Raw genomic sequence first — 144179 nt, 5'->3', positions numbered from 1 at the left:
ACTTTAAACCAACAAAGATTTAAAAAAAACAAAGAAGGGCATTATATAATGGTAAAGGAATCAATGCAACAAGAAGAGCTAACTACCCTAAATATATATTCACCCAATACAGGAGCACCCAGTGAAGGGGTGGGTTGCCCCTCCACACCTGTGGGTGTTTCTCGTTAGGTGGAACGGGAAACTTGGAAAAGAAAAAGACACAGAGACAAAATATAGAGAAAGAAATAAGGGGGCCCAGGGGACCAGTGTTCAGCATATGGAAGATCCCACCAGTCTCTGAGTTCCCTTAGTATTTATTGATCATTCTTGGGTGTTTCTTGGAGAGGGGGATGTGTCAGGGTCATAGGATAATATGGAGAGAAGGTCAGCAGATAAACATGTGAACAAAGGTCTCTGCATCGTAGACAAGGTAAAGAATTAAGTGCTGTGCTTTAGATATGCATACACATAAACATCTCAATGCCTTACAGAGTAGTATTGTTGCCCGCATGTCCCACCTCCAGCCCTAAGGCAGTTTTCCCCTATCTCAGTAGATGGAACATACAATTGGGTTTTATACCGAGACATTCCATTGCCCAGGGATGGGCAGGAGACAGATGCCTTCCTCTTGTCTCAACTGCAAAGAGGCATTCCTTCCTCTTATACTAGTCCTCCTCAGCACAGACCCTTTATGGTTGTTGGGCTGGGGGACGGTCAGGTCTTTCCCTTCCCACGAGGCCATATTTCAGACTATCACATGGGGAGAAACCTTGGACAATACCTGGCTTTCCTAGGCAGAGGTCCCTGTGGCTTTCCGTAGTGTTTGTGTCCCTGGGTACTTGAGATTAGGGAGTGGTGATGACTCTTAACGAGCATGCTGCCTTCAAGCATCTGTTTTAACAAAGCACATCTTGCACAGCCCTTAATCCATTTAACCCTGAGTTGACACAGCACATGTTTCAGAGAGCACGGGGTTGGGGGTAAGGCTATAGATTAACAGCATCTCAAGGCAGAAGAATTTTTCTTAGTAGAGAACAAAATGGAGTCTCCTATGTCTACTTCGTTCTACACAGACACAGTAACAATCTGATCTCTCTTTCTTTTCCCCACAACCCAGATTCATAAAGCAAGTTCTTAGAGACCTACAAAGAGACTTAGACTCCCACACAATAATAGTGGGAGACTTTAACATCCCACTGTCAATATTAGACAGATCAATGAAACAGAAAATTAACAAGGATATTCAGGACTTCAACTCAGCTCTGGACCAAGCAGAGCTAATAGACATCTACAGAACTCTCCACCCAAAATCAACAGAATATACATTCTTCTCAGCACCACATAGCATTTATTCCAAAAGTGACCACATAATTGGAAGTAAAACACTCCTCAGCAAATGTAAACGAACAGAAATCATAACAAACAGTCTCTCAGACCACAGTGCAATCAAATTAGAAATCGGGATTAAGAAACTCACTCAAAACCACACAACTACATGGAAACTGAACAACCTGCTCCTGAATGACTACTGGGTAAATAACTAAATTAAGGCAGAAATAAATAAGTTCCTTGAAACCAATGAGAACAAAGACACAATGTACCAGAATCTCTGGGACACAGCTAAAGCAGTGTTTAGAGGTAAATTTATAGAACAAAATACCCACAAGAGAAAGTAGGAAAGATCCAAAATCAACACCCTAACATCACAATTAAAAGAACTAGAGAAGCAAGAGTAAACAAATTCAAAAGCTAGCAAAAGACAAGAAATAACTAACATCAGAGCAGAACTGAAGGAGATAGAGACACGAAAAACCCTTCAAAAAATCAATGAATCCAGCAGCTGGCTTTTTGAAAAGATTAACGAACTAGATAGAAAAAATATAAGACAGAAGAATTAAATAGACACAATAAAAAATGATAAAGGGGACATCACCACTCATCCCACAGAAATACAAACTACCATCAGAGAATACTATAAACACCTCTGTGCAAATAAACTAGAAAATCTAGAAGAAATGGTTAAATTCCTGGACACATACACCCTACGAAGACTAAACTAGGAAGAAGTAGAATCCCTGAATAGACCAATAACAAGTTCTGAAATTGATGCAGTAATTAATAGCCTACCAACCAAAAAAAAGGCCAGGACGAGACAGATTCACAGCCAAATTCTACCAGAGGTACAAAGAGCTGATACCATTCCTTCTGAAAGTATCCCAAACAACAGAAAAAGATGGACTCCTCCCTAACTCATTTTTATGAGGCCAGCATCATCCTGATGCCAAAACCTGGCAGAGACACAACAAAAAAAGAAAATTTCAAGCCAATATCCCTGATGAACATTGATGTGAAAATCCTCAGTAAAATACTAGCAAACCGCATCCAGCAGCACATCAAAAACTTATCCACCACGATCAAGTCAGCTTCATCAGCTTCATCACTGGGATGCAAGGCTGGTTCAACATACACAAATCAATAAACATAATCCATCACATAAACAGAACCAATGACAGAAACCACATGATTATCTCAATAGATGCAGAAAAGGCCTTCAATAAAATTCAAAACCCCCTATGCTAAAAGCACTTGATAAACTAGGTATTTGTGGAACATACCTCAAAATAATAAGAACTATTTATGACAAACCCACAGCCAATATCATATTGAATGGGCAAAAACTGGAAGCATTCCCTTTGAAAACCAGCACAAGACAAGGACGCTCTATCTCACCACTCCTATTCAACATAGTATTGGAAGTTCTGGCCAGGGCAATCAGGCAAGAGAAAGAAATAAAGTGTATTTAAATAGGAAGATAGGAAGTCAAATTGTCTCTGCTTACAGATGACATGATTGCATATTTAGAAAACCCCAATGTCTCAGCCCAAAATCTTTTAAAGCTGATAAGCAAGTTCAGCAAAGTCTCAGGATAGAAAATCAATGTGCAAAAATCACAAGCATGCCTATACACCAATAATAGAGAGCCAAATCACGAGTGAACTCCCATTCACAATTGCTACCAAGAGAATAAAATACCTTGGAATCCAACTTACAAGGGATGTGAAGGACCTCTTTAAGGAGAACTACAAACCACTGCTCAAGAAAATAAGAGAGGACATAAACAAATGGAAAAACATTCCATGCTCATGGATAGGAAGAATCAATATAGTGAAAATGGCCATACTTCCCAAGGTAATATATAGATTCAATGCTGTTCCTATCAAGCTAGATTCAATGCTGTTCCCATCAAGCTATCATTGACTTTCTTCACAGAATTAGAAAAAACTACTTCGAATTTCACATGGAACCAAAAAGGAGCCCATATAGCCAAGAGAAACCTAAGTCAGAAAAACAAAGCTGGAAGCATCATAGTATCTGACTTCAAACTATGCCACATTCTACTGGGTACCAAAACAGATGTATAGACCAATGGAACAGAACAGAGGCCTCAGAAATAACACCATACATTTGCAACCATTTGATCTTTGACAAAACTGACAAAAACAAGCAATGGACAAAGGATTCCCTATTTAATAAATGGTGTTGGGAAAACTGGCTAGCCATATGAAGAAAACTGAAACTGGACCCCTTCCTTACACCTTATACAAAAATTAACTCGAGATGGATTAAGACTTAAACATAAGGCCTAAAACCATGAAAACTCTAGAAGAAAACCTAGGCAATACCATTCAGTATATAGGCACTGGCAAAGACTTCATGACTAAAACACCAAAGGCAATTGCAACAAAAGCCAAAATTGACAAATGGGATTAGTTAAACTAAAGAGCTTCTGCACAGCAAAAGAAATTATCATCAAAGTGAACAGGCAACCTACAGAATGGGAGAAAATTTTTGCAATCTACCCATCTGACAAAGGGCTAATATCCAGAATCTACAAAGAACTTTAACATATTTGCAAGAAAAAGACAAACTATCCCATCAAAAAGTGGGTGAAGAATACGAACAGACACTTCTCAAAAGAAGACATTCATGTGGCCAACAAATATATGAAAAAAATGTCATCATCCCTGGTCATTAGAGAAATGCAAATCAAAACCACAATGAGATACCATCTCATGCCAGTTAGAATGGTGATCATTAAAAAGTGAGGAAACAACAGATGGTGGAGAGGATGTGAAGAATAGAAACGCTTTTACACTGTTGGTGGGAGTATCAACTAGTTCAACCATTGTGGAAGACAGTGTGGCGATTCCTCTAGGATCTAGAACCAGAAATACCATTAGACTCAGCAATCCCATTACTGGGTATATACCCAAAGGATTTTAAATCATTCTATTATAAAGACACATGTACATGTATGTTTATTGCAACACTATTTACAATAGCAAAGACTTGGAACCAACCCAAATGCCCATCAATGACAGACTGGATAAAGAAAATGTGGCACATATACACCATGGAATACTATGCAGCCATAAAAAAGTTCTTTGCAGGGACATGGATGAAGCTGGAAACTATCATTCTCAGCAAACTAACATAGGAACAGAAAACCAAACACCACATGTTCTCACTCATAAGTGGGAGTTGAACAATGAGAACACACGAACACAGGGAGGGGAACATTACACACTGGGGCCTTTTGGCGGGTAGGGGCAAGGGGAGGAATAGCATTAGGAGAACTACCTAATGCATGCAGGGCTTAAAACTTAGATGATGGGTTGATAAGTGCAGCAAACCACCATGGCACATGTATACCTATGTAACAAACCTGCACGTTCTGCACATGTATCCCAGAGCTTAAAGTATATATAAAAAAAGTCACAGACACCCACAGAGAATGCCATGTATGGTGGAGGCAGAGACTAGAGTGGTGCAGCCAGAAGCCAAGGAATGCCAAGGATTGCTGGCAATCAGGAATGAAGCAGGGAACAGATTCTCCCTTAGAACCTCTGGAAGGAACCAACCTTGCCAACACTTTGATTTTGGTCTTCTGGCCTCCTGAACTGTGAGAAACTAAATTTTTATTGTTTTAAGCCACCCAGTTTCTAGTAATTTGTTAAGTCAGTCCTAGGAAACTAAAACAGCACTCTAGCCTAACTCAAAGTTTCAAAAATCTCTTCCTCTGAACATACATAAATTGAGCACCTAGTGTGTGCTCCACAAATAACTGCTCATTTATGCCCTTGAAAAGGGAGAGTTAATTGTCCATAATAACATAAATAAGAAGCACTTTCACAATAATTGTAAACAAAATATATTCGGATGAAGAAAAGCCACTTTCTCTTTTTGTAGGAAATGCATTATAATAACATAAATAAGAGGCACTTTCACAATAATTTTAAACAAAATATATTCTGATGAGGAAACACCACTTTGCTGTAGTTGCATTTTAAAGAGTTTTATCATGTGAATATTATATATGACATATTACTGTCAAAAGAACTGACGTAAATCAGGGTTATTAAATTTCATGCTTCAAAAAGATGCTACCCACAGATATAAAGATTTTATCATTCTTTTGTCTTTTGCTGTTGCCATGCACCTACCACATTGGCTTTCATTAACTTGACCCTTAACATGAAAGATACCAATAAGACAACCTTTATTTGTAACACTTATGAGAAAAAACTGGTGCAATGTATTTCCTCGGTCGATGAGCTTTCCTGATATTGTAACACGGAGGAAAAAAATGTAATAAAGAATAATAAATAAAACAGGAATAAGTGAAAATTGCTAATTTTTTCCCCTTGCTTTTCCCAAATTATGACTGCACTTTATTTATAATTTCCTTATGTACTTTTATATTCATAGCTAAATATGTCATTGAGTTTGTGGAAAAATATTAATTGAATGAATTGTTTATAGAAAAATACAACGTGGTCTAAAGGCATTCTCAAGCTGTCATTTTGGTGTTCTATCACCCTCTACTGCTCAGTGAGCCAAATTACATTTAGCCTTTTTCCCCACCAAAACTGGTATCTTTTCCAAGGCTAAAAAAATATTTTTTATCCATTTGCTAAATTTATAAAATCTGTTCATAAATAAAAAATCACACTGAAGATAAACAGAGAGAAAGTTATCTGTTTATGTCTCTGTTGGCTCCTCAATGGAAGTTAGAGACTATTTCATGTTCATATCCCTAGCAGACAACATACTGTGTAGCACTGTTTATATACTCCATAAATACTGGCTAAATGAAATGTTGAGGCAATTTGCACAATTATTGCTGTTTTCATTTATCATTTTTACAAAGTCTTTTATTTCATAAATATCATTACTATGTGGATTTATAAGTTAGTAAAACAGATATTTCTAATCTCTTGATTTCATATAAACGCGAAAGTTATTTTGACTTCAATATAATTAACAGTTTCAAACCCTATATTGATAGTCATTTTTACTATGGTTTAACATGGGCATTTTTGTGGTGATCCGTTATTCTGAATAGTTGTACATTATTCATTGGAGCTTTTTGTTGGTTATATTTACAATCAGCTGGGGGTGGTGGAGAAAACCTGAAATACCAGTGGCTTAAGGTCCGATCCTAGTTTATTTCTGTCACACATAAACCTATGTAATCCAGGATGACATGACGTTTCCATAGCAATCAGGATCCTGGCTCCCTCTGTTGTTCAGCTCCATAATGCCTAAATTCTGTACACTAAGAAGAATAGATTGGCGCAGAGCCTCTGGACTGTAGACTAGAATAACTGCATGTCATAGCAGAGTGGAGGCTGGTATACTCTGACAAAGGGTTCTGAAATAGTGGTCCACTAAAGCTACATAAGGTCAGTGTGCTCAGTTGTGAGCTACTTGATGCACTGCAAGTTTCACAAATTGATATCCTAAAAAATCATGATTGTAAATTGGTACTCATAGTGCCCAGTTTCTCTGGTAACATCATCTCCCTGTCTCCATAAAAATGATGCTGTACCTTTTTCAAATCTCTTCAAACTTCTGTCCTCACATCCTGTCTTTCTGATCCTCTCTCCCTCACATCCTTACATCCTCACTTTTACCACAGTGCTTCATTCTTCACTGAAGACATGGAAGCCATTTTATGGGCCTCCTTCATCTTTCCGCTATCATATCCGCAAATTCTTAACCGAATTTGTACCCGTTTTTCAGCTGCATTGGAAGAAGTGTGCCTATAGCTCCAGTCAGCCACAGAGGTGAAGTTGCAGGGATTTACTCAAGGTGATGGTTTTGCCAAATGAATAAGGGAAATAAAAGAGGCATCAGGAGTAAAGGGATATGTAAGGTATTGGTTAAGTTGATGGATCATGGAATCTAAGTGGGACTAAGGAAAGAAATGAGAGCCCAATGAGGTGAGGACTGTGATAATATAGAAACATGAATAAGTTATAAGTCCTATGGGGTCCCTTTTCATATTCTTTGCTTATTCATTACATTATTTGTCTTTTTCTTAGTGATTGATAGGATTTCTTATGTACTCTGAATACTATCTTTTGTTAGTTGTAAGGTTTGTATTTTTGTTCTGTGGCTTTTATTTTTCATCTTTTTAATGATGTGTTTTGATGCACAGGTGTTTTCAATGTTACCAAATTTGTATTTTATGATTTATGATTTTTTCCCCAAAGACCAGATTACAAGCTTCAAGATTTATTTTTTTAAATAATAACATCTCTTATTTGTATAGAATTATGAATTATAAACTATTGTTTTGCTTAATCCTTTTAATTACCATGTGAGACAGACAGGCTAGAGGATATTAGCTCCCATCTTACAGACAAAGGGTGGAAACACTGTACCCATATTTAGTATAAGAGAGAGCTGGGATGTAAGCCCTGGGCTTCCATACTCACAACTGCTTTTTTCCCATGACTTTGTGGTACCTCATTTTAAAGTAATCTGATTTCACAATGTTTCATTACAGTGTAAGAGTAACATCTATATCATATCTTCCTGGCAGGTTACCTCTGGAGCTAACCAACCTAATTAATTACCTCATAGGCTGAAACATTTTAAGGCACTGTTATACCTCTCACTCAATTTCTCAGCCATGTATGAGGGCCCCATGAACCAAAATTGCAGCAAAACTGACCTCAAAGGAGCAGGGAATACAAGGTCAAGTATGTTTTCAAGTGTAACCTAGGCCTGGCACATCCTCGCCAATTGCTCAGATGGCAAGTGGAGGCAACCAAGTGAAGGGAGTAGTGCGAAGGCCCATTTAGGGGTGGACACTGATGAAAAACACTACAGTGTCAGACCCACTGTTTTCAGGATTAAAATCCCAAGAAGCCCAGTTGCTGGTCTACTATCTACTACTATATTATTACCAGCAGGAGACTAGAGTCTCCTGGACTAGACTACTGGAGACTAGAATATACAAGGAAATGCTAATTAACCTGCCTGCCTGGGGCCCAAAAAATCAAACAGCACTAATTTTATCCACACCAAACTGAGAAAATGGTTCATTCCTTTTTTATCTGGATTTTAAGGAGAGTGCTGATCATCAGAGAAACCAGGAAATTCTTTCCTGAAGCCCAAGAGAAGATATGATGGGCATTTCCCAGAGTTATAGATGGCGCAGGGGCAACACAGTCTGCCACAGTGAAGGGAAAAAAGCTATCTTGGTGAGCTTTGGTCCTCCACAGGACATGGAACCAGAGATGAGCAAGATCAGGGCCTGGATGACCAATCCTGATAAGAGCAGGACTTCCTCACATAAGGTGCATAGGTCCCTGAGGAGAAGGGTCTAAACATCCTAAAACTGCAAGCAAAATTTTGAGTACATACATGTTTTTCTGGTGAAAGGGTCCTTCATTCTCAAATTCTGAGCTTTTAGAAAAAAGGACTAAGCTAGTTGCAGACTATGATACAAAAGCCAGCAGATATACCTAAAGTCAGCCAAGTCTGAGCGCTCTCAAAGTCATCAGTGAAAAGTTGGAACATAGACTCACAAGAGACAACCCACCACCTGTTTTTGTGCCCGTCTTCCTAATTGTATTTCAAGTCTTTTCAGAACAAGGCCCTAGGAACTCTCAGATTCAATTATGTCCTTGGGCTTGGTCCACTGCTACAGGAGTCTTAGGGGGACTCGTGCAAATGTGACAAAGCAGGACTCCTTTCATGACACGTGATTATTTCAGAGGAGGCAGCAGCCAATGTAGAAAACACTGGAATGTTTCCTTGGAGCTGGACTGTGATGAGAGGTGCCTGCCATGTACATAACTTGCTGTATTTTCATTGACTCTTCTCTTCCAGTTTTTGAAGATAAAGCAGGAGATACTCTTCCCTCAAGATACAATTCCAATTGTTATTTTTGATAACAGTTCAAAAAAACAGAAACACATGCTTCCAATGCACCATGCATTCAGGTATTCTGGGTCTAGTTCAGCTGGTGGTTGAGCTGATTGCTGCATTCACTCTGACAGCCAGGCGAGCCCATCTCATGGAAGAACCTCACTCTATTCTTGATAGCGTGATGGGCCACCAAGAGCTGGAAAGGGTGCAGGAACCATGAGATCTGGAAATACTTCCTTGGGAAGGCAACATCATGAATGAGGTCTTCTAAGCAAATGACAGCAAACTTCCTCAGGTGCTCCTCACTGTGTTGTCTGTTGGAGAGATGGTCTTATTCTTGACCTTGGCTTGTCCGTGTTTCAAGATGAGTTCCCAGATGGGCTTCAGATTTAGAAATCCCCAGGTCATATAAGATTCCAATATGTACAGCAGTTTTAGGCTCTGGGGGTGGCTTTTACAAAGACACTACTAAAAATTTTCTTTAGGTGAACCATTTTCTTCTTGCAGTGGTTCTCTGCACCAGTAAACTCATGCTATTAATTTTTAGGATGTGTACAACAAAGGCCAAGGAATGTTTATCTGGCAATTCCAAGGCATGAGATTTCACTTCTAGTCATCTGAGAGGCACCTTGTTGTGTTTCTGCCACCGGAAATCATGTAGGAACGATTCCAGTTGCTTACACCTGAGGCCATTTCTCCCTTTTCTTTTTTTTTTTTTTTTTGCTAAAAGTGCATTCTTTGCCTGAGTGGCTCTGAGGACAATAATGCACTAAATAATATTTGCTTGTGTATCTTTTCAAACTTTCCAGTTGATCCTTATTTTCTTTATTCCTTTAAAGGAGTGATGGATACTTCAGAAATTTATCGATGCTCTCAAGTTAACAGGTATAAATATTCCTAAAAAAGAGGCAGAGAAGATTCTTGAAAGGTCAGCTCTCATATATGTATGTATATATTAAACTTAATTTTTATTATTATTAATTTTATTAGCTCTAAACCCTTTTTAATGATAAAAGTGATAACTATGGAAATGTTAGAAAAATATGAATAATGGCTTTTCATTATTGAACATCTGTCTGCTAGCACTCTTCTAAGAACATTACATACATTATCTCATTTAATCCTCACAAGACTTTAGAGACCAAGTCTATTATTTTTCACAGAAGAGGAAATTGTTGAGAAGTGAGGTTAAGTAACTTCCCCAATGTCACCATAATCCAATCACCCAAATGTTAACCTGGTATCATTTTAGTGTATAGATTTATTGCTTTTTATAAGATTATGTCATTTTATATTTATCAAGTTTGATCCTTTTTGCTGGGCATGTACTAGCTAACGAGGATGCAGTGGTAGCCTGGCCCTTGTGCCTGTCCTTACAGAGCTGACAGTCCACTGTGTGTGTGTGTGTGTGTGTGTGTGTGTGTACACGCACATGTGCTAACAGTGAACAGACAGTTGCAATGTGGCAAGGATTATGACAGGAACATATAGAAGAACAACAAAGAAAAGTATCTTATCAGGAGAGTGCTGAATTTTATTAAACTGTATAATGTGTCATTTGACCTATTTATATAATGAATTATAGTAATAGATTTTGTCATGTTAAACATTCCTGAAATAAGGCTAACTTATTATGAACTATTTTATACAGAACAATAAAGAGAATAATATAACCAAAAACCATACCTACCACTGTGTTTGTCATATTTAACATTTTACATATTTGATTCAGATTTTTAAAAACAAAATTACAGGCAGCAAACATTTTCAATGTATTATTCTCTAAACCCATTTCCTCCATTCCTGCCAGAAGTAACTACTATTCTGAACTTATTATTCTCATATAGACTTTTATATTTGCATACATTTTACTATACATATACTGTTAAAATATAGGATATTGTTTCTTATGTCTTAAGCCTTTAAATGGTGACATACAGGATTTTTTTATGACTATTTTCTAATCCTTCAATTTTTGGAGATTTATTTATGTCAATGCATATAGCTCTAGTTCAATTATTTTAACCACTGTATGGTTCCATTTAATAAATATAACTCAGTTTACTTATGAATTCTGATGGTGGTTATTTAGGTTAAAAATTTCTTTTGTTGCTAATATAATATAAAGCTGCAATGGATATTCTTGTGTGCATCTCCTTGTGTATTACTTGCGGTGGAATTGTTTGGTCATAGGCTTTACAGATATTTAACTTTAATTAAATATTCCAAATTGCTCTCCAAAGTAGTTGTACCACCTTAGATTCCTACCAGAAATGTATTTCCATTCCAACACTTGATACCGTAGTATTCTAATATTTTAATATTTTCCAAACCTATGGGTCAGAAATATTATCTCATTATTTTTAATGTAACTAAATGTAATTAATTATATTCCTTATTACTAGTAAAACTATCTCTTCATATATTTGCTGGTCATTTGGATTTTTTTTGTGAATTACCTGTTTATTCCTTTTGTCAATTTTTCAGCGAGATTGGTTGTCTTTTTCTTAATGGCTTGTAGGTGTTCTTTCTAAATTCTGGATATTAATCCTATGTTGGCATTATGCAATATGAATATCTTTTCCCAGCTTGTTGCTTATTTAAAACAAATTTTTGGTGTTTTTTTGTTGTGCAGACATTTTAAATTTTAATGCAGTTATATTTGTCTCTTTTTCTTTTATGGTTGTGCTTTTGACATATTGAGAAATTCTTCCTTACCCTGGGGCATGAAGATATTCATCAATATCTTATTTAAATATTTAGATATTTCATATTTAGTTCTTTAATTCACCTGTAATTGATGTTTGTGTATGGTGTGAAATAGGGATTCAATTTCTTTTTTTTTCTGTATAGTCAATTGTCCTATCACCATTTATTGGTTAGTCCCATCCTTTTCCTACAGATTTGAAATGCTTACCTCTAGTCATATATTAAATTTCCATCTGTGTATGGGTGTGTTTCTGGTTTCCTTTTCCTGTTATATTAGTTGTTGTCTACTGTGTATCAATACCGCATGTCTTAATTACTATCACTGTATAATACATCTCGACATCTGGACTTACATTCATCTCCAATAGTGTCAATGCTATTTTTGACCCTTTCCTCTTCTATATGAATTTTAGAATCAGATTGTTTTGTTATATACATGTGCATACACATGCACATATATATATATATCATTTTTGGAATTTTGATTGCAATTTATTGAATTAATAGCTTAATATTGGGGAGAATTGATGTATTTATGATGTTTCATCCTCTATTTCTTGAACATTTTATGTGTCTTCATTTTTTAGATCCTTCCTTTTTTCAGCAGAAAAGAGCAGCAATAACATTATTGAAAAATATCCATTGGATCTGGCGTTTGGGAGATTTCCGGGGATGTCAGTGAAAGGAGTTTGAGTAGTGTGGTAAAGGGTTAAGTCAGGTTGCATAAGGCTGTTGAGTGGGTGAGGGTGAGGATGTGGGGACTGTGGTTTAAGAGAAATGGTTAATGTGGGGATGTGGTTTAAGAGAAATTTAAATGAGAAGGAGAGGACAAGTCTTTTTAAATTTTATTTTTATTATCTTTTGGTGGATAGGAGAGATCTGAGAAGTAGTCACCAGAGAAGGACATGTTGGATCTGTTATAGAGACAGGAGATGACTGATTGGGAGAAAAGGGTTCCAACAACTCAAGACAGGGAGTCCTTGAATAAGACTCAATATTTCAACCTCTGAGTGTAGAGCACAAGAGGTGGTGATGAAAAGTGGATTTATTTATTTACTAACAAATATTTATTGAGTGTCTGTGATATGCCTGTCATTCATCTAGGTGCTAAGGATGCAGTAGTGAAGGAAATAGGCCAAAATCCTTGCTCTCATAGAGCTCACCATAAACAAGAGGAGAAAAACAATAAACTAGATAAATAATTAAGCTATGTTAGATAATGAAAAGTGCTAAGGGGAAATGAAGCAGAGGAGGGAGACTCGTGTGTGTGTGTGTGTGTGTGTGTGTGTGTGTGTGTGTGTGTTGGGGAAATGCAATTTAACTGTGGTGAGTAGGGAATTCTTGAAAGTGACATTTGAGTAGAGATAAGGAGGAAGTAAGAGAGGGAGCTATGATGATCTTTGGGGGAAGAGCTTTCCAGGCAAAGGAAATAGCAACAGCAAAGGGTGAAGTAGGTAGTGTCTCTGACAGGGTTAGGGCATTGAGAGGAGGCCAGTGTGTGCAGAATAGAGTGAATGAGGGAGAGCGTGGTAGGAGATGAAATCTAGAGGTAATAGGAGGCCAGATCACATAAGGCTTCCAGGAAATTGTAAGAACTTTGGTTTTTACTCAGTTAAGTCATTGGGTGGTTTTAAACAGAGGTGTGACATGATCTAACTTAAGTTTTAACCATCTCATTCTGGCTGGTGTACTGCGAATAGTTTATAACGGCAAGGGTGAAAACAGAGAGACCAATTAAGACAGTGCTGCAATAATAACAGACAAGATTTTAGGATGGCTTGCACCAGGATGGATGAGGGTGAGAAGTGAGTAGATGCCAGGTAGATTTTGAAATACTGACAAGATTTACTTCTGGATCATGTGTAGGGTGTTAAAGAAAGTGAATAGTTAAGGATACTGTCAAAGTTCTTGGTCTGAGCGTCTAGGAGGCTGTAGCTGCCTCATGTATTGAAATGAGTAAGACTGTGAGAGGAGCAGGTTTAAGAGTAAGACTGTGAGAGGAGCAGGTTTAAAATGGAGTAGATCTCAGAGTACAGTTTTGTTCTCAAGTTTCAGATGCTAATGAGACATCCAAGTAGAGATATCAAGTAGGTATCTTGAAATGAGTCTGGAGTTCAGATTTGGGAGTTACAGGCTTATAGATGATGTTTGAAGCCATAAGAATGGCTGAGAAGACCAGGGAGGGAGTACAGTACGCTGGGTCCTGGTATGCTCTAATGTTATGTGGCAGGGGAAATGAGGGGAAACCAGGGAAGGAGAATAGGAGGAAAGAACTAGAGAGAAAGGAAGAAAACCAGGAGAATACTTTGTTCTGGAAGCCAAATAAAGAACACATTTCAGAGAGGAGACAGTTCTGTCTGTCAAATGCTGATAGACTAAGATGAGGACAGAGAATGGACCACTGGATTTAGTGCCATGGAGGCCACTGGTAGAGTAATGGTGGTGAGAGCCTGAGAGTGGGCTCAAGAGAGAATGACAAGGAGAAGGTGGACATGCAAGGGAGACAAGTCTTTAAGGGGTGTTGCTGCAAAGGCAAAGAGAGATAAAGGCCACAGTGGGGAAAGCGGGGTCAAGAGAGGCAATGGCTCACACCTGTAATCCCAGCAGTTTGGGAGACTGAGGCGGGCAGATCACAAGGTCAGGAGATCGAGACCATCGTGGCTAACATGGTGAAACCCCGTCTCTACTAAAAATAAAAAAATTAGCTGGGTGTGGTGGCGGGCGCCTGTAGTCCCAGCTACTCGGGAGGCTGAGGCAGAAGAATGGCATGAACCTGGGAGGCGGAGGTTGCAGTGAGCTGAGATCACGCCACTGCACTCCAGCCTGGGAAACAGAGCGAGATTCTGTCTCAAAAAAAAAAAAAAAATAAAATAAAATAAAATAAAGAATTAACAGACCCTCTTAATTTGTTTTAAATATTTTTAAGGTTTAAAAAGTGTTTAAAGTTTGTAATTCCTAGTAGAAAGCATTATCTGCATGAATACCCTAATGGCAAACCGCTGTAAAATGCTTTAGTTGCATTCAGGGTAGACAGGTAGAGATTATCTTCAAAGCACCCCAGCTGTCTTGATAAGGTCAGAGGTACACTGGTTTGCATAATTGCAACATCCATTAGGTGATCTAGGTTGCTTTTCCTTTATCAAGGGCTTTATTTATCAGAAGGGCATTACGCTTGACCTCCAAATTTGGCTGACAATTTACTGATGAGATTCTTAACCTTTGGGTTGCTCTGGCATTTTGACATATTTGCTGGGTTCTGGGCCACATCCTGGAAGGCCACCATAACTTCTGAACCCTGCATGGCTGTGAGAACCTCTGGTCACTAAGAATTTTGAGTCCATGCATTCCTGCCATTCCAGACATGTCCCCTCCCATTCCAGGCATTTCTCTGAGAAAATTACCAGGCATTCTCCCAGAAAGGCCACTTGGAAAAGAGCCATACTGAGCTCTGGATCATCTTCTGGCTTCTTCCTCCCTCTGGGATCTCTCATGCTTTTCTCGAGAGCCTTCTTAACCCTTTCTATTCTTTCGTTGATCTCTTGCTCTTCACGTTTTCACTCATACTTTCTACAATGTTCTATAATTTTCTAGGCCCTAGATTTGAACTTCTTTCAGCATTTTACTAGCATCTTCATCATAATCCAATTTCCAAGCAAGGGCAAGAGCATGGGCTGCTTCTTCCCAAAGACCCAGAAGTCTGTGTGTGTTTTCTCACCACTTGTAAGTCTGAGCTGAATCAGGATTTATCTCAATGGCTCTGTCACTGTCTTGACTGGCAGCATTGGGCTTCTGTAATTTGATGAAGACACTGGCTCTCTTGGCACACAGAATGGCCAAGTGAGGATTCAGCTTAATGGCATCTGTGAATAAGCCACAGTTCACCATCATTTACGGTTTCAGTGGCAACCACTTTCTTACCATTTGCTGATCCATCATCTCCTCCGTTTTCTCTGCATTTTCATCTCCCATTTCTTGAGGGGCATCAGTGTCTTGTTCAATCACACCTTCATTATCAATTTCTAGATCAGTTTTCTCATTTGATGGTTCATCTATCTTTATGTTTTCTTTCTGCCTTCCTGCTATCTGTTTTTCCTTCCTTGATATTTTCTTCTGATTTAGCTTTCTGAATAGCAGGTGGTAGTTTACCCCCCATGCTCTTCATCCATTCCTTCAGGAAGTGCATTTCTTTGGTGTGCAGAACACTCAGATCCTGCTTACACATTTTCAGGAAGGCCCCAGGCTTGCTCATTTGGTGGGGATCCATGGTCAAGAGGTCAAGAGGTGGAGGGCGAAGCTTAGGGGGCTGTGGCCCAATTGCAGGCACAGGAGCTGGCTCAGCATGACTATGCAGAAGGGCTTTCTTCAAATTCTTAACTGCATACAGGAATTTGAGAAATTCTTCACTGAGAATTCCTAAAATTCTTTTTTTTCGTTTTTAAAAATTTTTATTTTACTTTAAGTTCTGGGATACATGTGCAGAACTTGCAGGTTTGTAACAGAGGCATACATGTGCCATGGTGATTTGCTGCACCTATCAACCTGTCATCTAGGTTTTAAGCCCTGCATGCATTAGGTGTTTGTTCTAATGTTCTCCCTCCCCTTCTCCCGCACCCCCTGACAGGCCCCAGTGTGTGATGTTCCCCTCCCTGTGTCCACGTGTTCTCATTGTTCAACTCCCACTTATGAGTGAGAACATGCGGTCTTTGGTTTTCTCTTCCTATATTAGTTTGCTGAGAATGATGGTTTCAAGCTTCTTCCATGTCTCTGCAAAGGACATGGACTCATTCTTTTTTATGGCTGCATAGTAGAGAATTCCTAAAATTTTAAAAATTGACTTGAGCCAGGGACAGTGGTACTTGCCTGTAGATCCAGCTACTAGGAGGTTGAGGCAGAAGCATAGCTTGAACTTGGAAGTTCAAGACTAGCCTGGGCAACATAGTAAGACCCTGTCTCAAAAAAAGTTGGCTTCAAAACTATTATTTCATATTAATGGGAATTATATTTCCAAGAATATATGGATGTCTTGCTATTTTGGATACTGGATATTTTATAGCCATAGAAAATGTATATTGTCTTGTAAGATCCATAACCAAAAAGGGTAATTGTCAACCATTCTTTGCTAGAGAACATGCAAGAAGTTATAAAATGAGGTTATAAGACAGAAAGAAGGAGAAATGTTTAAGAAGAAATACTAGAAAATTGGGATGCAGTACTACTGACTTACAAGTTCTGTAGTTGTGTAATTTATAAGGCCATTGTACACATAAACTTATTTAATAGTCTAATAGCTCTGTGTTATAGGAATTATTCTCACATAAACTGAAGTTCAGAGATGTTAAGTGGACTCTATATCACAAAAGTAACAACAGGAAGAACGCAACTACAATCCGACTTTTCTGGCTTTAAGAATATGTCATTTTGATAATGTTTTTTGAAATATATGAATCATAATTTATATTTGAGCATATTCTTCTTAAATAATATACAGCACGGATATTGATGGGTCCATGACAGTGGATTGGGTTGAATGGAGGAAAAATTTTTTCTTAAACCTGCAAAAAAAAGATGTTGAAGAAGTTGCCCATTACTGGAAACACGTTACTGAAAGTGGTCTTTTTCTTACTATTGGTATATTTTATGCTATGCGTCAAGGGCATAAAAATGTAATGCATTATAAACTATTAGATTTGCTAGTGGATCTTGCTGATTAAACAAGTGATGCTATAGAATGTTGCTTCATTAGAAATTTGTACAATGCCAAGAAGAATTGGCATATAATATCTACTTCAACCAAAGTCTCAATTTGCAAAAGGCATCCATTTATTGAGAACAACTACACTCTTAAGAGTCGATTACTCCTACTCAGCACCATCATTCTGTAGGATAGTTGCCTATTTACTTGCCTGAAAGTAGGAATTGTGAGTTGCAGATTTAGATAATGCTTTCCCAATATTTACTGGATGAATGTATAAACCATAACTGAAATTCTCTTGAAAGAGTGGCAAGGCTCATAGTCATATATATATCATAGTCTGCATAGCATTTGCCTCCAAGTACTCTTAGAGATCTATGCTTCAAAATATCTTAAAATTTGAGGCTGGGTGCGGTGGCTTATGCCTGTATCCCAGCACTTTGGGAGGCCGAGGAGGGCGGATCACCTGAGGTCAGGAGTTCAAGACCAGCCTGACTAACATGGTGAAACGCCGCCTCTACTAAAAATACCAAAATTAGCCTGCCTTGGTGGCGCATGCCTGTAATCCCAGCTACTTGCGAGGCTGAGGCAGAAGAATTGCTTCAATCCGGGAGGCAGAGGTTGCACTGAGCCCAGATCACACACCATTGCACTCCAGCCTGGGCAACAAGAGTGAAACTCTCTCTCTCTCAAAAAAAAAAAAAAAAAAAAAAAAGTCTTAAAATTGAAAACGTTTTAAAAAATTTCCTAAAAATTTTGCTTGGTGATTCCCAGTTATGATCTACACTGTTCTTCTGTGTACCACAATATGCTTCTACAACTCTGAGGTAGGGATTATTGTTCCTATGTTATAGATGAGGAAACCAAGGCAGAGAGAGGTTAAATAACTGGCCTCTTCTTTTTTTATTTTTTTGAGACAGAGTCTCTCATTCTGTTGCCCAGGTTGGAGTGCGGTGGCGTGATCTTGGCTCACTGCAACCTCCCAGGTTCAAGCAATTCTCCTGCCTCAGCCTCCTGAGTAGCTGGGATTACAGGCATGTGCCACCATGCCTAGCTAAATTTTTTGTATTTTTAGTACAGACAGGGTTTCACCATGTTTGGCTGGTTTCGAACTCCTGACCTCAAGTGATCTGCTTGCCTCAGCCCCCCAAAATGCTGAGATTACAGGTATGAGCCACTGCACCTGAGTAACTGGCCTCTAAAGGTAAGGAGGGTAGTGTAACATTTAAGATCATGAACTCTAGAATCATACTTCCAGGGTGTGCTTCTTAGTGCCCCTATTTAGTAGCCCTGTGACCTTGGAGACATCGTTTAACCTTTCTAAGCCTCATTTTTTTCAACTATAGAGGGATATTACCTACTCCATAGGGCTGATGAGAGGATTCATGAGACAGTCGTACTAAAATACTGAATACAGTGCCTTGTGAACAGGAACTACACCTTAGTTTGTTTTGAGGATTAAAGTAGTTAATATATGTAAAGCACTTGCGACAGCATCTGACACACGTTAAACACCATACGTATTAGCTGTTATTATCAATTATTGGTAGGAAATAAAGAACCTTGAGCTGAAACTTGTATTTCAAATCTGTGACATCTATTGTTTCTTTATGAAGTCTATCTTTTTTCTTTCATTTTTCTTTAACATTGAGACTTTCTTTTAATAGTCTATGTGTTGAAGAAAAAGTTGCAATAAATACCAACCTGCTGCCCTCCTATTTTCTATAACTCCCCAAATCCCAAGATGCCCAAATCAAATATATGAAAGCTAAGCCTAACCTGACTCCTTTTAACTGCCTTCTGAGGAAACTGAACTAAGTGAAAAGGAGTTTTGCATGAAGCTCTACAGCTTTTCCTATATCTCTAAGAGATTGCTCTGAGAAAGAGAGATGATCAGTAGAATCACATTAATATTGACAGGTAGAAAAATAAAAGACATTCCACTATAGCCTTAGATTGAATAGTGTGTCTTCTTAATTCTTACCATGTTACTTATGACACTCTTCAGTTACCAACATTATTTTAATTTAAAACATATATAATCATTAAGAGAATATGTTATCTTTTTGGTGCTTTTTCCTCTGTACTCTTAAAGATGATTAAAGGAAATTCAAGTCAGTGAAAAACTATATTTGTTATATGCCTACCATAGGATAAACTTTCTGTTTGATAATGAAGATAAAAGGAAGATAAATACATGGGAAATAGCTATTTTGAAGACTAAATGACATATTGTCTGTGACAACCTAGTAAAGAAATATAAATTAAATTCAATAAACTGTCTTTTTGAGTATAGTGCTAACAAAGGGTGCTTCATTTGTTCCAGGGGCACATTCACATTTTGGCTTATAGTAATTTCATGAGAAACAAATAGGTTTAGCAGTATAGCTGTACAGCAAAGAAGTAGAAAACAGCCCGTTTTCGGGGTGGAATACGGAGTGCAGGCTCTGGATTCAGGCTGCTTTGGTTCAAATCCCGGCTCTGCCACTTACTGGGTGAATTGGGATAAATTATTTAATCTCTTTGGGCCTCAGTTTTCTTAACTCTAAAACTGGGATGATAGTACCTCTCAGGGTTATTATGAAAATTAAAGATGACACATATAGCTTTAATATAGTGCTGACTTTGCTCTGCAAATGTTAGTTTTTATTTATGTAACAGATACCTATTTTTCAGTCACATTATTGCTAATGTCTATGCATAGCATAGGCACTGGAGGCCAAAATGCCACCAAACAGTCTGTGTTTTACAACTGATAATACCAGTAACTAACATTCACTGAATCTCTTTTAGTGCGAAGCACTGTGATAAGTACTTTATGTACTTTTAAGTCATTTAATCTTAAGAACCCAACAAAGTAGGTATTACTATTGGCTTCAGTTTGCATTTGAGGAAATGGAGACCCAGAGAGATTGTTCCATTAGGAATTCAGGAGGTCAGAATTTGAATTCTATCTGGCTCCTGAGCCCAAGTCCTTGATCATGATAAATGTTATCAACCTTCTGGGCCCTCAAAATATTCCTATTTTATGATATATGTGTAGCAGAGCTTACTATCTGCTTTGGGCACTACATGGAAAGACTTAGTTTTTTGTCACATCCACTGTAGGTAAAGATGTAAAAGGAAACTGCTTTAAATGTGTGTTGTATATTTTATATTTATTTCATTAAAAGTAAAGAGTCTGACTGAAGATATTAGGTTGGTGCAAAAGTAATTGTGGTTTCTGCCATTACTTTCTTACTTTTTTTTTTTTTTTTTGAGGTAGAGTCTTGCTTTGTAACCCAGGCTGGAGTACAGTGGTGTGATCTTGGCCCACTGCAACTTCTGCCTCCCAGGTTCAAGCAATTCTCCTTCCTCAGCCTCCGGAGTAGCTGGGATACAGGCGCATGCCACTGCACCCAGCTAATTTTTGTAGTTTTAGTAGAGATGGGGTTTCACCATGTTAGCTAGGTTGGTCTCAAACTCCTGACCTCAAGTGATCTGTCTGCCTTGGCCTCCAAAAGTGCTGAGAGGACAGGCATGAGCCACCATGCCTGGCCTGTTTTTATAATTTTTATTTTTATTTTAATTCTAGGGTACATGTGCAGGATATGCAAATTCGTTACATAGATAAATGTGTGTGATGGTGATTTGCTGTAACTATCAACCCATCACCTAGGTATTAAGCCCAGCAAGCATCAGCTATTTTTCCTAATGCTCTCCCTCCTCCCACCCACCCCCAACAGGCCCCAGTGTGTGTTGTTCCCTTCCCTGTGTCCGTGTGTTCTCATTGTTCAGCTCCCACTTATAAGTGAGAACATGCAGTGTTTGGTTTTCTGTTCCCGTGTTAGTTTGCTGAGGATAATGGCTTTTAGCTTCATCCATGTCCCTGCAAAGGACATGAACTCGTTCCTTTTTATGGCTGCATAGTATTCCATGGAGAATATGTATCATATTTTCTTTATTCAGTCAGTCATTGATGGGTATTTAGGTTGATTCCATGTCTTTGCTATTGTGACATGTGTTTGCTGTAGTGCTGCAATGAACATATGTGTTCATGTATCTTTGTAATATAAATATTTATATTCCTTCGGGTCTATACCAAGTAATGGAATTTGAGTCAAATGGTATTTCTGGTTCTAGATCGTTGAGGAATCACCACATTGTCTTCCACAATGGGTGAACTAATTTATAGTCCTACTAACAGTGTAAAAGTGTTCCTATTTCTCTGCAATCTCTCCAGCATCTGTTTTTTCTTGACTTTTTAATAATTGGCATTCTGACTGGTGTGAGTTGGTGTCTCATTGCGATTTTGATTTGCATTTCTCTAATGATCAGTGATGTCAAGCTCTTTTTTTTCTAAATATGTTTGTTGGCCACATGAATGTCTTCTTTTGAGAAGTATCTGTTCATGTCCTTTGCCCACTTTTTAATGGAGTCATTTGTTTTTTCTTGTCAATTTGTCTAAGTTCCTCGTAGATTCTGGATATTAGACCTTTATCAGATGGATAGATTGCAATAATTTTTTCCCATTCTGTAGGTTGTCTGTTCACTGTTATGATAGTTTCTTTTGCTGTACAGAAGTTCTTTAGTTTAATTAGATCCCACTTGTCAATTTTTGCTTTTGTTGGAATTGCTTTTGGTGATTTCATCATGCAATCTTTTCCTGTGCCTATGTCCTGAATGGTATTGCCTAGATTTTCTTCTAGGGTTTTTATAGTTTTGGGTTTTACATTTAAGTCTTTAAATCGATCTTGAGTTAATTTTTGTATAAGGAGTAAGGAAGGGGCCCAGTTTCAATTTTCTGTGTATGGCTAGCCAGTTCTCCCAGCACAATTTATTAAATAGGGAAGCTTTCACCATTGCTCGTTTTTGTCAGGTTTGTTGAAGATCAGATGATTGCAGATGTGTGGTCTTATTTCTGAGTTCTCTATTTTGTTCCATTGGTCTATGTGTCTGTTTTTGTACCAGTACCTTGCTGTTTTGGTTACTGTAGCCTTGTAGCATAGTTTGAAGTCTAGTGGCGTGATGATGCCTCCAGCTTTGTTCTTTTTGCTTAGGATTGTCTTGGCTATATGAGCTCTTTTTTTTGGTTCCATATGAATTTTAAAATAGTTTCTTTATTAATTTATAATTGACGGTACCTCAAGCTTATTCATGAGTTATTTTAAATTGTGCTAGTCAGTGAAGCCCAATGTTCTTGGAGAGGATATTAATTTACTGTGGATCTGAGATATTTAAAGCATTATTTAGATCTTATAAGGAGATAAAATTTTTATTTGAGATCATCTAATTATTATTAATTTTTTTAAAGCAAGGAATTGATATGGGAGATAAATGGACTTTTCATAATTTCATTGATGAAGGAAGAAAATCTAGCCTGTTGTGGAAATATCTATTGGCTGGAGGCATAGTTGGTACATATCCTCAGACATGCACAATGCCATTAGACCATCTGAAAATCCTGCTGCAGGTATGTTGCATAGTTCATGTGTATGATTTTGAGTGATATGTATTGGGGGAACCAGCCCCCAGTATTTCAACATAGGTTCTTTTCTATTTTCCCTAAGTGTCAGCCAGTCTGAGAAATAAAGAGAAAGAGTACAAAGAGAGAAATTTTACAGCTGGGCCTCTGGGGATGACATCACATATCAGCAGTTTCTGTGATGCCCACCTGAGACACAAAACCAGCAAGTATTTTTCTAATTTATTTTTATTTTTTAATTTTTTAATTTTTTAATTTTAATTTTTATTTTTTAATTTTATTATTATTATACTTTAAGTTTTAGGGTACATGTGCACAATGTGCAGGTTAGTTACATATGTATACATGTGCCAAGCTGGTGTGTGCTGCACCCATTAACCTGTCATTTAGCATTAAGTATATCTCCTAATGCTATCCCTCCCCTCTCCCCCAACCCCACAACAGTCCCGAGTGTGATGTTCCCCTTCCTGTGTCCATGTGTTCTCATTGTTCAATTCTCACCTGTGAGTGAGAATATGCGGTGTTTGGTTTTTTGTCCTTGTGATAGTTTACTGAGAATGATGATTTCCAATTTCATCCATGTCCCTACAAAGGACATGAACTCATCATTTTTTATGGCTGCATAGTATTCCATGGTGTATATGTGCCACATTTTCTTAATCCAGTCTATCATTGTTGGACATTTGGGTTGGTTCCAGGTCTTTGCTATTGTGAATAGTGCCGCAATAAACATACATGTGCATGTGTCTTTATAGCAGCATGATTTATAGTCCTTTGGGTATATACCCACTAATGGGATGGCTGGGTCAAATGATATTTCTAGTTCTAGATCCCTGAGGAATCGCCACACTGACTTCCACAATGGTTGAACTAGTTTACAGTCCCACCAACAGTGTAAAAGTGTTCCTATTTCTCCACATCCTCTCCAGCACCTGTTGTTTCCTGACTTTTTAATGATTGCCATTCCAACTGGTGTGAGATGGTATCTCATTGTGGTTTTGATTTGCATTTCTCTGATGGCCAGTGATGGTGAGCATTTTTTCATGTGTTTTTTGGCTGCATAAATGTCTTCTTTTGAGAAGTGTCTGTTCATGTCCTTTGCCCACTTTTTGATGGGGTTGTTTGTTTTTTTCTTGTAAATTTGTTGGTGTTCATTGTAGATTCTGGATATTAGCCCTTTGTCAGATGAGTAGGTTGCGAAAATTTTCTCCCATTTTGGAGGTTGCCTGTTCACTCTGATGGTAGTTTCTTTTGCTGTGCAGAAGCTCTTTAGTTTAATTAGATCCCATTTGTCAATTTTGGCTTTTGTTGCCATTGCTTTTGGTGTTTTAGACATGAAGTCCTTGCCCATGCCTATGTCCTGAATGGTATTGCCTAGGTTTTCTTCTAGGGTTTTTATGGTTTTAGGTCTAATGTTTAAGTCTTTAATCCATCTTGAATTAATTTTTGTATAAGGCGTAAGGAAGGGATCCAGTTTCAGCTTTCTACATATGGCTAGCCAGTTTTCCCAGCACCATTTATTAAATAGGGAATCCTTTCCCCATTGCTTGTTTTTCTCAGGTTTGTCAAAGATCAGATAGTTGTAGATATGCGGTGTTATTTCTGAGGGCTCTGTTCTGTTCCATTGATCTATATCTCTGTTTTGGTACCAGTACCATGCTGTTTTGGTTACTGTAGCCTTATAGTATAGTTTGAAGTCAGGTAGTGTGATGCCTCCAGCTTTGTTCTTTTGGCTTAGGATTGACTTGGCGATGCAGGCTCTTTTTTGTTTCCATATGAACTTTAAAGCAGTTTTTTCCAATTCAGTGAAGAAAGTCATTGGTAGCTTGATGGGGATGGCATTGAATCTACAAATTACCTTGGGCAATATGGCCATTTTCACCATATTGATTCTTCCTACCCATGAGCATGGAATGTTCTTCCATTTGTTTGTATCCTCTTTTATTTCATTAAGCAGTGGTTTGCAGTTCTCCTTGAAGAGGTCCTTCACATCCCTTGTAAGTTGGATTCCTAGGTATTTTACTCTCTTTGAAGCAATTGTGAATGGGAGTTCACTCATGATTTGGCTCTCTGTTTGTCTGTTATTGGTGTATAAGAATGCTTGTGATTTTTGTACATTGATTTTGTATCCTGAGACTTTGCTGAAGTTGCCTATCAGCTTAAGGAGATTTTGGGCTGAGACAATGGGGTTTTCTAGATATACAATCATGTCATCTGCAAACAGGGACAATTTCACTTCCTCTTTTCCTAATTGAATACCCTTTGTTTCCTTCTCCTGCCTAATTGCCCTGGCCAGCACTTCCAACACTATGTTGAATAGGAGTGGTGAGAGAGGGCATCCCTGTTTTGTGCCAGTTCTCAAAGGGAATGCTTCCAGTTTTTGCCCATTGAGTATGATATTGGCTGTGGGTTTGTCATAGATAGCTCCTATTATTTTGAGAGACGTCCCATCAATACCTAATTTATTGAGTGTTTTTAGCATGAAGCGTTGTTGAATTTTGTCAAAGGACTTTTCTGCATCTATTGATATAATCATGTGGTTTTTGTCTTTGGTTCTGTTTATATGCTGGATTACATTTATTGATTTGCATATATTGAACCAGCCTTGCATCCCAGGGATGAAGCCCACTTGATCATGGTGGATAAGCTTTTTGATGTGCTGCTGGATTCGGTTTGCCAGTATTTTATTGAGGATTTTTGCATCAATGTTCATCAAGGACATTGGTCTAAAATTCTCTTTTTTGGTTGTGTCTCTGCCCGGCTTTGGTATCAGGATGATGCTGGCCTCATAAAATGAGTTAGGGAGGATTCCCTCTTTTTCTATTGATTGGAATCGTTTCAGAAGGAACGGTACCAGTTCCTCCTTGTACCTCTGGTAGAATTCGGCTGTGAATCCGTCTGGTCCTGGACTCTTTTTGGTTGGTAAGCTATTGATTATTGCCACAATTTCAGAGCCTGTTATTGGTCTATTCAGAGATTCAACTACTTCCTGGTTTAGTCTTGGGAGGGTGTATGTGTCGAGGAATTTATCCATTTCTTCTAGATTTTTCTAGTTTATTTGCATAGAGGTGTTTGTAGTATTCTCTGATGGTAGTTTGTATTTCTGTGGGATCGGTGGTGATATCCCCTTTATCATTTTTTATTGAATCTATTTGATTCTTCCTTCTTTTCTTCTTTATTAGTCTTGCTAGCGGTCTATCAATTTTGTTGATCCTTTCAAAAAACCAGCTCCTGGATTCATTAATTTTTTGAAGGGTTTTTTGTGTCTCTATTTCCTTCAGTTCTGCTCTGATTTTAGTTATTTCTTGCTTTCTGCTAGCTTTTGAATGTGTTTGCTCTTGCTTTTCTAGTTCTTTTAATTGTGATGTTAGGGCGTCAATTTTGGATCTTTCCTGCTTTCTCTTGTGGGCATTTAGTGCTATAAATTTCCCTCTACACACTGCTTTGAATGTGTCCCGGAGATTCTGGTATGTTGTGTCTTTGTTCTCATTGGTTTCAAAGAACATCTTTATTTCTGCCTTCATTTCGTTATGTACCCAGTAGTCATTCAGGAGCAGGTTGTTCAGTTTCCATGTAGTTGAGCGGTTTTGAGTGAGATTCTTAATCCTGAGTTCTAGTTTGATTGCACTGTGGTCTGAGAGACAGTTTGCTATAATTTCTGTTCTTTTACATTTGCTGAGAAGAGCTTTACTTCCAACTATGTGGTCAATTTTGGAATAGGTGTGGTGTGGTGCTGAAAAAAATGTATATTCTGTTGATTTGGGGTGGAGAGTTCTGTAGATTTCTATTAGGTCTGCTTGGTGCAGAGCTGAGTTCAATTCCTGGGTATCCTTGTTAACTTTCTGTCTCTTTGATCTGTCTAATGTTGACAGTGTGGTGTTAAAGTCTCCCATTATTATTGTGTGGGAGTCTAAGTCTCTTTGTAGGTCACTCAGGACTTGCTTTATGAATCTGGGTGCTCCTGTATTGGGTGCATATATATTTAGGATAGTTAGCTCTTCTTGTTGAATTGATCCCTTTACCATTATGTAATGGCCTTCTTTGTCTCTTTTGATCTTTGTTGGTTTAAAGTCTGTTTTATCAGAGACTAGGATTGCAATCCCTGCCTTTTTTTGTTTTCCATTTGCTTGGTAGATCTTCCTCCATCCTTTTATTTTGAGCCTATGTGTGTCTCTGCATGTGAGATGGGTTTCCTGAATACAGCACACTGATGGGTCTTGACTCTTTATCCAATTTGCCAGTCTGTTTCTTTTAACTGGAGCATTTAGTCCATTTACATTTAAAGTTAATATTATTATGTGCGAATTTGATCCTGTCATTATGATGTTAGCTGGTTATTTTGCTCGTTTGTTGATGCAGTTTCTTCCTAGCCTTGATGGTCTTTACAATTTGGCATGATTTTGCAGTGGCTGGTACTCGTTGTTCCTTTCCATGTTTAGTGCTTCCTTCAGGAGCTCTTTTAGGGCAGGCCTGGTGGTGATAAAATCTCTCAGCATTTGCTTCTCTGTAAAGTATTTTATTTCTCCTTCACTTATGAAGCTGTTTGGCTGGATATGAAATTCTGGGTTGAAAATTCTTTTCTTTAAGAATGTTGACCTCTCCCTCTCCCTCTCCCTCTCCCTCTCCCTCTCCCTCTCCCTCTCCCTCTCCGTCTCCCCATGGTCTCCCTCTCATGCGGAGCCAAAGCTGGACTGTACTGCTGCCATCTCGGCTCACTGCAACCTCCCTGCCTGATTCTCCTGCCTCAGTCTGCCGAATGCCTGCGATTGCAGGCACGCGCCGCCACGCCTGATTGGTTTTGGTGGAGACGGGGTTTCGCTGTGTTGGCCGGGCCGGTCTCCAGCCCCTAACCACGAGTGATCCGCCAACCTCGGCCTCCCGAGGTGCCGGGATTGCAGATGGAGTCTCGTTCACTCAGTGCTCAATGGTGCCCAGGCTGGAGTGCAGTGGCGTGATCTCGGCTCACTACAACCTACACCTCCCAGCCGCCTGCCTTGGCCTCCCAAAGTGCCGAGATTGCAGCCTCTGCCTGGCCGCCACCCCGTCTGGGAAGTGAGGAGCGTCTCTGCCTGGCCGCCCATCGTTTGGGATGTGAGGAGCCCCTCTGCCTGGCTGCCCAGTCTGGAAAGTGAGGAGCGTCTCCGCCCGGCCGCCATCCCATCTAGGAAGTGAGGAGCGCCTCTTCCCAGCCGCCATCACATCTAGGAAGTGAGGAGCATCTCTGCCCGGCCGCCCATCGTCTGAGATGTGGGGAGCGCCTCTGCCCCGCCGCCCCATCTGGGATGTGAGGAGCGCCTCTGCCCGGCCGAGACCCCGTCTGGGAGGTGAGGAGCGTCTCTGCCCGGCCGCCCCGTCTGAGAAGTGAGGAGACCCTCTGCCTGGCAACCACCCCGTCTGAGAAGTGAGGAGCCCCTCCGCCCGGCAGCTGCCCCGTCTGAGAAGTGAGGAGCCTCTCTGCCTAGCAGCCACCCCATCTGGGAAGTGAGGAGCGTCTCCGCCCGGCAGCCACCCCATCCGGGAGGGAGGTGGGGGGGGTCAGCCCCCGCCCGGCCAGCCGCCCCATCCGGGAGGGAGGTGGGGGGTCAGCCCCCCTGCCCGGCCAGCCGTGCCGTCCGGGAGGGAGGTGAGGGGGTCAGCCCCCCGCCTGGCCAGCCGTGCCGTCCGGGAGGGAGGTGGGGGCGTCAGCCCCCCGCCCGGCCAGCCGCCCGGTCCGGGAGGTGAGGGGCGCCTCTGCCCGGCCGCCCCTACTGGGAAGTGAGGAGCCCCTCAGCCCGGCCAGCCACCCCGTCCGGGAGGGAGATGGGGGGGTCAGCCCCCCAACCTGGCCAGCCGCCCCGTCCGGGAGGGAGGTGGGGGGTCAGCCCCCCGCCTGGCCAGCCGCCCTGTCCGGGAGGGAGGTGGGGGGGTCAGCCCTCCCCCTGGCCAGCCGCCCCGTCTGGGAGGTGAGGGGCGCCTCTGCCCGGCCGCCCCTACTGGGAAGTGAGGAGCCCCTCTGCCCGGCCAGCCGCCCCATCTGGGAGGGAGGTGGGGGGGTCAGCCCTCCGCCCGGCCAGCCGCCCCGTCTGGGAGGTGAGGGGCACCTCTGCTCGGCCGCCCCTACTGGGAAGTGAGGAGCCCCTCTGCCCGGCCAGCCGCCCCGTCCGGGAGGGAGGTGGGGGGGTCGGCCCCCCGCCCGGCCAGCCGCCCCATCCGGGAGGGAGGTGGGGGGGTCGGCCCCCCGCCCGGCCAGCCGCCCCGTCCGGGAGGGAGGTGGGGGGGTCAGCCCCCCGCCCAGCCAGCCGCCCCGTCCGGGAGGGAGGTGGGGGGGGTCAGCCCCCCTGCCCGGCCAGCCACCCCGTCCGGGAGGTGAGGGGCGCCTCTGCCCGGCTGCCCCTACTGGGAAGTGAGGAGCCCCTCTGCCCGGCCAGCCGCCCCATCCGGGAGGGAGGTGGGGGGTTCAGCCCCCCGCCCGGCCAGCCGCCCCGTCCGGGAGGGAGGTGGGGGGGGTCAGCCCCCCTGCCCGGCCAGCCGCCCCGTCCGGGAGGTGAGGGGCGCCTCTGCCCGGCCACCCCTACTGGGAAGTGAGGAGCCCCTCTGCCCGGCCACCACCCCGTCTGGGAGGTGTGCCCAATAGCTCATTGAGAACGGGCCAGGATGACAATGGCGGCTTTGTGGAATAGAAAGGCGGGAAAGGTGGGGAAAAGATTGAGAGATCAGATGGTTGCCGTGTCTGTGTGGAAGGAAGTAGACATGGGAGACTTTTCATTTTGTTCTGCACTAAGAAAAATTCCTCTGCCTTGGGATCCTGTTGATCTGTGACCTTACCCCCAACCCTGTGCTCTCTGAAACGTGCTGTGTCCACTCAGAGTTAAATGGATTAAGGGCGGTGCAAGATGTGCTTTGTTAAACAGATGCTTGAAGGCAGCATGCTCGTTAAGAGTCATCACCAATCCCTAATCTCAAGTAACCAGGGACACAAACACTGCGGAAGGCCGCAGGGTCCTCTGCCTAGGAAAACCAGAGACCTTTGTTCACTTGTTTATCTGCTGACCTTCCCTCCACTATTGTCCCATGACCCTGCCAAATCCCCCTCTGTGAGAAACACCCAAGAATTATCAATAAAAAAAAAAAAATAAATAAATAAATAAATAAAAAAAAAAAAAAAAAAAAAGAATGTTGAATATTGGCCCCCACTCTCTTTCAGCTTGTAGAGTTTCTGCCGAGAGATCAGCTGTTAGTCTGATGGGCTTCCCTTTGTGGGTAACCCGACCTTTCTCTCTGGCTTCCCTTAACATTTTTTCCTTCATTTCAACTTAGGTGAATCTGACAATTATGTCTTGGAGTTGCTCTTCTCGAGGAGTATCTTTGTGGTGTTCTCTGTATTTCCTGAATCTGAACGTTGGCCTGCCTTGCTAGATTGGGGAAGTTCTCCTGGATAATATCCTGCAGAGTGTTTTCCAACTTGGTTCCATTCTCCCCGTCACTTTTAGGTACACCAATCAGACGTAGATTTGGTCTTTTCACATAGTCCTGTATTTCTTGGAGGCTTTGTTCATTTTTTTTAATTCTTTTTTCTCTAAACTTCCCTTCTCACTTCATTTCATTCATTTCATCTTTCATCACTGATACCCTTTCTTCCAGTTGATCGCATCAGCTCCTGAGGCTTCTGCATTCTTCATGTAATTCTCGAGCCTTGGCTTTCAGCTCCATCAGCTCCTTTAAGCACTTCTCTGTATTGGTTATTCTAGTTATACATTCGTCTAAAGTTTTTTCAAAGTTTTTAACTTCTTTGCCTTTGGTTTGAATTTCCTCCTGTAGCTTGGAGTAGTTTGATCGTCTGAAGCCTTCTTCTCTCAACTCATCAAAGTCATTCTCTGTCCAGCTTTGTTCCATTGCTGGTGAGGAATTGCGTTCCTTTGGAGGAGGAGAGGTGCTCTGCTTTTTAGAGTTTCCAGTTTTTCTGCTCTGTTTTTTTCCCATCTTTGTGGTTTTATCTACTTTTGGTCTTTGATGATGGTGATGTACAGATGGGTTTTTGGTGTGGATGTCCTTTCTGTTTGTTAGTTTTCCTTCTAACAGACAGGACCCTCAGCTGCAGGTCTGTTGGAGTTTGCTAGAGGTCCACTCCAGACCCTGTTTGCCTGGGTAACAGCAGCGGTGGCTGCAGAACAGTGGATTTTCATGAACTGTGAATGCTGCTGTCTGATCATTCCTCTGAAAGTTTTGTCTCAGAGGAGTATCCGGCCGTGTGAGGTGTCAGTCTGCCCCTACTCGGGGGTGCCTCCCAGTTAGGCTGCTCATGGGTCAGGGGTCAGGGACCCACTTGAGGAGGCAGTCTGCCTGTTCTCAGATCTCCAGCTGCATGCTGGGAGAACCACTGCTCTCTTCAAAGCTGTCAGACAGGGACATTTAAGTCTGCAGAGTTTACTGCTGTCTTTTTGTTTGTCTGTGCCCTGCCCCCAGTGGTGGAGCCTACAGAGGCAGGCAGGCATCCTTGAGCTGTGGTGGGCTCCACCCTGTTTGAGCTTCCCGGCTGTTTTGTTTACCTAAGCAAGCCTGGGCAATGGCTGGCGCCCCTCCCCCAGCCTCGCTGCCACGTTGCGGTTTGATCTCCGACTGCTGTGCTAGCAGTCAGTGAGACTCCCTGGGTGTAGGACCCTCCGAGCCAGGTGCGGGATATAATCTCCTGGTGCGCTGTTTTTTAAGCCCATCGGAAAAGCGCAGTATTAGGGTGGGAGTGACCTGATTTTCCAGGTGCCATCTGTCACCCCTTTCTTTGACTAGGAAAGGGAACTACCTGACCACTTGCACTTCTCGAGTGAGGCAATGCCTCGCCCTGCTTGGGCTCATGCACGGTGTGCTGCACCCACTGTCCTGAGCCCACTGTCTGGCACTCCCTAGTGAGATGAACCCGGTACCTCAGATGGAAATGCAGAAATCACCCGTCTTCTGCGTCGCTCGTGCTGGGAGCTGTAGACTGGAGCTGTTCCTATTTGGCCATCTTGGCTGCCCCCTAAAACCAGCAAGTTTTTACTAGGGATTTCAAAAGGGGAGGGGTGTATGAATAGGGATAGGTCACAGGGATCACATGCTTCAGAGGGCAATAAAAGATCACAAGGCAGAGGGCGAAATTAGAATTACTGATGAGGTTCCATGTCCCGCTGGGCATGCATTGTCTTGATAAACATCTTAACAGGAAACAGGGTTCGAGAGCAGACAACTGGTCTCACTAGAATTCACCAGGCTGGAATTTCCCAATCCTGGTAAGCCTGAGGGCACTGCAGGAGACCAGGGCATATTTCATCCCTTATCTTCAACTACATAAGACAGATACTCCCAGAGTGGCTGTCTATAGACCTATCCCGGGAATGCATTCCTTCCCCAGGGTTATTCCTTGCTGAGAAAAGAATTCAGCAATATTTCTCCTACTCACTTTCTGCAAGAAGAAAAATATGGCTCTATTCTGCCCGACCCTGCAGGCAGTCAGACCTTAAGGTTATCTTCCCTTGTTCCCTGAAGATCGCTGTTGTTCTGTTCTTTTTCAGGGTGCCCTGATTTCATGTTGTTCAAACACACATGTTTTACAAACAATTTGTACAGTTAATGCAATCATCACAGGATCCTGAGGTGACATACAACCTCAGCTTATGAAGATGATGGGATTAAGAGATTAAAGTAAAGACAGGCATAGGAAATTATAAGAGTATTGTTAGGGGAAGTGATAAATGTCCATGAAATCTTCACAATTTATGTTCTTCTGCCATGGCTTTAGCCGGTCCCTCTGTTTGGGGTCCCTGACTTCCTGCTAAATCATGAATGTTTGATAATTTTCGAAAGAAGGATTTCAGAGGTGTTAATATTATTATCTGATGCTCTCATGTGCAAATGACTTCATTACCAGTAATCTACTAGACTAATTTCTTCAGCAAGCTGCCAGGCACTGAACCCATCTTGATGGTACAAAAACCAAATATATATTATTCTCAACCATATGCATTTTGGAGTTTAGTGATGAAGACAGATCTGTAAAAAAAATAATTAAACACAGTCTAATAATGTAGCTCTAGTGTTCTAAGGAAGGACAAAATTAGAGAAGCCTCCTTTTTATGGGGAGGTGTGTAGAGGTGGACCTAAACCATTCTGTGATTCTCTCTATAAGGTAGAAATTTTGACACCAAAAGACAGAGACTGGTCAAAAAGTTGTACTCACTATGTATTCCTTACCAAATGCAGGGTCCTATAGATGGAAACCTTCAGTGAAAGGTATTGGGTCCTAGAACTGTTCTGGTCTCTTTGAAGATGGGACAAGCAATGCAGAAATTGACTGTGCAACCAGGATAGGGGAGAAGGGTTTCCACCCTCTTCATTGCTCTACTCAAGGCAGAAATTATGGGCCTGCAATAGTCACTATCTCCTTTTACGTTTTTTGGGCCATCAAGGAACACATTTCTTTCTAATTTTTATAGACACATACAAAGCAAGCAAGTATGCCTGGCTGCTGGGATTCTGGGTTCAAAGCAGAGAAAGAGGCAGAAGGCCTGCTATCCATTGTGTGTATTTTTTTCACTGAATCCCTGTGTTTCCAGTCCTCACCAAATTATTGAATTCTGTATTATTGAATCAAGAACTTCTTCATTTTCTCCAGAGAATAAAGCCTCCAGGGGTTTTTAAGGGCAAATCAACTTCTGTGTGCATTCCCTTCTGTAGAATTTGTTGTAATTTTTATTCTGCTAAGTCAGTTATCACTTTTCCATTTGCTGTCCACCTCCTCCAAATCTGTTGAAATTGATAGTTTTTTTTTAATTTGTAGATTAGTTATGGGGTGACCATATAATTTTCATACAGACCAAGATCCTTTTGGAAGTGGAAGGGGGCCGGGGGTGGTGGCTCATGCCTGTAATCCCAGCACTTTGGGAGGTCAAGGTGGGTGGATCACCTGAGGTCAGGAGTTCGAGACCAGCCTGGCCAACATGGTGAAACCCCGTCTCTACTGGAAAAATACAAAAATCAGCCTGCTGTGGTGGTGGGCGCCTGTAATCCCAGGTACTCGGGAGGCTGAGGCAGGAGAAACGCTTGAACCCAGGAGGTGGAGGTTGCAGAGAGCTGAGATCTTGCCACTGCACTCCAGCCTGGGCGACAGAGCGAGATTCCGTCTAAAAACAAACTAACAAAAAAAGTGAAAGGGGGTGCTTAGTAATCACGAAGGGACAATCCTTGGACAAAGAAAGATTCCTGTGCCACCCTAGGTACTGTCTTCTTTATTACATTACTGGTGTTTTTGTGTGGTTTTGGGAGGGAAAGAGAAAAATATGTTTGGTCAATGGCCATTTTTACTTAAAGTTAATTTCTTGCATGTCTAAAAATTATTTAATTTTGCTTTTTTCCTAGACTGGCAGTTTGGCTGAGTTTGAGCATCAAGTTCAAAAATGCTTTCCCTCAGAGCTGTTAAGGCATTAATTACCCTATTAATTTCTAGCATCTAATGTGATTTCTGAGAAGCCTGAGCCACTCTGATTTTTCATATACAACCTGTTTTTCCTCTGTGCAAGCTTTTAGTCATGCTTCTATCCTGGCTGTTATGAAATTTTACAATGTGAGTTTAGGTAGGTTCTCTTTTCATTCATTATGCTTGACATTTATGGGCTCTTCCTAACTATAAATTTATTTTTCCTTAGCATTAGTGTATTCTATTATTTTTCTTAATTTTCTTCCTTCTATTTTCTAACTCTAGAATTCTTATTACTTGGATGTCATACCTTCTGGGTTGACCTTGTGTGTTAGTCAGGGTTCTCCAGAGAAACAGAACAGAACAAAGCATCAAGTGATCCTTCCACCTCAGCCTCCCAAGTAGCCAGGGCTGTAGGTGTTCACCACAACACCTGGCTATTTATTTATTTTTATATTTTATTTTTTGGAGACGAGGTCCCACTAAGTCACCCAGGCTGGTCTCAAACTCCTGGGCTCAAGTGATCTGCCCTATTCAACCTCCCAAAGTGCTGGGATTACAGGTGTGAGCCATTGCACCTGGCTGCATCTTATCTTTTCATAAATATTTTCTATCACTATGTCATTTTCTAGGACATTTCTTCAATCATATATTTTAACCCTTCTATTGAACTCATGTCAACAATCACATCTTTACTTCCAAGAGCTCTTTTTATCCCTTTGATTGTATTTATCCCTTTTCATAGTATTTGTTTCTTGCTTGGTAGTTTTTTTCTTAATTAAGTATCATCTTGATTCTTTTTGAGGATATTAGAGGGTGCTTTATATAGTTTTGAACACTGAAGACACTTTGTTGTTATTGCCAGTTAAATAGCTACTATCTCATCAGTTGTTTGTGTAGCCTGTGTTTCATCATAGCTAAAATTATTATTAGAATTTGGAAAATCATTCTTTTTGTATTCAATCTTTGACAAATATTTCTATATCAGAAGTTTATTATAGGAATTGGCTCATGGGATTATTAGAAGGTGTGGAGTTCCACAATATGCTCTCTGCAAGCTGGAGAACCAGGAAAGCTGGTGCTTTCCAAGTCCAAGTCCAAAGGCCTGAGAACCAGGGGAGCTAATGGCGAAATTCCCAGTCCAAGGTCCAAGGCCTGAGAACTAGGGTGGAGGGCAGGGACACTGGTGTAAGTATTAGAGTCCTCAGGCCCAAGAACCAGCAGCTCTGATGTCTGAGGGCAGGAGAAGATGGATGCCCTAGCTCAAGAAAACAGAGAAACAGACAGACAGAGACAGAGACAGAGACAGAAACAGAGTATTTGCCTTTCTTCTGCTTTTTTGTTTTATGTGGGCTCTCAAATGACTGGATAATGTCCACCCACGTTGGTGAGCGTGGACCTTCTTTACTCAGTGTATGGATTGAAATGCTAATCTTTTTCTTAAACAGCTTCACAGTCATACTCAGAAATCATATTTCACCAGTTATCCGGAAATCCCTTAGTCTAGTCAAGCTGACACATAAAATTAACCATCTCACCCTCTATGCATCTTATTTAATTATTTATTTTTGAGGCAGGGTCTTACTCTGTCACTCAGGCTGGAGTACAGTGGCACGACCACAGCTCACTGCAGCCTTGACCTCTTGGGCTCAAGTGATCCTTCCACCTCAGCCTCCCAAGTAGCCAGGGCTGTAGGTGTTCACCACAACACCTGGCTATTTATTTATTTTTATATTTTATTTTTTGGAGACGAGGTCCCACTAAGTCACCCAGGCTGGTCTCAAACTCCTGGGCTCAAGTGATCTGCCCTATTCAACCTCCCAAAGTGCTGGGATTACAGGTGTGAGCCATTGCACCTGGCTGCATCTTATCTTTTCATAAATATTTTCTATCACTATGTCATTTTCTAGGACATTTCTTCAATCATATATTTTAACCCTTCTATTGAACTCATGTCAACAATCACATCTTTACTTCCAAGAGCTCTTTTTATCCCTTTGATTGTATTTATCCCTTTTCATAGTATTTGTTTCTTGCTTGGTAGTTTTTTTCTTAATTAAGTATCATCTTGATTCTTTTTGAGGATATTAGAGGGTGCTTTATATAGTTTTGTTTTTGTTGACTGTAGTTTCCTGAATTGTTACTACATTCTCTGGAATTAGTTACTGTGTTTATCTTAGTTTTAGATTTTTATGCTGCCATTCATGCCCCCAAACATGTGGTGATCCTTTATTGTTGTTTCATGGTCAAAATGAAAGACTACATATTTTAGGTAGCTGATACAGATTTCTGTACAGTTAGTTGTATTTTCTAGTTATGTTTCTCTCACAGAATTTTTGTTATAAAAGGAATCTACACATTCTGTTTGTGTTCTCTCTGTCATCAAGAGGACTGAGGAATGACCACAGAACTAAAATCCCTTTGAACCAATTTCTTGAAAACTCCCCAAGTGTTTTGCAGTCTCATTGTTTCTTTTGCCAGCTTCCTTTCCCTCCCTGCATAGCAGGCTCAAGGTTCTGCACTCCACCACCCTTGCTCAGACTTGTCTGCTAAGGCTGAACCCCCAGGGCCATGGGGCAGGAACCCTTCCAGACCTCGCCCTCCCCTTGGAGCTCTATCAGTTTTTCCTTTATATATATTGAGGCCAAAAGCTGATATGCTCTTGGTAAGTTGAATCTTTTATCATTGCGAAGTGATCAAACTAACCTTCTATCCCTGGGATAAATCCCCCTTGGTGCCTGTAATCCCAACCCTTTGGGAGGTCCGACACGGGCAGATTATTTGAACTCAGGAGTTCAAGACCAGCTGAGGCAACATGGTGAAACCCTGTCTCTACAAAAATAATTTAAAAAAATTAGCTGGACGTGGTGGTGCATACCTATGGTCAGAGCCACTAGGGAGGCCGAGGAGGGAGGATTGCCTGAGCCCAGGAAGCAGAGGTTGCAGTGAGCCGAGATCACACCACTGCACTCCAGGCTGGGTGAGAGTGAGACTCCATCTCAAAAAACATGCATTTTTTAAAAAGTCAAATACAAAAAAAAAAGAAGTCTAAACATTCAGCAGAATATATTTTGTCTTACTTGGATTTTAAGGTTCCATTGGAAAGAGGTAGAATTGTTATTTCTGGAAACCAGAGAAAAATAAAGATGAAAGAAAACCCTGCAAACTAAATTTTCAATGAAACAAAGGAACAAGAGAACACATGCTATATGATTACAGGTAAAACTCAGACCTATTAGGAGTGCACAGAGTGTTTTTGGTGTGTGTGTGTGTGTGTGTGTGTGTGTGTGTATTTTTTTAGTATGTGTGTGTCTATGTAACACATATACAATGCAGTATTTTTCAGCCATGAAAATGAAGGAAACCCTGTCATTTGTGATAATATGGATGAACCTGAAAGACATTATGCTAAGCAAAATAAGCCAGACACAGAACAAGTACTGCATGATCTCACTTATACATGGAAACTAAAAAAGTTGAATTCATGGAAGCAGAGAGTAGAATGGCGGTTACCAGAGGAGGGGTGGGAGATGGGGAATGAGGAGATGTTGGTCAAAGGATACAGAGCTTCAGTTATGTAGAATGAATTGTAACAGAGTGCCCCAATTTTTCCTAAGATAAAAAGAATGAGTTACTTTTATTATTGTTATTATTATTATTTCTTCTCTTCTCCTCTCCCCTTTTCCCCCATTCTATGTTTTCTACATAGTCCTTTGGAAATGGAAACATAACCTATCACCTCCCCATCAGCAGACATACCCTTCAGAACAAATTCTTCTGTGTGTTTCAAGACAGATCTCTCCTCAAGAGTGCACAGTTGATTTGCAGACCAAACCACACCCATCACAGAACTTCCACCATTTGGGGTCACCTCAGAACTTACACCCACTAGGAGGGCATGTTGAAAGCATTCCCACCTGGTCACTTTTACAACTTACTTCTGACCAGAAAGATACCATCTTGACTGCCCAGTGGATAACTGCCTGGGAGCAGGGAGACCCCTCTGTCCTTGCTCACTTCTCCCTTTAACTTATAAAAAATCCACTTTTTGCTCCAAAGGTGAGGTGACACATTCAAAGCAGGACATGTTATGCATCTTTCCCCAAGCCAGCTTTGGAAATAAATTCACTTTTTTTTTTGTGCCAGGCCTCACACTTAATTGCACTCTGCATGTGGTGAGCAACTAACCTGCTTTTGGTTACACAATGAGTTTTAGAGACCTAATGTACAGCATGGGGACTATTGTTCATGCTGTATTGTATACTTGGAGTTTGCTAAAAGAGTAGATCGTGTGTTCCATTACTCTTAAAAAGGAACTATGTGAAGAGGTAGATATGCTAATTAGCTTGAATGTAGCCATTAGTTCATTATGTAGATACATGTGGAAACATCATGTTGCAGACCTTAAATATATACAATTTTAATAAAATTTTTAAAAAGTTTCTTTTAAGCAAACATTTACAATAGCATCAAAATATAAAAACTGCATTGCAAAGGATGTGGAAACCCATACACTGAAGACTACACCATATTGCTGGAAGCAATTAAAGACCTTTGGAATAAGAGGTGTTTATTCTTGTTTTTCAAGATTGTTTTTGCTATTTGGGGATACTTGCAATTTTTTTCTGAATAAGAAGTTCTTCTTTTTTATTTCTGAAAAAAAAATAGGCCACTGAATTTGGATAAGATTGTATTGAATCTGTAGATTGCTTGGAGTAGTATTTCTATGTTAACTATATTAAACTTTCCAACCCATGGACACAGGATGTTTTCCCATTTATTTAGTTCTTCTTTGATCTTTTTATGCAATGTTATGTAGTTTTTAGTGTACATGTATTTCACCTTCTTAAATTTATTCCTAGATATGTTATTCTTATGGGTGCTATTGTAAATGAAATGTATTAATTTTCCTTTAAGATTTTTCATTGCTAACAAACCTGGTTTTTATCTGTTTATCTTGTATGCTGCAAGTTTACTGAATTAGTTTATTAACTCCAGTAATTGTGTGTGTGTGTGTGTGTGTGTGTGTGTGTGTGTGTGTGGTGGGGTGGGGGGGTGTTTATTATTTGGTATTTTCTCTATATAGGGTCATGTCATCTGCAAATTGAGATAATTTTTTTTCTTTCCAAAACTTTTTTGCTCATCTTCAGTTTTGAAAGATATTTTGACTGGGTATAGAATTCTAGGTTGACAGTGTTTTCTTTTTTTCAGTACTTGAAAGCTATTGCAAACTTTTTGTTTGTAACAGTTCTGATGAGAAATTGGATGCCATCCTTACAGTTAGTCCTCTGTATGTAACATGTCTTTTCACCTTTTATTCCTCTGAGGAGTTTCTCTTCATCACTGGTTTTGATCAATTGGAGTATGGTGTTCCTTGGTGTAGTTTTCTTCATGTTTCTTATTTATTTATTTATTTATTTATTTATTTATTTATTTATTTTTTAGCAACATGGCTGTTTATTTCACCTGGGTGCAGGCAGGCTGAGTCCAAAGAAAGTCAGCGAAGGGAGATAGGGGTGGGGCCGTTTTATAGGATTTGTGTAGGTAAAGGAAAATTACAGTCAAAGGGAGGTTGTTCTCTGGCAGGCAGAGTGGGGGTCACAAGGTGCTCAGTAGGGGAGCTTTTGAGCCAGGATGAGCCAGGAGAAGGAATTTCACAAGACAATGTCATCAGTTAAGGCAGGAACAGGCCATTTTCACTTCTTTTGTGGTAGAATGTCATCAGTTAAGTCAGGAACTGGCCATCTGGATGTGTATGTGCAGGCCACAGGGGATATGATGGCTTAGCTTGGGCTCAGAGGCCTGACATTCCTGTATTCTTATATTAATAAGAAAAATAAAACAAAATAGTGGTAAAGTGTTGGGACAGTGAAAATTTTGGGGGATGGTATGGAGAGATAATGGGCGATGTTTCTCAGGGCTGCTTTGAGCAGGATTGGGGGAGGCGTGGGAACCTAAAGTGGGAGTGATTAAGCTGAAGGAAGATTTTGTGGTAAGGGGTGATATTGTGGGGTTGTTAGAAGAAACATTTGTCATTTAGAATTATTAGTGATGGCCTAGATACAGTTTTGTATGAATTGAAAAACTAAACAGAATAAGAGAAGGAGAAAAACAGGTATTAAAGGACTAAGAATTGGAAGGACCTAGGACATCTAATTAGAGAGTGCCTAAGGAGGTTCAGTATAGCCTTGCCAGCAAAGATTATTTATTTACTTTAAGAGTTAAGAGTGGCGGTTTGGGGATAGTACCAGGAGATATCAGCTGTGATGGCTTGGAGAAACAGTGTAAACTGGCAGTGTAAACAAGAGCAGGGCATGTATAAGTAGTTGAGAACGGTGAATAGGAGTATGACTAGACAGAAGATAGTAGGGATGACAAGTTTTTGGGGGCACAGTCTAAGTTGGTCTGGTGTCTGGAATGAGACTGGGGCCTAATAAAAAGGAGTGTCTATACAGGAGCTTAAATGGGCAGTGTCTTGTAGCATTCTGAGGACAGGCCTGAATTCTGAGAAGCAAAAGTGGTAAAAGTATTGTCCAGTCCTTTTTAAGTTGGTGGCTGAGCTTTGTGAGGTGTGTTTTTAATAGCATTAGTCTGTCACTGAATACTAAGAGCCTGAAAAAATGCTTGGCTGATTTGACTAATAAAGGCTGGTCTGTTATCAGACTGTATAGAGGTGGGAAGGCTAAACTGAGGAATTATGTCTGACAGAAGGGAATGACAAGGCTAAACTGAAGAATTTTGTTTGACAGAAGGGAAGAAATGACTGCAGTGGCCTTCTCAGACCCTGTAGGAAAGGACTCTACTTATCCAGTGAAAGTGTCTACCTAGACTAAGAGGTATTTTAGTTATCTTACTTGGGGCATGTTGAGTAAAGCTAATTTGCCAGTCCTGGGTTGGGGCAAATCCTTGAGCTTGATGTGTAGGGAAGGGAGGGGGCCTGAATAATATCCATGAGGAGTAGTAGAATAGCAGATGGAACACTGAGAAGTTATTTCTTTGAGGATAGATTTCCATGATGGAAAGGAAATGAGAGGTTCTAAGAGGTGGGCTAGTGGCTTGTACTATAGCATAGCCTGCCTTTGCTGGTGTGTGGTGATTAGGCCTGGTGGAACTGCCATCAATAAACTAAGTGTGATCAGGGTGAGAAACAGGGAAGAAGGAAATGTGGGGAAATGGGGTGAACGTCAGGTGGATCAGAGAGATGCAGTCATGAGGGTCAGGTGTGGTATCTGGAATAATGTGAGAGGCCAGATTGAAGTCTGGGGCAGGAACAATGGTAATTGCGGAGACTTAACAAAGAGTGAGTATAGCTGAAGGAGCCGGGGAGCAGAAAGCATATGCATCAGGTGTGAGTAAGAAAATAGATTTTGGAAATTATGAGAGTTGTAAAGAGTGAGTTGAGCATAGTTTGTGATTTTTAGGGCCTCTAAAATTATTAAAGCAGCAGCAGCTGCTGCACACAGACATGAGGGCTAGGCTAAAACAGTAAGGTCAAGTTGTCTGGACAGAAAGGCTACAGGGTGTGGTCCTGGCTCTTATGTAAGAATTCTGACCGCACTAACCATGCCTAGGAAGGAAAGGAGTTGTTCTTTTGTAAGGGATTGAGGTTTGGGAGATTAATTGGACAAGATCAGCAGGGAGAGCACATGTGTTTTTATGAGAATTATGCTGAGATAGGTAACAGATGAGGATAAAATTTGGGCTTGACTGAAGTAATGGGGGCTGTCTGTGAAGCCTTGCAGCAGTACAGCCTAGGTAATTTGCTGAGCCTAATGGGTGTCAGGGTCAGTCTAAGTGAAAGCAAAGAGAGGCTTGGATGAGGGGTGCAGGGGAATAGTGAAAAAAGCATCTTTAAGATCGAGAATGGAATAGTGAGTTGTGGAGGAAGGTATTGAGGACAAAAGAGTGTATGGGTTGGGCACTACAGGGTGGATAGGCAAAACAATTTTGTTGATAAGGCGCAGATCCTGAAATAATCTGTAAGACTTGTCCGGTTTTTGGACAGGTAAAATGGGGGAATTGTAAGGAGAGTTATAGGTTTTAGAAGCCCATGCTGTAGCAGGCGAGTGATAACAGGCTTTAATCCTTTTAAAGCGTGCTGTGGGATGGGATATTGGCGTTGAGCAGGGTAAGGGTGATTAGGTTTTAATGGGATGGTAAAGGGCATGTGATCAGTTGCCAGGGATGGAGTAGAGATGTCCCATACTTGTGGGTTAAGGTGGGGGGATACGAGAGGAAGACGCGAAGGAGGCTTTGGGTTGGGGAGAAGGGCGGCAATGAGATGCAGCTGTAGTCCAGGAATAGTCAGGGAAGCAGATAATTTGGTTAAAATATCTCAGCCTAATAAGGGAACTGGGCAGGTGGGGATAACTAAAAAAGAGTGCATAAAAGAGTGTTGTCCAAGTTGGCACCAGAGTGGGGGAGTTTTCAGGGGTTTAGAAGCCTGGCTGTCAATACCCACAACAGTTATGGAGGGAAGGGAAACAGGCCCTTGAAAAGAAGGTAATGTGGAGTGGGTAGCCTCTGTATTGACTAAGGGGACGGACTTACCTTCCATTGTGAGAGTTACCTGAAGCTCGGCGTCCGTGATGGTCTGAAGCTTCCGAGGCAATCGGGCAGCCTCAGTCTTCAGCCGCTAAGCCAAGAAGGAGTCAGTCAGAGAGCCTTGGGCCAGAGTTCCAGGGGCTCTGGGAGTGGCTGCCAGGTGAGTTGAACAGTCCGATTTTCAGTGGGGTCCCGCACAGATGGGACACGGCTTAGGAAGAATCCTGGGCTGCAGGCATTCCTTGTCCTGGTGGTCAGATTTCTGGCACTTGTAGCAAGCTCCTGGGGGAGGAGGTTCTGGAGGAACGCCTGGCTGCTGCAGTTCAGGTGTTTGGAAGTTCTTGTGTGCTGGAGATGTGGCTGGGGTTTGTCTCACAGAGGAGGCAAGGAATTGCAAATTTTTTCTATTATTGTACACCTTGAAGGCGAGGTTAATTAAATCCTGTTGTGGGGTTTGAGGGCTGGAATTTAATTTTTGGAGTTTTATTTAATGTCGGGAGCAGATTGGGTAATAAAATGTATTTTGAGAATAAGACGGCCTTTTGACCTTTTAGGGTCTAGGGCTGTAAAGTGTCTCAGGGTTGCTGCCAAACAAGTCATGAACTGGGCTGGATTTTTATATTTGACAAAAAAGAGCCTAAATGCTATCTGATTTGGGATAAAGAAAAAGGAGCATTAACCTTAACTATGCCTTTAGCTCTAACCACCTTTTTAAGAGTAAATTGCTGGGCAGGTGGGGGAGGGCTAGTCACCGAATGAAGCTGTAAGCCAAACCGGGTGTGAGGAGGGGAGGTGATAAAAGGATTATAGGGTGGAGGAGCGGAGGCTGAGGAAGAATTGGGACCTAGCTCAGCCTGGTGAGGAGGGGAGAGGTCAGATGGGTCTGTAGAAAAGGAAGATTAGAAAGACTCAGTGACGCTTGGGGTTGGGACTGAGGGGACAGGCGGGAGGGAAAAAAGGAAGATTTGGGACGAGTTGCACCGGGCACAGAGACTAGGGAGGGACCGATATGTGAAAGAATGCCTGGACGTCAGGCACCTCAGACCGTCTGCCCATTTTATGACAAGAATTATTTAGATCTTGCAGGATGCAAAAATTGAAAGTGCCGTTTTCTGGCTATTTGGAACTACTGTTGAGTTTGTATTGGGGTCAAGCGGCATTGCAGAAGAAAATAAGGCATTTAGGTTTTAGGTCAGGTGTGAGTTGAAGAGGTTTTAAGTTTTTGAGAACACAGGCCAAGGGAGAAGAAGGAGGAATGGAGGGTGGAAAGTTGCCCATAGTGAAGAAAGCAAGCCTAGAGAAAAGAAAGAGTAGAGACACGGAGGGAAGGGGTTTGGGGGTTCTTACCTTCCAGAAAAGTGGGAAAGGGGTTGGGGCATGGATATAAGGGGTTGGGGCACAGAGATAAGAGGTCAGGGCATGGAAATAAGGGATTGGGGCACAGAGATATAAGAGGTTGGGGCACAGAAATAAGAGATTGGGGCACAGAGATATGAGGTTGGGGTACTTGCCCCTCCTCTAGAAAAGTGGGACTTGCTGCTAAGAGTGAAGGAGAAGGGGTTGGGGGTTTCTTGCCCCCCAGAAAGGTGGAGAAGGGGTAGAGACCCAGAGAGAAGGGGTTGGGGTACTTGCCTCTTTCCCAGAAAAGCGGGACTTGCCGCTAAGAGTGAATGACCAAGGCAGGCATCCCTTCGTGGTCTGACACCTCTGAAACCTGGGTGAATAATCAGAGAGGCGTCCCTGCAATGATTAAACACCAAGGGAAGGCTGCCTTCCTTAGTCCATGACCGGCGCCAGAGTTTTGGGTCCACAGATAAAACACGTCTCCTTTGTCTCTACCAGAAAATGAAAGGAATTGAAATTAAGAGAAGGGAGAGATTGAAGAGTGGAAAGGAGAAAGTGGTTGAGGGACAGTGAGAGAGGTTGGAGAAGAGAGTAAGAAGAGGCCGCTTACCCGATTTAAAATTGGTGAGATGTTCCTTGGGCTGGTGGGTCTGAGGACCTGAGGTCGTAGGTGGATCTTTTTTACGGAGCAAAGAGCAGAAGGACAGGGGATGGATCTCCCAAGGGAGGTCCCCTGATCTGAGTCACGGCACCAAATTTCATGTGCGTCCATGTGAAGAGACCACCAAACAGGCTTTGTGTGAGCAACATGGCTGTTTATTTCACCTGGGTGCAGGCGGGCTGAGTCCGAAAAGAGAGTCAGCCCATGTTTCTTATCTTTAGGATACATTATGTTTCTGGGATATTTGGGGTTTATGGTTTTCATGAAGCTTAGAAAGCTTTCATCCAGTATGTTTTAAATATTTTTCTATCCCTCTTACCCACTCCATTCCCTTCAGGGATTCCATTTACCCCTACAGTAGGGTATTTAAAGATTTCCCACTGATGGGCTTTTTATTTTTTAAATTCATTTTTCTCTGTGTGTTTCATTTGTGTTAGTTTCTACTGCTATTTCTTCTAGTTCATTAATATTTTCTTCTGCAATGTTCAATTCAGTGCATTTTAAAAATTTCAGACTGTAAACCACAGTTTGCACTTATGAAGTTTGATATTTAAAAATATCTCCAACATCTTCACTTAAATAAAATTATAACTGCTCTAATGTCCTTGTCTTCTATTTTTAATGTGTGTCATTTTCAACTGAATTATTACATTCTTCATTATGTTTCATGTTTTCCTTCCTTTTTGCCTGTTTGAGATTCTGGGATTTGATGCCAGACATTTGATGTTGATGCCCAAATGTGCCCAGTGACACAACTTGGCCTCAGTTTCTATGCATACCCAAGCTTGTTCAGCAGGAGTGGTAGAGACACTATGACAAATGAAGTGTCCTCTGGAGATTTCTGGTGAAGAGAATGAATGGAGTAACTGGCAGAAATTAGAGGTCCTGATAGAACAAAATAGAATCCCAGAATGAGAACACACACCATGCATGTCACTGAAAGCAAGACAATGTTTCCTAAAATCTCAAGAAAAAATCATTTTTGGTAAGTACCTTATATCAAGTGAGGTGTCCATGTACCAAGGCAGTGGGAAAAGTTTATTAAGGATGCAAAAGTCAGTGAGACCTGATTCTCTCATGGAGACATTGTTAAGGATGAATGATACTCAGTAAGTGATGCCTAGGACATGCACTTTTGAATAGCTCATGAGCATCAATGTATTTAATTGCAGATCTAAACCAAAAACCAAGGTGGGGACAAGGTGGGAGACATAGGCTGTCCCTGGTATATGTTTGGGTTGAAATAACACTATCAGAAATGGCAGGTAAAGAGGTCAGAGAAGACAAAAATAATTTCTTTGATTGTTACAGTGGTAAAAATTTGAAGTTGACAGATATAATTTAAAATTTATAAACCAAATATTAGAAATGTGTCAGGTTAAAAGGGGACTACTGATGTCAAAACCTTTTTAGTGCAATGTTAAACAGGATCTATACAACCCTTCCTAAATAACAAACAAAAGGCACACACACACATGCACACACACACAAACAAAACAAATAACATTGACAAAGAAATACAGTAAATACAATCTACTACATATGGTAAATAAGACTAAAATATGGAATACTTTAGAATATAAACAGGTAAATAAGAATGTTTTTATTAATCTATATTCTTATCCATGAAAACCAATAATAAAATAAAAGCTTAAAACATTGTATGTGAAAAATTCACTAGTCCAGGGTGATAGGCAAAAAAATTTAATTAAAGTGATTTAAAACTTTAACATTTTAACTTTAATGGACTAAAATTAATTTTGGATGAAAGTCAAACTTTGGGCAGGGAATGTTCCTTTTTACGACAGAATGCCAGCAAAAACAAGTACATAGTAAAATTTTGAGAAGACAATTTCCAATGTAAAAACATAAATATAATAACTGACACAGGCAGGGGTGATTAATTGATGATAAAATACTCAGAAGAAGATTGTTAGAATACAGGATATTTATACTATTTCAAACCACTTTCCAATTTAATTATAAATAAGGTGTCTTTACAAGGGACAGAGCTCCTAGACCCCTCCTTGACCAAGTGAACATCCTAGTATCACCGCACTGGGGATGGACACACTGGGCCTTCTCTGCCTGCAGATGGGCTGAGGTAGGAAGCTCACAGCATGGACTCTGCAGAGTTCCTGGCAAAATGTTTAGGCTGAATTTAATCATGACGACATTTTCAGATAACTTCAGAATGTAGACCATTGAGCCAGAGAGCTGACCCGTCCTCCACAAACAAGTCCATGTCACCACCATCGATGACAACAACAAAAAGATAAGGAGATGTTTTGGGTTCAAAATGACTAAAAAAGCATAAGCTGCATAGGCTTTTTACTCTTTTTGAACTCAAAATGTCTCTTCTCCTTTTTGTTGTTTTCTTGGTGGTGACATGGACTGTTTGAAGGAGACATGTCAGTTGTCCTGTTCAATGTTCTACATTCTGCAGTTATCTGAGGGTTACCTCCTATGAAACTCAGGCTAAACGTTTTCAGCAAGAACATGGCATTGCTCATACTCTGCCCTGGCAGAGTCCCGGCTGACATGCTGTCTCCTGCCAGCAGCTGCGGACTCCTGTTCTCTACATGATGGGAATTGAGAAACAGGGCTAACGCCAGTCAATGCTATTTGTCCATCTGGGCATTGGTCTCCCTAGGTGTTGATCACAATTGGAGGGGGATGGAATGTGGCTTCTCAAATCAAAGGAGCATAGTGGCTTGAAGTCATCAAGAGTATTCTGTGTCTGAAATTCAATCCTCAGTGAAGGACCCCTGCAGTATTGTGTTTGGACTTAAACTTGCTTTGCTGTTTTAGTTGTTTTTATCAAGTGGAAAAGCTGCTTTTTGTGACATTCTTTCATCCTATCATCCTTTGCATCCTTTCAGCAGTATTTGGTATCTGTAGGGGAGAGAGAGAAAAAAAATCAAATGAGCATTTTTGTCAGGTCCACCTGATGGCTGAGTCTGGAGGGATTGCTAAGCAGTGATATCTCACTGGGATCTCCTGCTGGGAGGATGAGCTGGAGGGTGAGTCCTGGGCTGTCAGAAGGGGGAAGCACCATCCACAAGTGAGAAGAAAACACTCCTGAACTTCCAGTCAGCCTGGGGTGCAGGATATAAGGACCCCACCTATGCCCAACCAGCAGTGGGCAACATCATCCCCTTTCCTCCTGATCCCCTCTGTCTGGAGCAGAGTGAGGGCTTTTCCTCCCAGTGAGCATGTACTCAGCATCAATCATGCATGCCAAGAAACAGAGGGGAGCAGAAGGACAGGAGCCTCTGCAGAGAAACCCACCCCCTTACAACTCCATGTCCTAGTCTTCTAGGGAGGAGCGGGAGGGCCATGGGAAGAACCCTGGATATGAGAAGCAGCAGAAACCTCAGACAACATCCACGTCCAGGTCCACATTTTACAACAGAGGAGTAGTGATGCCACAGGGGTAAGATGGAACTAAGGCCACATGACTTGCTATTGACAACCCAGGAATTAGAATCCACCCACTAAGGCCTTTCAATAAAGATTGGAGAAAGCGAGAGGAAAGGCTCCAATCTGGAGGTCTCAACAGTCATGAGTGGTGGTTGGGTCACCTTGGCTAGGACAGGAATAAGGTTTTACAGATAAATATGATGGTGCTGCTGTTTCTTTGGTTGGTTAAAAAAATAAAAAATATATATAATTATAAGTTTTTGTCCAAAGGTCATCAGGAAAGAAAGGGAGTTTAAAAAAAGAGACTCAAAATGGAGTTAGCAAAGTGAGAAAAGGGACTGTAACCATGGCCCAACTTATTTTCCCTAATGCCCTGAAGTTGATTCCACATCCGGTTCCACCTTAAGGCATTTCTAGAAATATTCTCAATATCTAGACCAAGAAAACTCTGAAGTACAAAGTGAAAAGGATTAGTTTGTGTTTTACTACAGTCTCCCGTCCCGCTTATTGTTTTCCCCAAGTACATTATGAGAAAGGTTTCTTTTTAATATTTTATGCCAGTGTGAAGAGAGGCATGAAGAAGTATTCATATACAATCTCTTGCAGCATTTCAGTCTTAATTTGTTATTGTATGCTCTTCAGGACAGGGGGACCAATGAGTTCTCTTTGGGGATTTTGCAGAAGGACAATAATTGACCAAAAGTAAAATTTTCACATTGCAGTGGTGAGACCATTGGTGGGCTATAAAATGGGTGTGGGGAAATGTAAACTGGAAGTTTTATTTTAAAATGCAAAAGAAAATACTAAATTCCACTATATGTAATATGGCAGGTATTATTTCCGTACATTAGGTGTTAATATCATGACTATTTCTTACTTATCTTGTATTCAAAATTCAGCAAGTGTGCTTCAAGCAGAGGCTAAAAGTCTAATCTATTAATTTTCTTGTTTTTCTTCTTGATTTTTTTCTATGCTATACGAAGAGTACTATTGAGAGGGGAATACAGATCCCATCAAAGTCTGATAGAGGCTCAGCCTTTTCTGTGGAGTAGCCACACATATGTGGCACTTCCATGTTGGTAACCTGAGGTCATAGTAGACCAGGGGTCCTTCTCATCTTTAGCCACATATTAGAATCACATGGGAGCATTTTGAAACTACAGATGCTCAGACCACACCCCAGGCCATGTAAGTGAGCATCTCTAAGTGTAAGTTGAAGGCATTCATCTTAATTGAAATCTCACCGGGTGCTTATTACATGGCAGCAGGATTTAGAGATACTAAATGGACCAGCCCAATTTCCCATCATTTTCTTTCCTTTCCCCGTTTATCTCATGACTGGCTTTGTTCCCAGTGGTTCCATGGATTTTAGCCTTCTCTCTGACAATTTCAGTTAAATCTCTGTCTTATCAATTGGGCTGCACCGAAGCAAAGACTGTCCTGTAGACAGATTCCTGTCATCTAGTGTATGCATAAAGCTGGTCCTGGAGTCACTTTTCTCAAAGTTAATTCATAAAATGCTCTCTCATATACAATGGCCTCAAGATTCATCTGACTTGCATTTCAGACCCTTAACTGGACTTGAAAAGTGGAAATGAGAATAAAAAGGAGAGAGGTTAGAATGACGTACCTCATGATGTATGCAGTTTTCAAGTCCTGCCCTCTGCATGTACTTTTGGAGTGATGTCCCTTTAGAATGTCATAAATGTTCCCCAGTTAACATCAGCTCAAGTGAGTCCATGAGGTGAGAACACTGAGACCCTGGCAACTCCATCCACGTTGGCACTAAGCTGCACATCTGGGGCTAAAGACAAACCTGACTCCAGGCCAGTAGGGAACTCCCACCTGTGACCCTGGTTCTAGTTTAGTTTCCTAGGGGGGCTCTTAGTGCTTAGTTTTAACACTTCTCATTCAGAGGAACAAGTGATGATTAAGAGTTGAATTAGTTGTGTTGCTCAAAAGAAGACTCAAGAGGAAAATCTTCGTGTAAATGACGTATTAAAGCAATGATTTCTACACAAAGAGGCAATGGAGTTGGGGATGCAGCAAGGAAAGGTAAATTTCCCAAAGGAGTGTGTGATTCCGGGCAAACAACCCTGTGTTCAGCAGCTTAAACTATGTACTTGGATGGGGACAAGGAGGCCTGGCTCTCCTGTGGCCATGAGAGGGACTCTCAAGACAGTAGAAAAAGGAATAGAGCAGAGTTCAGAGAGTAAAGAGAAGATGGGTAGAGAAGGGGCCAGTCAGGGTGGGAGCCCATGGGACACAGAGCTAAGACCAGACAGAGGTTAGAGCAGCTGTTGGAGAGAACAAATGGGAGAGAAAAAGCAGTGAGAGAATGAGCTGTCACCATAGACAGAGAAATAAGAAGTGAGTGCAGCTATCAGCCATAGATGTGATTACCTCTGCACTCTCAGCATGCGGGCCAGCGAATCTGAATGCCAGTCTCCACTTGCTGAACGGGAGTCTTCTTCTGATGGTCTTCAGTATCAGGACAAGGGAGGCACGAATCCGGCCAGTGACTTGACGCCCTTGTGTGTTGCTTGCTGAGCCTTCAAGTGCATCATCTTCCAGCTGGGGAGGGTTCTTCATCCCCAGAGAGGGCTCTAAAACCAGCTCTGAAAAGAAAACCACAGCCAATGGGATCCGCTGCCATCCATGATCTTACCGTAACTTTCTCTTCCACCCAGAGGACATCAAATCAGGAAAGAGCCTTGGACAAGAAAGTCCAAAGGGCGAGGGGAAGCCGATAGAGTCACTTTAATACTTTCTTTTTTGTTGATCTTTCCTACATTACTCAGTAATGACAAGATTGCCAGGATCCAAAGGCACTGCCAAGTCACAAAAATATTCCAGAAACATAGGATTCAGAAACACAAATAGCTTCCAGGTAGATAAGGCAAAGGCAAGGAAATAACACTGTATGTAGGCTATGCTTTGGGGAGAGAAGAGATTACAAAAATCAAAGTTAAATAAGAACTGGGTTCAAACAGGAGATGGGAATGGAAGGGCCTGGCAGGGTGGCAGCCCATGTGGCACAGAGGTGAGACCAGACATAGGTGACAGCAACTGATGAGAGGAAAGAACCAGGAAGACTAAACCTAGAGAATTTACAAAAGTTGCATCATTATATGATCTACTGCATATATATATACACCCTATATAGCATACACACCAGATATACATAGTCACACGTAATAGGACAAATGATACAAATGCATGTATCTGTACACATTAATTTAAAGAAAAAAAATATAGGGATTTGGGAGGGATTGAATGTAAGAGTAGAGTCACTATTCTGGTCCATCGAAATTGGAAAAATAATTGGAGACATGAGAAGAATGAGAAAGAATAGGTATGGGAGAAACAAATGACCTGGTAGACAGCAGGGAGAAATCACCAGGTGAAGGAAAGTGTTAATGAAACGAAAGGCGTTCACTCTGTCCTCTTACCTGGAGCCTGGTTCAGGCTCTGGACTCCAGGGAAAGTGAGCAAGAGGGAGTGTGTCTGAGCCAGTGGGGTGAGTCTTGGCTGGGGGTGTGAGAATCCACAGAGAAGCAAAAGAGAGTTCAGTGCTAAGAAATCAGTCTAAATAAGTTATCATGGCACGTGTCAGGGACTGCACATCCCCCGACACTCCCGGAGCACCTTCCATGTGTCCTCTCCACTGGCCCAGATGGTGCTCATTATCTCACGCAACCCTCCCTCCCCCTGAGGACAGGGGTTCCCTCATTCCTCAGCTGAGGGCATCGCCTGACAGATGAGCACCAGGCAGCCCCAGGGGCTCCAGGAGGAGATATTGAGTGGGATGGAGAGTGAGAATGAACACGACCCAGGATTTTAAGGTAATCTGAGCAGAAATGGATCCCTGTGAGACAGAAACCGAGGACATGGCCACGGACATGAGTGGAGAATGTGAACTAAATGGAATTTCATAAAAGAGACTGATGTGAACACTTTCCATGTGAAAGTTGCCCTTTTATTTCAAAAAAAAGCAGAAAAAACAGCAGAAGCAGCTGGACATGTCAGGAGACTGAGTGTGGGCCCAGGATTTACACTGTTACTCAATGTGCCTCATAGGTTGTTATTGAAAGTGCCTGACAGGGGAAAATTGGCTTCATGAGGGATGGAGAAGGAGAGGAAGAAAACTGGCAGAGGAGTCTGTGTGAGAAAGGAAAGGAAGAGGGGTCCTAGAAAGCAGAGATCTTCATAACTGCTCTACCTCAGAGGAGACATCGTCCGTGAAATCACTTGCTAAGTGTAAATTTAGCAGAAAGATAAAAGGATTAGATAACACCTACTCATAGGTTTATTGGGCAATTCTTATGGAATCAGGCCCTTTGGAAATTATGATTGCAGGTAGATGTTATTCTTCAGGTATCTTAGATGAGGGAACAGAGATATAAAGAGCAAAAAGACAAAAACCTTGGCCAAAGTCAACAAGCAGAAAGTGGCAAACCCAGGTCCTGAGAGCAGATTCGGTCCTAAGCTCCAGGCCTTTGCTCACCTCACTGGGTTGGAGCATCATGGATTTCAACTTGACCCTGAGGAAGCATGGGAGGCCCCATTCTCTCCTCCACCCACAGCACCGTCGTGACCACCAACACCTGGATTAGAGCTTCATGACGCCGTTTCCTTCCCTACCTTGGAAGGGCCATTGGTTCCCAGAATCAGCATTGGCTGAGAAGCTGCAGGTGGTGGAGGAAAGGCCCCGCTGGGCCAAGCCGTTCCCACAGTGGAACCCTTGATCCAGCTGTAGTCGCAGACAACTGGGCACCAGGGTGCTTGGTTCCAGCTGTGCCTGTGAAATTTGAACCTCTGACCGGTGGTGGCTCAAGTCTCCACTCCAAGTCCCTTGGGGACAGGCCGCCTCGGTGGGGGCTGAAAGGAGAAGGGGCTTCAGTAGGAACAATCTCAGTTTTCCCTTTGTTAAGTCATCCCAGAACACCCATCCCTGATGTCCCTGCTCTCAGTAAAGCCACCCAGTGACCCACGCCACACAGACAGACATCATGTAAATGCAGGTGACGTCACCTCTCCTGCCTGTGCCTGGGGACGCTGACACGGTAGGGGCCCAGGCTGGGGTGTCCCTGAGGTGAAAAACCTCTGCTTCAGCCCAGAGGGCTTTGGATTGTCTAACAAGACCATCCCGATTATTCTGTTACTATTCATCTCTTTCCTGTGCCCAGAGGGAAAGTTCTAGAGAGGCATCAGAGCACAGGAGAGGAATGGTTATTTTTCTCCACACACAGGGGTGTAAGAACGGGTCAAGGGTTAGAGCTGCGAGGCTTTGAGAAAGAACCACGAAAAAGGGGGCTGGGATGCTACAGACCAAACGCTAAGTGAGGCAAACTTTTCTGGGTTCGGGGACATTTTGAATTTCCCATTGACTATAATGGTTTGACCCCCTACCCACACATATCCATCCTCTTGCCATATAGTGGGTGTCAGCAGACATAGGCAATGTAGGAGAGGGACCAGTCCCTTCCTGCAAATTCAGGGGCCACAAGTGCTACAGATCAGCATGTGCGGTTCCTTAGGAAGGCAACACAGGACACGATCCTCACATTACCCACTCCTCCAGTGGGGTTCGGGTGGCACCCCTTAAACAAATTGTTTCCATTTCCACAGGGAGAGGAATACACGTTCTGAGTGGACTAAGAAAAGACTTCCAATGACCTCACGCCAGTCCAGGTCGGTCTCAAGATGGGGACGGGGCCTGCAGACTGGATCCACGTTGCTGTGGGGCTCCTCTCTCTCCTCCCCTCTCCACATCTTCATTCTCTCCAAGGTTTTCTAAGTTTTCTTAAAAATGCCTCATTGTTCTCAGCTCCAACATGGAGATGCCACTGCCCACTTGGGCGTGTCCCTTGATCCCTGAATGGTTTATAGCAGGACAGAGCTTGCTTGCAAAGGGGCAGGGCATACAGCAGGTGCAAGGTCAGTGTGTATTCTAATTGTTTCATGAATCACTGTGATGCTAGAAAAGCATTTGCTTTTTTGAAACTCAGGGAGAAATGCAAAATGGGAAAGGGGCTGGTCCCAGTATGAAAGGCACTTGCAAGGTCAGTGTGTATCCTAATTGTTTCATGAATCACTGTGATGCTAGAAAAGCATTTGCTTTTTTGAAACTCAGGGAGAAATGCAAAATGGGAAAGGGGCTGGTCCCAGTATGAAAGGCACTTACCAAAATAGAATAGAGGCCAACATTTTTGTTGCTAGTTTCTTTCTTTGTGTGTGTGTGACACAGGGTCTCACTTTGTTGCTCAGGCTGGAGTGCAGTGGTGCAATCATGGCTCACTGCAGCCTCAACTAACCAGGCTCAGGTGATCCTTCCACCTCAGCCTCCCAAAAAGCTGGGACTACAGGTGTGTACCCCCATACTCTGCTAATTTTTTTTTACAGATACGGTTTCACCATGTTACCCACACTGGTCTCAAACTCCTGAGCTCATGCGATCCACCTCCTTAGCCTCCCAAAGTGCTGGAATTACAGGCATGAATCAACACACCTGGCATTTTTGCTAATCTCGTTACAACATAATCCAATATACTGGGGGACATCACAGAGTTCCTTGCTCTTACTAGAAGATAATGTAATGGGTAAAACCCCCAACAATCCACATGAAATTCCCAGAATTGAAGTAAAAAAAAAAGAGAATGAGCAAGAAGAAATGAAAATTGGATTTTCTTTTTACACATCCTGTGAAGCTGCTATCTCAAGGGGCGATTGCTCAGAGGAAGGGTTTTCTGGACCTCATGGGGACAGGAACCACTCTGCTTTGCTCATCGGTTAGGCCAGAGCCTCATGAGGGACACTAGTTGTCGATGGTTTTCATGAGAATAGAGCACTGAGACCAAAACTTGATTGACACTACAAACCCACACATGGAGAAAACCACTGGAGCTCTGCAGAGGATGCAAGCCCGGCCACACATAAAGGAAGGGTCGCTGGACTGCGTCAGTGGAGGGAAGACACCTCAGAGGAAGTAGAGCCGCAGTCCCAAATCTTTTTGGCACCCGGGACTGGTTTCATGGAAGACCATTTTTCAGGCACCAGGTTGGGGGGGATGGTTTTGGGATGATTCAAGCACATTCCATTTACTGTGCACTTCATTTCTATAAACATTATATTGGAATATATAATGAAATAATTATACAACTCACCATAATGCAGAATCAGTGGGAGCCCTAAGATTGTTTTCTTGCAACTAGATGGTCTCACCTGGGGGTGACAGTTACTGGGAGACAGTGACAGATCATCAGGCATTAGATTCTCGTAAGGAAAACACAATCTAGATTGCTGGCATGCACAATTCACAATAGAGTTCGAGCTCCTGTGAGAATCTAATGCCACTGCTGATCTGACAGGAGGTGGGATCCAGGCTGAAATGCTCTCCCACCGCTCACCTCCTGCTCTGCGGCCCAGTTCCTAACAGGTCATGGACCCATAATGGCCCATGGCCCCAGGGCTGGGGATCCCTGAAGAAGAGAATCTAGCTTGGGACACAGGAATCATGAAACAGGCCTCCAAATAATTGGGCAAAACTCCCAACATATGTGGATGGCCAGAGAAGAGATAAAGACATGGAATTAGCAAGATAATTTCAGAAAAGAGAGATGCCCTATCTTAAAGAAGGAGGGCTGTTACATAAATTTCTCCAGCTGAGCTACTGTGGCCAGGAATTTGCCATAAGCCCTCACCACTCCCTTCTCTGGCCTGTTTTGATAGCCAAAGCCTGCTCCTGTGAGAAGGAGCCAGGTGACAGAGGAGGCACTTGGAACAGGAGAAGAGGAAGTTCTACCCAGTGGATGTCTGTGCTTAAAACTGGATCCAAGAGCCAGATTCAAAACAAGCTCAGTGTATAGAGCCTGCTGCAGAGATGGTCTGTCTCAGCTGCACAAGTTGCAGGAAACAAAACATACAGAGGCTGCCTGGGAGGACAGTGGAGCTTTGTGATCTCCAGGGTGAAGTACTCACAGGCTACATCCAGAGCAGAGCAGGCAAGCTGATCCTCCAATGAGGACAAGGTGCTGCTATAAGGCTGGTGGCAGTCAGACACGTCATGGTGAACTGAGGGAGTCAAGTAAACTTCATTCACAGAGTCCTCTGGGACTTCCTGCTCCTTCACCTCTGGCAGCTCCTGGCTGAGCCTGGGGTAAAGAAGACAGAAGATAAACACCAGAGAGAACCAACACCCAGCTGGTTCTATAGGGAGGCCCTTAGGAAGGCCCAGAGGAAGCAAAGTACATTCCCCTGAGAGAGATACAACCATCCTTCCCTGTCTCGAGTAGGAGACAGAGCACGACAGGCTCTCAGTGCACTGGGCAGGCAATGAGCTGGGGAGGAAGCAGATGGAGTGATCCCTGCGGGGAACTGCCAGGACACAGTGCATTCGGCACTTTTGCATCCATTTTGTTGAAATTAGCGTCAGTGGCCAAATGAATACAGGCTCTTGAGTCTTCACAGAGTTCCTGTATCCTCAACAGCTCTTGTTCTCAACATTGTAGCATGGCATGATTTATTTTCATTCACTTCCCTGCTATCGAATACTTGCAAACATGGTAATGCCAAAGAGGCAGACATCAGATGTGCAACTCAACTTCACTTTAAGCAAAAAGGACAGAAAAGGGGACTGCAGAAAATGTCTGTGAGTGATCAGTTCAACAGAGTCAACTGAATGCAGATTAGACGAATTGAAAGGAATTAATAAGGAGGAACTAGAAATACAGGTGTACAATGAAAAGAGTCAACCTTATGAATATGGCATTTCATGGTTGGCTGAACAGATGGAACAGGTATATTCAGCACACTCTGATTTTCCCTGCATCTGAGACTCCAGATATCAACACTGAATTAACTGTTCAGGATTCCTCAGAGTTACCTGGGGCATGGTGGGCTTTGGTCTTCTATCTCCTCTTGATCCTTTTTAATTTCTGTAAATAAATTCACAAAGGGACAGACAGATTAAGCAGGTTCTCCTACACACATAAACAATCCACTGTGCAATCCTAACATAGAAATGTCAGTTTCCTCAGTGGGAGAACAGGACACTGTGAGAGAAATATTCCAGGAGGCCTGAGGTCCTGTCATGAGAGAGATGCCTTGGTTTTCTTCCCTGGGCCTAGGAATGCAATCTCCCTGTTCTGGTAGATCATTATCCCAACATCATCTGTCCTGATTTTGTGCAAACAGTTATGCAAATTTTTCACACCAGTTGAAGGCAAATACCCCAGCTGCTTTCTAGAAGGAAAACTGCAATATTCAGCTTTCAATCATCAAATACTCACGTTGTTCATGGTTACAAGGATTTTAGACACTGAAACTAGAATGTAGGAGGGAATCTACAGACCCTTGAATGAAAATGAATCTTTGGTTCAATACAAAGAGACATTGGCTATTCGTGACATCTAGGAGTGACAAGGCCCAATCTTGTTTCTAGAAACATAACAAAAGGTAATGGACTGCTCAGCTAAAACAGGATAACATCAAAGACATACAGAATGAGGCTAGGTTCTTTGAAACCTGGGTAATATCTTTAATGAAAAGTAGACAAAAATGCCACAGGCGTTGGGCAGGCATAGAATCTCACAGGACATGGTTGGGGAAAGGAACTTGTAAGGAACACGATAGCTGGCAAGACAAATCTTATTCAGATTAAGAGGCCTGACAGACACCTGTTGGGCACGTGCTGCATAGGTTGGTGTGAATTTGTCAATGTCGTGACAGTGGGCGCAGGGTGACACAGGCATGGTCTGAGATGAGGAAGAGAGCAAAGCTCACTGACCCACCCCTGTCTGTGCTTCCAACTTGATTTTTGATGCTGATGCAAATCATCCTGTGTCTGTGAGTCACGCCCACACCAATGACACATCTCAGTCCAGCCAGGGATGTGAAGTGCAAGGATTACGGAGTCTACCTGGGACACCAATTGGAGATTTATCATGTTCACAATGGAGTACTCACTGTCTACAAGAGCCAAGCTGACTTGCTTGTCTTCAAAAGAGTACAAAGTGCTCCAATAAGGGTGGTAGGAGGGAGTCAGGTCAGGAAGGATGGAAGGAGTCAAGCAACATCCATCCAGTGACTCCTGGGGGATTTCATGCTTGTCCACTCTCAGCGGTCCCCTGCTGAGCCTGTAGGGTAAGAAGGACTAAAGATTAATCCAAGGAGTTTCAGAGCCCTAGCTGGATTTCACGTGAGGCATGAGGGAGTGATCGCAGAAAACAAATGGGTCAACCCATTAAACAGTTAAATATTCTCCTCTTCTTGGTGGGCACAGTGTGGTTGCCATGGGTAGGTTGCAATACAGAGAGAGGGAAAGAGAGAGATGAGAGAGAGAGAAGCATCAGGTGCTCAGCAAAGTAGCCAGATTATGATTTTCTGAGGAAGGAGACTGAGTCTCTCTGTATGGTAGAGTCGTGACTTACTGAATATCATGTCCTATAACAGTGGTTTCATTCCTTTCTTTTAAATGATGTTAAATTTTATGTGTAGTGGCCAAGTAAACATAGGTTTTGAGGCATAATCGTATCCCCGAAATCGCATGGCATCAAGTCCTCTTTCTCTCAATATTGTGCATGGTATAACAATAATTTTTTCTACCTAATTTCCTTGCCTTGAAATGCTCACCACTGTGCTAATGCAAAACCAGCAGAAAGCAGATATGCATCTCAGGCTGGTTGACACCATAAGAAGAGTATACTTACTTTAAGGAAATCTGTGTGACTGATTAGTTGTTCACAAGGTCAAGTGGTTTGATGTACTGAACTTAAGAAGTTAATAAGAAATGCAAACATTAAAAGTTTCACAATGAAAATGTAAAACATGGTTAAAAAAGATCATTTCCGGTTGGCTGAAGGGATGAATTAGGTATATTCAGGACTTTCTGGTTTTCTGTGGAGATGAGTTTCACAGATATCACCCCTGAATAGACAGCCCCTGATTTTTCTCAATTACCTGGGAGCAACTGTTTCTTGTCCTTTCACCTCTTCAAGATCACTTTGCTTTTCTGTAAATAAATTAAGAGAAGACCAGCCAGGTGAACCTGATCACATTCACACATGCACAACCTTGTGTCCAAATCTACATAGGGGCATAAATACACGCAGTGCGAGAACAGGCTATTGTGAGAGAAACTTTCCAGGAGGTCTCAGGGTGAGCCTTGTGAGAAGTCACTAGGTTTGCTTTCCTGAGTCATGGAGCAAATCTCCCTGATCTGACAGGTCATCATCACAGTCCCTTCTGTCTTGAGTCACAGCAAACTGTTAACCATATCCTGTTTACTAACAGATCCTGGGGATCTACTTTAATGCTTCCTAGCAGGTTACTGCAGTATTCAGCATGTTTCCTTCTGATAAGCTGTTGTCAGTGTTTTTGTAGAATTTGCATTTAGAGGGACAGATTAAATCAAAAGAATCTCTAATGCTACATGGAAACATTGGCCTTTCATATGGCAGGGAGTTCCAGGGCCCGGCCTCCTTTCAGAGAAACATACAAAATTTAATAGTGGTGTTCATGTTCTGGTACTCAGAGACTTCTTAGCTAAGACAAGCCTACTAAAAGGGGAGGGAGTCTAGCCTGAGAGAAGTGAACGAGGGAAATGACAGCTCCAAGAATATCGATAAGGCTGCCAGTGGCCTTGGACAGGCAGAGAAACTCAGGTTGTTTGGGAGGGAAAATTAGATTTCATGTGAGATGACAGATTAAATCTAAATCAGGAGGACTGGTAGATACACCCTGCACCCAGGCTGCAGAGGTGGGTATGAATTTGTCAGGTCAACCTTGGGTACAGTGATCTGCCAATGGGGCAATGATGAAAGACAATGTGTGGTTTTGGACTAGAATGGAGCACAACTCTGACTTATAGGATGCCTTCCTTCAAACTCAATCCTAGAGCCTGGTTCTAACCAGTATATAAGCATAGAGTCTTCCTGAAGGTATGACATCCGTCACTATGGACAAATCTGGGGTACAAACAATAGGGAGCCTACCGAGGAAGCCAAGTGAGGTTTCATCCCATTTGGGATTGGAGTAATCCCTGGCAACATCCTGAGCGGAGCAAACTTTCTGTTCATCCAATGCCAAGAAAGAGACTTCACGATGCCGGTAAGAGTTGGACTTGTCATGGTGTCTAGAATGAGACAAAACACATTTCTCTGGCAAGTCCTGCAGGACTCCCTTCTCTTCAGAATCCTGCAGCTTTCTGATGAGCCAGGTAGGATAGAACGACAGAAGGTTAGACCAAGACAGATTCAACACCATAGTATCTCAGGTGATTTGATAGGACACAAAGGGTGTGGTCACAGAAAGCAAAGGAGGGTCTCCTCCAAGAGAGAAAAATCTATCCTTCTAAATGTGGGGTGGAGTGTGACTGTCCTGGAGACAGAGCAAACATGAGCAGCAGGTGCTCAGTGCACTTGCCACAAACGAGCGGCTGCAGGAGGACCCAGACTCTCCCTGTAAGCTAGCATCAAGCATCATGACTTGCAGCACTGAGAACTAAGCTGGGACTTCACTTCCTTTACACAAATTGCGTTGACATTACATGCAGCATCCAAGTGAACACAGCTCTTGAGGCATTCCCAACGCACAGATCCTGTGTTTTTAAGGTCCCCCTTTTTTTTCAATATTTTGACATAATATGAAATTTTTATTTTTAATTTTCTCGATTGCATTCAAATACTTGCCAACATGCTGTCACAAAACATACAGAAAGCATATATGCATCTCACCCTGGATTAGCCACATGGGAGACCACAGGTGAGATCAGGAAATCCCTGAGGTTGGTCAGTTCACCTGGTTCAAGTGATTGTCGGTTCCTATGCTTGAGAGGGATTAAGAAATTGAAACCTATTCAAGTACCACAATAAAGAAGACAACATTGTTAAAGGGGCAATTTGCACTTGGATGAATGGATGAGACAGTTCTATTCGTCACTTCCTATTTTCCCTTGATCCGTGGTGTCCAGATGTCACTATTGAACTAACAGCCCACAAATCCACAGTTACCTGGGGGGCACTGGCGCTTTCCCCTCCTCCTCCTCATGGTCATTTTGATTTTCTGTAAACAAATTCAGAAGAGCAGGTCACAGTAAGGAAATCACACAAGAGCAAATAAGTGTCCAGTCATAGCACAAGAACATAAATATCCTCAGTGTAAGAATGTGACATTTTGACAGGATCATTCTGACTTATTTTCAGAAGTAGATGTGCCTGCTTTCCAGACCCATAGGACAAAATCTCCCTCATCTGGTAGATCATAATCACCTATCCTCTGACCTAAGTCTGTGCAAACAATTAAACAAAACTTTTTCCCCAAGATTTTCAAAAATTGCCCTAACCACTCTCCAGAAGTGTTGTTGCAATACTGATTTATCTCATCATATATCATGGTCAACGAATGGTTAGAGAAATTTGTATAGGAGACTGAACTGATGGATAAATTCTAACAATCCTTGCATAAAAAAGAGTCTGCGGTGCTACACAGAAACATTGACCGCTCATGGGGTGAAGAACTCAGGGCCCAGCCTCGTTTAGGGAAACTTATAAGCAAGATAAAGGTAGAAGTGTTTATGTCCTGCTTTCAAGGTGACTGCTTAGCTGGGACAAGCTGACCTAAAGGAGACCAAGCCTGGGGCCGAGAACAGTGAATCCAGAGACACATCTCCAATTACATAGGCAAGACTGTCAGTCGCCTGTGACAGGCATAGAAACTCCATGGACATTGTTCAGGGACACAAATCATTATTGCATGTGACAAGAGACATAGGAACCGAGCCAGGAGGCCTGACAGATACCTCCTGTACACAGGTGGCTATGACTTTGTCACACCTGCCTGTGGTCCAGTATGCTAATATTGGGGCCAGGAAGACAAAGTCCATGCCATGGGCCTAGGAGGAGAGGAATGTTCTCTGACCCTCACATAACTGTGTTTAATATTCTATCATAGTTTCTCTCTTTCTTTCTTTCTTTTCTTTTCCTTCTCTCCCTTTCTTTCTTTTTCTTTCTTTCTTTCTTTTTCTTTCTTTCCTCTCTTTCTCTCTCTCTCTCTCCTCTCTCTCTCTCTGTTTCTTTCTTTTTCTTTTTTTGAGACACAGCCTCACTCTGTCACTCAGGCTGGAGTGCAATTGTGGCTCACTGCAGCCTTTACTTCCTGGGCTCAGGTGATTCTCCCGCCTCTGCTGCCTGGGTAGTTGGGATGACAGGCACGCACCACCATGCCTGGCTAGTTTTTCATGTTTTTTGTAAAGACGGGTTTCATCACATTTCCCAAGCTGGTCTTGAACTCCTGAACTCAAGTGATTCACCCGCCTGGGCCTCCCAAAGTGCTGGGATTATAGGTGGGAGCCACCGCCCCCGGCTCCACTATACTTTGTGATTCAAACCAATATGTATGTATACAGTCTGTCCTCAGAATTGATCTTCCTCAGCCTAGACAGAGCTAGGAGGGACAAAGAATAGAGAGGCTACCTGGGGGAATGTTTAGAGCTTCCTCCTCTTCATCATGAGGGTGTTCACTCTCTACAACCAGAGCAGAGTCGACTTCGTGTTCCTTAAATGTGATTTTGGTGCTCCTGTGAGGCTGGTTGGAGTTAGAAGGGTTGTGACTATTTGAACAAGTGACAGCACATTCCTCCAGTGAGTCCTGAGGGACTTCCTTTTCTTCAGTCTTCTGCACCTCTCTGATGAGCCCAGTGGGATAGAGATGACAGAAGATTAATCCAAAAGGCATTGCACCCCAAGAAGTCCTAGGTGGTTTTGAAAGGAGGCTTAAGAGAGTGGTCCCAGAATGCAAAGGAGAGGTTCCTTTTAAGAGGGAACAGGCAATCCTTTTCTGTCTGCAACAGAGCGTGGCTGCCATGGGAACCAGAGAGGAAGACAGCAGCTAGTGATCATTGCACTGGGCAGATAGGAGCTGAGGAGGAGGAAGACTCAGCTGTCCCTGTATGGTACAGTCTTGACAGCACACACAGAGAACCAAAAACAGCTGCCACATGGTGTGTCTAAGCTGGGTTGTAGTTAACATACTGTGGCCATGGCTATACAGGCATTTGAGCCATTGTAGACTTCAGAGATGGTGTGCCTTCTAGTTTTTTTAAAATTTTAATATTGTGACATGAAATGTAAATTTTTTTGTCTAGGTACTGTACTTTGTGTTCAACTTTGCTAGGTGCTTCCTATTTCCTCTGCTTGTTGCCTCTCTGCTATTTATCTTTCCTAAAAAGAACCTAAAGACAACAGTGTAGAAAGCAGCTTTACATCTCATCCTGGCTTTCACTACAGGGGAGAACAGGTCTCCTCTGTGTGTGCAGGAAGTCCCTAGGGATGGTGAGTTCATCTAGGGTCATGCTTACAGGCACCAGGAAGACAATGGACAAGCACGTTAATGGGGCTATTTCCTTGTTGGGTGAGCACATGAAATCAGTGCACTCTGCAGCTTTCTTTATCCTGCCTCTGGAATCTGTGACTACCTTCACCTCCCTTTTATTCTTTCTGAGACCTTTTTCATATTTTACCACCCATTACCCGCTCCTGATTATTCAATGTTACCTGGGGGCAGGTGATTCCTGTACTTTCTCAACCTCCTCGTCTTTGTCGTCTTCATCCTCATCTTCATCTTCATCATTTTCTGCAAATACAGATGTGTCCATTGAAATATTTCCCATTTCACCCACTGCAAGCACAGTGAGCCCTATGTGCACAGGGACATAAACATCTACATGTATAAGTCCACACTGTGCTGAAAGCTCTCATGTTTTATCTCTAAAAAAATGCCCTGGCATGTTTTCCTGATCCATGAGGCAATGTGTTTCTGATCTGGAGGGTCACCATCAAGATGTGGCCAAATATTGAAAAGACCTTTTCCTCTTCATATCACTGGAGGCTTGCCCAGCCTCTCTCTGAACTTCAGCAGCTGTCTCCCCAATCCTGCCACAGATCTGATTCCCACGCACAGGCTCTGTATCCTGTCACAGTTCGCATTTAGAACCTATATCTTTCTCTTCGAACAGGACAAACAACCTTGTCCCACAGTATTCCATACATTAGGGACTTCATGGGCCCTCCAAGTGGCTTCCACTGTGTTAACCGGGGACAATCTCTCCATGGGGAGTGCTCCAGTCTAAACCACTTCCTACCACCAAATGCCACCACATCAAGTGCCTTCTCCAACACCACACAGCAAGGGGCTTTATCTCATTGTGAAATATAGTCATAAGTGTTCCCACATTTGAATGCAAGAGACAATTTGTTTGCTTTTACAGATTTAGAGACAGAAACCCAGGAAGGATAAATTAATCAGTTGCCCACAGTTGCTAAAGACATTGCTGAAGATAGATCCTGGGAACATTCATTCTTAGTCCAGGGCTCCTTTCACTCTAAAAGCTGCTTCCTGTCACAGCCTCCTTCCTGTTCTTTAAAACTGGACGGATGTTGCCTCTTGCTCTAAAGACCACATTCCATCAAGAAAGGAGGATACATTTGCCATTCTGTAACCTCCACCCCATGGGTTTCCCATCTCTGCTCCCACCCAAGAAATTCTGATCATGTCGTGGCCACAAAAGTTTACTGGAAAGAAACACTACCCATACAATTGTCATTGTGGAGGTGTGGAGGTCTGGGGACTTTCATAAGCCTGAAGCTGTGTGTCATCAGGGCCCATGGCCACCTTACCTGGGCTCAGCTTGTGAACAAGGTGCTCTGCCAGCCTGTGCCCCTCAGCCAGCTGCTCTCGGAGGTCCTGACCCTGGGACTTGTCAGGGTCATCAGGAGTGAGGAGGGTTTTCAGATGCTTGTTCAGCCAGCGGGAGGCATCTCTCCCTTCCCGTAACTTCTCCCGTAACTGGGTCAGCTCTTTTGCCTGAGAGTGAACCAGGGCTTTATACTGCCTAAGGTGAGATAGTAGAGAACATTTAATAATGGAAAGGGATGAGTGATCAGTTCTAATACCGCAACAGAGGTTTCTGTGAGAATGTCCTCAAGGAGACCTCCAAGCAGAAGGTCAGAACATGTTTGGGGAAATGTCTGTGGCCAAGAGAAAGAAGAATATATATATATATACACACACACACACACACACACACACACAAACAAACATACACACACACACACACACACACAGCCTTCTGATATATGAGAGAGTGCTTCTGTAAGATCCTCACAGATGTTCCACTCATCTTTTTCTTCTGTAAACAAAAGTTAGCGTCTTCCTAAATCAGTTCCACAAGGATGTCCTTTCAGTTCCTCACTTTGGCCATGGGCATCTCTATGTGAAAATTCACATAGCGCATCTTGCAGTGACTAGATACAAAGCCATGCACAGAAATGTGGCCAGGTGCAGATGGGGTGAATTGGAAAGATGAAAGAAGAAAAGAATGACAGTGTTAAGAAGGCAATATTGATTGAACAAATGAAACGCCACAGTCAGTCAAGAGGTGATTCTGACGAAGAGTAAAGGTGGTGGTGATCGCACACCATTCTGAGTATCCTAAATGCTTCTGAGTGGTTCACTTTTTTTGGTTTATTTTGTGTTATGCAAATTTTACCTCAACAATCAGTGGTTTTAAGAAGAGAAAACAAGGCTTAAGAAACAACTACAACCCATAACTTACTAAGATGACTGTTCTCTGTTTTATAAATATTTGTGTGACACGTGCCTGCCATGTAAATGCCTGCCGTTGTCCTGGCCCAGCTCAGCTCTTAGTTCTCCCAGCTGAGTTGCTGCACTTCAGAGATTCACACCCCTGCCCATCTGCCTGCCCCCAATGGGGCCCGCTCACCTGAGCTCCTCAGCTTGCCTGAGCTTCTCTGCCAGCTTCTCCATGGACTGCAGTTCATCCCTCAGCACAGAGTCTATGATGTCTTTGTACTCTTCACACTCTGAGAAAAGACAGACACGCCTGCCTCAGTGGAAGGTGGGACATGCTGCTGGGGTCAGTGTCTATAGGGCAGGCGGCAGCATCCATCCCAAGGACGAAAGCAGCTCCAGTACCAGGCTCCAGGCAGGCATTTCCACATCTTTATTTATCAACCTCCCAACTTTCTGGCATCTGATACTCCCCAGCTCAGGGATGGGGAGAAAGAAACACAAGGGCACATCAAGTAACTTGACAAGATGATTCACCTGGAAGAAGGCGGAGTCAGAATTCACAGCCCCTGAGGTCTGACTCTGAATCCTGGGCCACTTTCCCAAGCCTTGCGGCCTCTCCTGTAAAACACTGCACTGGTGCATGAAGTAGTGATTTTCTATACAGTCAGGAAGGCCCTAGGACTATGGGACCCAAAGTTTCCCTTGTACTGGGAATTTCAAGTGCGAATATGTCAAACATTTAAAAAATCATATCTGGATATAATTGCATAAAATATGAGGCACAAGACCGTGAGGCTATAGTAGAAATATGCCCAAATACTACTAAAGTTTGAATTAAGTTAGAAATAGTAGAATGAAGAACTAATAGATAGTGTTTACTCTGTTCCAAGAACTGTTCTAGGAAATTTACAAGAAATAGGTCATGTAATTCATTGCAGTAATTTACAGAGGTAGGTATTATTATAGTCCTCAATGAGCAGATGAGGAAACTGAGGCACAGAGAAGATAGGCAACTTGGATGGAGCCCAGGAGACTGGCCCAGGGTCCCTGCTCTGCACACTACACTGCTACCTCTACAATGTCTCATGTGCCATCTTTCTTCCTCTTCAGGAATAAGAGCCTGTGCCCCAGGAAGCAGCACTTCCCTTTCACTGGGACACTCTGTGCTTTGAAGGGTGTCACAGATATCACAGTTTCTGTTAGGGGCAGTCTCCTCTTTAAGCTCCTTAGAGTGGGTACTCTGTACAGTTGCCATGTTTCCCCCAGGGTCCTCTGGATGGAGCTTTGCCTATTGGGCCTCAAAGAAGCTTGAACTGAATGGAAGTTCATTAGTCCCAGACATTTAGACCAACAGACTAGATGTTACTTGTCTGTAGAATCTTATATGGTACAGAGAGGATTCTCATAAACATGATTTAGCCTCTTACTGAGGAAAACAGGTGGTTCTGTGCCTGTGTCAGAAGACAATAAGTAGGATTTTAAGTCTAGTCCCACCTCACACCAGACTGCCAATGTGGAAAAGTTGCTAAATACTTTGTGCCTCTGTTTTCCATGTTTAACAAAATGAGGTTAAAACATCCACTTCTATTTTCCTAGAAGTATGGGAAGGATGAAATTAATTTCGATGAAAAGACCGTTCAGTTTCTCAGAACACAGGTGATCATTCATCACGTTCATCATTGTGAATCTATAGAACTTACTGTATTTCTTCAGCTGGTTGGCCAGGGAGTAGGCAGTAGCTTGAGTTATAAGGAATTTCTCTTTGAGGTCTCGGAACTGCTGATTGCTCTCTGCCAGCTGCGAGCGCAATTCCTGGTTGATTTCTAGGATGTTCATCTCTGCCCTCTCGCTGGACAAAGGGTCGGCAGATACCACCATGCTGACGTTTGTGGCAGAAGAGGTAGAGCCAGGGACTGGGGAGAAGAAACCCAGACACATGATGGGTCAAAAACTAGTGAAATCAATTAGGTTTAATCAGGACTGAGAGATGACAATTACTGGAATTGTTAACTTACGGTTGAGAAAAAGTTGATGAACACGACACAACACTTTAGAGTCCTTAACCGCAAAAACAGGGACCGGGATGCCTGAGCTCAGAGCTGAAGGCACTGCCTGTAGCTCCGACTCTGACAAGAGTGAGGGAGGTAGCAGCCAGTGTACCAGGTAACGGTCTGCAGTTGCAATAACAGAATTAGAAGGTGGGGGTGTCATGGAATCTTAGAAACCCTGCATTCCAATTGCCCAGGCTGTGCTGAAACACTAGGCCCCCTGGTCTCACCTGAGGGTCACTGATGGGGACCATTTCTTCAGCAGTCACTCTCAGTATTTGTGCACCCTTGTGACAATGCTATAGGCCCACCTCTTTCTCAATACATATAAGCATATTCCTCATTGTTCATCTCTTGTGTGTATAAAATCATCAAGGTAGGGATAGTTTTCCAGAAGGTTATATTTTCTTAGTGGTAGTCATCAAGTCACCTCACCTTCTTTTTAAGGTAAAATGATCTTAATGCTTTTCCACAAGTGAAAGATAGCAAACTTTTAGTCTGCTATGATATCCCTCTGGGTCTTCTGCAGTTTTTTCTGTATCGACTGAAAATGAAGGAATAATTCACTTTTAAAAAAGATTTTCTACCCTGTCTCAGTATTCTTGCTGCATCCCATTGTTATGTTGATTTCTTTTCTCTTACTGGGGCAGCATCTTGGCTTTTCATTACACTTAAGACCAGTTTCACATCCCTACGTCCAAAGCTCTTCCTCTATGTGTGGGTCGGTTTGCTTTTTTAATGTCACTGAACACTCGTTTCATACTTGTCACTTACGAATATCATTCTCGTCCCAAAATAGCTCTTTTCAAGGTATCAAGTGATCAAAATCATTTGTATATATCCCCTGAAAACATGTGTGACCATCTATCTTGGGAAGTCTTGTAAACCTGATGGTATTTTGTTGTTTTTAGTTTTCCCATATATTGAAAAGAACAGGGCATTGAACGCTTCTCAGGGAATATTGTTGGAGATATATATATATATATATATATATATATATATATATATATATATAGTTGTTCTAACACTGTTGATGTGTGGTTGCATTCCACTAACCGAACCTGGCAAGATCAAGCTCATGGTCACGGGTGGTTGGTGATCCTCAGTGTTCCTGTGCAGTAGAAGGTGAGTTTGAGATGAGAGGGATGAGTAGGGGAGTGTGCTCCCCCAAACCACCTCCTCACTTTCTCAGCTTCCATCTTCAACTAGGTCTTGTGAGGCTAGGACTTGGGAGATTGTCCTGTAGCCCAGGTCTCCTAAGTGTGGCTGCTGGACTTGCCTGAGTTGAGGGTGTGATGAGTGTGACCACGGGCTACGCAGCATTCATGTGGAAGTGAAGGAGGAGGACTGGATCAATCCCAGTGGAAAGCGCACATCTCAGCAGCCCGCACCATCCTCCACCTACACTGTGTAGCGACAGTGCTTTGAGATGTAGCAAAGGCTATAAATTTATCTATTCTCTGGTGTCTCAAAGACCTGACATTCTGTGTCAGAATGAAAATCTGTCTAGTTTCTTCACTTTAAAAATGATAAAACTGCAGGTTCACAAAGTTACTGGTTTACTTGAGGTCACACAGGGATGCATTTTGAGCACTGCCAATAAAAGGAATCACAATAATTATTCAGTAATTATTTATAGAATCCATGTAATTCAATAAATAAAAATAATTATTTATTGACCAATTCATACTAGGCATTTTGTTCAAAACTGTACACATACTTGGATATCATATTTTCATCATAATCCTTAAGGCAATGTTATTATCCATAAGAAACAGGTAAGAAACCTGAAGAAGAGGGATAGCAAATCATGTATTTGGCTATATTTCTATTTTTTGGTTTCTGTGATGCTGGAAGAATGACCAGAATGAGTCATGGGAATAGCATTCATTCCTGTGTCATTTTCCAGGACAGAGGTGTGCCCTCCTTCAGCATTGGGACCGAAATTCAGAAGTGTCTGCAACCTTGCTTTAACAGTGTGGGAAATAACCTCTATTACCTGGAATTTCACTGGAACTTTGGAATATACAAGAGAAATATGAGACTTGGGTCTTCCCCTGGCTGTATTTAATTCACTATTCTATTGAGTACCAATGATTCTCATTAAGACTTTTGCCTTTTTATAACTTTTCTTTCTGACACAGAATGTCAGGTCTCTGAGACACCAGAGAATAGATAAATTTACAGCCTTTGCTACATCTCAAAGCACTGTCATTACACAGTGTAGGTGGAGGATGGTGTGGGCTGCTGAGAGGCATGCTTTCCGCTGGGATTGATCCAGTCCTCTTCCTTCACTTCCACATGAATGCTGGGTAGTCTATGGTCACACTCATCACACGCTGAACTCAGATACAACATATATTTTATGTATAGATACAATATATATTTTATGGAGAAGATTTTACTCTTAGCTCTATTTAAAATGAATAATCTAAGCACTGGTTTAGGTTTTATGCCCTGGACTTGATATTTTTTCTGATTTCTGTTTTGAGATTAAATTCTCATGTAGATAGAAAAATGCTTATTACTTATAAGAGCAAATTAGTTATTGATTTGAGTTTCTGAAGTCGAAGCACAAACTTTTGTTTTTAATCTTTGTCTGACCCCATCAGTGCCACTCATTGTCTCTCAGAATGACCTGGCCGTGATCCTGCACTTACCCTCGTCCTGCTGAACCATTTCCACGCACTGTCCAATTCCATCAGTGATCTGGGCTCTTCCCAAAGCTCCTTGAAATGGGTCCAGGTCTCAGGATGTCAGACACCTTCCAGACACAAAAGTAACCCATACTGTAGAGAGCGCAGCTGGGTTCCCACCTCCCTGAAGTTGGCAGGGATGTCCTAGGGCAGGAAGGAAGGCTTTCCCTTTTTAGCGGGTCTTTTCTTCATGTCTCAGTGCCTCTGATCTAGTGAACACAATTGTCCTGAGCGGGAAAGAACTTGCTAAATTTCTGGTTTCTTGTTAGGTTGCTAGAATAGATTTGTAAGAGTTCCTTGTTTACCCATGTCTGCTGAAGTTTGAATTCTTAGCCGTATGATTTCTTTTCTTGTAAATTGAGCAGCTTGGAGAAAACTGGCCCTGTTGCTATGCAAAAAGATGTAAACTTAATTTCTACTCAAAGCAAGTTTGAATTTGAAACTAGGGCTTCCACTGTTTCAATGTTGGACTGTCACTACCTCAGGCATGTGTCCCAAAGTGCTCCTGTCTCTGCCGTACTCAGGATAAAGTTAAGATGGAGCCCAGCAAGCCAGGTTTCCTTCACTTCTAGGTTCCCTCAACAGTTTTCTCCACTTTAGAGAATGCATTGAATATATTCTTGTTCTGCTTCTGTGTTTGGGCTTTGGAATGATGTGATGCAGCTCAATGGTTCCTACCCCCAAGTTGATCAGAGTAAGAAACATCTGGAAGGTCAGTGCAAATACAAGATCATTGTCCTCCTTGCAGGGATTCTGATTCAGTGCGCTCAGTTGGGGCCTGGAATGTGTTTGTTAACGACTTAGATGTGCAGTCAGACTGGGGACCCTCTGATACCACGGACCTTACAGTTTATGGGATGATTCTGTTTTGCTGATGACAAAACCAAGGCACAGAGAGTCTGTAATTTGCCCAAGTTCCCTTTGCTGTTAGTACTGGAGCCAGATCTCAGAAAGAGTCCCCTCCCCCAATCCCCTTTCCACATTTTCCAATTCAGTTGTTTCGGTGCTTTCCAAGTAGGTGTTTCTCTCCCCTGTACCTCATTTCTGCAAAACAAACAAACAAACACACATTAAAAAACAAAACAAACAAACAAACAAAAAACCTTCTTGAATTCAATTTGTTTCATTTAATACATTTCCTCACAACATGCAGTCAGCATTATGTTCTGGCCACTTACTATGAGTGTGAGATGCTTTTTTTTTTTTTTTTTTTTGAGACAGGTTCTCGTTCTGTCATCTAGGCTGGAGTGCTCACTGCATACCCAAATCCTGGGCACAAGTGATCCTCCTGCCTCAGCTTTCCAAGTAGTTCGAACTCTAGGCACACATCACCATTTCTGGCTATTTTTTTTTTTAAATTTTTTGTAGAGACAAGGTCTTGCTGTGTTGCTCAGGCTGGTCTTAAACTTCTTTCACTCAAGAACTTTTTATTGAAAAGTCTTTCATTTCCCCAATGAGAGGCACTGGCGTGTTTGTTTTTAAAAGCTTTAAATAACTGTATATATGTGAGCATAATGTTTGAGTCTGTATTCTTTTTATCTTGATATACTTCTATATACTTACACTAGTACTATAGTTTTTAAATTATTGTAGCTCTAAATGAGTTTTGAAATCCAGCAGAATAACTCCTACAACTTACTGCTTCTTCAAGACCAACTTGCCTGTTCTAGCTTTTTTGATTTTCAAATACATTTTGAAATTAGCTTTTACATTTCTCTAAAAATTCCTACTGGAAACATTAGTCAGAATTATGTTGATGTAATATCTTAACAAAATTGAATCTTCCAATCCATGAATGTAATATATATTTCTCTATTTAGTCTTCTTTAATTTCTCTCACCAATAGCTTTCAGGGGCTTTGTACCTGCTTCATTATATGTATTCTTAAATATGTAATGATTTTGGATATTAATCTCTATTATGTTTTATTGAATTTCATTTTCTAGCAGCTAATTGCTAGTATGGAGAAATTAAGATGATTAAATAAACTTTATAAAGGTATTTATTAAGTACAATAGACTGCACCACTTTAAACTATGTAATCCAATGCATGTTCACAAATGTATACACTAATGGAACTACTGCCATAATCAAGATATAGGAATTTCCATAAGCCCAAAATTTCTTGTAACCCTTTGCAGTTAATCAGTATTTCAACCCTCAGGTTCAAGGAGCCACTGTCACTTTCTGGCAGTGCCTTTTTCACCATTTTCTATAAATGAAATTATACCTGTGTTCTTTTGCATCTGCCTTCTTTCATGCATCATATTAATTTGAAAATCCATCCATGTGAGCATTTTCGTCAACAGTTAATGCCTTGTAATTGCTGAGTAGTATTCCTTTGTGTGGCTACACCATGTTTGTTTATACATTCACTTGTTATTGGACATTTGTGTCATTCTAGGTTTGGGCTATAATGCATAAAGTATCATGAGCATCCACATACAGATCATTGTGTGGACATAGAGTGTAAATTCCTAGGAGTGCAAGGACTGTCCATTTGATCTGTACATGTTTAGTCTTATAAGAAACTGTTAGCCAGATTTTCAAAGGAGTTGTACCATTTTTCATTTCCACAAGTATAGGACTTCCAAGTACTTTATATCCTCACCAACATGTGGTATTTTCAGTCTTTTTAATTTTAGCCATTCTCATGGACATGTAATGGTATCTCAGCATTGTATTGATTGATCTCCCTGATGACTAAAGAGTTGAGCATCATTTCATTTGCAAATTGACCCTTCATATATCTTCTTTTCTGAAGTATCTATTCAAGTCTTTTGAGAAATTGTTTCATTGTGCTGTTTATCTTATCAGACTGCATTATATATATACCATTAAAAAATCTTTTGTTGGAGATAAATATAATTTCTCCTATATTGTGGCTTCTTTTTATGTTCTCTTAATGTTCCCTGTTTTGGAGATAAAGATAGAAATCATCAAACAGGTGATTATGTATATATACATATAACTATATTCACGTCTAAGAATAATTTATTAGACATATATGTAAGGGTCTATTTCTGAGTTCTCTTTTCTCTTCCATTGATATATGTTCTATTTTTTTCAACAATACACATGGTCTTGATTTCCATAGCTGTATAGTAAATCTGGAAATAGGTAGTGAATTCATTCACCATTGTTCTTTTATAATATTGCTCTCTTATTATTCTTGATCACTGACATTTTCATATAAATCAGCTTGTAAATTTCTACCAAATTGCCTGTTGGAATTTTTTGTTAGAATTGCATTGCATCTGGAGATCAATTTGGGAAGAACTGACTTTTTAACTATAACAGCTCTTCTGATCCGTGACAAGGTTTATCTCCCCACCAATTTAGTTTGTTTATATATATATCTAATTTCTCAAAGCAATGTTTTGTAGTTTTCAGTGTACTGGCCTTACATAAATTTTCTTGAATTTATTTCTAAGCACATCACGTATTTAGATGTTACTTTAAATGAAATTGTATTTTTATTTTATTTTCCAAACACTCATTGCTAATATACAGAAATACAACAGACTATTTATATTGAACTTATATTCTGCAACATTGCCAAACTCGCTTAATAGTTTTGGTATATTTTTGTAGATTTCTGGAATTGTTTACATACATAATCATGATCCGTGAATAAAGACAGCTTCAATTCTAGACAGCTTCAATTCTTTCTTTTCAATCTTTTCAATGTTTCTGTTTATTTATGTTCTTACTTTATTGCATCGGATAACATCTCTAGTTTAATGCTGGATTGAAAGAGTAACAGCAGATATTCTACCTTTTTCGCTATTTAATAGAAAGCATTCAATCTTATTAATGTTACCTGTGGGTTTTTCAAATCTGCCCTTGCAGGGTTGGAAGTGTTGCCTTCTGTTCTTATCAAGTTGAGAGTTTGTTTTTGTTAATGATGAAAAAAGTTTTCAATTTGCCAAACGCTTTTTCTGTGTATGTCAGGGTAATCATATGCTTTTTCTCTTTTGTCCTGATAATATACAGAATTTTATCAGTTTTTTAAAATATAAAAAGATGTATTAAATCAAGCTATGGCAGTTTTAAAATAATGTTTTAAACTTTTAGCAATTATATTGATATATAACTTACATGCAAAAAACTGCACATAATTAAAGTGTATAATTTAAAAAGTTTGAGCATAGTACACATCTGCAATCAGGATTAGTAAATACAGGCCGGGCATGGTGGCTCATGCCTGTAATCCCAGCACTTTGGGAGGCCAAGGCAGGTGGATTGCTTGAGCTCAGAGTTCAAGACCAGCCTGGGAAACGTAGTGAAACCCTGTGTCTAAAAAATATACAAAAATTAGCCAGGCGTGGCGGCATGTGCTTGTAGTCCCAGCTACTTGGGAGGCTGAGTTGGGAGGATGGCTTGAGCCCAGGAGACAGAGGTTGCAGTGAGCCAAGAGTGTGCCACTGCACTCCAGTCTGGGTGATAGAACCAGACCCTGTGTCAAAAAACAAACAAACAAAAAAGATAGTGGATATATCTACCACTTCCAAAGTGTCCTTGTTTACGTAGTAATTCCTCCCTCACCTTTCTCCCCACACCTCAGACAACCACTGGTTGGCTTTCTGTCATAATAGATTAATTTAAATTTTCTCAAGTTTTCTATAAATAGAATTATATACTATGTACATTATTTTGGTTTCATTTTTTAATTCAGAATAATTATTTTGAGATGTAGCTTTGTTGTCATGTGTATTAATAGATCACTCTGCTATATTGCTAATATTCCATGTGATGGTTATATCACAGTTTATTTTATTTATTCACCTGTTCATAGATTTGGATGGCTCTGGTTTTAAAACTAAAGCTTTTATCAACGAATTTGTATGGACATATCCTTTCCTTTCATTTGAGTGAAATAGCAGTATCATATGATACGTACAGGTTTACTATTTTAAGAAGCTGCCAAACTGTTTTATAACATGCTTGTAAAATTTCACATTCCCATCAACAGTGTATGAGTGTTTTTGTTTCCATATATCTTTGCCAATATGTGGAACGGTGATTCTTTTAACTTCAGTCATTTTACTTGGTATACAGTGGTTTAAATTTGCATTTTCCTAGTGACTAATGATATTGAATATCTTGTCATATTGTTATGTGCCTTCCATATATCTTCCTTGTGGAATATCTCTACAAATCTTTTATTCATTTGAAAATTTGATTGCCTGTTTATTAATAAATTTTGAGAGTTCCCTTAGTGTTGCAGACAGAGGTCCTCTATCGGATACATAATTTCCAAATATTTTCTACCTAAGTGTGGCTTGTCTTTTCATTCTCTTACCAATGTCTTTGAAGAGCAATTTTTTAAAAGTATTATTGAAGCGTAATTTATTGTTTTGTTCTTTTACCAGTTCTTAGGGGAAATGCTTCCAGCTTTTGCCCATTCCGTATGATGTTGGCTGTGGGTTTGTCATAGATAGCACTTATTATTTTGAGGTATGTTCCTTTGGTGTCTAGTTTGTTGGGAGTTTTAACATGAAGGGATGTTGAATTTTATCAAAAGCCTTTTCTGCATCTATTGAGATAATCATGTTGTTTTCAGTTTTAGTTCAATTTACGTGATGAATCACATAACATATGTTGAACCAACCTTGCATCCCAGGAATGAAGCCTACTTCTTCATGGTGCATTGGCTTTTGGTGTGCTGCTGGGTTGGATTTGCTAGTATTTTGTTGAGGAGTTTTGTGTCTCTATGTTCATCAGGCATATTGGCTTGAAGTTTTTTTTTAATGTTGTGTGTCTCTGCCAGGTTTTGGTATCAGAATGAGGCTGGCCTCCTGATAGGAGTTAGGGTAGAGTCCTTCCTCCTCAGTTGTTTGGAATAATTTCAGTAGAATTGTTACCAGCTCTTTATTATATAAGAATTCAGCAATGAATCCACCTGTTCTGGGCCTTTTTCTGGTTGGTTGGTTTTTTATTACCAATTCAATTTAGAACTCCTTATGGTCTGTTCCAGGATTTCAGCTTTTTTCTGGTTCAATCTTGGGAGAATGTACGTTTCCAGGAATTCACCCATTTCTTCCAGTTTTTTTTTTTTTCTGGATTTGTTGAGCTGTTGTATGCATTTTCACATCTCAATTTTATTCAGTTCAGCTCTGATTTTGGTTTTCTTTTCTTCTGCTAGCTTTGGGGTTGGTTTGCTCTTCTTTTTCTAGTTCCCCTTGGTCTAATGTTAGGTTGTTAATTTTTTTCTTTTTTTATTTCAGCACAGAGTTGTTGATTCATAGATTGTTCATTTGAGCTCTTTCTAACTTCTACAAGAATGCCCACTCTTACCATTCCTATGCAACATGGTACTGGAAGTCCTAGCCAGAGCAATCAGGCAAATGAAAGAAATAAAAGGCATTGAAATACAAACAGAGGAAGTCAAACTATGTCTCTTTGCTGATGATTTAATTCTATATCTAGAACACTCCATTTTTTTTGCCCAAGACTATCCTTTCTTCATTGTGTGTTATTGGGAGCATGGTCAAATGTAGCTGACTGAATGTCTTTCCCCAAAGGCTAGAACTGCTAAGCAACTTCAGTAAAGTTTCAGGATATAAAATCAATGTACAAAAGTAGTAGCATTTGTATACATCAGTAACATCCAAGCTGAGAGCCAAATCAGGGATGCAACCCCATTCACAATAGCCACAAAGAGAATAAAATGCCTAGGAATACAGCTAACCAGGGAAGTGAAAGATCTCTACAACAAGGATTCCAAAACACTGTGGAAGGAAATCAGAGACAAGACAAACATATAGAAAAACATACCATGCTCCTAGGCGAATTAATGCAGAAACAGAAAACCAAATACTGCACATTCTTACATGTAAGTAAAAACACCATTTGTGATGGACATTTAAGTTGTTTCCATATCTTGGCTATTGTAAGTAATGCTGCAATGGACATGAGAGTGCAGGTATCTCTAGTAGGTGCTGATCTCATTTCTTTTGGATATATACTCAGAAGAGGGATTGCTGGGTCATATTTTTAACTTTTTGAGAAAACTCCATGCTCTTCTCCATAAGGAATGTACCAGTTTACATTTCCACCAGTGTACAAGTGTTTCCTTTTCTACACACCCTTGCCAACACTTCTCTTTGTCTTTTATACAATTGCCAACCTAACAAGTGTGAGGTGATATCTCACTGTGATTTTGACTGGCATTTCCCTGATGATTAGTGATATTGAGCAACTTTTCATATATGTGCTGGCCATCTGTTTGCTCTCTTTGGAGAAATATCTATTCAGGTCCTTTGTCTATTTTTTATTTATTTGGTGATTGAGTTCTATGAGTTCCTTATATTTTGGATAGAAACTCCTTAACAGATATATGGCTTGCAAATATTTTCTCCAAATCCATAGGCTGCCTTTTCATGTTGTTGATTGTTGCCTTTGCTGTGCAGAAGCTATTTGGTTTGATGTGGTCCTTTTTTTTTTTTTTTTTTTGGCGGAGTTTTGCTCTTGTTGCCCAGGCTGGAGTGCAGTGGTGCAATCTTGGCTCACTGCTACCTCCACTTTCCGGGTTCAAGCGATTCTCCTGCTTCAGCCTCCCGAATAGCTAGGATTACAGGCTCCCACCACCATGCCTGGCTAATTTTTTTGTATTTTCAGTAGAGATGGGCCTTCGTCATATTGGCCAGGCTGGTCTCATCCTCCTGACCTCAGGTGATCCACCCGCCTCGGCCTTCCAAAGTGCTGGGATTACAGGTGTGAGCCACCATGCCCAGCTGGTCCCATTTGTTTGTTATTGCTTTTGGTGTCCTATCCCCCTGCACCCCCAACCCCCACCCCACAAAAGTCATTGCCAAGACCAATGTCAAGGAGCCTTTCCCCTTTGTTTTCTTCTTGGAGTTTTATGATTTTGTCTTACACATAAGTATTTAATCCATTTTGAGTTGATTTTTGTGTATTTTGTATATGAGTCCAATTTCATTCTTTTGCATGTGGATATCCAGTTTTCCCAACACCATTTATTGAAGAGACTATCCTTTCCTCATTGTATGTTATTGGGGGCATGGTCAAAAAGTAGTTGACTGTATGTACTTGGGTTTATTTCTGGGCTATCTATTCTGTTCCTGGTCTATGTGTCTATTTTAATGCCAGTCCCATACAGTTTTGATTACTATAACTTTGTAATATAATTTGAAACTAGCTAGTATGATCCCTTCAACTCTGCTTTTCTTCCTCAGGACTGCTGTGTCTATTCTGGTTTTTTGGCAGATCCATACAAATTTAGAGTTTTTTTTCTATTTCTGTGAAAAATGCTATTGGAATTTTGATAGGGATTGCCTTGAATTTGTAGATCACTTTAGGGCAGTATGAACATTTTAACAATATTTATTCTTCCATACCATAAACATGGGATTCCTTTCCATTTATTTGTACCTTCAATTTCTTTTAACAACATTTTATAATTTTCAGTGTATAGATCTTTGCCTCCTTGGTTAAACTTATTGCTGATTTTATTCTTTTTAATATTATCATAAATAGGATTTAAAATTTTTTATTGAATAGGTCATTATTGGTGTACAGAAATGCAACTGATTTTTATTAGTTGATTTTATATCCTACAACTTTACTGAATTCATTTATTAGTTCTAACAGGGTTTTCTTGCAGAGTCTTTAGAGGTTTCTACATATAGGATCATATTATCTGCAAACAGTGATAATTTCATTTCTTCCTTTCCAATTTGAATCTTTTAATTTCTTTTTCTTTCCTGGTTGCTTTTGCTAGTACTTCCAGTACCATGTTGAATGGAAGTGGTGAGAGTGGGAATCCTTGACTTGGACTGGATCTTACAGGAAAAGCTTTCAGTTTTTCTTGATTGAGTATCATGTTAACTGTGGGCTTCTCATAAGTGGCCTTTATGATGTTGAAGAAATTTTCATCTATGCCTTATTTGTTGAGAGTTTTTCTCATGAAAGGATGTTGAGGTTTGTCATCTGCTTTCTCTGGAGCTACTGAGGTGATCATGTGGTTTTCATCTTTCATTCTGTATCACATTGATTTGCATATACTACACCAAACTTACAGCCCAGGGATAAACTCCACTTGGTTAAGACATATATCCTTTTTGATGTGTTGTTGAATTTGGGTTGGTAGTATTTTACTGAGGAATTTTGCATCTATGTTCATCAGAGATATTAGCCTGTAGTTTTATTTTCTTCTGGTGTCTTTGGCTTTGGTATCAGAGTAATGCTGGCCTCATAAAATGATTTTGGAAGTATTCTCTCTACTTCTATCTTTGAGAAGAGCTTAAGAAGAAATGCATTAATTCTTTTTTTAATTTTTAGTAGAGTTCAACTGTGAAGCCATTTGGTCCTGAGTCCTGGTCCTGGCTTTTGTTTTTTTTGGGAGGTTTATAGTTACTGCTTCAATCTTTTTATTTGTTATTGGTCTGTTCAGGCTTTCTATTATTTTTTGATTGAATCTGGGTAGGTTGTATGTGTCTAGGAATTTATCTATTTTCTCTAGGTTATCCAATTTGTTGCTATATAGTTGCTCATAATAGTTCCTTATGATACTTTTTATTTCTGACACATCTGCTGAAATACCTCCACTTCATTTCTGATGCTATTTATTTCACTCTTCTCTTTTTTTCTTAGTCTAGTTAAAAGTTTGTCAATTTTGTTTATTTTTTCAAAAAATTAACTCAGTTTTGTCAATTTTTCTAGTTTTTCTATTCTTTGGTTGAGTTGCTCCTGCTTTGATTTTTATTATTTCCTTCCTTTTGATAACTTTATTTCATTCTTTTCCTAGTTATTTGAGGTATAATGTTAGGTTACTTATTAGAGACCTTCTTTCTTAATGTGGGTCTCTTCCTTCCTTCCTTCCTTTTTCTCTTTCTTTCTTTCTTTTTTCTCCCTTTCTCTTTCTCTCCCTCCCCTCCCCTCCCCTCCCCTGCCCTCCCTCTCCTCCCCTCCCCTCCCTCCCTCTCTCCCTCCCTCCCTCCCTCCCTTCCTTCCTTCCTTCCTTTCCTTCCTTCCCAGGGTCTCACTCCATTGCACAGGCTGGAGTGCAGTGGCACAATCTTGGCTCACTGCAACTTCTACCTCCTTGGTTCAAGCAATTCTCCTGCCTCAGCCTCCCTGAGTAGCTGGGATTACACGTGCGTGCCACCATGCTGGGCTAATTTTTGTACATTTTGGTAGAGATGGGGTTTCACCATGTTGGTGAGGGTGGTCTTGAACTCCTGACCTCAAGTGATGTGCCTACCTTGGCCTCCCAAAGTGCTGGGATTACATGCATGAGCCACTGTGCCCAGCCAATATAGGCATTTATCATTACAAACTTGCCTCTTAGAGCTGCTTTTGCTGTTTCCGGAGGTTCCATTATGTTTGTTTTCATTCTTGTTTGTCTCAAGATATTTTAAATTTCCCTTTTGATTTGTTCTTTGACCCATCAGCTGTTCAAAAGCATGTTATTTAATTTCCATGTATATGTGAAATTTTCCAGTTTTCCTTCTGTAGATTTTTAGTTTCTTACTATTGTGCTCAGAAAAAATACTTGATGTGATTTCAATCATCATAAATGTGTTCATGATCTACTTTTCATTCATATTTTAATTGATGTATAGTAGTTGTACATCTTTTGGGGGTATGTGTGATAATTTGATAAATGTGTATAATGTGTAATGACCAAATCAGGGTAATTAGGATATCTATCACCTCAAACTTTTATCTTTTCTTTGTGTTACACACACTCCAATTATTATAGCTATTTTTAAAAATATACAACAAATTATTGTTAACAGTAGTCTCCCTGCTACCCTATTGAATACTAGAACTTACTACTTCAACCTAACTGTATTTTTGTACCCATTAACCAACTTCTACCCTCTCCCCACTCTCATTCCCAGCCTCTGGTACACACTAATTTTTATATATGGAGTGACACACGAATCTGATTTTTTACTTATTTTTATACACATATAGATGTCATACCCATTTGTTAAAAGAAAATCCTCTACCATTTGTTGAAAGTATATACATTTTTAAATATTTTTCTTTTTCATGTTTGTCAAATATCTTTTTATCCATATATGCATTGGTTTATTTTTGGACTGTGTATTTTGTTCCTATTTTATCAATCTTTTTTTCTTTTCTTTTCTTTTTTTTTTTTTTTTTTTTTGAGACAGAGCCTCATTCTGTCACTCAGGCTGGAGTGAAGTGGTGTGATCACTTCCTGGGTTCAAGTGATTCTTGTGCCTCAGCCTCCCAAGTAGTTGGAATTACAGGAGTGCATCACCATGCCCGGCTAAGTTTTTGTGCTTTTAGTAGAGACGAGGTTTCACCATGTTGCCCAGGCTGGTCTCGAACTCCTGAGTTCAGGCAATCCACCCACCTCGGCCTCCCAAAGTGCTAGGATTACAGGTGTGAGATCATATCCCAACACCATTCTGTTTTGATTACTATAACTTTATAATAGTTCTTTAAATCAGGTAGAGCTAGTCCTCCAAGTTTGTTCTTCATTTTAGTAGCATTTTGATTATGCTAGTTCATATTAATTTTGGAATCAGCTGATCACTTTCTACCAAAGATGCTCGCTGAGATTTTGAGTGGAATTGCATTGAATTTATAGATCAGATTGGGGAAAAGTAACACCTCAACAATATTAAGTCTCTTGACCCATGAACAAAGAATTTCTCTCTAGTTTTTAGGTATTCATTATGTTCTCTGTGAAACATTTTATAATTTGCAGTCAGATTTATCCCTATGCATTTTATACATTTGACACTATTGTAAGTGGTATTGCTTTTTACATTTCAATTGTGCATTGGAATTACATAAAATAGAATTGATTTTTGTATATTGACGTTGTATCCTGCTAGAAACAAATGCTTTTCAGACTGAAGTTACATTTGGCAGTGACAATATCTTTCGGGGGGGGGTCCTGCGTATTTACCAGGTGAAAAGAATCTTTTTCATTTTACTTGGAGCTTTATCATCAGCCCAAGGAAGAGGAACGTCCCAACCTATATTCAGTTTTCAGGCTGGGCAGAGTGTGTACCTTGTGGACCAATGCATGTGAAATGTTCTGTATGTTCATCAATAGGTTTTCCTTAAGAGTGCTCATGCAGTTGATGAGGCTTCCCATGTGCGTGTCTGTTTATCTGCAATGTTATCCCTTATTTTAAAATTTAGTATTCAATAATGTATCCCAGCATTATGTAGTATCAGAGACTTTGGGATGGTCTTCAATGATATATCTATCAAGTTATCATGAGTTTGTACCTGATCCTGACTAGTCTTATTTCTGATGTGATCTATTATAAAATGAGACCAAAAGCTTTAAAATAACTAATAATGTTGGGCTGAGGGGATTTCTTTGTGGGATACTCAGCCTTAGGAGACAGTAGATCCTATTACACATCTGAAGTAGGAGTCCACTCACTTCAGTATGTGAGCATCAGGACCCTGATTCTGCAGTAGTATCTGCAGTCCCTTGCACTATCAGCTTCATTCCCTCAAGGGAGAATGAATGGCCTTCAGTTTGTTATGTCACAATTGACACGTGTAGCACATTTGAGTATCTCTTTAGTTATTGACCTAGGTTTACATCCAATCATGTTAAGCTTGCTCACCTGGGTGATTCACAAGGTCACATTCCCAGTGGGTCAGTTGACTGTCACAAAAAAACAAAAGCATTCATTTGTCATTATGTAAAACATGGCTCACAAACAGCTTTAAAGGTGGTTTCTCAAATGTTTATCTATAAAGTCTAGTTACTCAAATGAATTTATCTTCTACTCCAGTTTTTTATTTCTCCATGTTCTGCCTCTACGACAGAACCCAAGGGCCAGTATAAACATAGATTTAATTCTGCTGATTTATAACCAATCAACAGTTTCATTATTACATATGATTCTGTACACTGGGTTGTCAGCCTTCTTCCTTCTTTTACCTGTTCCTATTGGATGTTAAGATGATATGGGCTGAAGGTGATGGCTCAAGCTTGTGATTCCAGCATTTTGGGAGGCTGAGGCAGGAGGATCACTGGAGTCTGGGAGTTTGAGATGAGCCTGGACAACACAGTGAGACCTCATCTTCTTTTTTAAAAAAGATGATGTAATGTTATTTGCCACTTTTATTAACATCCCTGGACTACAGTTCTACCATTTCTTTTTTTTTGAAAGCATCTCTTATTATCATAAGATGTACTTAAATCTTCATATTTGTGAGCATCATTAATATTATTAATAGATAAAATCTACAATGGTCAATTCTTTGGTTAGGTCAGAGACTAAAATCTGAAAATTAGAAATTCACTATTTCTTTCAGGCGTGTGTGTGCTGTTGTGCTAATCCCTCACCTCTCTCAGAAAAGTCATTGTAGGCCCAAGCCAATAAGTAAACAGTCTGTGAAAGAATGAATGCAAATCCTAGAATAAGTATGTAGTGCCCACTGAGTGGAGGAAAATTTTGCAAAAGTTGTTTTTCTACAGTTGTGCAACTTTCCTCTGAGCCAGCTCATCTGCTGCTTCAAAGGCCCCAAATAATTTTTTTCATCATCTTATGGCCATTGTCATAAACTCCATTCTGCCCCTGCCTATGTCACCTACCATGCAATCTGTTTCACTGCATGGCCTTAGAGGCAGAGACATTTTTCCAGCTTTAAGTGCATTAAGGTTCTCCTGTTTCTGCAAGACAATGGAAGTTAGTGGTTCTCTCTGTTTTTTGGTATTTAAGTCCATCATCAGGGTCAGTTGGGAAATATGTTTTCTCCAGAAGCTGTTAGGTGCTGTTCAGTGCAATAATTTTTCAGTTCTTACACTATAATTGATCCCATCTATGCATTATAGTTCCTAAAATCACTTTCTGAGAAGGCCCTTGATTACTTTTTTAAAATAGCCCAGCCAGCAGCATTATTATATCTTTCCTAGTTCTTAGAAGGAACATCCTCATGCTCCTTCTGGTGATGTTCCTACTAACAACATGTAATCTGTGAAATGGAACAGAGGGAGGAGACCCATGCCAAGATTCTGTGACACTCAGCTCTGACAGTTGGCAGGCAGACACTCTCTGCAGAAGATTCTCCTGAGGCTGTTTGACCAGAATCCTTGGGAGGTTGAAAGCCCAGTCTTGACAGAACCACCATTCACAAGGCCAGGTGTGTGGCTCACGCTGTAATCCCAGCACTGTGGGAGGCCAAGGAGGGAAGAATGCCTGAGCCCAGGAGGTAAGACCAGCCTGGGGAACGTGGCAAGACATCATCTCGAAAAAAAAGAAAATAGAAAAAGAAAAAAACCCCACCATTTATTATCATCTCCCATTTTATCAGAATAAGCCTGTGGGTGTTGGCTGTCAATTTTCTCACTTACAGGCAACCCAAGCTGACCTGGGCACAGAAATCTTAAGCTCTTTTCAGGAAAGAATGCTCTACTCATCCTCTGTATCACTAGTTACGCAGTGTAACCAGCACAGAGCTTTACTCACAAGGGCTCAGGAAATGCATTTGCTGAGCTCAACAAATTGACAATCCAACTTATTTTGATAAGCAGAGATTTTGTAGTTTAGAGAACTGAATAGGGTAAGCAGAGGAACAAAACAGAATGTTATTTTATTTTGTGTCTAAGAGTACAAAAATCATAATCACCAACCTCTTGGGAATCCCAAGGCAGAATTTTAGTCCCAGACCCCCCAACATCCTCACTACATACATGGAAGTTGCTTTACTCCTTTCTACCTTAGTTATTTGACCTATAATTAGAGGATAAAATACAACATTCTAAAATCCTGGTAATATGGCCGATATATAATTTTATTTTTGATGTGGGTGAGAGTCTTGAAGTCTGGAAAGCATTTAACTTATTAAAAGACAGATCATCACTGATCATTATGGCAAGGACAAATTTAGAAGACTTATTAAACTTACCTCGGCGGGGAGGGGCCAAGACTGCCGACTAGAAGCAGCTCTGGTCTGCAGCTGCCAGCGAGAGGAACGAGGAATGTGGGTGATTTCTGCATTTCCAACTGAGATACCCAGTTCATCTCACTGGGACTGACTAGATGGTCGGCATGACCCACAGAGAGCGAGAAGAAGCAGGGTATTGCTTCACCCAGGAACTGCACAGGGCAGGGGGACCTCCCTCCCCAGCCAAGGGAAGTGGTGAGGGACAGTGCTACCCACCAAGGGTACTAAGCTTTTCCCACAGATTTTTGCAATCCACAGATCAGCAGATCCCCTCGGGAGCCTACAACCACCAGTGCCCTGGGTCTCAAATACAAAACTGGGCAGACCAATGACAGCTGCTCCCGTCGGCGGCTGTTTGGGCAGGCACTGAGCTGCAGGAATTTTTACATACTCCGGCAGCACCTGGAACTCCAGTGAGGCAGGAGAAATGTCCACTTCTGTGGAAAGGGGGCTGTAGCCAGGGAGCCAAGTGGTCTCGCTCAGAGGGTCCCACTCCCACGGAAACCCCGCAAGCTAAGAACCACTGGCTTGAAATCCCCGCTGCCGGCACAGCAGTCTGGAGTCCGCCTGGGACAACTCAGTTCCCAGGGGGAGGGGCGACCGTCATTACTGAGGCTTTAGTTGGAGGTTTTCCCCTGACAGTGCTAAGGAGACTAGGAGGTTTGGACTGGGTGGAATTCCCCACAACGCAGCAAAGTGGCTGTTGCAGATCGTGGCCAGACTGCTTCCTAGGTGGGACCCGAAGCCATCCCTCCTCACCTGGAGGGCATCCCTGCAGGAATTCCAGTAGCTACAGTCAGGGGCTTACAGACAAGAACTCTAATCTCCCTGGGACAGAGCACCTCGGGGGAGCGGCGGCCATGGTCCGAGGTTCAGCAGACTTAATCTTTCCTGCCTGCTGGCTCTGAAGAGACCAGCTGATCCCAAGGAGGGTTATTCCTCCAATACAGTGCACCAGCTCTGCTAAGGGACAGTCAGTCTGCCTCCGTAAGGAGGTCCCCCTTCCAGTCCCGTGCTTCTTGACTGGGTGAGACTTCCCATCAGGGGTCGCCAGACACCTCATGCAGGAGAGTTCCGGCTGACATCAATCAGGTTGATGCCACTGTGGGAAGAAGCTTCTGGAGGAAGGAGCAAGCAGCAATCTTTGCTGTTCTGCAAACTCCACTGGTGATACCCAGGCGAACAGGGTCTGGAGTGGACCCCCAGCAAGCCGCAGCAGACCTGCAGAAGAGAGGCCTGACTGTTAGAAGAAAAACCAACAGAAAGTAACAACAACAACAACATCAACACAAAAGACCCCACAAAAACCACATCCAAAGGTCAACAGCTTCAAAGATCACAGGTAGACAAAACCATGAAGATGAGGAAAAACCAATGCGAAAACACTGAAAATTTCAAAAGCCAGAATGCCTCTTTTGTTCCAAACGATCTCAACACTTCTCCAGTAAGGGCACAGAACAGGGCTGAAGCTGAGACTGATGAACTGACAGAAGCAGGTTTCTGAAAGTGGGTAATAATGAATTTCACTGAGCCAAAGGATTATGTTCTAACCCAACGCAAGAAGCTAAGAACCATGATAAAAGATTACAGGAGGTATTAGCTAAAATAACCAGTTTAGAAAGGAACATAAATGACCTGATGAAGCTGAAAAACACAGCACAAGAACTTTATGATGCAAACACAAGCATCTGTAGCCAAAACAACCAAGTGGAAGAGAAGATATCAGACCTTGAAGACTATCTTGCTGAAATAAGGCAGGCAGACAAAATTAGAGAAAAAAGAACGAAAAGGAACAAACAAAACCTATGAGAACTATGGGAGTATGTAAAAAGATGGAACCTATGACTGATTGGAGTACCTGAAAGAGTTGGGGAGAATGGAACCGAGTTGGAAAACGCACTTCAGTATATCATCCAGGAGAACTTCCCCAACCTAACAAGACAAGCCAATATTCAAATCAGGGAAATCCAGAGAACCCCAGTAAGATACTCCACAAAAAGATCTACCCCAAGGCACATAATCATCAGGTTCTCCAAGGTTGAAATGAAGGAAAAAATGTTAACGGCAGCCAGAAAGAAAGGCCAGGTCACGTACAAAGGGAAGCCCATCAGACTAACAGCGGACCTCTCAGCAGAAACTCTACCAGCCAGACAAGATTGGGGTCCAATATTCAAGATTCTTAAAGAAAAGAAATGCCAACCCAGAATTTCATATCAGACCAAACAAATCTTCATAAGCAAAGGAGAAATAAAATCTTTTTCAGACAAGAAAATGCTGAGGGATTTCATCACCACCAGGCCTGCCTTGCAAGAGCTCCTGAAGGAAGTACTAAACATGGATAGCAAAATCACACACAAAAACACACTGAAGTACACAGATCAGTGACATTATGAAACAACTACATTAACAAGTCTGCAAAATTAACCAGCCAGTATCATGATGACAGGTTCAAATTCACACATAACAATATTAACCTTAAGTGTAAATGAGCTAAATGCCCCCAATTAAAAGACACAGAATGGCAAGTTGGATACAAAGACAAGACTCATCGGTATGCTGTATTCAAGAGACATATCTCATGTGCAAAGATGAACACAGACTCAAAGTTAAGGGATGGAGGAAAATTTACCAAGCAAATGGAAAGCAGAAAAAAAAAAACAGGGGTTGCAATCCTAGTTTCTGACAGAAAAAACTTTAAACCAACAAAGGTCAAAAAAGACAAAGAAGGGCATTACATAATGGTAAATGGATCTATTCAACAGGAAGAGCTAACTATCCTAAATATACATGCACCCAATACAGGAGCACCCAGATTCATAAAACAAGTTCTTAAAGACCTACAAAGAGACTTAGACCCCCACACAATAATAGTGGGAAACTTTAATACCCCACTGTCAATATTACACAGATCATTGAGACAGAACATTTACAAATATATTCAAGACTTGAACTCAGCTCTAGACCAAGTGGACCTGATAGATATCTACAGAACTCTCCACCCAAAACAACAGAATATACATTTTTTTTGGTGTCACATGGCACTTAATCGAAAATTGATCACATAATTGGAAGTAAAACACTCCTCATCAAATGCAAAAAGAACTGAAATAATAACAAACAGTCTCTAAGACCACAGTGCAATCAAATTAGAACTCAAGATTAAGAAGCCCACTCAAAACCACACGACTACATGGAAATTGAACAACATGCTCCTGAATGACTCCTGGGTATATAATGAAATTAAGCCAGAAATCAGGAAGTTCTTTGAAACCAATGGGAACAAAGAGACAACGTACCAGAATCTCTGGGGTGCAGCAAAAGCAGTGTTAAGAGAGACATTTATAGCACTAAATGCCCACATCAAAAAGCTAGAAAGATCTCAAATTGACAGCCTAACAGTACAACTAAAAGAACTAGAGAACCAAGAGCAAACAAACCGCAGAGCTAGCAGAAGACAAGAAATAATGAAGCTCGGATCTAATTAAACTAAAGAGCTTCTGCACAGCAAAAGAAACTACTGTCAGAGTGAACAGGCAACCTCCAAAATGGGAGAAAATTTTTGCAACCTACTCATCTGACAAAGGGCTAATATCCAGAATCCACAATGAACTCAAACAAATTTACAAGAAAAAAACAAACAACACTGTCAAAAAGTGGGCGAAGGACATGAACAGACACTTCTCAAAAGAAGACATTTATGCAGCCAAAAAACACATGAAAAAATGCTCACCATCACTGGCCATCAGAGAAGTTCAATCAAAACCACAATGAGATACCATCTCACACCAGTTAGAATGGCAATCATTAAAAAGTCAGGAAACAACAGGTGTTGGAGAGGATGTGGAGAAATAGGAACACTTTTACACTGTTGGTGGGACTGTAAACTAGTTCAACCCTTGTGGAAGTCAGTGTGGCGATTCCTCAGGGATCTAGAACTAGAAATACCATTTGACCCAGCCATGCCATTACTGGGTATATACCCAAAGGACTATAAATCATGCTGCTATAAAGACGCTTGCACACATATGTTTACTGCGGCACTATTCACAATAGCAAAGACTTGGAACCAACCCAAATGTCCAACAATGATAGACTGGATTAAGAAAATGTGGCAGATATACACCATGGAATACTATGCAGCCATAAAAAAGGATGAGTTCATGTCCTTTGTAGGGACATGGATGAAATTGGAAATCATCATTCTCAGTAAACTATCACAAGAACAAAAAACCAAACATTGCATATTCTCACTCATAGGTGGGAATTGAACAATTAGAACACATGGACACAGGAAGGGGAACATCACACTCTGGGGACTGTTGTGGGGTGGGGGAAGGGGGGAGGGATAGTTTTAGCAGATATACCTAATGCTAAATGACGAGTTAATGGGTGCAGCACACCAGCATGGCACATGTATACATATGTAACTAACCTGCACATTGTGCACATGTACCCTCAAACTTAAAGTATAATAATAATTTAAAAAAAAAAGAAAAGAAATAATGAAGCTCAAAGTGAAACTGAAGGAGATAGAAACATGAAAAACCCTTCAAAAAATCAACAAATCTAGGAGCTGGTTTTTTGGAAAAAAAAAAAAAAAGGCAATAAAATAGACCACTAGCAAGACTAATAAAGATGAAAAGAGAGAAAATTCAAATAAACACAATCAGAAATGATATGGGGGATTCATGTACCTCAGCCTCCCAAGTAGCTGTGACTACAGGCATGCACTACCATGCCTGGCTGATTTTTTACCTTGTTGACCAGACTGGTCTTGAACTCCTGACCTCAAGTGATCTGCCTGCCCAGCCTCCCAAATTGCTGGGACTACATGTGTGAGCCACCATACCTGGCCTGTTTCATTAGTTTCTACTCCTATCTTTACTATTTCATCCTCCTTTCTTTCTGTTTATTTTCCTGTTTAGTTTCCTGGGTTTGAAGTTTAGGTCATGGGTTGGCAAACTTTGGCCTGAGGGCCAAATCTGACCTGCCACCTATTTCTGTAAATTGAATTTAATTGTAACACAGCCACTTCCATTTGTTTTTGTATTGTCTATGGCTACAAGGGCAGAGTTGAGTAACTGCGAGAGATCACATGGCCTGCGGAGCCTAAAATATTTATTATCTGGACAGTAACAGAAAAAGGTTGCCAATCCCTGTCTTAAATAATTGACTTTTTTTTTCTTTTCTAGTATATTAATTTAAAGTTTTAATTTCCCTCTAAGTTCTGCTTTCCCTACACTCAATAAATTTTGATATGTAATGTTTTCATTATTGTTTATTTCAAAATGTCCAGTTTCCATTGTGATTTCTTCTTCACCCATCAGTTATGTAGAAATATATTGCTGAATTTACAAACATTTGGGGATTTTTCCAATTACCTTCCTGACGGTGAACTCCTGTTTTAATTGCACTGCCATCAGAATGTGCTTTGTATGATTTCTGTTCTTTCAAATAAATGGATTTTGAAGTTGTATTTTGTGTTCTATATATGTGTTCTATAAGATCAATTAGTTAAATGTGTTATTCAAATGTTTTAGATTCCTATTAATTTTTTTGTCTGCTTGTCTTACTGGCTACTGAAAAAGGTATGTTTAAATCTCTAACCATGATTGTGGATTTCCCTATTACTCCTCTACGTTTGCCACTTTAGCATTATGTATTTTGAAGCTATATTATTATGTGCACATAAATTTAGGATTGACCCTTTTATTATTATAAGATGTCCTTCCTTATTGCTAGTAATAAGGAAGAAAGTCACTGCTTCAAGTTATGGGAGAACAAACAATGGGAGAGCAAACAATGCAAGAAAAACAAAGAGAGAGAAGAAAAGTACATTGACATAAGAACTTCATTCACCCTGTTTTTTTTTCTTAGATATTTAACAAATTTCAGCTTAGGTGAATAGGGTCCAAGTTACAGGACAGATGGTAAATATTTTAGAAAGAAAACAAAGATGTTATTAAACTGAGGAGACAGCAAATTTCATAGCCTCTCCTATGAAGTATTTTTGCCCAGATTTTTTTACTAGAATCTGACCATGTCTTTAGAACTGTAGAAAATACAGGTGATGGAGGAACAAGTTAAACAATACCATTAAGAAACAATCAAACAAATCATGATTGTGGAATATTCTACAAGACAGTTGAGCTGGGTTCTTCAAAAAGTCATTGTTGTGGAAAAAACAGTGTTGGTGGTGGACTGTTACTAGTCTTGATTAAGAGAATAAACATAGTAAGGGCAATGGGTAAATTTATTTGGATATTAGTTTGAAAAAATCTGTAAATGGCATTTTGGGGACAATTGGGAAAATTTGAATATAGAATAAGTATTGATGGTATAGAGGTTATTTGTTTGTTTGTTTATTTATTTATTTATTTATTTTTAAAGAGACAGGGCTTTGCTATGTTGCCCAGGCTGGCTTCAAACTCCGGAGCTCAAGTGATCCTCCTGCCTTAGCATCTCAAGTAATAGAGAATTATTTTTAAATTTCTAAAATATAATTATGGCATTGTGGTTATGTAAGCTAATCTCCTTGTTTTTAGGATATGTCCAAGTACTTTATGGTTAAGTGTCATCATATCTGTAACTTACTTTCAAATGGCTCAGATAGACACACACACATTTATATATATGTTTAAGTAGAATGGAGAGAGACAAAATGTAATTATGGCAAAATGTTAAATTTTATAGGTGGTGAATATATAAATGTTCATTGTGCCATCCTTTTTAGAGTTTACAGTTTTCATAATAAGTTGGGAGAAAATCAATGGGCAAAGTAAGTTCAACATTAGAAAAAAGTAAGAAAGTTTCCAATTTAATTACAAAACTATAAAAACTGGAGGGGATGTTACTAGTTTCTGATTAAAAAGCAAAAAGACGCATATAGCAATAGAACATTTTCCAAGAAATTCCGTGGCAAGTAAATATTTTCTAAATTTTCAAGGGATCTTCTCTACATTTTAAAGGAGTTATTTAATTTCTTGTAGGGGTGGGTGGGAGGGGGGAACAGAATGTTTAGACTAAAACAGTGAAAGACTTACTTTTCAATTGCCTATTGATTTCACTCTATTTAGCTACATCAATTTTGGGAATATAATATAAAGATTAGAGAGAAAAATGCTAGCAAAATATAAAGATTAGAAAGAAAAATACTAGCTATTGTAATTTGAGAATTTAAGGTAGCCAGGTACTGTGCAATGTGCCAAACACATGGGGTTCGGGTGAGCAAACAGAGACCCTGCTGTTATAGAATTGATAGTCTAGTAGGGAAGACAGAAATTAATTAAACATTTATACAAATATATAGTTATAAACTGCGATTATAGCTACAGAGGAAAAATAGGGTTCTCTGAGGGCCATTAATAGGGGAAATGAGGAAGTTCTGGAAAGAGTTTCTTAAAAAATATATGAACAGAGAAAAATACTGAACTGAGAGCTGAAGACTGAGGTGGAGTTAAATGAGCAAAGAACAGGGAATGACTTTCATGCAAAGGGGAAAGCATGTGTAATGAGCCTGAAGAAGGAAGAAGAATGGGACACTTTGAGAAACTGAAAAGTAGCTTGTATGGCTGGAGTACAGAAAGCAAGAGTGGTACAGGTGAGTTGGGAGGAGGAAACAGAGGTCAGATGATACTGTCTTTAAGCATAATGGGAAATTACTGAAGAAGGAAAGTATCAGATTTGCATTGTTGGAAGTTTACTCTGGTTAAAGGATAGAGAAAAAAATGGAAAGAGGAGGGTAATCACAACAGTCTAGGCAAGAGATGATGGTAGTTTGGAGACAGAAGGTGTGGCAGTGGACATGAAGATAAGTGGATGGATTTGAGAGAAACTTGGAGAGTGAAACTGGTAGGTGATGGTTTAGATGTGTAAGATGAAGGAGAGGGAAATGTCATGGATACATTCCAGGTTTTCAGTTTCAGAAGCTATATGAATGGTGCAGCCATTCCCTGAAAAGTGAAACATGGAATGAGAAACATATTTTTTTTTGTTTCTGAATTTGAGATGTTCTTAAGACATGAGAGGTTGAATGAAGGTATCTGTGTATGCCTAGAGAATTTTTAAAATTGTAACTCCACAATAATTATAAGTAGATTTCACCATTAGTGGACTGACTTTGTTCCTAAAAGGAATGAAAATTAAATAGTGATGATCATCACATAGTTCCATGAGAGCCTCCGACTATAAAGTGTAATTAACCAGAGATTTTCCCTTGGGGATCCTTGTGAAGTAATTTAATTAATTTTATTTTATTATCTGTTTTAGCAAGTTTTAGCTTACTATTTAAAAGAAAGCTAAAATATCAAATTAATTGGACTTTTCCCTTTCCTTGAATTCTCTAGCCATGATATGAGTCCCACAGCTAAATATGATCAGCTTATTTTCTTAAATTTATAAAAGGAGTGGAGTGACAGGATTTTCCAGAGGCATGACTCCATATTTCATAAAGTTTCTTACTTCAGTGTGTTGTAAACTGTGTGGTTTATGAATCAGCAAAACCGCTCTTGGGGAATATTTTACAAACGAAATCTTGAGGCCGGGCATGGTGGCTCACGCCTGTAATCTCGGCACTTTGGAAGGCTGAGGTGGGCGGATTACCTGAGGTCGGGAGTTCAAGACCAGCCTGACCAACATGGAGAAACCCCATCTCTACTAAAAATACAAAATTAGCCAGGCATGGTGGCACACGCCTGTAATCTCAGCTACTCAGGAGGCTGAGGCAGGAGAATCGCTTGAACCCAGGAGGCAGAGGTTGCGGTGAGCCGAGATTGTGCCACTGCACTCCAGCCTGGGCAACCAGAGTGAAACTCCGTCTCAAAAATAAAAAGCAGAAATGAAATCTTGAACCGTCATTATCTGGACACTTGTTTATAAACATGAAAATGTCTTGGCTTTTTCCTTAATTTGCAAAAGGTCTGTATGAAAAGATGCTATATCCATTTTCCCAAGAGGTAAACTTACAAATTAAATATTGAATTTTAAGTAAACAAGAAACAGTTTATTAATTTATTGGTGAATTAAAATCTTCAACATTCATAAAATCTATTTATATTTCTCCAAATTTTAATGAACAGTCATAGAAATTTGCATTTAAGTGGATTAGAATGCAATTTATAATACAGAATATAACCTAAGTATATAATTAACCTAGTATTTCATATTAAACAGTTGGAATATTTTGAAGTTTTCCTGAATTCTCTACTTTGTATTTTAAAAAGCTAACATTTTAGTGCTTTATGTGCATTTTAAATTTATTTTTATTTTTTCACCTCTCCTTGCCATATGCGAACATTTAAAATGTTTGAAAGCACTAATAGAAAACTCACGCATTTAAAACTATAATTCATAGCAAAACAGTCAAGTTTGGGCTCCTTTTCTTTCTCTAAAATAGACAAAACAAAATAGAAAGTCCTAAACAGAATTTCATGGCATCAGAATACCTCAGTCTCCTACCAGTGTTGTCAATGGAATAATGGTGACCTCTTATTCCTTTTCTGAGCACTCTTATTTAGAGATACAGACATTTTTAGCTACGCTTGCTTTTTTTTTTAATATTTAAACATTACACGAAATCACCAACGTGACCAAAGTAATTCAGAAAAATGTGTGAGCTCTTATACTTAAATCTGTGTTAAAAAAGACTGAGTTTTTCTTTTTTTCTCTATGTACTTTATACTTTACTTTCAAGCTCCGATCTACTAGAACAAAGGCTGACTGGAACTTCCCTTTACAGTCTTAAACTTACATGAAGGATGAATAGTATTCTCATCCATCCCTACTTTTTTTGCCTCTATCTTTTCAATTTATGTTGAAAGAGACTAGGCCAAAGATATTTTAAGATGTCTATGTATAGCTACATTATAAAGATTAGATGGGTTCTAAAATTGTGATTTAATAAATGTAACTATAATTATATAATTTATAATATACCAAACAACTAGTAATACATTAGATCAGTCCATTTTTCCAGTTTTTCAGGACACAGATATTTCTGCCATTTTATAAATTAAAGATTTTGAGTTACTTTAATATTTGGGGTTGTAACATACTTCTCAAGGTTATTAAAATGTAGTTAAAATCTGCTCTCACTGTAAAGTGTTAAAATTCAGAAGAATATTTGATACCATTTTTTCCCTCTTGTTAAATGCCATGTTTGAATTTGCTGTGAAATTAGAGAAATTTAATTTTCTCAGGTTGGGATAGGGTACTTAATAAATGATTAATGATGGGATTAAGTTGTTAAATTTTCTAAAAATTGAAATGAATATAAATGCACAATTAACATAAATTTGAGTAACCAAAGTCAATTTTTAGTTAGATTCTCCCTTTTTTTCTTAATAGGATTACTAGAAAGATTTGAAACTTAAATATAATCAACTCCTAAAGTTCACATAAATGTGACTAATATAAAGCACATCTTGATAAATTAGTATGTGTTATCATGCCTCATAATTAACAAGGAATTAGAAATTAAATTTGTTTATACGAACTTCTAAAATATAGAGGAAAAATAAACGGCAACTGGATCCCTTAATAGCCCTATAGATAATAAAAATCAGAGATTGATTTAAAATAAATGCATACCAAAAAATACTTTGAATGCTTCAGATCTACTTTAAAGTATTTTGCTATTTATTTTTTCTCTTTATTTTAGAACAAAATTTATGAATAGAAATGTGGCATATAAATTGGAACTGTTATGATGTGTGTTTCATATTTCTGGATTTGGAGACATGTTCTAATTTTAATCTGTATGTATCTTCCCTTTAGTTATTATTTATTTTTATTTTTCTTTTATTAATAGAGATAGAAGTATTTCTGCACCCAATCCAATTAACTGGAAAAAGGTCATATAAGAACATGAAAAGTCTAATCCCAGTATGGCCAAAATAGGTTTGCCAACATGGGCTAGGCCGGTAAGGAGGGAAGAGACAGGGACAGGGCAGAGGCTCCTCAGGAGGCCTTCCCTCTTTAGACCTCTTTTGGGGGTCGCCGGGGTCCTGACCCCCAGGTGCAGGTCGTCCTGGGAGGAAGGGTGGCACCAGAGTACTGGATGCTGGCATAAGAGCGAGTCTGAGCAGCTCACTCCATGCCACATCTCCCGCAGCAGTGACTTCCGGCAGGAACTGAGTCTGTACCGCGAGAATCTTAAACACCCGCGAGTGCCCTTTCAAGCCTGCTGGGGAATGCGCTCCCTTTCCCCAAACGTCCCTTGGTTCCCCCGTCGACCTACCCGTCCGAGGGTCCTGGGTACCCAACGCCGCCACGTCTGGCACCTCAACTCACGTCTGGCACCTCAACTCACATCTGGCGTCTCAACTGTCGCGTGGCGCCTCGGCCAGAGGTCCCACAAGGTGGCGCAGCCTTTCCGTGGCGCCCAAGAGCCCGCAGGCGCGGGTGGCTTGGCCCGCGTGGGCTCCGAACTGCGGCGGCTCCGCTAGACAGTTGCAGAAGCTGGCGGACGGCCGGGACCCCCTGCCTTGCGCAGCCAGGCGTCGAGGAGGCGGCGGCGAGTGCTGCGGTGCTGGCTGGGTGGCCGAGTGGTCCCCGCAGCCTCTGGACCCAGCCATGCTGCTCTGGATGCAGGGCTTCGTGCTGGAGGCGGTGGCCTGCCAGGATAACGATGACTACTTACGCTACGGGATCCTCTTCGAAGACCTGGATTGCAATGGGGACGGCGTGGTGGACATCATTGAGCTCCAGGAGGGGCTGAGAAACTGGAGCTCCGCGTTTGACCCCAACTCCGAGGAGGTGAGACCGGAAGGTGGCACAGGCAGCCTGGGGAGACGTTGGGCAGAGGGAGAAGCAAACCCTGCCCTTTCCAGAGCTGCTTTCAAAGGCCTTTGGAGTAAGGGTGGGGTTCTCCTCTGTGAGCCTCGTCACGCAGAATAATGCGACCCAACGAAACATGTTCTCAATCTTCTTAAAATAGCCACTTTCCGGCCGGGCGCGGTGTCTCACGCCTGTAATCTCAGCACTTTGGGAGGCCCAGGCGGGTGGATCGCCTGAGGTCAGGCATTCGAGACCAGCCTGGCCAACATGGTGAAACCCCCGTCTCTACTAAACAAATACAAAAATTAGCCGAGCGTGGTGGCGCGCGCCTGTAATCCCAGCTACTCCGGAGGCTGAGGCAGGAAAATCGCTTGAACCCGGAAGGCGGAAGTTGCAGTGAGCCGAGATAGCACCATTGCGCTCCAGCCCAGGCGACAGAGCGAGATTCCATCTCAAAAAAAAAAAAAAAAAAAAAAAGCCACTTTCCGTAGTGACAAAGACCTTCAGGGGGCTTTTGGGGAGATGCTGTTTCTGGTGACTCGTTCAAAATTTATGGAACCAGCACACAACGTCAGGCGCCATGTTAGCCTTTGTGCAGAAGTAAAGGAACATCTCTTTTCTTAGGGGTTTCTCTGCCCAGGGCAGTGTGCTTCAGGGTCGTCTCCAAACGACAGGCACAGATAAGAGCCCCAGAGCTATTCTCTTTCTGACATCCACACCAAGGTCTAGGGGAAGTCAGACTTTGATCCATGGGTGTACACTTCAGCTGATTGTTTTAGAACCTCATCTAAATTAGGAATACCTTCCTTCTCTAGGCCAGTCTTGACTTGATTATTTTTAAACTATTTAGATGGAAGTTTCAGAATATCAAGAGAAAAAAATTATTTTATTTATTTTCTGTCAATGCTTAGCAGTCTTCAGATATAACTCCTATTGAATTTTAGGAGTTAGGTCTGAAGACTGTAAAGCTCTTTATTGGTGAGATTTTTTTTTTTTTGGTTGTTGCTAGAAGTCCAAACCATCTGGACTCCTCTTTAGTGATGCTGGGCATCTTTACATGTGCTTAGTAGCCATTTGTATAACTTCTTTGGAGAAATGTCCAAGTTCTTTGTTCATTTTCAAATTAGGTTTTTTTTTGTTGTTGATTTTTAGGAGTTTTCTGTATAGTTTGTATATGAACCCCTTATTATATATATGATTTGCAAATGTTTACTTCCGTTTTATGAGTCTCCTTTTTACTTTTGATGCACAAAGTTTTAAATTTTCATGAAGTCCAATTTGTCGTGTTTTGGTTGCCTGTACCTTTGATGTCATGTCTAAGAAATCAATGCCAAATCCATTGTCGAGAAGATTTTGCCCTGTGTCGTCTTCTCTAAAGTTTCATAATTTTAAGAGTTACATGTAGGTCATAGATCCTTTTTGAATTAATTTTTAATAGGGTGTTAATTAAGGGTCCAATGTCATTCTTTTGCATGCAGATATTCAGTTTTCCCAGCTTCATTTGTTGAAAAAACTGTCTTTTCCCTATTGAATGGTCTTTGCACTGTTGTCAAAAATTATTTGAGCACATATGCCTAAGTGTTTATTTCTTGGCTCTCTATTCTATTCCACTGGTGTATATTTCTGTCTTTATGTTAGTAGCACACTGTTTTAATCACTCTTGTTTTGCAGTAAGTTTTGAAATCAAGAAGTGAGTCCTCCTGCTTTGTTCTTCTTTTTCAGAATTGTTTTGGCTATTTGGGGTCCCTTGAGATTCCATGTGAATTTTAGTATGGGTTTTTCTACTTCTGCAAATTCATCATTGGGATTTTGGTAGGGATTGCACTGAATCTGTAAATTGTTTTGGGTAGTATAGACATCTTAACAATATTAAGTCTTCCAGCCCATGAACGTGGGACATCTTTCCATTTATTTATGTTTTCTTTAATTTGTTTCAGAAATGTGTTATAGTTTTCATTGCATAAGTCTTTTACCTTCTTGGTTAGGTTAATTCCTAAGTGCTTTATTCTTTTGATGCTTTAATGGCATTGTTTCCTTAATTTCCTTTTCGGATTAATTATTGTTAGCATATAGGTATAGAAATGCAACTGATTTTTTTGTGTTGACTTTGCATCTTGCCACTTTGCTGAATTTGTTTATTCTAACATTTTGTGTGTGTGTGGGGGGGGTGGGTCTTTAGGATTTTCTAAATATAAAGTCATATCATCTGAAAAAGGGATAATTTTACTTCTTGCTTTCCAAATTGGATGGCTTTTATTTCTTTTTCTAACCTAATTGCTCTGATTAGAACTTCCAGTACTACGTTGAATGAAGTGATGAAAGTGGGCATACTTGCCTATTTCTAATCTTAGAGAAAAAAGCTTTTAGTCTTTCACTATTGTGTATGATGTTCATTGTAGGTTTTTCACATACGATTTTTATCATATTGAGGATAGTTTTCTTGTATTCCTAGTTTGTTGAGTGCTTTTATCATGAAAGGTTGTTGACTTTTGTCAAATGCTTTTACTGCATCAATTGCGATGTTTGTGTTTTTTGCCATCATTCTGTTAATGTTATGTATTACACTGATTGATTTTTTAAAATGTTGAACCCTCCTTGTATTCCAGGAATAAATATCACTTGAGGATGGTGTATAACCTTTTTAACCTAATAAATTCAGTTTGCTATCATTTTTTTGGAGGATTCTTGTATTAGTGTTCATGAGAGACATTGGTCTGTAATTTTCTTTTCTTGTAGTGTCTTTGTATGGCTTTGGTATTGGGCCTCATAGGCCTCATAGGGTATATACTGGCCTCATAGGATGAATCAAATTTTAAAAGTTTATTTGGAAATGTTTGAGAAGTAGTGGGGTTAGTTTTTAAATCATAGAATTTAGCAGTGAAGCTATCAGATCCTGGGCTTTTCTTTTTTTTTTTTTAATTGGGAGATTCTTGATTACTGATTCAACCTCCTCATTAGTTATAGACTATTCAGATTTTCTATTTCTTCATAATTTAGTCTTGGTAGGTTTTGTGTTTCTAGGAATTTTCTATTTCATCCAGGGTAACCAATTTGTTGGCATATAGTGTATTGTACTCTCTTATAATCCTTTTTATATCCATAGAATCAGTAGTTATGTCCCCACTTTCATTTCTGATGTTAGTAATTTGACTCTTGTTTCTTTCTTTTTTCTTAGTCCATCCACCTAAAGGTTTGCCGATTTTGTTGATCTTTTTGAGGAACTAACTTATGATTTAGTTGTTTTTCTCTATTATATTTCTTTTCTCATTTCATCTATATCTGTTCTAATCTTTATTTTTTCTGCCTGCTAGTTTTGGATTTAATTTGCTCTTTTTTTTTAGTTCCTTAAGTTGTAAAGTTAGGTTGCTGATTTGAGATCTTTATTCTTTTTTTTTGTTGTTTTTAAATGTAAGCATTTATCTCTGTAAACTTCTCTCTTAGTACAGCTTTTTGCCATATCTCGTAAGTTTTGGTATCTTGTACTTTTGATTTCATTTGTCTAAAGATATTTTCTAATTTTTCTTATTTTTTCTTTGACCCATAGTTTTTCAAGAGTGTGTTATTTAATTTCTACCCATTTATGAACTTTCCAGTTTTAATTTTGTCATTGATTTCCGGTTTCATCCACTGTGGTAAGAAAAGATACTTGGCATGATTTCAGTCTTTTAAAATTTATTAAGACTTGTTTTGTGACCTAGAGTATGATCTTTTCTGGAGAATGTCCTCTGTGTTACTGAGAAGAGTGTGTATTTTTTTCCTGTTGTATAGTATATTCTGTATATGCCTGTTAGATCTAGATGGTTTATGGTGTTCAAATTCTCTGTTTCCTTACTTATCTTCTGTTTGGTTATTCTATTCATTATTCAGTTTGGGGTATTGAATTCTTCAACTAATATTGTAGAACTAACTATTTCTCCCTTCTATTCTTCCAATTTTTGCTTTATATGTTTTGATGGCCTGTTATATGCAAAAAATATTTGTAATTATTGTATCTTCTTGATGTATTGAAACTTTTATCATTATATAATGTCCTTTATCTCATTTTTTTTTTTTAGTTTAAAGTCTGTTTTATCTCATATTAGTATAGCTATCAGTGGTCTCTTTTGGTTACCATTTGCATGGAATTTTTTTTCATTCTTTTACTTTCAATGTATTTGTGTCTTTGGCTCTTAAGTGAGTTTCTTATAAACAGCAGATAGTTGGACCATTTTCTCATTTTTCTGCTAATCTCTATCTTTTGGTTGGAGAGTTTAATCCACTTAGGTTTAAAGTAATTAGTGATGCATCAGAGGGAAAGTGGTGGATAGTGGTGTGACCTCGACTCACTGCAACCTCCACCTCGCGGGTTCAAGTGATTCTCCTGCCTCTGCCTCCTGAGTAGCTGGGATGACAGGCGTGTGCCACCACACCAGGTAATTTTTGTATTTTTAGTAGAGACAGGGTTTCACAATGTTGGCCAGGCTGGTCTTGCACTCCTTACCTCAAGTGATCTGCCTGCTTCAGCCTCCCAAAGTGCTAGGATTATAGGGGTGAGCCACCACGCCTGGCCTTTCATTTATTTCTGCTTTGATTTTTAATATTTCTTTTTTTTTCTTTGCTAACTTTTCACTTAGTTTGTTCTTTTTCTAGTTCCTTTAGGTGTAACATTAGGTTAATTATTTGAGATGTTTCTTCTTTTTTTATCTAGGGATTTATTGCTGTAAATTTCACTTTTAGAACTGCTTTTGCTGTATCCCACAAGTTTTGGTATGTTGTATTTCCATTTTAGTTTGTTTCAAGATATTTTTAAAATTTTCCTTTTAATTTCTTCATTGACTCGTTTGTTGTTTAGGGCCTGTTCAGTTTCTATGGATCTGTGAATTTTCCAAAATTCCTGTTGCTATTTATTTCTGGTTTAATGGCATTTTGGTCAGAAGAGATTTGATACTATTTCAGTCTTCTTACATTTGCTGAGGCTTGTTTTGTGCCCTAACATGATCTGTCTTGGAAAATGTTCTGTGTGCCCTTGAGAAGTATGTGTATTCTGTTTCTGTTGGATGAAAGGTTTCATATTTGTCTGTTAGGTTCATTTGGTTGAAAATGTTGGTCAAGTCCAATCTTTCCTTACTAATTTTCTTTCTAGATTAGATATCCATTGTTGAAACTGGGGTATTGAAGCTCCTGAGTATTATCATATTGCAATATCTCTCCCTCCAGATCCTATAATTTATAAATCATGGTCTAGTGTTGGGTGAGTACATATTTATAGCTGTTCTGTTCTCTTGATGAATTGAGTCCTGTGTCATTATATAATGTGTTACTTTGTCTCTTTTTACAATTTTTGACTTAAAATCTATTTTGTCTTAAATAAGTTTAGCTATCCCTGCTCTCTTGTTTTCCAAAATAGTTTCAATTATATGTGTCCTTAAAAGTAAGAAGAGTCGGCCGGGCGCGGTGGCTCACGCCTGTAATCCCAGCACTTTGGGAGGCCGAGGCGGGCGGATCACGAGGTCAGGAGATCGAGACCATCCCGGCTAAAACGGTGAAACCCCGTCTCTACTAAAAATACAAAAAATTAGCCGGGCGTAGTGGCGGGCGCCTGTAGTCCCAGCTACTCGGGAGGCTGAGGCAGGAGAATGGCGTGAACCCGGGAGGCGGAGCTTGCAGTGAGCCGAGATCCCGCCACTGCACTCCAGCCTGGGCGACAGAGCGAGACTCCGTCTCAAAAAAAAAAAAAAAAAAAAAAAAAAGTAAGAAGAGTCTTTTGTACACAGCATTCGATTTAAAAAATTTCTTTAAAAAAAACAGGACGTTTAAAATCCATTTATCACTCTATATCTTTCTATTCAGTTATTTAATACATTTACATTCGAGGTAATTTTTGATAGGTAAGGACTTAATACTACCATTTTGTGAATTGTTTTCTGCTTGTTTTGTAGATACTTAGTTTCTCTCTCCTTCTCTTGCTATCTTCCTTTATTGTTTGATATTTTTCTGTAGTGGAATGCTTTGAATGCTTTCTATTTTTGTTTTGTCCTTCTGCTAAAGATTTTTGATTTGTGGTTACCATGAGGCCTACATAGAGCATCTTATACTTGTAATAGCCTATTTCAAGCTGATAACAACTCAACTTTGTACATAGCAAAGTACTTTTATGGCCCCTTCCCCATATTTTATGCTTTTGATGTCAGAATTTATGTCATTTTATAATGTGTTTCTTTCGACAATTTATTTTAGCTACAGTTATTAATAGTTTTCTTTTAACCCTTGCACCAGGGATAAAATTGCTTTGTCACCATTACATTCCCAGAATATTCTAAATATGTATCTGTGTTACTTACACCATTTAGCTTAGTGCTTTCATTTGTTTCGTGTCATTAATTACCAGCCTTTTGTTTCAGCTTAAATAACTCCCTTTAGCAATCCTTGCAAAGCAGGTCTCATGATAATGAACTCCCTTAGCTTTTTTCTGGGAAAGTTTTTATGCCTCATTTCTGAATGACAGTTTTGCAGATAAAGTATTCTTGGTTGGCAGTTTTTTTTTCTTTAGCACTTTGAATGTATCATCTCACTGTCTCCTGGCCTGTAGGGTTTCTGCTGAGAAATCTACTGATAGTTGTATTGGCACTCCTTTTTACGTGATATGTTTCTTATCTTTTGCTGCTCTCAGAATTTTTTGTCTTTGATTTTTGGTGGTTTGATTACTATGTGTCTTGGTGAACTCTTCTTTGAGTTGAATTTGATTGAACATCTCTGTGTTTCCTATATCTGGATGTTGGCATCTATCCCCAATTAGGGAAGTCTTTAGCCAATGTATCTTTAAATACATGTTCTTGCCCTTTATCCTATTATGCAAAGGTTTGATTTTTTTTTTTTTTTTTTTTTTTTTTTTGAGACAGAGTCTCGCTGTGTCGCCCATACTGGAGTGCAGTGGTGCGATCTTGGCTCACTGCAAACTCTGCCTCTGGGTTCACACCATTCTCCTGCCTCAGCCTCCCAAGTAGCTGGGACTACAGGCACCCACCACCATGCCCAACTAATTTTTTAGTATTTTTAGTAGAGACAGGGTTTTACCGTGGTAGCCAGGATGGTCTCAATCTCCTGACCTCGTGATCCACCCGCCTTGGCCTCCCAAAGTGCTGGGATTACAGGTGTGAGCCACCACACCTGGCCAGGTTTGATCTTTTGATGGTATCCCATAGTTCCTGTAGGTTTTCTTCATTCTTTTTCAGTCTTTTGTCTTTTTGTTCCTCTGACTGGATAATTTCAAATTTTCTATTTTTTGGCCCATTGATTCTATCAGAAGAAAGATAGAATCTGTGGTTAATAATTTTTACCGAATTTTTCAGTCCAGTCATTGTATTCTTCATCTCTAGGATTTCTACTTGATTCTTTTTAATGTTTTTATTTCATCGTTGAGCTTCTCACTTTGTGTATTGTTTTGCCAAATTTCATTAAATGTTATATTTGTATACTTTTATGTTGATCTTTTAGAGGATTATTTTGAATTCTTTGTCAGTAATTTCATAGATCTCCTTTTCTTTGGGGTCTATCATTGGCACTTTATTACTTTCTTTTGGAGGTGTTATGATTCCTTGATTTTCTGTAATCCTTGTGTTCTTGTATTGTTATCTGCATATTTGCAAGGCAGCCTCTCTTCTGTCCTTTAAAGTTGTTTTGAGGCAGGGATAAATCTTCACTATTTAGTCCAGCCTGTGATTCTGGAAGGACCAGCTGGTGATGACCCCTGGCAGGCAGAACTTGTTGTGGGTTCTCTAGTTGGCTGAGATGCTGCCTTTGCTCTGATGTCATCTGATATCAACATCTGGTATCAGATACTGGCTGGGCTGCACTATCTGATGAGACCACTGGCTGGGCTCTGCTATCAGGCAGTACTGTGATGGCTTCTGGTCAGGCCAGTCACAGTGTATTTTTTTAATGAACAATTTCACTATTTGGGTTCTTTAGTTGGGCAGGACCATAAGCTGGGCTCTGAGTTTAAGCAGAGTTGCTGCTCGTGATAGGTGGGACTAGGGGCAATGCTCCTTAGAAATGCATGATTGAGGATTATTTCCCTTTAAGGGTGAATCCATGGGATGGGCTTTTGGTAGGGTATGGCTGCTGCTTGACTTACGTAGTCAAGCTGGTCGTGTCCCTTTGCTTCTTTGAAATGGGTAGAGGTAGGCATCTCCCTGCCTGGTTGGGGTCACTGGGAGCCTCTGAGGCTGGGCAGAAAGACTAGCTGTCTTGGGACCCAAGCTAGTTCCTAATTTGTATAGATTTAACCATTAAAGATTAAATATAGCAATACCATCACTAACCTTTACCTGGCAAACATACATAGAATATTGCACTCAAAAACTGAAGAATATGTGTTTCCTAAAGCACACATAGGGCGTTTATAAGAATTGCCCATACATTGGGTCATAAAGGAAATGCAAAAGATTTTAATAAAGAACTGGAATCATACAGAATATGTTCTGTATTCATAAGTAATTAAACAAGAAATAAGCTTTCTTAAAATTAAAAAAAGCTTTTTTAAAAAAAGAAATAACAGGACAAGTTTGATAAAAACTTGGGAGTGTTGTCAATCTATGGATTTTTTCATTGATATGACAAGTGATATTTTATAAGCCTTTACTCACAAACTTATATGTTGCTATACTGTTTTTGGAAAATTGGAAATACCCTGCTGAATCATACTCTAAGATAAATTATGAATTCCTGATCTCAATGATTTATTCAAAATTTATTTATAGAACTTTTATAAATGTCAGTCATAGCTCCAGCTACAAAAGATGCAGTTGTGAACAAGCCAAAGTCCCCACTTGAGGGTTTCAGGCTAGTAGATAATTCCAGATGATTACAATGTAGTGTCATAAGGCAAAGCAGATTGAAGCGGTGCACATTGCCCACAGGTGAATTTTGTAGGGAATATTTAGTTTACCTGAAAATGTCTTTATATCACCTTCATTTTTGAAGGTTATTTTTATTGCAATTGCATTCTAGGTTGACAGTTTTTTTTCTTTCAGCACTTTGAAGTTATCACTAAAGATGTCTACTATCGGCCAGGCGCAGAGGCTCATGCCTGTAATCCCAGCACTTTGGGAGGCCGAGGCAGGTGGATTACCTGAGGTCAAGAGTTCAAAACCAGCCTGGCCAACATGGTGAAACCCTGTCTCTACTAAAAATACAAAAATTAGCTGGGTGTGGTGGCGGGTGCCTGTAATCTCAGCTACTCAGGAGGCTGAGGCAGGAGAATCGCTTGAACCTGTGAGGTGGAGGTTACAGTGAGCCAAGATTGTGCCACTGTACTCCAGCTTGGGCTTGGCGACAAGAGCCAAACTCTGTCTCAAAAAAAAAAAAAAGGTGTCTGCTATCAAGAGCTGACTCTGATGTCAGTGGTTGCTTTTTTCAGTTCCTCCTGTATGTAATGTTTCTTGCCCTCACTTCCATCTTTGCTTTATTTTTTGGACTCCAATATTGCTCAGCTACTGAATTTCTATAAACTCACAGTCCTCCAGCAGCTATTTTTGTCAGGCTGATGGAGTCAAGTGTAGCTTAGTATTCAGCCAAAGATTCAAGGTTACCGGTATAGTTTCTGGAACACTGTCCAAAATTTGACCTGAAAATCCTGCCCTCTCAGCAGCCCTGAGCTCCAATCTTTGTTTATTCTACCCACCTGTTCTTTATTTAGGCTTCTACTTATCTATGCTACAATTTGGAGTGTCCCCAGCAGGAAACGAGAATCAGTGGAGAGCTCAACTTCTCGGTTTCCTTCTCTAAGTATCACAACCCTGTCCTGTTTGTAGACCAATGCCTGAAAACAATTTTTCATATATTGTGTCCAGTTTCAGATTGGTTTACAGTGGCAATCTAAGTTCTATAGCCACTATTTTGTCTTGGCTAGAACTGGAAATTGTACTAATCTTTTCGTTGGCAGGATGGAATTTGTTTTTTAGAATTTGTATTTACAAGAATGCTACTTAAAAAGCATTTCACTAATTCCACCTTTTAGTCAGACACAATGAAACAACTTCTGATCCTTTTTTAAAAAAAATTGAGAGGCTTAAAAATTGAGTAAATCCTAAATTTTCCATGGTAAAAAGTGAGTCTTCTCTTTAAATTCATAAATAAAAGGTTGTTTTAAACTTGATTAAAAAGCTATAAATAGGGAGAAGAGGATAAGAAGTAAAAATAATATTTGAAGAGCCAAAAGACATAAAATTACCCTTCAATCAGTTTTATTCACTTTTCACCCATTTATTTATTCACTCAACAGATATTTATTGAATGCTAAGTGTTGGAGATACACAGATGACTTGGTCTTTCCCTTCAAAACATCATAGGAAAATATGGGAGAAATACATACAAGTAAATAATTAAAAAGCAATATGGAATAAATTCCACTAGAGGGGCATTCTGCCAATTACCTGATCAGCACTCCTTGAAGCTATCAAGGTTATCAAAAACAGGGAAAGAGAAACTATCATAGCCAAGAGGAGCCTAAGGAGATGTGATGACAAATAGAATGTGCCATTTCAGCTGGGATCCTAAAACAAAAAGAGGACATTAGTTAAAAACTAAGAAACTCTGAATAAAGTATGGACTTTAGTGAATAATAATGTAGCTATATTGGTTCATTAATTATAACAATAATAATGTGAAATGTTACCAATGGGGAAACTGAGTGTGGGGACATATGGGACTCTCTGTGTTATCGTCTCAATTTTTCTGAAAATCTGAAACTACTTAAAAAATAAAGTCCACTTAAATAACAATATGAAAATACAGTCATTTCACAAAGTCCAAAGGAGTGACTCCAACAATAAATATTTAAGAAGTATTTATTTTTATAGTGGTGCTAACTTTGATATAAATGTTACAAGTACTATTTTCTTTTTTTTTAAATTTCAGCATGGATAGTGATGGATCAATGACAGTAGACTGGGATGAATGGAAGTACTACTTTTTACTGCATCCTGCAACAAATATCACTGAAATGATTCATTTCTGGAAGCATTCTACTGTAAGATTACTTTGTATTTTACTTTGTTTTTATTTTGCTCTAAATGTCATAGCTGTTATGATAACATAACCCCTACAATACTTGCAGCCTCAGGGGCTAAAGTTACAATATTTCCCCCCTAATAATGTTCTGCTAATTTAGCTAGTGGTATTAGTATTGTGTGTATAAACAGAGCAACCAGTTTCTTTGTTTGCCAAAATCTAGAACTTAAAATCATAATCTACCTGCTGAAAGTGCCTACTTTGTGTTAAGAATTAATTTCTATGACATAGTATTTAGATTGCCCTAGAAAAGTGAAAAATAATATATTTTTCTTTTTTCACAGATATGCTGTATCTGATTGGGTCTTCTATCATAGAAAACATAAAGTCAAATATTAGGATTTGAAAATTTTAGAACCAGAAAGGGTCAAATATTTAATAATCTGCCTGCTCATTTTATATAAGCCCTTGACTTGGAGTTGTAATAAGGAGATCCTGTAATTGAAGACTTTGTTTCCTTTAGCAGATCTCAGGTGTGGGGGTTAATTATTTATTCATGGCATACTATTCTCATTTACCCTCCTGAGTTTTTGCCTCCTCTCCACAGAGAACATAGGGGAAGCAAAGAGCACAGGCTCTGGACTGCCTAGGCTTGAATTCCACATCTACCACCCACTTGCTCTATCAACCTCTCTGTGCATCATTTTCCTCAGTTATACAGTAGGGATAAAAATGATAAATGTTTTGAGAATTAAATTAGTACATTAGTTAGTAGATTTAAAACAGGGCTAAGCACATAAGTGTTCAATAAATGTTAGTTGTTACGATAGGCACTTATTCTATCTGATATGTTTCATCTGTGTTCTTGGATTTATATATTTACATATTCTTAGGGAGCATGTAGTATTGTTTCACACATGTGTTTTTGATTTGTATAGCTAGTATTGTGCTAGAGACCACATCTGATTTCTGACTTTATGATTTGTCCTTGATGTTATATGCTTATCTAATTTATTGCTCCTAACATACTCATAGTATGCACTTATCACTTCTTCCTTGTCTATTCCCCAAGAAATGGACATCTAGTTTTTTCTCCAACTTCACCCATAAAAAATGCTTTCATTTTATGTACCTTAGAGAATTTCACCCAGTTTTCCATCATAGGGAATGTGCATTTGTACCTTTTACAACTACTAAGGTATCCAGTTTCAATTTTGTTTTAATTTCATGAAATATTGCCGTAATTTTTTTCCAGAATGGCTAGCCGTAGCAATTCACACTCCTGCCAGCAATGTATGAAGGTTCCCATTTCTTTATGTATTGTTTATTACTTGGTATTATTCAGTTTTATAGCATTTGCTGTTCTGTTGGGCATAAAGTAGAATTTCATTGTTTTAACCTGCATTTCCTTGATTCCTAGTACATTTTGAACATCTCTTCATAGGAATATTAGACATTCACATGTTCTTTTCTATGAATTGTCTGTTTATATGCTTTATCTAGTTTTTTATGGATTTTCTATCATGTCCCTAATGTTTCATAAGAGTTACATATTTATCTTAGATAGTAATCTTTGTTGTACTTTGACGTGCACATATTTTTTCTAGTATGCCATTTGTCTGTTGTTTCTTTGTTTTGTCCATGATATTCCTGGTTGAACAGAAATATTTGATTTTTGGTGAGTAAATCCACAAAATATGTAATGGTTTACAATTTTGGTATCTTATTAAGAAGTACTTTCCTACCTCTTGGTCACAAAGACGTTCTGTATCTTCTATTAGTTCTATGGTTTCTGCTTTTACATTTAGGCCTTTAATGCATCTGTTAGTTCACATTTCTACATGATTAAAAGCAGGGCTCTGATTTTATTATTTTTATATGTAGAGGGAATTTTCCCAGTATACCCTACTAAACATTGAATTCTTTTCACATTCATTTGTGATGCCACCTTTCTCACACATCAAGCTTCCATAAATACTTGGATATTTTCTTGAGCTTCCTTTTCTGTTCCATTGTTTTCTTTTTTAATGCCAATATTGAACTGTCTTTATGACTATGGTTGTGTAGTATAATACTGACCTGGTAAAGTAAATACTTCCTCTTTGTCCCCCTTCCCTCACTGATTTTTCTTATCTTTAAAAAAATTTATTCATTTTATTTATTTATTTATTTATTATGCTTCAATTTCTGGGATACATGTGCAGAATGTGCAGGTTTGTTACACAGGTATACATGTGCCATGGTGGTTTGCTGCACCCATCAACCCATTACCTGGGTTTTAAGCCCTGCATGCATTAGGTATTTGTCCTAATGCTCTCCCCCTCCTTGCCCCCCACCCCCTGACAGGCCCTGGTGTGTGATGTTTCCCTCCCTGTGTCCATGTGTTCTCATTGTTCAGCTTCCACTTATGAGTGAGAACATGTGGTGATTGGTTTTCTGTTCCTGTGTTAGTTTGCTGAGAATGATGGTTTCCAGATTCGTCTATGTCCCTGCAAAGGACATGAACTCATTATTTTTTATGGCTGCATAGTATTCCATGGTGTATATGTGCCACATTTTCTTTATCCAGTCTATCATTGGTGGGCATTTGGGTTGATTCCAAGTCTTTGCTATTGTGAACCGTGCTGCAATAAACATACGTGTGCATGGGTATATACCCAGTAATGAGATTGATGTGTCAAATGGTATTTCTGCTTCTAGACCCTTGAGGAATCTCCACACTGTCTTCTGCAATGGTTGAACTAATTTACAGTCCCACCAACAGTGTAAAAGCGTTCCTGTTTCTTCACATCCTCTCCAGCATGTTGTTTTCTGATTTTTTAATGATCTCCATTCTAACTGGCGTGAGATGCTATCTCATTGTGGTTTTGATTTGCATTTCTCTAATGATCAGTGAGGATGAGCTTGTTTTCATATCTTTGTTGGCAGCATAAATGTCTTATTTTGAGAAGTGTCTGTTTATATCCTTTGCCCAGTTTTTGATGTGGTTGTTTTTTTCTTGTAAATTTGTTTAAGTTCCTTGTAGATTCTGGATATTAGACCTTTGTCAGATGGATAGATTTCAAAAGTTTTCTCCTATTCTGTAGGTTGCCTGCTCACTCTGATGATAGTTTCTTTTGCTGAGCAGAAGATCTTTAGTTTAATGAGATCCCATTTGTAAATTTAGCCTTTCGTTGCAATTGCTTTTAGTGTTTCAGTCATAAAGTCTTTGCTCATGCCTATGTCCTGAATGGTATTACCCAGGTTTTCTTCTAGGGTTTTTATGATTTTAGGTTTTACGTTTAAGTCTTTAATCCATCTTGAGTTAATTTTTGTATAAGGTGTAACAGTTTGAGTTTTCTGCATATGGTTAGCCAGTTTTTCCAGCAGCATTTATTAAATAGGGGATCCTAAAGAAGCAAGAGCAAACAAATTCAAAAGCTAGCAGAAGAGAAGAAATAATTAAGATCAGAGCAGAACTGAAGGAGATAGAGACACAAAAAACTCTTCAAAAAATCAATGAATCCAGGAGCTGTTTTTTGAAAAGATTAACAAAGTAGATAGAATAGTAGCCAGACTAATAAAGAAGAAAAGAGAGAACAATCAAATAGACACAATAAAGAGTGATAAGGGGGATATCACCATGGACCCCACAGAAATACAAACTGCCATCAGAGAATGTTATAAACACCTCTATGCAAATGAACTAGAAAATCTAGAAGAAATGGTTAAATTCCTGGACACATACACCCTCCCAAGACTAAACCAGGAAGAAGTCGAATTCCTGAATAGACCAATAACAAGTTATGAAATTGAGGCAGTAATTAATAGCCTACCAACCAAAAAAAGCCCAGGACCAGATGGATTCACAGCCAAATTCTACCAGAGGTACAAAGAGGAGCTGGTACCATTCCTTCTGAAACTATTCCAAACAATAGAAAAAGACAGAATCCTCCCTAACTCATTTTATGAGGCCAGCATCATCCTGATACCAAAACCTGGCAGACACACAACAAAAAAAGAAAATTTCAGGCCAATATATTTGATGAACATTGATGTGAAAATCCTCAGTAAAATACTGGAAAACCAAATCCAGCAGCACATCAAAAAGCTTATCCACCACGATCAAGTCGGCTTCATCCTTGGGATGCAAGGCTGGTTTAACATACAGAAATCAATAAATGTAATCCATCACATAAACAGAACCAATGACAAAAACCACATGATTATCTCAATAGATGCAGAAAAGGCCTTCAATAAAATTCAACACCACTTCATGCTAAAACCTCTTAATAAACTAGATGTTGATGGAGCATATCTCAAAATAATAAGAGCTATTTATTTCAAACCCATAGCCATTATTATACTCAATGGGCATAAGCTGGAAGCATTCCCTTTGAAAAACAGCACAAGACAAGGATGCCCTCTCTCACCACTCCTATTCAACATAGTACTGGAAGTTCTGACCAGGGCAATCAGGCAAGAGAAAGAAATAAGAGGTATTCAAATAGGAAGAGGGGAAGTCAAATTGTCTCTGTTTGCAGATGACATGATTGTATATTTAGAAAACTCCATCGTCTCAGCCCCAAAACTCCTTAAGCTGACAAGCAACTTCAGCAAAATCTCAGGATACAAATTCAATGTGCAAGCATCACAAGCATTCCTATACACCAATAACAGACAAACAGAGAGCCAAATCATGAGTGAACTCCAATTCAGAATTGCTACAAAGAAAATAAAATACCTAGGAATACAACTTATAAGGAACGTGAAGGACCTCTTCAAGGAGAACTACAAACCACTGCTGAAGGGAATAAGAGAGGACACAAACGAATGGAAAAACATTCCATGCTCATGGATAGGAAGAATCAATGTCATGAAAATGGCCATACTGCCCAAAGTAATTTATAGATTCAATGCTATTCCCATCAAGCTACCATTGACTTTCTTCACCAAACTAGAAAAAACTACTTTAAAGTTCATATGGAACCAAAAAAGAGCCTGTATAGCCAAGACAATTCTAAGCAAAAAGAACAAAGCTGGAGTCCTCACACTACATGACTTCAAACTATACTACAAGGCTACACTAATCAAAACAGCATGGTACTGATAGCAAAACAGATATATAGACCAATGGAACAGGGCAGAGGCCTCAGAAATAACACCACACGTCTACAACCATCTGATCTTCAGCAACCTGACAAAAACAAGCAATGGGGAAAGGATCTTTCTTATCAAAATTAGCCTAGTTTTTTTTTTTTAAAGAAGAACTTTTATTTTAGATTTTAGATTTTCTTAATTTCAACTGAATTTTTGATTTTCTTAATTTCAACTGTATATTTTTAGAAACTTGATTGCAATTACGTTTGTCTTGGTTTGGGCTGCTATAAAAAATTACCATGGTCTAGGTGATTTAAACAACAAACATTTATTTCTCACAGTTCTGGAGGTTAGAAATTTGAGATCAGGGTGCTGATATAGTCAGGTTCTTGGTGAGTGCACTTTTCCTGGTGTACAGAGGGCTGTCTTCTTTCTATTCCCTCACATAGTGGAAAGAGAGCTAGCTAGACCTCTGGTGTCATCTTTTAAGGGCACTAATTCCAATTATAGTGGATCCACTCTCATGACCTAATTATCTCCCAAAGGCCGCAACTCCAAATATCATCACATTTCGATTAGGATTTCAATATATGAATTTGGAGACATACGTTTCATTCATTGCATTCTGCCCCTGGCTCCCCCAAATTCATGTTCTTCTCACATGCAAAATAAACCCATTCCATTCCAACAGCCCCCAAATACTTAACTTGTTCTGGCATTAACTTTAAAAGTCTGAAGTACAATGTCTCATCTAAATATCACATAAATTGGATATAGGTAAGATTTGAAGTACAATTCATCCTGAGGCAAATTCCTCTCCAGCTGTGAACCTGTGAAAGTAAGCAATTTATGTGCTTCCAAAATATACAGGAATAGGAGAGACATTCCCATTCCAAAAGGGAGAAAGAGGAAAGAAGGAAAGGAAAAATGGGTCCTAGGCAAGTTAATAGCAAGGCAAGCTCTGTGAGATCTTAAGGCTCAAGAATAATCATTTTGATGTTCTACTCTCTGGACTCATGGTGGCAATGGTTCCTCTTTTATACCTCTGCCCAGTGGGGGTGGTGTCCCAGTGGGTCCCAACAGCCCTGCCCCATGGCTCTGCTGCGTGTTGGTCCCACCGTTTGAAACTGAGGTGGAGGCAGCCCCATTCTCTGGCTCAGCCCATGGCACTCTGGGCCAATGGTGGAAGTGGCAGCTCTGTGGATTTCTGAATCTCCTTTGGGGTCCTTCTTCTCTTGTTTTGGATAGTGCATGTTTTCTGCTCAGTGGTTGAGTCCTGTAGTCCTGAAGTTCTAAGAAGTCTGATGGTCTTCCTTAATTGTATCCTATTTTCTCTCTTTCCTTTAGTCTCAGCTGGCATTTCTGCTAGAATTGCCCCATCTCTGTTCCTGGTTTCTGTTGAGATGGCTGATGAAGTCCATGGTTCACACTTACACGAATCTCCTTTTCAAGTGGTTAGTTCACCACACCCTTAGTGTTCTCTTCTGAACATGCTTTTTAAAAATTTTTTCGTAACATTAACAGTTCAGAAATTTTCAAATATTTAAGTTCTGGTTCCTTTTTGCTTAATGATTCCATCTTCAACTTATTTCTCTCTTACCTTTTTCTATAAGTGATCGGGAAGAAGTAAGCCACTCCTTCAACACTTTGCCTAGAAATTTCCTCCACTAAGTATCCAGTTTCATCACTTACAAGTTCTACATTCCACAAAACACTAGAACATAAACACAATTCAGCCAAGTTTTTTACCACTTTATAACAAGGATGGGCTTTCCTCTAGTTTCTAATAACATGTTTCATCATTTCCATTTGAGGCTTTGTCATGAATGGCCTCTACTATCCATATTTCTACTAACATGGTTCATAATTATGTACTGTCTTAAGAAGACAGAAGCTTTCTGTACAGCTCTCCTCTTTTATTTCTGAGCCATAATCACAATTGCCTTTAAAATCCCGTCATGGCAACATTGACATTTTCTAGCATGTACTTCACAATTCTTGCAGCCTCTACCCATTACCCACTTCCAAGATTGCTTCCACACTTTCATGTACTTGTTATTGCAGTGCCTCATTTCTCAGTACCAATTTCTGTCTTAGCCAGTTCATGCTGCTATATGTACTGGGCTACTTAAAGTTCAGGCATTTATTTTTCAGAGTTCTGAAAGCTGGAAGTCCTAGATCAGGTTGCCAGCATGGTTGGGTTCTTGGGGAATGCCCTTTTCCTGGCTGACAGAGAGCCGTCTTCTTGCCATCCTCATACAGTATGGAAAGGTAGCTAGCTAGCTGTCTGGCTTCTTATGAAGGCTTCTGATGTAATTATTTTTCAAAGACCCCACCTCCAAATACCATCACACTGGGATGAGGGTTTCAACATTTGAACTGACGGTGAAGCAGGACACAAACATTCAGTCCATTGCAGCAGTGAATTTATAGAATAATTTGGGTAAAACAGGTATCTTCATAATTTTAAGTTACTCTATCCACAAACATGATCAAATTATCTCTATTCAGATTTCTTGTTATATTATTTAACAGAGGTTACATTTTTTTCCCTGAAATGGTCTTCTGTCCTCTTTGTTAGGTTAAATCTTAGATGCTGTATAGATTTTGCCACTTTTGTGAATGTATCTTCTTTCCTATTAAATTTTCCACTTGATTATTTCTGCTTTGAGAAACTCCTTTTTGTAAGTTGATCTTCTATCTGGTACTTTGCTGAACTCTCTTATTTATTATAACAATTTGCCACCTAATACTTTTGTTTTTCCTTGTTTATGACCATATTCTTTTAATAACAATATTATTTCTTTTATTTTAGTTCCCATATGAAAACAATTCTTTTTAGCTTATATCTTTGGCTAGAATCTTCAGTACTGTGTTAGATAGCAGCAGGGATGGCAATCATTATTTCTTATTCATGAAGCATTTTTTTAAATGCTTCTAAAATTTCTTCTATTAAGTATGATGCTTGCTATGTTGTTGTTCTTATAATTATTAGCAAACTAAGGAAGTTTTCAGAATTTTAAAAATATAATTATTTAAATATATTTATATAACATAAAATTCACCCATTTTAAGAGTGCAAATAAATTCAATTATTTTAGTAAATTAAGAGAACAGTACAACAATCACCATAATCCATTTTTAGAACATTTCCATTATCCCCAAAATTCCTGGTACATGTTTACAGTTAATCTCTACTCTTCCACCTATCCCTGGGCAACTGCTCTTTACTTTCAGTCAGATACATATTTTTTAATGATAAATCGGTGATGAGATTTATTAAATAACTTTTTTGCATCCATGGAGATAATTTCCAAGAAGCAGTGCAGTATAGCATACTGGTTGAGAGACAGACTCTGAAACTACACTTCCTAGGCTCAAATTATAACATTGACAATGATTGTCTGTGTAACTTGGGCAAGTTATTGAATCTCTCTGTGCTTCAATTTCTTCAGTAAAATGAGAATAATGATAGCTATCTATTAGTTGAACTATAGGAAATTTCTGATATCCAACTATTTTTGACCTACAAGAATGGTAATTTGCAGAAAGTCCCCATCAGCGAGCAGGCTCTCACAGATGTGTCCCCTCAACCTTGGACTTCTCAGCCTCCATAATTGCATGAGCCCAATGAATGAATTCCTGTAATAAACTCTATCTATCTATCTATCTATCTATCTATCTATCTATCTATCTATCTATCTTATATCTATCCATCCATCCATCCTATTGGTTTTGTCTTTCTGGAGAGCCCTAACTAATACAGAGTGCTTCCATGTTTTCACCATTTCATGTTTTCTGAAGGATGTATTTTATGTTTTTTTCAAACTACTAGTACCTGTATTCTATGAGTTTTTCTTTCCTAGGTCCAACTGATACCATATATATTTTGATATATAGTGTTTTTATTGTCATTCAGGCACCATTTATTTTACAACTTCTCCCTGAGATTTCCTCTTTAATCCTAGGATTAATTAGGTAATATCTTTATTTTATGTGTGTGCATAATTTTCTGGCTGAGGGTTTTCTTTTAAAGACATCCTTTTGTTATGTATGATATTGAAATATAGTCAGGAATTATAGAGGGTATGATATAGATTCCTGGGAATTTATTGTGGCTTCATTTGTTGCCTATTAAATGGTCAGTTTTAAAAAATATGTTCTATGCATGTGTCCTAAAAAATAATGTATATTTTTTGCTTGTTGGATGTAAATTTCTATATAAATCAATTAAGCTAAACCTTATTATTTTATATGCATTATAATTTTTATTCTGTTTGATCTATAAAATTCTGAGAAGAATATTTTAAAATTAGCAAGTATAGTTGCTAATTTATTTCTTCCTGTAGTTCCACTGGTTGTTGCTGAAAATATTTTGAGCCTGTGTGGTTAACGTGTATATATGTTCATAAATTTTATATCTTTTTGATTAGTTGTTCCTTTTAACAATCTCTCATGATGGTTTTTCTTCTGAAGTTCAATCTGTATCTTCTCCTAAACAATATAGGTGTACTTCAATGTACTCTTACTTCCATTTGTTTTTTGCCATAACCCATATTTCCTTGGTATTATCTAGAATTTTAGTGGATTTTATTGGATATAGTTGCGTTTGTATGGTGTGTATATTTGCCTTTTTTAAAAAAATAATAAATTTTAGCTTACTTTATTTATCTTTACTTCTCATTTATCTTCTAATGTTCTTCTGGGTTTATTTCTCTCTTTGCTGGAGTGCCTCTTCCAAGAGTGTTTTCAAAGAGGGTCTTTGGGCGCTAAGTCTGCTGAGATATTCAATAGATACTGTTCTTGTATGTTTGCTTTTAGGTGATTTTTTTTTTTGTTTTTTTTTGTTTTTGAGACGGAGTCTCACTCCTTCACCCAGGCCGGACTGCAGTGGCACTATCTCAGCTCACTGCAAGCTCCGCCTCCCAGGTTCACGCCATTCTCCTGCCTCGGCCTCCTGAGTAGCTGGGACTATGGGCGCCCGCCACCGCGCCTGGCTAATTTTTTGTAGTTTTAATAGAGACGGGGTTTCACCATGTTAGCCAGGATGGTCTCGATCTCCTGACCTCGTGATCCGCCCACCTCGGCCTCCCAAAGTCCTGGGATTACAGGCGTGAGCCACCGCACCCAGCCCGGTATTTTTGTTTAAAATTCTAGATTAAAAGTTTCTTTAATTGATTGGTTTGAAAATATTATTGCATTGCCTTCTTACATCGTATGACCTCAATTGGATTCTTGTTTGTACAGTCGTCCCTAGGTATCCACGGGCATTGGTTCCAGGATCCCACTCTCCACCCCAACACCTGCTGTCAATACCAAAATCTGTGCATACTCTAGTCCCGAAGTTGCCTTGGTAGAACCTGGTATATGAAAAGTCAGCCTTTGGTATTAGCAAATTGCACATCTTATGAATACTGTAGTTTCAGTCTGTTTGGTTGTAGACACAAACCCACAGATACAGAGGGCCAACTGTATTTATTGCAAAAAATCTTTGTATAAGTGGACCTACACAGTTCAAACCTGTGTTGTTCAAGGGTCAGCTGATTTGTTCTTTATCTCAGAACACTTAAAAAACTTTTTCTCTCCTTGTCTTTGATGTTTTAAAATTTCATTACAATGCATTTGGATGGTCAGGAGTGGTGGCTTACACCTGTAATACCAGCACTTTGGGAGGCCAAGGTGGGCAGATCTCTTGGGCTCAGGAGTTGGAGGCCAGCCTGAGCAGCATGCCGAAACCCCACCCCCATCAAAAAAATACAAAAATTACCCAGGCCTGGTGGTCAGGAGGGTCAGAAGGGGGAAGTGGGAGAATCATCTGAGCCAGGGAAGTCAATGCTGAAGTGAGCGATGATAGTGCCACTGCACTCCAGCCTAGGTGATGGGAGTGAGACCTTGTCTCAAAAAAAAGAAAACAAAACAAAACAACAACAACAAAACTATATATTTATAATGTATGTATATAATGTATATATGTATATGTATAATGTATATATAATGTATTTATAATATATATGTAATGTGTATATATAATATGTGTATATATATAATGTATATAATACATTTAGGTAAGCTTTTCTCAAATATTTTTTCTGAGCCCTTCCAATATGAGGTGCTTCATCTCTCTCCAATTCTGGAAAATTCTTGGTTATTATTCTTATATTTTCTTGACATTTATTTTTTCTACTTTTTAAAGACTTACATAGAAGTTAACCTTTCTTGTTCTATCTTCACAGTCTCTTACCTTTTCATTTCTAATCTCTGTGCCTTTCTTCCTGCCTGATGTTTTCTGGGAGAGTTCCTTTACTTGACCATTCTTTGGCTGTAGTCATTCGGCTATTTATTCCATCGGTAGGTTTTATTATTATATATTTCATGTCTAATATTTCTACTTGGTTCTTCTTTATACCTTAATGCCTGCATTTTGTGAATAATATGCAATATAGCTCCAATATTTTGGAGAATGTTTATTATATTTATTATGTGTATTTAAATTCTTGATTTGTCTACCTATTAATCCTAATAGATAATGTAGTAGAGGTTCAGTTTGTGGTCTTTCTTTTTACAGGAGTTATGGATTTCTTTTTTTAAAATTTTATTTTAGGTTCAGGGGTATATGTGCAGGTTTTTTAATATAGGCAAACTATTGTCATGGGGGTATGGTGTAGAGACCATATTGTGACCCAGGTACTAAGATAGTACCCAATAGTTATTTTTCCTTCTCCCACTCTCCTTCCTCAAGCAGGCTCCAGTATCTGTTGTCCCGTTAGTGCCCACTGGTTCTTATTATTTAGCTTCCATTTATAAGTGAGAACGTGAGGTATTTAGTTTTCTTTTCCTGCATTAGTTTGCTAAGGATATTGGCCTCCAGCAACATCCATATTTCTGTAAAGAACATGATTTTGTTCTTTTTTTAGGGCTGCATAGTATTCCATGATATATATGTACCACATTTTCTTTATCCAGTCTGCCCTTGATGGGCATTTAGGTTGTTTCCATGTCTTTGCTATTGTGCATAGCACTGCAGTGAACATACATGTGCATGTGTCTTAGAATGATTATATTTTTTTGGGCATATACCCAGTAATGGGATTGCTGAGTTGAATGGTAGTTCTGTTTTAAGTTCTTTGAGGAATTGCCACACTGCTTTCCACAATGGTTGAACTAATTTACATTCCCACCAGCAGTGTATAAGCATTCTCTCTTCTCCACAACCTCACCAGCATCTGTTATTTTTTTTAATTATAGCCATTCTGACTGATGTGAGATGGCATCTCATTATGGTTTTGATTTTCATTTCTCTAATGATTGGTGATTGTATTAGTCCATTTTCACACTGCTGATAAAGACATACCCGAGACTGGGAAGAAAAAGGTTTAATTGGACTTGGAGTTCTACATGGCTGGGGAGGCCTCAGAATCATGGCAGGAAGTGAAAGGCACTTCTTACATGGTGGTGGCAAGACAAAATGAGGAAGAAGCACAAGCAAAAACCCTTAATAAACCCATCAAATCTTGTGAGACTTATTCACTATCATGAGAATAGCACGGGAAGGACCAGCCCCCATGATTCAATTACCTCCCCCAGGGTCCCTCACACAACACATAGAAATTCTGGGAGATACAATTCAAATTGAGATTTGGGTAGAGAAACAGCCAAACCATATCATTCTGCCCCTGGTGCCTCCAAATCTCATGTCCTCACATTTCAAAACCAATCATGCCTTCTCAATAGTCCCCCAAAATCTTAACATTTTAGCGTTAACCCACAAGTCCACAGTCCAAAGTCTCATCTGAGAAAAGGCAAGTCCATTCCGCCTATGAGCCTGTAACATCAAAAGCAAACTAATTACTTCCTGGATACAATGGAGGTACAGGTATTGGGTAAATACAGCTGTTCCAAATCAGAGAAATTGACCAAAGCAAATGGGTTATAGGGCCCATGTAAGTCCAAAATCCAGTGAGGCGGTCAAATTTTAAAACTCCAAAATGATCTTCTTTGACTCCAGGTCTCACATCCAGGTCATGCTGATGTAAGAGGTGGGTTCCCATGGTCTTGGGCAGCTCAGCCCCTGTGGCTTTGCAGGATATAACTTCCTTCCCAGCTGCTTTCATGGGCTGGCATTGAGTGTCTATGGCTTTCGCAGGCACACAGTGCAAGCTGTCAGTGCATCCACCATTCTGGGGTCTGGAGGACAGTAGCTGTCTTCTCACAGCTCCACTAGGCAGTGCCTTAGTAGGGACTCGGTTTGGGGGCTCCAACCCCACATTTCCCTCCTACAGTGCCCTAGCAGAGGTTCTCTGTGAGGGCTCTGCCCCTGCAGCAAACTTTTGCCTGGGCATCCAGGCGTTTCGATACATCTTCTGAAATCTAGGTAGAAGTTCCCAAACCTCAGTTCTTGACTTCTGTGCACCCGCAGGCTCAACACCACATGGAAGCTGCCAAGGCTTGGGGCTTCCACCTTCTGAAGCCACAGCCTGAGCTGTATATTGGCCCATTTCAATCATGGCTGGAGCAGCTGGGACACAGGTCACTAAGTCTCTAGGCTGCATGCAGCATGGGGACCCTGGGCCTGGCCCAGGAAGCCAGTTTTTCCTTCTGGGCCTCCAGGCCTGTGATGGGAGGGGCTGCCTTGAATGTCTCTGCCATGGCCTGCAGACATTTTTCCCATGGTCTTGGGGATTAACATTAGGCTCCTTGCTACTTATGCAAATTTCTGCAGCTGGCTTGGATTTCTCCCAAGAAAATGGGGTTTTCTTTTCTATCGCATAGTCAGGCTGCAAATTTTCAAACTTTTATGTGCTGCTTCCCTTATAAAGCTGAATGCCTTTAACAGCACCCAAGTCACCTCTTGAATGCTTTGCTGCTTAGAAATTTCTTCCATCAGATACCCTAAATCATCTCTCTCAAGTTCAAAGTTCCAGAAATCTCTAGGGCAGGGGCACAATGCCTCCAGTCTTTTTGCTAATACATAACAAGAGTCACCTTTACTCCAGTTCCCAAAAAATTCTTCATCTCTATCTGAGATCACCTCAGCCTGGACCTTATTGTCCATATCACTATCAGCATTTTGGGCAAAGCCATTCAAAAAGTCTATAGGAAGTTCCAAATTTCCCCACATTTTCTTATCTTCTTCTGAGCCCTCCAAACTGTTCCAATCTCTGCCTGTTACCCAGTTCCAAAGTTGTTTCCACATTTTTAGGTATATTTTCAGCAATGCCCCACTCTACTGGTACCAATTTATTGTATTAGTGCTTTTTCACACTGCTGATAAAGACATACCCAAGACTGAGAAGAAAAAGAGGTTTAATTGGATTTACAGTTCCACATGGCTGGAGAGGCCTCAGAATCATGGTGGGAGGTGAAAGGCACTTCTTACATGGCAATGGCAAGAGAAAATGAGGAAGAAGCAAAAGTGGAAACCCCTGATAAACCCATCAGATCTTGTGAGACTTATTCAATATCACAAGAATAGCACAGGAACGACCAGCCCCCATGATTCAATTACCTCCACCTGGGTCTCTTCCAGAACACATGGGAATTCTGGGAGATACAATTCAAGTTGACATTTGGGTAGGGACACTGTCAAACCATATTATTGATATTGAACATTTTTTCATATGCTTGTTGGCCATGTGTATGTCTTCTTTTGAAAAGTGCCTGTTCATGTCCTTTGTCCACTTTTTAATGAAGTTATATTTTTTTTCTTGTAAATTTAAGTTCCTCATAGATGATAGATATTAGACCTTTGTCAGATGTATAGTTTGCAAATACTTTTTCCCATTCTGTAGGTTGTCTGTTTACTCTGTTGATAGTTTCTTTTGCTGTGCTGAAGCTCTTTAGTTTAGTTAGATCCCATTTGTCAATTTTTGCTTTTGTTGCGATTGCTTTTGGTGTCTTCATCATGAAATCTTTGCCCTTTCCTATATCCAGAATGGTATTTCTTAGGCTATCTTCCAGGATTTTTATAGTTTTATGTTTTACATTTAAAATCTTTAATTCATCTCAAGTTGATTTTTGTATACGGTGCAAAGAAGGGATCCAGTTTCAATCTTCTGCACATGGCTAGCCAGTTATCCCAGCACCATCTATTGAATAGGGAGTCCTTTCCTCATTGCTTGTTTTTGTCAACTTTTTCAAAGATCAGGATAGTTGTAGGTGTGTATCCTTATTTCTGGGCTCTCTATTCTGTTCCCTTGGTCTGTATGTCTGTTTTTGTACCAGTGTCTTGCTGTTTGGTTACAAGAGCCCAGTAGCATAGTTTGAAGTTGGGTAATGTGATGCCTCTAGCTTTGTACTTTTTGCTTAGGATTGTCTTGGCTATGTAGGCTCTTTTTTGGTTCCATATGAATTTTAAAATAGTTTTTCTCTAGTTCTGTCATTGGTAGTTTGACATTGGAAGAATGTCATTGGTAGTTTGACTGAACAGCATTGAATCTATAAATTGCTTTGGGCAGTATAGCCATTTTAACAAGACTGATGCTTCCTATCCATGAGAATGAATGTTTTTCTATTTGTTTGTGTCATCTCATTTCTTTGAGCAGTCTAATTGTAGAGATCTTTCACCTCCCTGGTTAGCTATATTCCTGGGTATTTTGTTCTTTTTGTGGCAGTTGAGAATGGCATTTCATTACTGATTCCACTATTGGTTTGGATGCTGTTGGGGTACAGAAATGCTAGTGATTTTTGTACATTTATTCTGTATCCTAAGACTTTGCCAAAGTTGTTTATCAGCTCAAGGAGCTTTTAGGCTGAGACTTTTGGGTTTTTTATATATAGAATCATGTCATCTACAAACAGGGATAGTTTGACTTTCCCTCTTCCTATTTGGAAGCCCTTGATTTCTTTCTCTTGCCTCATTGCTCTGGCCAGGATTTCCAATACAATGTTGAATAGGAGTGGCGAGGGAGGGTATCTTTGTCTTGTGTCAGTTTTCAAGGGCTATGGTTCCAGATTTTGCCCATTCAGTATGATGTTGGCTGTAGGTTTGTCATAGGTGGCTCTTATCATTTTAGCAGGAATGATACCAGCTCTTCTTTGTACAAGTGCAATACTTTGTATTTTAAAGTATGTTTCTTCTATACCTAGTTTATTGAGAGTTTTTAACGTGAAACAATGGTGGATTTTGTCAAATGCCTTTGCTGCATCTGTTGAGATAATCATGTGGTTTTTGTGTTTAGTTCTGTTTATATGATGAATCATATTTATGGATTTGCATATATCGAACCAACCTTGCGTCCCAGGGATAAAGCCTACTTGATCACGGTGGATTAGCTTTTTGATGTGCTGCTGGATTCAGTTTGCAAATATATATATAGTTTTAGAGACAGAGTCTTACTCTGTCACCCAGGCTGGAGTGCAGTGGTGTGATCTTGGCTCACTGCAGCCTTGTCCTCCTGGGCTCAAGCAATTTTCCTACCTCAGCCTCCTGAGTACCTTGGACCATAGGTGTGTGCCACTGTACCTGGCTAAGTTTTTATATTTTTTTTGGGGGGGTGAGTGGGTAGAGATGGGGTTTTGCCATGTTGTCCAGGTTGGTTTCAAACTCTTGAGCTCAAGTGATTTGCTCACCTTGGCCTCCCCAAATGCTGGAATTACAGGCATGAGCCACTGTGCCTGGCCATTTGCAAGTATTTTGTTGCGGATTTTTGCATCGTTTTCATCAAGGTTATTGGCCTGATGTTTTCTTTTATTATTGTGTCTCTGCCAGGTTTTGGTATTGGGAAGATGCTGCCTTCCTAGAATGAGTTCAGGAGGAATCCCTCTTTCTCAATTTTTTGGAAAAGTTTCAGTAAGGATAGTACCAGCTCTTCTTTGTACATCTGGGAGAATTTGACTGTGAATCCTTCTGGTCCTAGGCTTTTTTGGGCAGCTGGGGGTTGGAAAGCTATGTATTAATGATTTAATTTCAGTTTCAGAGCTTGTTATTGGCCTGTTCAGGGAATCCATTTCTTCCTGGTTCAGTCTTGAGCATGTATGTCTGTCCTGGAATTCATCCATCTCTTCTAGGTTTTCTAGTTTGTGTGCCTAGAGGTGTTTGCAGTAATCTCCATGGTTGTTTGTATTTCTGTGGAGTCAGTGGTAACATCCCCTTGGTAATTTCTAATTGTGTTTATTTGGGTCTTCTCTCTTTTTCTTTATTAGACTGACTAGTGGTCTATCTATATTAGTAATTTTTTCAAAAATCCAACGCCTGGATTTGTTGGTCTTTTGTATGGTTTTTCGTGTCTCAGTCTCTTTCAGTTCAGCTCTGATTTTGGTTGTTTCTTGTCTTCTGCTAACTTTGGGGTTAGTTTGCTCTTGCTTCTCTATTTCTTCTAGTTGTGATTTTAGGTGGTTAATTTGAGATCTTTGTAACTTTTTGGTGTGGGCATTTAATGCTGTAAATTTCCCTCTTAACACTGCCTTAGGTATGTTGCAGAGATTCTGGTATGTTGTATCTTTGTTCCCATCAGTTTCAGAGAACTTCTTGATTTCTGCCTTAATTTCATTATTTTCCCAAAAGTCATTCAAGGGCAGGTTATTTAATTTCCATGTAAATGTATGGGATTGAGCAATTTTCTTCATATTCTATTTTTATTGTTCTGTAGCCTGAGATCTGAGAGTGTGGATGGTATAATTTTGGTTTTTAAAAATTTCCTGAGGATTGTTTTACGTCCAATTGTGTGGTCGATTTTAGAGTATGTACCATGTGGCAATGAGAAGAATATATATTCTGTTGTTTTTTTGATGGAGCATTCTGTAGATGTCTGTTAAGTCCATTTGGTCAATTGCTGAGTTCAGGTCCTGAGTATCTTTGTTAATTTTCTGCCTTGATGATCTGTCTAACACTGTCAGTGAAGTGTTGAGGTCTCCCACTATTATTGTGTGGGAATCTAAGTCTCTTCATAGGTCTCTAAGAACTTGCTTTATGAATCTGGGAGCTCCTGTGTCAGATGCATGTATATTTAGTATAATTAGATCTTCTTGTTGAACTGAACCCTTTTCCATTATGTAATGTTCTTGTCTTTTTTTATCTTTGTTGATTTAAAGTCTGTTTTGTCTAAAATTAAGATTGTAACCCCTGCTTTTTTTGATTTCCATTTGCTTGATAGATTTTCCTTCATCACTTTACTTTGAACCTCTTGGTGTGAGATGGATCTCATGCCATGTGAGATGGATCTCCTGAAGATAGCATACCATTAGGTCTTGCTCTTTTATCCAGCTTGTTACTCTGTGTGTTTTAATTGGGACATTTAGCCCATTTACATTCAAGTATTGCTGATTTACATTTAGTATTGATATGTGGGGATTTGATCCTGTCATCACGTTGTTAGGTGGTTGTTATGCAGACTTGTTTGTGTGGTTGCTTTGTAGTGTCTGGTTTGGGTATTTCAGTGGTAATCATCTTTCCTTTCTATATTTTGTGTGATTTTTAGGAGCTCTTGTAAGGCAGATCTGGTGGTAATAAATTCTCTCAACATTTGCTTGTCTGGGAAGGATCTTTTTTCTTCTTCACTTATGAGGCTAAATGTGGCTAGATATGAAATTTTTGGTTGAAGATTTTTTTTTTTTAAAGAATGGTAAATATGGGCCCCTAATCTCTTCTGGATTGTAGGGTTTCTGCTGAGAGGTCTGCTGTTAGCTTGATGGGGTTTTCCATTTGTAGGCAACCTGCCCTTTCTTTCTAGCCGCCTTTAACATTTTGCCTTTCATTTTGACCTTGGAAAATCTAATGATTATGTGTTTTGGGGATGATCTTTTGTGTAGTATCTTGTAGGGGTTCTCTGCATTTCCTGTATTTGAACTTTGGACTCTCTAGTGAGGTTGGGTAAGTGTTAATATATGATATCCTGAAATATGTTTTCTAAGTTGCTGCTTTCTCTCCTCCTCTTTCAGGGATGACAATGATTCATAGATTTGGCCTCTTTGCAAAATTCGATATTTTTCAGAGGTTTTGTTTGTTCCCTTTCATTCTTTTTTCTTTATTTTTGTCTGTCTTATTTCAGAGAGCCAGTGTTCACCTGTTGAGATTCTTTCCTCTGGTTAGTCTATTCTGCTGTTAATACTTGTGACTGCATTGTGAAATTCTTGTAGTGTGTTTTTCAGCTCTATGAAGTCAATTAGGGTTTTTTTTCCTTGCTATTTTATTTGTCAGCTCCTCTATTGTTTCTATAGTGTTTTTGGACTGGGTTTTGCCATTCTCCTGAATGTCAATAATTTTTATCTATAGTCCAAATTGTATTTCTGTCATTTCAGCCAGTTCTTCCTGGTTAAGAATGCCTGTTGGAAAACTAGTGCAGTGATTTGGAGGACATAAGATACTCTGGCCATTTGAGTTGCCGGAGTTCTTGCATTGGTTTTTTCCCCATCTCTGTGTGTCTGTGTGTGAGTGTTCCTTTAACTGCTGGGCTGCCACTGATTGAAGTGGTCAGGTGGAGGCAGGGGGATTGTTTTGGAACCCCAGGTTGGGTGCCCCTGTCCAGTGAGTAAAAGTGAGGACTGGGACCTGCATGGAGAAAAGTCTGGCCACCTTTCTTTCAGATGAGTGCTCTGTGCTAGGGGTCCAAACCACGCCATGGTTCCTGTGGACTCTCCAGGGCCTGGAGACAGCAAAGATGGCATCCCACTCTTCTCACTGGGAGCTTTGTCTCAGTGAGTTGCATAGCTGCCACTGGCTTGATAGACCCAGCAGGGGTGGTTAGAGACCCAGTCTGGGAGGACCTGTCTAGTGAGGAGGTACAGGATTGGGGACCCACATAATAAAGAGTTTGGCCACTTTTTCCTAGGGCTGCTGCAGTCTCTTGGGGGTTCACTCCAGTCCATAACCACCTCAGATTTTTCAGCAGCTGAAGGTATCAACAGTGAAGGCTGCAAAACAGCAAAGATGGCAGCCCAGCCCTCCCTCTGGGAGTTTTGTCCCACAGACTTTTGAAGCTGCTGTCAGCTGGAAAACACCAGCGGGGTGGATAGATATCTCGGTTGGGAGGTTCTGCTTAGTGAGGAGGAACAAGATTGGGGACCCATGTGAATAAACAGTCTGGCTGCTTTTTATGAGCAGTTGTACTGTGATGGGGCTCCATTCCAGTCTCTAGTCTCTTTGGACTCTCTAAATCCCAAAGGCAGCAATGGCTAAGGCTGAGAAACAGCAAGGGTGGGAGTGCATCCATTCCTCTGGGAGCTCCATCTCAGGGCGGTTTGAAACTATTGCTGGCTGGAAAACACCAGTGGAGGTTGTTAGAGACCTCCATCAGGAGATTCTGCCCAGTGAAGAGAAGTGGTATCCAGGACCCTCATGTAAAAGCGATCTGGCTGCTTCTCCACAGAGCTGCTGCACCATGCTGGGGGACCTGCTCCAGTCACTAGTCACTAGTCAGTCCTAGAGCCTGAAGGTAACAACAGCTTAGGCTGTGAAACAGCAAAGATGGTGGTCTGTCTGCTTGTGAGTTCCATCCCAGGGAGGCTGGGAACCACTGCCAGCTGGAAAATACAGGTGAGGGTAGCTGGTGACTCCAGTTAGGAGGTCCTACTCAATTAGGAAAAGTGGGGTTAGGTATCCATGTAAAAAGTAGCCGTCTGGCCACTTTTTCGTAGGGTAGCTGCATTGAAGGCAACAATGGCTAAGCCTGCAAAACAGCAAAGATCGTGGCCCACCCCTCCGTCTGGGAGATCCATGTCAGGGAAATATAACACTGCTACTGGTGGCGGGCTGGAGTTCTAAGCTAGTGTGTCTTATCCTGTGAGGTGCCATGGAAGCAGGACCTGCAGACCTTTGCTGCTCAGCCCCATAGATTCAGTCCCTTTCCTTAGGGGTATGTAGAGGGGTCCAGCCTCCCACTTTGCTGGAGTTGCAGCTGCATTCACCAGGAAGCTTGGGTATCTGAAGTTCCTGTGGCTCTGTGTATGCCTCAGCAGCTGCTTTGCCAAGACTCCATGTAGCTCAGTGTGTCAGACTGCAAGCTCTGTTGGAGTGAGTTCATGAAGGGATCTCCTGACCCAAGTGTTGCAAAGATCTGTGAGAGAAGCATGGGTTCTCAGGGTCACGCATTCACTCGCCACTTTCCTGGGCAGGGGAGGCTCCATTGGCTCCATGTCACTCCTGGGTGGGTGGTCATCTTGCGTTGCTTTTCTTCATTCTCCATGGGTTGAGTTGTTTTCTTGATGAATCTCAATGTGTGTACCTGGATGTTTCAGTTGAAGGTGCTTTATTTACTCACCCTCTCTATTTTTTCATGAGAGCAGTGCCTCTTTATTGATTTTCAGTCTGGAAGATCTGTCCAATGAGAAAGTGGGATGTTGAAGTCTAGCTATTATTGTATTGGGGCCTCTCTTTCTCTTTAGCTCTAATAATATTTTCTTTATATATATATGGGTGCTCCAGTGTTGGGTGCATATATTTATATATACAATTGTTATATCCTTTTGCTGAATTGACGCCTTTATCATTATAATGACATTTTTTGTGTCTTACAGCTTTTGACTTGAAGTCATTTTGTCTGATATAAGTATAGCTACTTCTGCTCTTTTTTGGTTTCCGTTGGCATGGAATGTCTTTTTCCATCCCTTTATTTTCAGTCTATGTGTGTCTTTATAGGCGAAGTGTGTTTCTTGTGGGCAACAGGTTAATGGGTCTTGTGTTTTCATCCATTTAGCCACTCTATGTCTTTTGATTGGAGAGTTTAGTCTATTTACATTCAATGTTATTATTGATAAGTAAGGAGTTACTCCTGCTGTTTTGTTATTTGTTTTCTGGTTGTTTTGTGATTTTCTCATCCTTCTTTCTTTACTTCCTATCTTTAGTGAAGGTTATCTCTTCTAGTAATATGATTTAGTTTCTTGGTTTTAATTTTTTTATGTATCCATTCTGTTTTTATGTTTGAGGTTACCATGAGGCTTGAAAATATTATTTTATAACCCACTATTTTAACCTGATAAGAACTTAACAGTTTGCATAAACAAATATGCAAAAAGAAAACTAATACAACTCTATAACTTCATGCCTCCACTTTTTAACTTTTTTTGTGTCTCTTTATGTCTTATTGTATTGTCTATGACTTGTAAAGTTGTTGTAGTTATTTTTGATTGGTTGATGATTTAGTTTTTCTAAAGATAAGAATAGTTTACACACCACAATTACAGTGTCGTACCATTCTGTGTTTTTCTGTGCGCTTACTACTACCAGTTAGTTTTGTACCTTCAGATGATTTGATTGCTTATTAATGTCCTTTTCTTTCTGACTGGAGTACTCCTTTTATCCTTTTGTGTAGAACAGGTCTGGTATTGATGATCCTTTAGCTTTTTGTTTGTCTGGGAAAGTATTTCTCCTTCACGTTTGAAGGATATTTTTGCTATATATATTATTCTAGGGTAAAAGTTATTTTCTTTCAGCACTTTAAACATGTCATGCCACTCTCCGGGCACCTGTAGTCGCAGCTACTCAGGAGGCTGAGGCAGGAGAATGGTGTGAACCCGGGAGGGAGAGCTTGCAGTGAGCCGAGATCACGCCACTGCACTCCAGCCTGGGCAACAGAGCGAGACTCCATCTCAAAAAAACAAATAAACAAAAAATGTTATGCCACTCTCTACTGGCCTGTAAGATTTTCACTGAAAAGTCTGCTGCCAGACATATTGGAGCTTCATTGTACAGTATTTGCTTCTTTTCTCTTGCTGCTTTTAGGATCTTTATCCTTGATCTTTGTGATTTTGATCATTAAATGCCTTGAGGTAATTTTCTTTGGGTTAAATCTGCTTGGTGTTCTAGAACCTTCTTGTACATGGATATTGATATCTTTCTCTATGTTTGAGAAGTTCTCTGATATTATTGCTTTGAATAAACTTTCTATTCCTATCTCTATCTCCTCTTTTAAGGCCAATAACTCAGATTTGCCCATTTGAGGCTATTTTTCTAGATTCTATAGGCATGCTCCATTGTTTTTTATTCTTTTTTTTTTTTTCGTTTTGTTTCTTCTTTGTGTTTTCAAATAGCCTGTCTTCAAGCTCACTAATTCTTCGGCTTGACCAATTCTGCTATTAAAAGACTCTGATCCATTCTTCAGTATGCCAGTTGCATTTTTTAGCTCCAGAATTTCTTCTTGATTCATTTTAATTATTTTAATCTCTTTGTTAAATTCGTCTGATAGAATTCTGAATTCCTTCCCTGTGTTATCTTGAATTTCTTTGAGTTTCCTGAAAATTATTTTGAATTCTGTGTCTGAAAGGTCACATATCTGTTTCTTCTGGATTGGTCTTTGGTGCCTTATTTAGTTCATTTGGTGAGGTTGTGTTTTTCTGAATGGTGTTGATGCCAGCAGATGTTCTTTGGTGTCTCAGCATTGAAAAGTTAGGTTTTCATTATAGTCTTCACTGTCTAGGCTGGTTTGTACCTGTTCTTCTTGGGAAGGCTTTCCAGTTATTTGAAAGAACTTGAGTGTTGTGATCTAAGCTGTATCTGTTTTAGAGGGCACCCAAAACCCAGTAAGCCTGTGGTTCTTGCACACTCATAGAGGTACTGCCTTAATGGTCTTGGACAAGATCCAGGAGAATTCTCTGGATTACCAGGAAGAGACTCTTCTTCTCTTCCTTTACTTTTCCCCAAACTAACAAAGTCTCTTTTCTGTTTTGAGCCACCTAAAGCGGTGAAACCACAAGATACAGTCTTTCCCACTCTTCCCTCCCCTTTCCAAAGGCCACCACCACTACAGGCCATGGGGAATACTGGGATACTGCCAGACTACTGCCAGTTTTCTCTTAAGGCCCAAGGTCTCTTAAGTCCACTTGTGGTGAATGCTGCCTGATCTTTCAGGTCAGCTCTGGTCCACAGCAGGTCAAGAAATGCCATCCAAGAGTCAAGTCTTGGAATCAGGGGCCTAAAGAGCCCATTTAGTGCTCTACCCCCTTCCCCCACTGTGGCCATGCCGGTGCCTAAGTTTCCTTTACTTTTCCCTATGCTTTTTTCAAGCAGAAGGAGTTTTGCCTTGTACCCACCACAGCTTGTAATATACTCAGTCTCACCTGAAGTCTCATAGGCTTACCTAAGGCTCTTGACATAGTTCTTGGGTATCACTACTGGTTATTCAGGGCCTAGGGGTTCTTCAGTTAGCATGTGATGAATGCTGCCAGGACCGAGTCCTACCCTTCAAGGCAACAGATTCTCTTCTGGCCAAGGGTGTGTCTAGAAATGTCATCCAGGAGGTAGGGCCTGGAACAGGAGCCTTGCAACTCTGAGTGGTGCCCTATCCTCCTGTGGCTGAGCTAGTATTCAAGATGCAGGATAAAGTCCTCCCCACTCTTCCCTCTCCTCTTCTCAGGTGGAAGGAAGGGGTCTCTTTTGGTGCCATAAGATGTGCAGCCTGGGGTTAGGGGTTGGACGATGTCAGCCCTCCCTTAGCCACCTCAGCTGCTGTCTGAGTAGGTCTTGAGATTTCCCCTAGTCCTGTCTCTGGGCCCAGTTCAGCACTAGGATTCACCTAGCAATTGAAGTCCTTATGGTCTACACTGTGTTTCCAGTTTACTTAGAGACCCAGTGCAGCGTGGCCTAATGGTGGTAAGGTTTGTGGGAACTCAAGTTTGTACCACTGGTATTAATAGTTCTCCTCTGGCTAGGGCTGGTTTAAATGCTCTCTCTGGCTGGGCATAGTTGCTCACACCTGTAATCCCAGCACTTTGGGAGCCCAAGATGGGAGTATTGCTTGAGTCCAGGAGTTTGAGACCAGCCTGGGCAACGTGGTGAAACCCCATCTCTACTAAAATACAAAAATTAGCCTTGTGGTGGCGCATGCCTATGGTCCCAGCTACTTGGGAGGCTGAAGTGGAAGGATCACCTGAGCCCAGGGAGATCGAGGCTGCAGTCAGCCATGATCACACCACTGCACTCCAGCCTGGGCAACAGAGTAAGACCCTGTCTCAAAAACACATATGCACACATACACACACACACACACACACACACACTTGCACACACATACATCTTATTTCTTCCATGGGTGGGTGTCCGCTGAGTTCAGTTCACTTTTCCTTTCTTCTTTAACAGGACAGCACTGAGTTTAATGCCTCACAATTGCTGTGCTCTCCCTCCCCCAGTGCCCAGAGACACTCCCCGTACCTTGCCACCACTGTTGGGGTGTAGCAGGGATGGTGCCAGCGATTTAAGGCTGTTTGTTCTATCTCTTCACTGCCTCGTTCAGTGATACAAAGCTGAAATCAGTTACTATGAGGGCTCATCTGATTTTTAGTTCTTATGAAGGTGTTTTATTTGGGTAGATAATTGTTGAATTGGTGTCCTTGCAGGGGGATGATGGGTAGAGTCTTCTGCCTTCTTGCTTTGCCTCCAGCCTCTATACTGTCTTCTTAAGACACCTTTATTTGCTACCCTTGTTATTTTACTTATTTTCTCTGTATTATAATTGCTTTTTTTCCTTTCCTATCTCTTTTATTACTCTGTAAATTCCTAGAGGGCAGAAACTAACTTCTGCACTAAACCACATTGCCTCATCATTTAGAAAAAAGTGATCATCTTGTCATAAGCAAGTATGATCACTGAAAATAAAGTAAAATGCAAAAGTGGTTAGAGTATAGACTTTTAAAAAGGAAACTGACATTTGAAGAAGGAGTCAATGCAAATAATAAAGAAATTTAATCAAATCATATAAGATGCTACTCTTGAATTTTGACTTAGGTTTAAGTAATTAAAGGAGTTTGAGAGAATTTGAAATAAAGCAAGGAATATTTATTATTTATTCCTTGCCTAGTATGTGGCAGACATTGTGATGAGTGGCTGGTATGTAATCCCTGTACTCAGGGTTTACATTTTTCAGAGAACAGATTAACTAAATAGTTTGAGAATTTTAAATTAATAATTGCTCTAATTTAATTGATTTTACATTAAATCTATATGTCAATGCATTATTAAAAATCACTTGATGTAGTACAGGTGCTAAGAAAATTGTTGATCTTCAGTAACAGGAAGTGGCATGAAAAAAATCTTTGGATTTTTGGTCCTTGTAAAAAGTTATCTTTGCTCCTTGTAGAAAGCTATCCTTATAATTTATCAAGTGTTTACACTTTTGTTTATTGTCTAATAATTCTTCCTATTTATCAGTTAATTGATATAGGAGAGAGTATAGCTATTCCAGATGAATTTACCGAACAAGAAAAGCAGTCTGGAGATTGGTGGAAGCGTTTGGTGTCAGCAGGAATAGCTAGTGCGGTTGCACGGACATGCACGGCACCTTTAGACCGCTTGAAAGTCATGATGCAGGTTTTTTGCCAGTTTATAACCAGTTTGCAGGTTTTAACCAGTATATAAGCATAGAGTCTTCCTGAAGGTATGACATCCGTCACTATGGACAAATCTGGGGTACAAACAATAGGGAGCCTACCGAGGAAGCCAAGTGAGGTTTCATCCCATTTGGGATTGGAGTAATCCCTGGCAACATCCTGAGCGGAGCAAACTTTCTGTTCATCCAATGCCAAGAAAGAGACTTCACGATGCCGGTAAGAGTTGGACTTGTCATGGTGTCTAGAATGAGACAAAACACATTTCTCTGGCAAGTCCTGCAGGACTCCCTTCTCTTCAGAATCCTGCAGCTTTCTGATGAGCCAGGTAGGATAGAACGACAGAAGGTTAGACCAAGACAGATTCAACACCATAGTATCTCAGGTGATTTGATAGGACACAAAGGGTGTGGTCACAGAAAGCAAAGGGGGGTCTCCTCCAAGAGAGAAAAATCTATCCTTCTAAATGTGGGGTGGAGTGTGACTGTCCTGGAGACAGAGCAAACATGAGCAGCAGGTGCTCAGTGCACTTGCCACAAACGAGCAGCTGCAGGAGGACCCAGACTCTCCCTGTAAGCTAGCATCAAGCATCATGACTTGCAGCACTGAGAACTAAGCTGGGACTTCACTTCCTTTACACAAATTGCGTTGACATTACATGCAGCATCCAAGTGAACACAGCTCTTGAGGCATTCCCAACGCACAGATCCTGTGTTTTTAAGGTCCCCCTTTTTTTTCAATATTTTGACATAATATGAAATTTTTATTTTTAATTTTCTCGATTGCATTCAAATACTTGCCAACATGCTGTCACAAAACATACAGAAAGCATATATGCATCTCACCCTGGATTAGCCACATGGGAGACCACAGGTGAGATCAGGAAATCCCTGAGGTTGGTCAGTTCACCTGGTTCAAGTGATTGTCGGTTCCTATGCTTGAGAGGGATTAAGAAATTGAAACCTATTCAAGTACCACAATAAAGAAGACAACATTGTTAAAGGGGCAATTTGCACTTGGATGAATGGATGAGACAGTTCTATTCGTCACTTCCTATTTTCCCTTGATCCGTGGTGTCCAGATGTCACTATTGAACTAACAGCCCACAAATCCACAGTTACCTGGGGGGCACTGGCGCTTTCCCCTCCTCCTCCTCATGGTCATTTTGATTTTCTGTAAACAAATTCAGAAGAGCAGGTCACAGTAAGGAAATCACACAAGAGCAAATAAGTGTCCAGTCATAGCACAAGAACATAAATATCCTCAGTGTAAGAATGTGACATTTTGACAGGATCATTCTGACTTATTTTCAGAAGTAGATGTGCCTGCTTTCCAGACCCATAGGACAAAATCTCCCTCATCTGGTAGATCATAATCACCTATCCTCTGACCTAAGTCTGTGCAAACAATTAAACAAAACTTTTTCCCCAAGATTTTCAAAAATTGCCCTAACCACTCTCCAGAAGTGTTGTTGCAATACTGATTTATCTCATCATATATCATGGTCAACGAATGGTTAGAGAAATTTGTATAGGAGACTGAACTGATGGATAAATTCTAACAATCCTTGCATAAAAAAGAGTCTGCGGTGCTACACAGAAACATTGACCGCTCATGGGGTGAAGAACTCAGGGCCCAGCCTCGTTTAGGGAAACTTATAAGCAAGATAAAGGTAGAAGTGTTTATGTCCTGCTTTCAAGGTGACTGCTTAGCTGGGACAAGCTGACCTAAAGGAGACCAAGCCTGGGGCCGAGAACAGTGAATCCAGAGACACATCTCCAATTACATAGGCAAGACTGTCAGTCGCCTGTGACAGGCATAGAAACTCCATGGACATTGTTCAGGGACACAAATCATTATTGCATGTGACAAGAGACATAGGAACCGAGCCAGGAGGCCTGACAGATACCTCCTGTACACAGGTGGCTATGACTTTGTCACACCTGCCTGTGGTCCAGTATGCTAATATTGGGGCCAGGAAGACAAAGTCCATGCCATGGGCCTAGGAGGAGAGGAATGTTCTCTGACCCTCACATAACTGTGTTTAATATTCTATCATAGTTTCTCTCTTTCTTTCTTTCTTTTCTTTTCCTTCTCTCCCTTTCTTTCTTTTTCTTTCTTTCTTTCTTTTTCTTTCTTTCCTCTCTTTCTCTCTCTCTCTCTCCTCTCTCTCTCTCTGTTTCTTTCTTTTTCTTTTTTTGAGACACAGCCTCACTCTGTCACTCAGGCTGGAGTGCAATTGTGGCTCACTGCAGCCTTTACTTCCTGGGCTCAGGTGATTCTCCCGCCTCTGCTGCCTGGGTAGTTGGGATGACAGGCACGCACCACCATGCCTGGCTAGTTTTTCATGTTTTTTGTAAAGACGGGTTTCATCACATTTCCCAAGCTGGTCTTGAACTCCTGAACTCAAGTGATTCACCCGCCTGGGCCTCCCAAAGTGCTGGGATTATAGGTGGGAGCCACCGCCCCCGGCTCCACTATACTTTGTGATTCAAACCAATATGTATGTATACAGTCTGTCCTCAGAATTGATCTTCCTCAGCCTAGACAGAGCTAGGAGGGACAAAGAATAGAGAGGCTACCTGGGGGAATGTTTAGAGCTTCCTCCTCTTCATCATGAGGGTGTTCACTCTCTACAACCAGAGCAGAGTCGACTTCGTGTTCCTTAAATGTGATTTTGGTGCTCCTGTGAGGCTGGTTGGAGTTAGAAGGGTTGTGACTATTTGAACAAGTGACAGCACATTCCTCCAGTGAGTCCTGAGGGACTTCCTTTTCTTCAGTCTTCTGCACCTCTCTGATGAGCCCAGTGGGATAGAGATGACAGAAGATTAATCCAAAAGGCATTGCACCCCAAGAAGTCCTAGGTGGTTTTGAAAGGAGGCTTAAGAGAGTGGTCCCAGAATGCAAAGGAGAGGTTCCTTTTAAGAGGGAACAGGCAATCCTTTTCTGTCTGCAACAGAGCGTGGCTGCCATGGGAACCAGAGAGGAAGACAGCAGCTAGTGATCATTGCACTGGGCAGATAGGAGCTGAGGAGGAGGAAGACTCAGCTGTCCCTGTATGGTACAGTCTTGACAGCACACACAGAGAACCAAAAACAGCTGCCACATGGTGTGTCTAAGCTGGGTTGTAGTTAACATACTGTGGCCATGGCTATACAGGCATTTGAGCCATTGTAGACTTCAGAGATGGTGTGCCTTCTAGTTTTTTTAAAATTTTAATATTGTGACATGAAATGTAAATTTTTTTGTCTAGGTACTGTACTTTGTGTTCAACTTTGCTAGGTGCTTCCTATTTCCTCTGCTTGTTGCCTCTCTGCTATTTATCTTTCCTAAAAAGAACCTAAAGACAACAGTGTAGAAAGCAGCTTTACATCTCATCCTGGCTTTCACTACAGGGGAGAACAGGTCTCCTCTGTGTGTGCAGGAAGTCCCTAGGGATGGTGAGTTCATCTAGGGTCATGCTTACAGGCACCAGGAAGACAATGGACAAGCACGTTAATGGGGCTATTTCCTTGTTGGGTGAGCACATGAAATCAGTGCACTCTGCAGCTTTCTTTATCCTGCCTCTGGAATCTGTGACTACCTTCACCTCCCTTTTATTCTTTCTGAGACCTTTTTCATATTTTACCACCCATTACCCGCTCCTGATTATTCAATGTTACCTGGGGGCAGGTGATTCCTGTACTTTCTCAACCTCCTCGTCTTTGTCGTCTTCATCCTCATCTTCATCTTCATCATTTTCTGCAAATACAGATGTGTCCATTGAAATATTTCCCATTTCACCCACTGCAAGCACAGTGAGCCCTATGTGCACAGGGACATAAACATCTACATGTATAAGTCCACACTGTGCTGAAAGCTCTCATGTTTTATCTCTAAAAAAATGCCCTGGCATGTTTTCCTGATCCATGAGGCAATGTGTTTCTGATCTGGAGGGTCACCATCAAGATGTGGCCAAATATTGAAAAGACCTTTTCCTCTTCATATCACTGGAGGCTTGCCCAGCCTCTCTCTGAACTTCAGCAGCTGTCTCCCCAATCCTGCCACAGATCTGATTCCCACGCACAGGCTCTGTATCCTGTCACAGTTCGCATTTAGAACCTATATCTTTCTCTTCGAACAGGACAAACAACCTTGTCCCACAGTATTCCATACATTAGGGACTTCATGGGCCCTCCAAGTGGCTTCCACTGTGTTAACCGGGGACAATCTCTCCATGGGGAGTGCTCCAGTCTAAACCACTTCCTACCACCAAATGCCACCACATCAAGTGCCTTCTCCAACACCACACAGCAAGGGGCTTTATCTCATTGTGAAATATAGTCATAAGTGTTCCCACATTTGAATGCAAGAGACAATTTGTTTGCTTTTACAGATTTAGAGACAGAAACCCAGGAAGGATAAATTAATCAGTTGCCCACAGTTGCTAAAGACATTGCTGAAGATAGATCCTGGGAACATTCATTCTTAGTCCAGGGCTCCTTTCACTCTAAAAGCTGCTTCCTGTCACAGCCTCCTTCCTGTTCTTTAAAACTGGACGGATGTTGCCTCTTGCTCTAAAGACCACATTCCATCAAGAAAGGAGGATACATTTGCCATTCTGTAACCTCCACCCCATGGGTTTCCCATCTCTGCTCCCACCCAAGAAATTCTGATCATGTCGTGGCCACAAAAGTTTACTGGAAAGAAACACTACCCATACAATTGTCATTGTGGAGGTGTGGAGGTCTGGGGACTTTCATAAGCCTGAAGCTGTGTGTCATCAGGGCCCATGGCCACCTTACCTGGGCTCAGCTTGTGAACAAGGTGCTCTGCCAGCCTGTGCCCCTCAGCCAGCTGCTCTCGGAGGTCCTGACCCTGGGACTTGTCAGGGTCATCAGGAGTGAGGAGGGTTTTCAGATGCTTGTTCAGCCAGCGGGAGGCATCTCTCCCTTCCCGTAACTTCTCCCGTAACTGGGTCAGCTCTTTTGCCTGAGAGTGAACCAGGGCTTTATACTGCCTAAGGTGAGATAGTAGAGAACATTTAATAATGGAAAGGGATGAGTGATCAGTTCTAATACCGCAACAGAGGTTTCTCTGAGAATGTCCTCAAGGAGACCTCCAAGCAGAAGGTCAGAACATGTTTGGGGAAATGTCTGTGGCCAAGAGAAAGAAGAATATATATATATACACACACACACACACACACACACACACACACATACATATATACAAACATACACACACATATATATACAAACACACACACACACAGCCTTCTGATATATGAGAGAGTGCTTCTGTAATATCCTCGCAGATGTTCCATTCATCTTTTTCTTCTGTAAACAAAAGTTAGTGTCTTCCTAAATCAGTTCCACAAGGATGTCCTTTCAGTTCCTCACTTTGGCCATGGGCATCTCTATGTGAAAATTCACATAGTGCATCTTGCAGTGACTAGATACAAATCCATGCACAGAAATGTGGCCAGGTGCAGATGGGGTGAATTGGAAAGATGAAAGAAGAAAAGAATGACAGTGTTAAGAAGGCAATATTGATTGAACAAATGAAACGCCACAGTCAGTCAAGAGGTGATTCTGACGAAGAGTAAAGGTGGTGGTGATCGCACACCATTCTGAGTATCCTAAATGCTTCTGAGTGGTTCACTTTTTTTGGTTTATTTTGTGTTATGCAAATTTTACCTCAACAATCAGTGGTTTTAAGAAGAGAAAACAAGGCTTAAGAAACAACTACAACCCATAACTTACTAAGATGACTGTTCTCTGTTTTATAAATATTTGTGTGACACGTGCCTGCCATGTAAATGCCTGCCGTTGTCCTGGCCCAGCTCAGCTCTTAGTTCTCCCAGCTGAGTTGCTGCACTTCAGAGATTCACACCCCTGCCCATCTGCCTGCCCCCAGTGGGGCCCGCTCACCTGAGCTCCTCAGCTTGCCTGAGCTTCTCTGCCAGCTTCTCCATGGACTGCAGTTCATCCCTCAGCACAGAGTCTATGATGTCTTTGTACTCTTCACACTCTGAGAAAAGACAGACACGCCTGCCTCAGTGGAAGGTGGGACATGCTGCTGGGGTCACTGTCTATAGGGCAGGCGGCAGCATCCATCCCAAGGACGAAAGCAGCTCCAGTACCAGGCTCCAGGCAGGCATTTCCACATCTTTATTTATCAACCTCCCAACTTTCTGGCATCTGATACTCCCCAACTCAGGGATGGGGAGAAAGAAACACAAGGGCACATCAAGTAACTTGACAAGATGATTCACCTGGAAGAAGGCGGAGTCAGAATTCACAGCCCCTGAGGTCTGACTCTGAATCCTGGGCCACTTTCCCAAGCCTTGCGGCCTCTCCTGTAAAACACTGCACTGGTGCATGAAGTAGTGATTTTCTATACAGTCAGGAAGGCCCTAGGACTATGGGACCCAAAGTTTCCCTTGTACTGGGAATTTCAAGTGCGAATATGTCAAACATTTAAAAAATCATATCTGGATATAATTGCATAAAATATGAGGCACAAGACCGTGAGGCTATAGTAGAAATATGCCCAAATACTACTAAAGTTTGAATTAAGTTAGAAATAGTAGAATGAAGAACTAATAGATAGTGTTTACTCTGTTCCAAGAACTGTTCTAGGAAATTTACAAGAAATAGGTCATGTAATTCATTGCAGTAATTTACAGAGGTAGGTATTATTATAGTACTCAATGAGCAGATGAGGAAACTGAGGCACAGAGAAGATAGGCAACTTGGATGGAGCCCAGGAGACTGGCCCAGGGTCCCTGCTCTGCACACTACACTGCTACCTCTACAATGTCTCATGTGCCATCTTTCTTCCTCTTCAGGAATAAGAGCCTGTGCCCCAGGAAGCAGCACTTCCCTCTCACTGGGACACTCCCTGCTTTGAAGGGTGTCACAGATATCACAGTTTCTGTTAGGGGCAGTCTCCTCTTTAAGCTCCTTAGAGTGGGTACTCTGTACAGTTGCCATGTTTCCCCCAGGGTCCTCTGGATGGAGCTTTGCCTATTGGGCCTCAAAGAAGCTTGAACTGAATGGAAGTTCATTAGTCCCAGACATTTAGACCAACAGACTAGATGTTACTTGTCTGTAGAATCTTATATGGTACAGAGAGGATTCTCATAAACATGATTTAGCCTCTTACTGAGGAAAACAGGTGGTTCTGTGCCTGTGTCAGAAGACAATAAGTAGGATTTTAAGTCTAGTCCCACCTCACACCAGACTGCCAATGTGGAAAAGTTGCTAAATACTTTGTGCCTCTGTTTTCCATGTTTAACAAAATGAGGTTAAAACATCCACTTCTATTTTCCTAGAAGTATGGGAAGGATGAAATTAATTTCGATGAAAAGACCGTTCAGTTTCTCAGAACACAGGTGATCATTCATCACGTTCATCATTGTGAATCTATAGAACTTACTGTATTTCTTCAGCTGGTTGGCCAGGGAGTAGGCAGTAGCTTGAGTTATAAGGAACTTCTCTTTGAGGTCTCGGAACTGCTGATTGCTCTCTGCCAGCTGCGAGCGCAATTCCTGGTTGATTTCTAGGATGTTCATCTCTGCCCTCTCGCTGGACAAAGGGTCGGCAGATACCACCATGCTGACGTTTGTGGCAGAAGAGGTAGAGCCAGGGACTGGGGAGAAGAAACCCAGACACATGATGGGTCAAAAAATAGTGAAATCAATTAGGTTTAATCAGGACTGAGAGATGACAATTACTGGAATTGTTAACTTACGGTTGAGAAAAAGTTGATGAACACGACACAACACTTTAGAGTCCTTAACCGCAAAAACAGGGACCGGGATGCCTGAGCTCAGAGCTGAAGGCACTGCCTGTAGCTCCGACTCTGACAAGAGTGAGGGAGGTAGCAGCCAGCGTACCAGGTAACGGTCTGCAGTTGCAATAACAGAATTAGAAGGTGGGGGTGTCATGGAATCTTAGAAACCCTGCATTCCAATTGCCCAGGCTGTGCTGAAACACTAGGCCCCCTGGTCTCACCTGAGGGTCACTGATGGGGACCATTTCTTCAGCAGTCACTCTCAGTATTTGTGCACCCTTGTGACAATGCTACAGGCCCACCTCTTTCTCAATACATATAAGCATATTCCTCATTGTTCATCTCTTGTGTGTATAAAATCATCAAGGTAGGGATAGTTTTCCAGAAGGTTATATTTTCTTAGTGGTAGTCATCAAGTCACCTCACCTTCTTTTTAAGGTAAAATGATCTTAATGCTTTTCCACAAGTGAAAGATAGCAAACTTTTAGTCTGCTATGATATCCCTCTGGGTCTTCTGCAGTTTTTTCTGTATCGACTGAAAATGAAGGAATAATTCACTTTTAAAAAAGATTTTCTACCCTGTCTCAGTATTCTTGCTGCATCCCATTGTTATGTTGATTTCTTTTCTCTTACTGGGGCAGCATCTTGGCTTTTCATTACACTTAAGACCAGTTTCACATCCCTACGTCCAAAGCTCTTCCTCTATGTGTGGGTCGGTTTGCTTTTTTAATGTCACTGAACACTCGTTTCATACTTGTCACTTACGAATATCATTCTCGTCCCAAAATAGCTCTTTTCAAGGTATCAAGTGATCAAAATCATTTGTATATATCCCCTGAAAACATGTGTGACCATCTATCTTGGGAAGTCTTGTAAACCTGATGGTATTTTGTTGTTTTTAGTTTTCCCATATATTGAAAAGAACAGGGCATTGAACGCTTCTCAGGGAATATTGTTGGAGATATATATATACATATATATATATATATATATATACATATGTGTATATATATATATATATACATATATATATATACATATATATATATATATATACATATATATATATATATATATATATATATATAGTTGCTCTAACACTGTTGATGTGTGGTTGCATTCCACTAACCGAACCTGGCAAGATCAAGCTCATGGTCACGGGTGGTTGGTGATCCTCAGTGTTCCTGTGCAGTAGAAGGTGAGTTTGAGATGAGAGGGATGAGTAGGGGAGTGTGCTCCCCCAAACCGCCTCCTCACTTTCTCAGCTTCCATCTTCAACTAGGTCTTGTGAGGCTAGGACTTGGGAGATTGTCCTGTAGCCCAGGTCTCCTAAGTGTGGCTGCTGGACTTGCCTGAGTTGAGGGTGTGATGAGTGTGACCACGGGCTACGCAGCATTCATGTGGAAGTGAAGGAGGAGGACTGGATCAATCCCAGTGGAAAGCGCACCTCTCAGCAGCCCGCACCATCCTCCACCTACACTGTGTAGTGACAGTGCTTTGAGATGTAGCAAAGGCTATAAATTTATCTATTCTCTGGTGTCTCAAAGACCTGACATTCTGTGTCAGAATGAAAATCTGTCTAGT

At 40.5% G+C, this 144179-nt stretch overlaps 1 protein-coding gene and 4 pseudogenes across 8 annotated transcripts, besides 5 other annotated features; 1 reads left to right on the top strand and 4 right to left on the bottom strand.

Annotated features, from left to right (window-relative positions):
- Positions 311-986: an enhancer, noted in NCBI's record as "NANOG hESC enhancer chr1:109060171-109060846 (GRCh37/hg19 assembly coordinates)". NCBI's record gives its function as "activates a minimal SCP1, AML or CMV promoter by ChIP-STARR-seq in naive H9 embryonic stem cells {active_cell/tissue: H9 hESC(naive)}" and the evidence as "EXISTENCE:reporter gene assay evidence [ECO:0000049][PMID:30033119]".
- On the bottom strand, positions 9137-9962 carry RPL7L1P21 (RPL7L1 pseudogene 21; annotated as a pseudogene).
- Positions 13807-13946: a silencer, noted in NCBI's record as "silent region_1134". NCBI's record gives its function as "represses an Ori minimal core promoter by ATAC-STARR-seq in GM12878 lymphoblastoid cells {active_cell/tissue: GM12878}" and the evidence as "EXISTENCE:reporter gene assay evidence [ECO:0000049][PMID:35858748]".
- Positions 14885-16269, bottom strand: ST13P21 (ST13, Hsp70 interacting protein pseudogene 21; annotated as a pseudogene).
- Positions 14946-15479: an enhancer, noted in NCBI's record as "OCT4-NANOG hESC enhancer chr1:109045678-109046211 (GRCh37/hg19 assembly coordinates)". NCBI's record gives its function as "activates a minimal SCP1, AML or CMV promoter by ChIP-STARR-seq in primed H9 embryonic stem cells {active_cell/tissue: H9 hESC(primed)}" and the evidence as "EXISTENCE:reporter gene assay evidence [ECO:0000049][PMID:30033119]".
- Positions 29455-30244: an enhancer, noted in NCBI's record as "NANOG-H3K27ac hESC enhancer chr1:109030913-109031702 (GRCh37/hg19 assembly coordinates)". NCBI's record gives its function as "activates a minimal SCP1, AML or CMV promoter by ChIP-STARR-seq in primed H9 embryonic stem cells {active_cell/tissue: H9 hESC(primed)}" and the evidence as "EXISTENCE:reporter gene assay evidence [ECO:0000049][PMID:30033119]".
- On the bottom strand, positions 46615-97044 carry NBPF6 (NBPF member 6). Of its 8 annotated transcripts, none has more exons than XM_011542012.3 (20): positions 96961-97044; positions 85686-86945; positions 83716-83860; positions 83396-83436; positions 71837-71843; positions 70764-70867; positions 67756-67968; positions 66246-66345; positions 65140-65354; positions 64018-64096; positions 62938-63149; positions 61477-61528; positions 60460-60599; positions 59426-59477; positions 58433-58602; positions 57351-57402; positions 56447-56619; positions 53111-53347; positions 50870-51084; positions 46615-47938 (listed from the first exon to the last, which is right to left on the bottom strand). In XM_011542012.3, exons 6-20 carry the CDS (start codon positions 70780-70782, stop codon positions 47897-47899), a joined length of 1971 nt encoding a protein of 656 aa, XP_011540314.1. In that variant the 5' UTR covers positions 70783-70867; positions 71837-71843; positions 83396-83436; positions 83716-83860; positions 85686-86945; positions 96961-97044; the 3' UTR covers positions 46615-47896. The 8 variants fall into 8 exon arrangements, with proteins under 8 accessions (XP_011540314.1, XP_016857637.1, XP_047284639.1 ...); XM_017002148.2 differs by lacking the exon at positions 83716-83860 and adding an exon at positions 84373-84450 and having other exon boundaries at positions 86484-86945; XM_047428683.1 differs by having other exon boundaries at positions 83716-86945.
- Positions 86201-86753: an enhancer, noted in NCBI's record as "H3K27ac-H3K4me1 hESC enhancer chr1:108974404-108974956 (GRCh37/hg19 assembly coordinates)". NCBI's record gives its function as "activates a minimal SCP1, AML or CMV promoter by ChIP-STARR-seq in primed H9 embryonic stem cells {active_cell/tissue: H9 hESC(primed)}" and the evidence as "EXISTENCE:reporter gene assay evidence [ECO:0000049][PMID:30033119]".
- SLC25A24P2 (SLC25A24 pseudogene 2) lies at positions 97296-134846 on the top strand (annotated as a pseudogene).
- On the bottom strand, positions 134921-142564 carry NBPF5P (NBPF member 5, pseudogene; annotated as a pseudogene).
- Between the last annotated feature and the right edge of the window lie 1615 nt (positions 142565-144179).

The sequence above is a fragment of the Homo sapiens genome, chromosome 1 (assembly GCF_000001405.40).
Source record: "Homo sapiens chromosome 1, GRCh38.p14 Primary Assembly".
NCBI lineage: Eukaryota > Metazoa > Chordata > Mammalia > Primates > Hominidae > Homo > Homo sapiens.
The sequence above is the reverse complement of the archived record's forward strand: the minus strand, read 5'-3'. Positions and strand labels throughout refer to the sequence as shown.

Bases quoted from the DNA above. Each gene is read 5' to 3' on its own strand.
- NBPF6 (NM_001143987.2), bottom strand. From the start codon at position 67,933: ATGGTGGTATCTGCCGACCCTTTGTCCAGCGAGAGGGCAGAGATGAAC. The intron at 61,529-62,937 runs GTAGCCTCTCTA...ATTTGTTTACAG, and splicing joins AGCTCTAAACATTCCCCCAG to AAAATCAAAATGACCATGAG. The intron at 59,478-60,459 runs GTAGGCTCCCTA...ATTTATTTACAG, and splicing joins AACCTCACTTGGCTTCCTCG to AAAAGCAAAGTGATCTTGAA.